This window comes from Chiloscyllium punctatum, chromosome 45 (genome assembly GCF_047496795.1).
Source record: "Chiloscyllium punctatum isolate Juve2018m chromosome 45, sChiPun1.3, whole genome shotgun sequence".
In the NCBI taxonomy this organism is placed as follows: Eukaryota; Metazoa; Chordata; class Chondrichthyes; order Orectolobiformes; family Hemiscylliidae; genus Chiloscyllium; species Chiloscyllium punctatum.
This window is the reverse complement of record NC_092783.1, coordinates 63,893,391-64,016,277: the sequence shown is the minus strand read 5'-3', so window position 1 is coordinate 64,016,277 and position 122,887 is coordinate 63,893,391. Positions and strand designations below refer to the sequence as shown.

The window sequence follows — 122,887 nt, the reverse complement described above, 5'->3', positions numbered from 1 at the left end:
TTGTACCACTTTTTAAGAAAGATGGGAGAGAGAAAGCAGGAAATTATAAACCAGTTAGTCTGATCTCAGTGGTGGGAAAGATGCTGGAGTCTATTATAAAGGATGAAATTACGACACATCTGGATTGTAGTAATAGGATAGGATATAAAAGGATTGGACACTCTGGAAGCAGGAAACATGTTTCAGCTGATGAGTGAGTGCCGAACCAGAGGACACAACTTAAAAATACGGGGTGGACCATTTAGGACAGAGATGAGGAGAAACTTCTTCACCCAAAGAGTGGTGGCTGTGTGGAATGCTCTGCCCCAGTGGGCAGTGGAGGCCCAGTCTCTGGATTCATTTCAGAAAGGGTTGGATAGAGCTCTCAAGGATATTGGAATCAAGGGTTATGGAGATAAGGCAGGAACAGGATACTGATTAAGGATGATCAGCCATGATCATATTGAATGGTGGTGCAGACTCGAAGGGCAGAATGGTCTACAACTGCACCTATTGTCTAGAGTATTATATACAATTATGGGTGCCATGTTATAGGGAGGACGTGAACCCATTGGAGAGAGACAGCAGAAGTGTCTTTCTCCAATGTTTCCCAGTGATGAGGTTATATTGAAAAAGTTGTGACTGTTCTCCTTGGAGAGAAGACGTTTGAGAGCAGATGTTTTAGAAGTTTTCAAAATCATAAGGGAGCTGGATGCAGAGGATAAGGAGAAACTACTCCCAATCATAAAAAGAAGAACGAGGGGGTGTAGATTTGAAAAAGAAACAAGGTCGTATGCAAACAATATTTTCACACAGGGAGTCATTGGGGTCTGGAATGCACTGCCTGGAAATTTGGTGGAGGCAGGTTCAACTCAGGCATTCATGAGGGCATTGGATAAAAACAACAGCCTGTGTTCTGGGGAAAAGGCAGGAGAATGGAATAAGTCAGCGTGCTGTTTGGACAGCCAGTGATGATATGACTGGCTGAATAGCCTCTTCCCTTCCTCCACAACAATTCAATAGTTTGGTGACTTTTAGCCAACACTTGATTTTCTTCGCTTTTGGATTCATGTCCTTTTCTAAGATACAACCAATGCAGCCACACCGCTGCTGGTCTGAGGGAGCGCTGCACTGTCTGAGGTTCTGTGTCTCAGAGAGATGTTAAACCGTCTCTGTTCACTCCTACTTTGGGAAGTCCTGACCTGGGACATCGATCAAAAGAGGACCAAAGCTGCTGTCCTGGTGATCATTTATCTTTGAGCCAGCAATATCCAAACAGCCTGACCTGGTCACACTACTCTGTGTGGGAGCTGCCTGTGTACAAATTGGCTGCTGCATTCCTAAAGAAATTTAACAACACTCCCGAAGTATTTCTTGAAATCGTTTCGGGCATCAGGAGCGAGGGAAAGCGGGGTTTCTAAGCAAAACCCTGTTTCCCTTCGAATATCAGGGCAGGGTTGGAACGAGGAACATCAGAGATGACACTGACAGAGACTGAGGGATTGAAAACTCATTCCATAGGTCTCTGGCTCTCAGCTCACCCACTCCGACACGTTTTACCTTTTCTCCCTAAATGATGCAATTGGAGAGAAATTGCAAGGGTTATTGTTGATTCATATCAAACCAGACAAATAATCCTGACTCTCCCTCTCTGCTTCCTTCCAGACCACTCTCAGGTTTTACAGAGACGCAGTGCGTCGCTTGCCAGAGTTATTTGTGTTTTTTCTCTCTCTCTGTCTCTCTCTGGGACTGAGTAAACTTTCAGTGAGTTGCAGATTTCTTTTCGAAACGTAGATCCTGTAGGAGGAAACTGAGAGATCCGAAAAGCGGGCGGTTTCCGCCTCTCACTGTAAGGCATAGAGAGAGAGAGAGAGAACGGGACAGAGAGACGGAATGTGAAAGGGGCCAGGGAGAGATTAACAACAGCCCGAGACAGTCCCGGAACACGCTCCAATCAACTGACAAGGAACTGACACCATCTCACTGGAAAACTAAACCTGCAGTAAGTCTGAAAACAAAAGTTAACAATTTTATTGTTAGGAAGAGGGAGAAGTATAAGCTTAAAGCTGTAAAAGTTTCTGAGGTACCTAGTTTTGGCTGAAGTCAGATCGATGAGATTTATAAAAGATTTTAAACTCAAACCGAAATGATTCATTCAGAGATAGAGAGAGAGAAAGTTTCAGGCGGACGAATGCAGCTTCCCAATAGTGCCAGAGCCTGGCTTTGCTGTCCAGTTTAGGCAAGTTGCTCATTACTGAGTGGCGCATTGTCCAGGAGGGCACATTTAAAGGGAGGTTTTAACGAGCGGGTTGTCCGTGTTCCGTTTGCAGTTGCAGTAGATGTCTCAATGTCTCAGGAGAATCACCGGTGCTGCAGTTCCAAAGAACAAGAGCCATCGCCCACTGCACAGGAGACGGGATCGTCCTGGGATAGAGGTAGGGGGAGGACCGAGCGGCCGCACAGCGTCGGTGAGAGACAGGAGTACAGGAGCTCAAAGAGAAATGAACCCATCATGTTAAAGACAGACATACAAGGTTAGAGAGAAACAGAAATATACGCAGAGTCAGAAACAAGAGATAAGGTTAGAGAGAGACAGACATATAGAGAAAGCGAATGAACATCTCAGACAATATGAGATGTAACATACACTGAGATACTAAAGAGACAGGACACGCAAGAACAGAGACTCAATGAGGAACACTGACGCAGACTTGTATAGTACAGGTATAAACAGCATAGAGACACTTAACTGAGAGACAGACCTATAGAACATAAATATTCACACAGACAGACAAATAAATCATGTTCAGTCACACATTAGACAAAAGACAAAGTCAAACCAATGGAATATTTCTTAAATGTTTTGGTTTTATTATAAAACCCACAGATTTGCTCAATTAAAACTTTTAGAGATAACGAAATGGACACCTCAATACACAGAAATGCACAAACTCTGAGCCAGAGCAGACTGGGATAGAACATGCACCATAAACATACGTATATTTGTAGAGAAACAGACACACACACAGGGCACACCCCAGTCTTACAACACACTCAGATACAAAGCGTTCATCTGACTGTATCTTTTTTGTATTTTTGAAGCTTCTGAAAGTTGTATGTTTGAAAGGATCTTATATTTTGAATGCAAAGTTGGATATTCTACCTGACAAGAGTGAGCATGGTTTTATTAGGCACGATGACCAACAGAGATTAGCCTTTTAGCTGTTCTCTGATGGGTCACACTCCTATTCTTGAGTCAGAAGGTTGAGTCAGACTCAATCTCCATTTCAAAGGCTTGAGTACATAATCCAGACCAGGGAGTTGTGCTGGGGTATGAGACAGGACAGCAAGGCTTTGTCTGTTCTGCAAAACATATCATGGCACTATTCTCTAAAAACCAGGGTTTGTTTTCTAGGTTGATGGCTGTCCAACTTCAGCAGACAAAGACAGAACTGGAGCCAAATCTCTTTGCACTCTAAAAGATTTAATTTTCAGATACAGATTACAGGCATGCATAAAGCCCAACAACCATAATTAATACTTACTACCTGAATACAGCTCGCAATGTACAAATAAAACTAACAAATATCAATCCCTCAACCAACATCAAAACAGATCATCTGGCCATCATCTCACTCCAGTATGTGGAACATTGTTGTGTGAAATTGATTCCTATAGTTCTTACAAACATTTGAAATATTGTTCTTGTTGCAATGTATTGATGGTAAAACAGTCTGTGATTGAAGTTGTGAAGGCAACAGTAAATATACAAGCCATTATTTATGGAATACCAACATGCTATTTGCCTTTCTCATTGCTCTTTATAACTGCATACCAACTTTCTGGACTTCTCAAACGAAGACAGCCAAATACACCCAAGTACAAATATTTTATGCTCTCTCATGATGTGACAGCATGGTGATAATGACACTGGCACAGAAATTCAGAGCCAGAGGCCAGTGCTAGAAGGACACGGGCTTGAAACCCACCAGGATAACGAAAGAAATTTGAATTCAATAAAAAATGACTGAAATAAAAACACAAGATAGTTGATTGTTGTAAAACTCAGTTTGGTTCCCACATGTCTTTTTCCAGGAAGGAAATCTCCTGTTCTTCCCTGGCCTGGCCTACATGTGACTCCAGCAGTATGGTTGACTCTTAATTGCCCTGCGGGCTATTAGGGATAGGTAATAATGCGGACCATCCAGTATGTCCATATTCCATGAATGAATAAACAAAACTAAAAAATATTATGATTTCCTACCAAATTGAATAATCTCACACTTCTAGATACAAATCAGAAATTTCTAATCAATTGTTCAACAATGACCTTTCATAAAATCATTGATCGCTCAGGTTTGTTTCAGTGTTTTGAATGCTCTGCAATAAAAATTCCGGCATTTCCCAACAACTTGCAAACAGCTGTCTCAAAGTTCTGTTTACTTTCTCTCTTTTGTTTCTTGAATAATAGTGATAGTTTTTCTATCTTCCAATCCGCTGGGACTATTCTACAATCTTTGGAATTTGGAAGATCACAACAATGCACCCACTGTCTCTGGTCCTCAGGATTTATCAACCTTTTCTTCCCAATAGTTTCACTGTACATTTTCGAAACTCATAATGAATTACTATTAAGTTTTTTCATTAGGTGCTTGATTCCCAATAGGCTGTTACTGTCTTCTACTTGTTGAGACAGAGACAAAGTATTTGATCTTATGACTCTATGTTTCCTTTTGCCCCATTAGGGCAGCAATATGGCTCAGTGGTTAGCACTGCTGCCTCACACCATTGGGGACCCAGGTTCTATTCCACCCATGGGTGACTATCTGTGTGGGTTTCCTCTGGGTTCTCCAGTTTCCTCCCACAGTCCAAAGATTTGTAGTTTGGTGGCCATGTTAAATTGCCTGTAATGTGCAGGCAAGGTGGGTTAGCCATGGGAAATACAGGATTGGGTGGGATGCTTTTCAGAGTGTCAGTGTAGACTTGATGGGCTGAATGGTCTGCTTCTGCACAATACAGATTCTGTTTCTGTCATAATTTCTCTTGTCAAAACCTTGAAGAGACTAACATTTTCAGTTGCTGTTCTCAACTTTTGTAATATCTCTACCGTCTTTCTTGCTCATGTATTTTCTCCCTTGTTAACTATTTGTTCAGCTTTTACTGGTTTCAAGATCTGTTGCAATCTTTGGGCTTTCTCGGTTCTTCACAATATTACTTGCCTTTTCTTTTAATCTGTTTTTCTTTAGTCAGCCATGGATTAGTTACTTTTCCCAGGGTGATCTTGTTTCACAGTAGAATATATTTTTGCTGATAATTCTTCACTATTTCTTTTAATGTTTTGTACTGCTTGTAGTCAGTATGGCTGTTCAACAATTTCCAAATCAACCTTGCCTACTGATATCAATTTAAGCTTATTTAAGTTAAAGATGCATTTTGCTGACTCAAGTGACTCTTAAACCTAATATGCAATCACATCTATTATGACTACTTACACTTGGGAGTATTTAGCTTGAGGTTATAAATTAACGTGATTGCATTACACAATACAAGGTTTAATATAACATCATCAATTGTTCAAAAATGGAAGATGCTGGAGAAACTCAGAAGGTCTGGTATCATTGATGGAGAGAGAAACAGAAATAACATTTTCAGTTCAATGATGTTAAAGTTTTTATTGACAAAAGGGGAGAAGGAGTGAGTGAAACAGATGGTGAGGCTGCTCAGGCCAAAACGGAGTGCTAATCATGATAAAGGAATGATTGAGATGTAAAATAGGTGTTAATGAGAGGCTTTCTATCTTTATTTCAGATCTCTGGCATCCACAGTACTTTATTTGATTCTTCACTGATTTGTTTCACAACACATAGCTTCAGGACATTCCACAAACATCTTTTCCAGATTATCTTTTCAATTTGACTTATTCAGACCATATGAAGATTAAAACTATTAAATTATATTTGTACGAATTCTTACATTTTGTCTGATAGTATAACTAAAGTTAGGCAGTATGCAGTATATTTTGCTGACATTTGTTAACTCTCCCCATATTGATTCTGTTTACTGGTATCTAAACCAAGATCTTTTCTCACTCCTATCCTGCAGTATCCATTATCATCAGGGCAATGACAACCTTTTCTCCATTTCATCTGTCTTTTTGAAATGTCTTTTTAAGCTCCCAACTTTAGTCGGGGAGAAAGTGAGGACTGCAGATGCTGGAGATCAGAGCTGAAAATGTGTTGCTGGAAAAGTGCAGCAGATCAGGCAGCATCCAAGGAACAGGAGAATGAACGTTTCAGGCATGATCCTGAAGAAGGGCTCATACCTGAAATGTCTATTCTCCTGCTCCTTGGATGCTGCCTGACCTGCTGCGCTTTTCCAGCAACACATTTTCAGCTCCCAACTTTAGTCACCTTGCAACCACATATGTGTGTTTATTTTATAATTCATTAATGGGCTGTGGATGTCAGAGAGCAGCTAAGAGTCATCCACATTGCTTTTGGGTCTGGAGTCACATGTAGGCCAGACCAGGTAGGGATGGCAGTTTCCTTCCCTGAAGGACATTAGTGAACAGCTACATTTTCCCTGACAATTGTTTCACTGTCATCATTAGACTCCCAAGTCCAGATTTTTATTGAGTTTAAATTCCACCATCTGACAGAGCAGAATTTGAACCAGTGTCCCCAGAGCATTTCCTGGGTATCTGGGTTTAATGGTTTGACAATAAACTGTACCACTAGGCCATTACCTTCCCAAAGTAATGTAAGTTCAACCTGTTTCTCTCATTTATTTTATTAGAGTGCTTTGTTAAACAAAGTGTCTGTGATTTGCTTTTTTTTGCTATTAATCCCTGCTTTGACCATTGTTGCTAGCGCACCATTACCATTAAACTCTGACATTTTGCATTGTCTTTACCTCAGGTGTTCCATCAGGTAAAATGAGATTCAGGTAGATTACTTTGAAGTAATTGGTGATATAACTCAGACATCAGTAAGAGAGAAGGCTCCGGTCTAGAATGAACATGTGAAGAGTAGACACTGCACTAGAGAGCTGTATTTTATAACTTACTATGTGCAAGTGTAACTAAGGAGTATCACAGAACATAACCAGTTGAAAAACGTTATTTGGAGATGAGGAACAAGCAGCATCAGGGATAGTGTATGTGCACAGATCCCCTAGTCCAGTATCTCAATGTGCAGGTGGCAGGTCTGGTTTAAAGCACAAGGTAATGTTGGCTATTGCCTTGCATTTTCTCTTCAGATTTCAAAATGTTCCTAATTCCCCACTGATCATTGAATCAGTCAGCACAGAAAGAGACTATTCAGCCCATCCTTCCTTTGTCAGTTCTTTGAAAGAGCTATGCAACTAGTCCCACTCGCCAGTTCTTATATTAAAACATCAGAGCTAGGAGCAGGAGGAGGCCATTCAGCCCCTCAAGCCTGCTCTGCCATTCAATACGATCATGGCTGGTCCTCTCCTGGCTACTACTACACATTCTTCCTCTGCTTTCCATTAACCTTTCACCCCATTACTAATTAAAAATCTGTTAGCTCCTCCTTAAATTTACTCAATTTCCCAGCATCCATTGCACTCTGGGAGAGTGGATTCCACAGATTCACAACCCTTTGAGAGAAGTAATTTCTCTTTATCTTTGTTTTAAATCTACTGCCGCTTACCCTAAAGCAATGATCTCTCTTTCTGGACTACTCCACAAGGAAAACATCCTCCCTACATTGACTTTCTAATCCCCCTTTAGAAACTTATAGACCTTAATTAGATCTCCACCCAAACTTCTAAACTCTAGAGAGTATTAGCCTAGACTGCTGAACCTCTCTTTATAAACTTCATCTCTGGAACCAAGCTCTGAACTGCCTCCAACCCAACTATACCCCTCCTCATGTAAGGTCTTTCCCCATTGCCCTGCACTTCCTATCATGTTTATCCAATTTATTTAATCTCTTTCAAAATGTATTAATGAATCTGCCTCTGATGCCCTTTCAGACATTGTGGACTAACAGCTCAGGGGCTCCCAGGAGCTGGTATACACCATCTATGACAGGAGCCCCAACCTGATTATGTAAACCTAAGATCCTGTACCTAGGTACCTTGTACCTGAGATGGTGTCATAAGTAGCAGCTTGTTAACTTTTCACTGTACTCATGTGAGTACATGTGACAATAAACCTAAAAAAACTTGACTGAACTTCCTCTTGAAGAGCATGAGCCCGTGGTCAAGGACAGCACTGTCTGAGAATGACACTGAGAAAGTTCTTTGTGATCACATCAAACAAATTTGCTGGTGTTCATGGAGTGCACAGTGAGGTTGCAGAGCAGTTTCTAGGATGGTGATCCAGAATTTCATTGGCATCCTCTCTGTCATGTAGAGTTTTGTGTCACTTGAATACACATATGAACAGCTTCTTCCCCATTGTTATCAGACTTTTGAACGTACCTCTTAAATGTTAATGTTGATCTCCTTTTCTGCACCTTATCTGTGACTGTAACACTGTATTCTGCACTCTGTTCTGCTCCCCGATGCACTGTGTATGGTACAATCTGCAAGTGGACCATGTAAAACAACACTTTTCACTGTATCTCGGTGCACGTAACAATAATAAATCAATCAAACAAACAAAATCAAACAATCCACCCCGGTATTCAGGCACGTTCATCACTCACAAACACACTCACATACTGACATAAACTAAACATACATACACTTCCATGCACACACACTCACACCTCTCACACTCCCAAAATCCTGGCATCTCACTATTTCAAGGCAGTCTCATTAGTGATAACAAGAAGCTTTCTGATCCTGAGCAGGAAATACATTTAAACTATCGCAGGACAACTAATGAAAATCTTTTGAAGTATAGTCACTATTGTCATATGGGAATTGGGGAAGGCAATCTGCACACAGCAAGATCCCGCAGACACCAGTGTGATCACAACCAGATGCAGTAATCGGTTTTCGTGATGTTGGACGAGGGATAAACCTTGATCCATGATACCAGGGGGATTTGTTCCTCCTCTTTATTAAATAATGTTGTGAGGCTTTTGCATAATGTGGGGTGGTGTCTTTAGTCTTAATATCACAAATAAAAGACCTCCTCTCCTCAGTACTGCACTGGTTTGTTAGCCAAGAGTTTACAGCCCAGTTTTCTGGAGTGAGATTGAACCCACCGCCTTTGTTCCTAGGGGAGAGAGGAGACTGACTGAGACAAGACTGACATCGGCCTTACCTAATTCAAGACTGATTGGTGCCTCCTAGTGACTGAGGCAGGGATGTGTGTGAGCCCCTGTGATAATCAAGGAACAGGAAGATTCCAGCATCTGCTCTGCTGTGCTCTGACTGAGCTGATTCAAGCTCAGCTGATGGTTCAGACAATAGTCAATAGAAGCAAAACAGTGCAGCTACTTTCAGTCTGAAAAGCAGAAAGTACTGGAGAAACTCAGTAGGTCTGGTCATGACTGGGGAGAGAGAAGAACAGAGTTAATGTTTTGAGTCTAATGTGACTGTACTTCAGAATGAAGTTCTGAGAAAAATCATTCAAGGTAGAGTCATATCAGACTCAAAATGTTCCCTCTGTTTCTCTCTCCACAGATACTGCCAGAGCTGCTGAGTTTCTCCAACATTTGCTGTGTTTGTTTCAGATGATAGAACTGGCTTTCACTTTCCTGGGAGGATCAGCTAGAGTCTCTGTTCCTGGTTCATATCCAGTGACACTTGGCAAAAGGTACAACCACCTGATGGAGACAGAATCTTGCTGTGATGCCTATCACAATTAAGTAGCCACAAGCTGGTCTCTGTGCAGGGAAGACACAGCTCTAGTGCAGCATCATGAATCAGTGAGTGGCTTTGAGATGAGGGCAGTGAGGTAAAGAAATAAATTCCTCTTGATGTTGTAGAATTGGATCCAGCAACTCTTATTCCAGCTTCTCTTTTGGCCTTTGTTGCTAAAATTAAGCCGTGTTCCTTAGAGGAATCAGGCAGAATGTTTCCAAACAGATCCAGCTCTCTGCTACCTCCAATGAGACGAACAGGGAAATCAAACAAATAAATATTTTGTTTCCCTAATTACTGGTAACATTCAAACAGTAATATGCTGTTGGTTGGTTCAAGATGTTTGACAGAGTTGGGGAACACAGTAATTCGGAGAGACTATCGTTGACACTTTTCCTGCCAACATCGAATTTGGCTCAAATGTTTCCTGTTTTGAAGCGATTGAGACTGGATTGCAAACAAACTTTTGTTTATTTTGTGTGAATTTTGTGTTCACCTCGATGAGAAGTGGGAGTGTGAAAATAGAAGGGTTGTTAATTTTAACATCAGCCTTGAATTAGCTACAACACAGGGTTACATCCACAGCAAATCTCCACTGTCCCCATGATGGATACAGCATGTGGTAGATATAGAGTAAAGCTCCCTCTACACTGTGCCCATCAAACACTCCCAGGACCAGGACAGCAAGGGGTTAGATACAGAGTAAAGCTCTCTCTACACTGTCCCCATCAAACACCCCCAGGACAGGACAACACGGGGTTAGATACAGAGTGCAGTTCCTTCTACACTCTCCCCATCAAACACTCCCAGGACAAGGACAGCATGGGGTTAGGTTCAGAGTAAAGCTTTTTCTGCACTCCTCATCAAACACTCCCAGGACAGAGACAGCATGGGGTTAGGTTCAGAGTAAAGCTCCCTCTACACTCTCCCCATCTAACACTCCCAGGACAGGGACAGCATGCGGTTAGGTACAGAGTAAAGCTTCCTCTACACTGTCCCCATCAAACACTCTCAGGACAGGAACAGGGACAGGACAGGGTTAGATACAGAGTAAAGCTCCCTCTACACTCTCCCCATCAAACACTCCCAGGACAGGGACAGCATGGGGTTAGATATGGAGTAAAATTTGATCTGCATAGTGCATGCAGGAATGCCTTTCTGATCTGGTCTGCTAATTCTGTAACCCAGCTTCACTAAAAACAAGCCTGTGGTGCTTCTGTGAAGGTATTCAATGAGGAAAGTTAGTGTGAGCTGGGTTACGCTCCTTTGGAGGATAGAGAGTAAAAGGTGTCCTCAGTGGGACATAGAAGGTTCCTGAGGGGCCCAAATTGGGTAGGTATTAGAAAGATGCTTCCCGTTTGTAGGTGAGTCTAGAACAAAAGGACGCCAATTTGAAAGTAAGGCATGAGAGTGGAATCAAGGCCACAGTCAATTCAGCCATGATTGGATTGATGGTGAGGCAGGCAGGAAGGACACCTGCTCCTGATTTGTATAGTGGCCCAGAGTGTCCAACCTTGGATCATCGGCAGCCAGATTGATCCCCAAAGAGTAGATCCCCATTGGTAGAGGGATTGAGTTCCGGAACCGCAATGTCATGCTGTAACGGTACAAAACGCTGGTGCGGCCACACTTGGAATATTGTGTACAGTTCTGGTCGCCCCATTACAGGAAGAATGTGGAAGCATTGGAAAAGGTGCAGAGGAGATTTACCAGGATGTTGTCTAGTCTGGAGGGAAGGTCTTATGAGGAAAGGCTGAGGGACTTGGGTCTATTCTCATTGGAGAGAAGAAGGCTAAGAGGGGATTTGATAGAGACATACAAGATGATCAGAGGATTAGACAGGGTAGACAGAGAAAGACTTTTGCCTAGGATGGTGACGTCAGCGTGTACGAGGGGGCATAACTACAAATTGAGGGGTGATAGATTTAAGACAGATGTCAGAGGCAAGTTCTTTACTCAGAGAGTGGTAAGGGCGTGGAATGCCCTACCTGCTAATGTGGTCAACTCAGCCACATTAGGGAGATTTAAACAATCCTTAGATAAGCACATGGATGATTTTGCGATAGTGTAGGGGGACGAGCTGAGAAAAGTCCACAGGTCGGCACAACATCGAGGTCCGAAGGACCTGTTCTGCGCTGTATTGTTCTATATTCTATGATATGCTACAGGACCCGCAGATATCCCAATGCAGTGACTCTGTGGAAATTGCCCAGGAAGTTCCATCTTCCAACTGGTATATTCCCTGCTCTCTGGGAGGTTCCTACAAAGTCTTAGACTCAGAGTTAGAGTTTGAGAGTTTGGATTTATGTGGAGAGTTACCCATAAAGTGTTAGCCCAGATTAAAACCATATCTGACTCCTGGATGATAATAAAAAATAACACTTTCTCAACACCGTAAACTCACCCTGACCCAATTTCACCGTTAGACTCTCCTCCCAAAGTCCCTTGACTCCTGAACCCTTCTAACCTGATCTCCTAATCCCATCTGACCCAACCATGGCACCAGTTACTCCCACCAACCTCCTCCCTGATTCAACACAGCCCCCTGCCCAGATCTGACCTCACCTCCTGGCAGCATCTAGCCTGGCCCATCCTCACCACCACACAACTCTCTGCCCTGGACCACTACCCCCTCCCAATCCTACCTCACACAACACCATGACCAGACTTTAGAAGGTGCTGTCTGAGGAGCATTGGTGAATTGCTGCAGTGCACCTCTTAAATAGTTCACACTGCTGCTACTGAGCGTCAGTGGGGAAGGGAGTGGATGTTTGTGAATGTGGTGCCAAACAAGTGGGGGCTGCTTTGTCCTGGATAGTGTCAAACCTCTTGCCATCCAGGGCAAGTGGGGAGTATTCCATCACCCTCCTGACCTGTGCCTTGTAGATAGTGGACAGGCTTTGGGAGTCAGGAGGGGAGTTCCCAGCCACCCACATAGAATTTAGTGATGCGATCCCACCAAGAGAGTGTAAGGAGTTCAAAATGGAACATTAAAAGGTAATAATCATTGGATTACAGTTTGAGCTAAAGCCAAACTGGACTAGGGACAAACAGATTTGGGATTTGAATGTGCAGATTAGGAGATCGTGTTTTTATTTCAGGGGCTGTGGTGCCAGTGCTGATCAAAAGCAAGCTCTTTCATTGGGATAGCTTCCATTTAATCCAGTCCAGGGCCAGTGAACTGGTAACTCAGACAGTGACTGGGGCTTTAAATAAGCACCGCAATGGGGTGGGGGGAGGGGTGTTGAGATAAGGATATACAGGGGAACCACGATTATTTGAACGTGATGGGCGGGCACTATTTCGTGCAGATAATCAATTATTCGGTTAATCGATTAAATGCCTTTCTGCTGGGGCTTGGAGTTTTTAACGTCTGCTCCCCGTTCAGGAGACTGCAGCAGCACACAGCGTGCGAGCTCCCCCCTATCTCCACCCCATCCAACACTGCTCCCCCCTCCACCCCGTGCGGACTCCCATCCACCCGCCCCCTCTCTGGAGCAGCTGGACACACACACACACCCTCCACACCCTCTGCCCTGATGCCCTGAACAGGACAATGTTGGAGAGATTACGTGGAGAAGGGGATGTAGAGGACACCCCTCTGTAGAACTCGAGGGAAAGTGTGGGGAGGGAGAGAGGGCAGGAGGTCAGTAATTTGGAGACAGTGTCTGTTTAATCACTGTAAATGAAAGACGCAATCACTGTTGGAAAAACGTCTTTGATGTAATGTTTCTATCGGGACCTCGAGATCTCCTTCGAGTAAACCGATTTCCGGATAATTGGTATTCAGATAATCGAGGTTCCTCTGTATTTATCATTCTGAAGAAAAGAGTCAACTTTGAGGAGCAGGGGTCAGTTCAGATAAAACGAAGCAACTTGATCCAGGAAGGGACAGAGAATGTAATAACAGAAATTGTGTGTTAACGAGAAGGTCCCGGAGAACTGAGCTGGTCCTTCCAACCAGCCCACCTCACAATTCACCCAAACCCTTGACAATCTGGAGGCAGTGGGTCCAAATGTATTCATCCCATCCTACTTCATTAGAGCAAACAGCTGGTTTAAAGGAACTCATGGCAATTTCCCACCTTAAGCTCCCTACATCCAGGGTGAAGGCATGGCCCTAACTCTTGGATCTGTGAATCTTGCTTGACCTGTCACCAGTCAAACTACCTTCAGCCAAGTTTACATCCCTTCATGGCTTAGATCCCTGTGTGTTTTCGGATTAGTGACTCCTCACACTTTCTCCTATTTGACAAGGCACAGTGTAAACCATAAAGTTGGTGATATTCCTTTGTCTCCCCATTAGGTCTTCCTGTTGTACACATTCCAGCCAATAACTGATCATTGTAGTCATCTACTCTGCAGCTTTCCCTTTCTCCCTCGCTCCTGACTGCATATCTTACAACGGCCAATGGAACTGATCACACTGCTCTGGCAAAATATTTCCCAGGACTTGAAACTTGCAAAGATAGGTCAATGGTCATAATTTCCTTTCTGTTCAGCTTTGTAAAATCCAACCTCTGTGTCACTTAACCAGAATTTCTCAATTAGTCTTGTTCACTTTCCTGCTATTGGGCCTTAGACTGTCCACAGAAGATTTTCAATTTTGAAAAAAAATTGCTTCATTTCTTCATAACCCAACAACAAGACTGACAATGGGTGAAAGCTGCAAGCAAAATCACTGAAATTAAAAAAAAAATGCACGTTACTCTTTTAGAAATTCAGATTGTAAAATTACCCATAATTATCCTTGATTCAGGCACAAAAAAAAAGGCACAGAGGGGCTGCTTGGAGACTACTCGGGAGAATGGTGCCGATAATCTCACCTTAATACAGCTGACGCTCCAATTACAGAGAAGGTTTGGAAAGAATCCACTTGAGCAAAAGGCATTTGTGTTTCAATTCTTTTCAGTGACTGGTTTTACAGAGTGAAAAGTGGATTTGGAACAAATGAGTTTTATAAAATTGAAATTGCTCTGGATTTAAGCTTCATTAAGGATAAAAGGTTGATTTTTTTTATAGAAAAGAAAAGGCACCATCACACGGTAGTGAACAATATAACAAAGACTGACTTAGTGCCTAATGTGCCTTATATATTAAAAATAGAAATCAATATCATGGAACAAGAAAAGGCTATTACCCCCAGTATTCCCAGTGCCTCCACAGAACCTCATGTACATCCTACACCGCCATGAATTTTACTAACCCCTTTAACCTTCTTCTATAACTCCAATACCCTCAATTCTATTACAGACTTTACCCACTTATTGACATGAGTTGATTTCCAGATCTACTCTGTCACAGATCTTAATGTTCAGTTAGAAAAGCAAGTCCAGAAATTGATTAACCCCTGAGATGGCTCCCAGGTATTTCCTGAAGCAGCTGCAAGGATTTCATTGGTTTAAACATACAGCCTACTCCATGTTACACTCCTTTCAAAGCCCCAAGAACTCTTCCCTTCTGTACATTACATTGCCTGTAAATAAATCAACCAGTCAAGTTAACTTGCACACTTTGGCCTATAACAGTGTGCTAATGCTGCCTGGTCATTGATGATGGAAGTCGAGAGTATGGTGCTGGAAAAGCACAGCAGGTCAGGCAGCATCCGAGGAGCAGGAGAATCGATGTTTTGAGCCGGAACCCTTCATCAGGAAGGATGGTAGCTGCACTACCTGAGTTTCAACAGTTTCATGTGATCTGTTGTCTCTCAACATTAGTCCACAAATGGTCCAGGATAGAAATCCAGGTTCACTTTTCCAAGAGACCTGATCCACTTCTTAACCAGCAAAATGCAAGAGAAAGACTCCTCAGAAAAATAGTGTAACCGTAACCGCGAGGAAGTATTTCTTTACAGAGTAATGGACAGCTGGAAAATTTTAGGCGAGAGTGAGGACTGCAGATGCTGGAGATCAGAGTCAAGATCAGAGTAGTGCTGCAAAAGCACAGCAGGTCAGGCAGCATCCGAGGAGCAGGAAAATCAATGTTTAGGGCAAAAGCCGTTCATCAGGAATGAGATGAAGGTCTTTTGTCCTAAACGTCAATGTTCCTGTTCCTTGGATGCTGCCTGACCTGCTGCGCTTTTCCAGCACCACTCTGATCTTGGCTGGAAAGTTTTGCCAAGGGTTTGAGACCAATTCAAAGATAAAGGACAGCTGGTGTCTGGGGCAGCCAGCACTCCTGTATTCAGGAAGGATTCAATCAAATGATCTAAAGGGTATCCTTTAGCTGCCTTGGTGTATCCAGTCTGGCTCTGTATATACAGTCTCTTCCGCCCATCTTTTCTGTGCTGGCTCTTTGCAAGAGCTAGTGAATTGGCCCTATTCCCTTATTCTTTGTTCATAACTTTTTTATGTTGAAAAATTCATCCAATTTTCAATTTTGAATTGGGCGGAAGGGTGGCTCAGTGATTAGCACTGCTGCCTCACAGCACTGGGGACCTGGGCTCAATTCTAGCCTCGGGTCTGTGTGGAGTTTGCACATTCTCCCTGTGTCTCCGTGGGTTTCCTCTGGGTGCTCTGATTTCCTCCCACAATCCAAAGATGTGCAGGTTAGGGTGGATTGGCCATTGGTAATGCAGGGTGACAGGAATGGGATGGGCCTGGATGGGACACTCTTCAGAGGGTCAGTGTGGACCCGACTAGCCAAATGGCCTGTTTCCACAGTGTAATTATTCAGGGAATCTGCGTCAATAGCCTTTTCAGGCACTGCATTCCTAATCCGAACAATGCATTGTGTGGAAACGAAGTCTCATCTTCCCGCTCTAGTTTATTTGCCAAACTCATTAAATCCTTTTTGATAACTGACCATGCTGTCAGTGGAATCACTTTATCCTTATTAACTCGACCAGAGGCCTTCATAGTTTTAACAATTGCATTAAATCTCCCCTTAGCCTTCTCTGTGCTAAGGAGAACAAACCTAGTTTCCCTACTCTCTAAATGTTTTCAAGAGTTGAACGTAGTCATTAAAATGAATTAAATGTTTATCATTTACGAAAATTAACATTACTGATGCTTTGATACTTAAAAACAAGTAGGTTTTTCTCTACCTTTTCTCTCTAGTTTCCAGGACAGTTTATTTGGGATAATCTTTGGGGTATAGCTTTGCCTCAAGCCTGGATTGATGGGTTAACTAGTCTAGTCCAACCCCCTGTCAGGAAAGAGAACCATTTCAAATGAGTTTGTGGCAGGTTCTAACTCTGTTCAAATCTAAAAAAAATCAATAATTAAGCAGGAATTGGTTTCATCTCAGCAGCACTCTTGCTTGAAGCAACAAGGTACGCAGTGAGTGTGGGTCAGGGAAGGGTCGGACAAGACAGAGGTTAGAAGCTGCAACTGGAGATGGATTGCTGACTGTTCTTACATTGACCTGACCTTACAGAGGTCACTGCTGGCTGAGGCAGTGGAAGTAGGAGAATATTCTAATTAGTGACACCACTGACTGCTCATCTGAATGAGCAGAAAAATATGTGAAATGTTATTCCAATTGCTAAACTAAAAGAAATAGAGGGAATGTTAGCTGGACGATCTTAGAAGCAGATGTTGCCTGATTGGAACATAGGATCAGGAGTAGGCCATTCAGCCAGTAGAGCCTGCCCCACCATTCAATACTGTCATGGCTGACCAAACCCTTCAAGGCCTTTAACCCGCCCAGCAGCGGCAGCAAGATCACGGCTCCTCCTGACGATTCGTACGAGACCCCAGACTGACCAAGTCCCCAGGCTGACCCGGGTTTCCTGACTGACCAAGACCCCAGGCTGACCGAGACCCCAGGCTGACCGTGTCCCCAGGCTGACCCGGGTTTTCTGACTGACCGAGACCCCAGGCTGACCGAGACCCCAGACTGACCAAGACCCCAGACTGACCGAGACCCCAGACTGACCAAGTCCCCAGACTGACCGAGACCCCAGGCTGACCGAGACCCCAGACTGACTGAGTCCCCAGACTGACCAAGTCCCCAGGCTGACCCGGGTTTCCTGACTGACCGAGACCCCAGGCTGACCGTGTCCCCAGGCTGAGCCGGGTTTCCTGACTGACTGAGACCCCAGACTGACCGAGACCCCAGACTGACCCGGGTTTCCTGACTGACTGAAACCCCAGGCTGACTGAGACCCCAGGCTGACCGTGTCCCCAGGCTGACCGAGACCCCAGGCTGACTGTGTCCCCAGGCTGACCGAGACCCCAGGCCATGGCTAGGTTCTAGGTGGCTGACCATTCCAAATGCCTTTATGGAGATAAAACTTCAGACTTTAGGATCTGGATGTTTTTCTTAACTTTTGGTTTTATCATATTTCTATTTTTTTTTAATTCTGTTTTTTAACCAAGATGGCACTGGAGAATGGTGACTTTGTACACTTTTCACTGTGCACATGTATTCTTATACTTGGGTACAAGTGACATTAAAATCTAATTCTACTTCTAATTCAGTGTACCATTGGTAATCAGAAATCAATCTCTACCTTAAACTCAAACACTGAGCTTCTATATTCCACTGGGATAGAGAATTCCAAAGGTTCAAAGCCTTCTAAGTAAAACAATTTCTCCTCATCCTAAACCCAAATGGGATGTACATTATGTTTAAATTGTGTTCCCTGGTTCTAGACTCCTGAACAGGAGAAACCCCTAACCCGTGTCTCTCCTGTCTGTCCCTTTGAGTAATTTATAAGTTTCAATGAGGTCACCCACCATTCTTCCTCCCATTCTTCAAAACTCCAGAGAAAACATGTTTGCTCAATCTCTCCTCATAGTTCAGTCCCACCATCCCAGCAAGTTTAGTGTATTTTTGTTGCACTCCCTCTATGACAATGATACCTTTGCTGAGATAAGGAGACTAAAACAACAGAGTACTCTTGGTGTGGTCAAACAAAGCTCCTACATATCTGAAGTGAGACATCACTGCTCCTGTACTCAGATCTTCATTCAATAAAGGCTAACATTCCATTATCCTTTCCAATAGCTTGCTGCATCTGTATGTTAGCCTCCAGTGATTTATCAACAAGGACACCCAAGTCACTTTGTATATCTACACTTTCCAATCTCCCACCATTTAAGAAACACTCTGCACATCAGTTTCCCCTCCCACAATGGGGAGACCTTCACATTTTTCCACATTATATTCTATCTGCCATGTTTGTGCCCATTCACTGAGCCTGTCCACATTCTGCTGAATCTGCGTTACATCTTCTATACATCACACTTTTATCCTACGCTGATGTAAGGTTAATGGGTCCGTAGTTCCCTGTTTTCTCTCTCACTCCCTTCTTAAATAATGGGTGACATTTTCTACTTTCCAATCATCAGGAATCATTCCAGAATCTATGGAATTTTAGAAGATTATCACCAATCCATCAGCTGTTTCTATCTGCATTCTTCAACATGTAGAACATGTGATGAAGAACATCAGATCCTGAGGATTTATCAGATTCCAGCTCCATTAGTTTCTCCAGTACAACCTTTTTACTAAGACCAATTTCCCTCAATTCTTCATTCTCCTCAGCTACTTAGATCTTTAGTTCTGGGAGATAGCTGGGGCCTTCCCTGATGCAAACAGACAAAATAATAATTTAGTTTCCCGGTATTTCTCTGTTTCCCATTGTAACTTGTCCCAACTCTACCTGTAATTGACCCAGATTTGTTTTAGAAACAGATCCTTTATATGCGCCTGCAGAAGCTTATAACATCCATTTTCATGTCTTTACTCAGTTAAATTTATATTCTATTCTCTCTTTCCAGTTTCTTGATCTTCCTTTGTTGCATTCTATAAACCCCCAATCCTCAGAATTACTGCTAGTTCTGGCAATACTACAGGCCTGTTCTTATCTTGTGCAAACCTGAACTTTCTTTCTTAGCCATGGATGACTGACTTTTTTTGGGGATTTTGCAACTTTTTCATTAGATTCCCTACAGTGTGGGAAGAAGCCATTTGGCCCAACCAGTCCCCACTGACCATCCAAAGAATAAGCCACCCAGACCCATTCCCCTCTGACTAACGTACCTAACACTATGGCCAATTCATCTGGCCTGTACATCTTTTGGACTGTGGAGGAAACCCACACAGACACAGGGAGAATGTGCAAACTCCACACAAACAGTGGCCAGGGGTGGGAATCAAACCCAGGTCCCTGGCGCTGTGAGGCAGCAGTGCTAACCACTGAGCCACCGTGCCAAACTTGTAGGAAAGTTTAGGTGTTGTAAGTTTTTCAAAGACTATCCATTGCCTGTGTATAGGTTGTTTAATGTATTTTCCCGATCTACATCAACCACTTTGTGCCTCACCCTTTCCTAATTACACTTATTCAAACTTAACACCTTGTTTCAGAACGAACTACGACATTTTCACACATAATGTAAAATGCTATCATATTGTGATCACTTACCCTTAAAGGTTCATTTACAACAACATTGTTAATTGGCCTTTTTTCATGACATAACATTGGATCTACAATAGTATCTCCTCTGACACACTGCTCTCGAAAACCATCGCGAACACATTCCACAAACACATCCTCCACAGCCTTATTGCTTATGCTGGTTTGCCCAGTCTAAATGCAGATTGAAGTCACCCATCGTTACTGCATTACCCATGCTACAAATATCTTTCCTGATTCATACCATGTCCCACACTCCCATTACTATTTGCTGGCCAATAAATAATTCCTACCAATCTCTGCTGTCCCTTGCTTAGTTCCATCCAAATCGAATCCACAATTGTTCTCCTGATCAGAGATTCTCCCTGACACATCCCTCATTATCAGTACAACTCCACCTCCTTTTCCTTCTTGTCTATTCTTCCTCAATATCAAATATCTTTGAATATTCAGTTCCCAGACTTGGTTACTGTCTTTGTGATGATAATTAAATCATATCCATGAATCTCTCTTTGTGCCTTTAGATTGCTCACCTTGTTGCATACATTCACACAGAATGCCCTTAACTTTGTTCTTCTGATATCATTCTGCTTTCAAGCCATTCTCAATATTCAGCTTTATTTCTCCTGTCTCTTGTCCTTAGCATCTTTTTTGATTTCCTATTTTAATAACTTTGTCTCCTTCCAGTTTGGTTTACCTCTGAGGTCCCCATCCCCAGACAAACTGGTTTCAATTCACCCCAACTCCCGGAGCCAGTGAAACTCTGTGCAAGGATACCAATCCCTTCCCTGTTAAGGGGGGAGGTGGTTAACCTGTCTGAATTCTACAGGTCCCACCATCCCCAACGCTGGTCCCAATTCCTCAGAAATGTGATGTTTACACCAGTTCTCCAGCCACATGCGCAACTGGTCAATCCTCCCATACTTACGCTCAATTACAACTGGTTCTGGGACTAATCCTGGAATTCCTGCTTGAGGTCCTGCTTTTTAATTTCCTTCCAAACTCCCTGAAATCTGCCTTCAGGACGTCATCCCTCTTCCTGGAACTATGTGGACCACAACCTCTGGCTGATTCCCCTCTCCCAGAAGGATGCCCGACAGCTGCTCCATTACATCTCAGCCCCAGGAAGGCAACATATCCTCTGGGAGTGATGTTACAGCAGACAGAATTACCTGTCTGACTTTCCTGATTGTTGGGTCATCTATAACTATAACTCTGACTTTTACATGCTCCTTTCTCCTCCCATGTACTGCCTGTTGTGCCATGGACTTAGCTCTGGTTGTTAAGTGAACCATCGTCCTCACAGTTTCCAAAATGGAATATTGACTAGCAAGCATGATGTGCTATCCCAACCCTAACCCTGCACTACCTGCCTGGTTTCTGTAACCCGTCTGGTAGCCAATCCAGTGCCTTTCTGCCGGTAGCTTCTCATCTGCAGTGTGACTATCCCACATTCCTCCTTATCCCCACGGTCCCAAAACCTGGAGCTCGAGCTTGTGCAGGTAGTGACCCTTTCTGAAGGTGAGTTTCTCTGGGACACATGTTATGTCCATCACTTCCACATACTGCAAAACGGATACTCTGCATCACCCTTATGGCCTTCCATCCTGTAACTCTGAAAATATTTGTTAACCTTCAAATAATGTAACGTGATATGCTGTAGGCAGGTTTATGGAGTTAGGCCACAGACCAGTCATGATCTCTTTGAATGGTGGAACAGGCTTGAGGGGCTGAATGGCCTACTCCTGTTCCTATAACTATGGACTTAACATGAAAACATAACAAGTTATTGCTCAAGAAAGTGAGACAAAATTTCTAGAGGTAAAATAAACATCTAACTTTCACTTTAAAGATTAGAAATACAAACTAAACCTACTCACCAATTATCTGCTTTCCCTTTACTTGATACATCAAGTTGCTATTGGCCTCAGCACAGAAAGGCCTCATGATTTGTGCATTATTTCCTCTCCAGCTGACCTCCCACTCTACAGACTTTATTTCTTGGAGTACACTATAATTAAAACACCTATTTCCCCACACTGCCCTGAATTCTACTTTGACCCAAATTCCCAGCTACCCACTCTGCCTCTGCCTCATTCTGAAGATGTCTCCTTCACTCTGAACTCTTTGGTTATTATAAATCACACACTGTTTTGATTTCCATTGGTTGATGTGATGATTGGAACAAGGTGGATCTCATTGACTACGAGATCTTTGACTGGGACTGTTAACCTGGGCCAGTCAGGGAGTCCAGGCTGACAAATATAAATGGGAGTGTCAGAATTTCCTCGTTTCAGGGACTGACTCCAAGCTGGCTGGTCACAGTCTGTGTACTGTGTCCAGTGTCCAGTGTCCAGTGTACTATGTACTGTGTACTGTGTACTGTGTACGATGTACTATGTACTGTGTACTGTGTACTATGTACTGTGTACTGTGCACTGTGTACTATGTACTGTGTGCTATGTACTGTGTACTGTGTATTGTGCACTATGTGCTGTGTACTGTTTACTGTGTACTGTGTACTTGCACTATGTACTGTGTACTGTGTACTATGTACTATACTGTGTACTGTGTACTATGCACTGTGTACTGTGTACTATGTACTGTGTACTGTGTATTGTGTAGTATGTACTGTCTACTGTGTACTGTGCAGTGTGTACTGTGTACTGTGTACTATGTACTGTGTGCTATGTACTGTGTGCTATGTACTGTGTGCTATGTACTGTGTACTGTGCAGTGTGTACTGTGTACTGTGTACTATGTACTGGATTAGTGGTGCTGGAAGAGCACAGCAGTTCAGGCAGCATCCAAGGAGCTGCTCCTTGGATGCTGCCTGAACTGCTGTGCTCTTCCAGCACCACTAATCCAGAACCTGGTTTCCAGCATCTGCAATCATTGTTTTTACCTGTGTGCTATGTACTGTGTACTGTGTACTATGTACTGTGTACAGACTACTGTGTACTATCTACTGTGTACTGCGTACTATGTGCTGTGTACTGTCTACTGTGTACTGTGTGCTATGTACTATGTACTGTGTACTATGTACATTGTGCTGTGTACTGTGCACTGTGCACTGTGTACTGTGTACTGTGTACTATGTACTGTGTACTGTGTGCTATGTACTGTGTACTATGTACTATCCTGTGTACTGTGTACTGTGTATTGTGTACTGTGTACTGTGTACTATGCACTGTGTACTGTGTACTGTGTACTGTGTACTGTGTACTGTGTGCTGTGTACTGTGTACTGTGTACTGTGTACTGTGTACTGTGCACTATGTACTATGTACTGTGTGCTATGTACTGTGTGCTATGTACTGTGTACTATATACTGTGTACTGTGTACTAAGTACTATACTGTGTACTCTGTACTATGTACTGTGTACTGTGTACTATGTACTATGTGCTGTGTACTATGTGCTGTGTACTATGTACTGTGTACTGTGTATTGTGTACTATGTACTGTGTGCTATGTACTGTGTGCTATGTACTGTGTGCTATGTACTGTGTACTATGCACTGTGTACTGTGTACTATTTGCTGTGTACTGTCTACTGTCTGCTGTGTACTGTGTGCTATGTACTATGTACTGTGTACTATGTACATTGTGCTGTGTACTGTGCACTGTGCACTGTGTACTGTGTACTATGTACTGTGTACTGTGTACTGTGTACTATGTACTGTGTACTGTGTACTGTGTACTGTGTACTGTGTGCTATGTACTGTGTACTATGTACTGTGTACTATGTACTGAGTACTGTGTACTATGTACTATGTACTGTGTGCTATGTATTGTGTACTATGTACTGTGTACTATGTACTGTGTACTGTGCACTGTGTACTATGCACTGTGTACTATGTACTGTGTACTGTGTATTGTGTACTATGTACTGTGTACTATGTGCTGTGTACTATGTACTGAGTACTGTGTACTGTGTACTATGTACTGTGTACTATTTACTGTGTATTGTGTACTGTGTACTGTGTACTGTGTACTATGTACTGTGTGCTGTGTGCTATGTACTATGTACTATGTACAGTGTACTGTGTACTGTTTACTGTGTAGTACGGACTATGTACTGTGTATTGTGTACTATATACAGTGTACTGTGTACTGTGTAGTATGTACTGTGTACTATATACAGTGTACTGTGCACTGTGTACTATGTACTGAGTACTATGTACTGAGTACTGTGTACTATGTACTGTGTACTGTTTACTGTGTATTGTGTACTATATACAGTGTACTGTGTACTATGTACTGTGTACTGTTTACTGTGTACTGTGTACTATGTACTGTGTACTGTGTACTATATACAGTGTACTATATACAGTGTACTGTGTACTGTGTACTGTGTACTATGCACTGTGTACTATGCACTGTGTACTATGCACTGTGTACTATGCACTGTGTACTATGCACTGTGTACTATGTACTGAGTACTATGTACTGAGTACTATTTACTGTGTACTGTGTGCTATGTATTGTGTACAGTGTACTCTGTACTGTTTACTATATACAGTGTACTGTGTACTATGTACTGTTTACTATGTATTATGTACTGTTTACTATGTATTATGTACTGTTTACTATATACTATATACTGTGTACTGTGTACTATGCCAGCATTTATTGCCCATCCCTAATTGCCCAGAGAACAGTTAAGAGTCAGCCACATTGCTGTAGGTCTGGAATCGCATGTAAGCCACACCTGGTACGGATGGCAAATTGAACCAGATGAAAATCAACAGTGGTTTTGTGGTCATTATAAATAGCTTGGCATTTCAGGCTTACATTAGACTCAAATTTTATAATCTGCTATGGTGGGACTTGAACCCATGTTCCCAGAACTTCTGCCTGAGGTTCTGGATTATTAGTCCAGTGACATTATCATTACACCATCACTTGAAGTCATGAGATGGGATTTTATGCATGTGTGGGACATCAACAGTTCCATGTTGCAAATGTAAACTCTTGGTCATGTAGTGCTCGAACCTCAATGAGGAACATACCTCAATGTTCTGACCTGGTCATTTGTTTGCACCAAAAAACACTTTGTTGCAAAGTGTTCTGGTGTAAGTTTTATATTTTTGTCTCTTGGAAAAAAAGCCAGAAAGATGACATGCTCTTTGTAGGAGTATAGGGTTGGGGAGACTAAGCCAGGATCACTTTGATTAATTTGATAACCTTCCTATAGATTGCAGGAGGTAGGTGAGGAGCAGCACAGTCTTTGAAGTTTTACTTCACTCATGTCCTTGAGGGGAGGAAATCTGCTGTCCTTACCCTGTCCAGCCTATATGTGACTCCAGACCCAAAGCAATGTGGTTGACTCTTAACTGTCCTCTGACATGGTATAGTAAGGCATTCAGTTCAAGGGCAGTTATGGGTAGGCAAGAAAAGGTGACCTTGGTTGCGATGTCCCTCAGACTGGAGATGGTTGAGTTAAGTCTTAAGATGGAGTTGTCACTCCATATACTGGACCAAAAGGGTTCTTCAGGAACAGTGAGAAATCCCAAGTTCACATCATGTGGTTTTCTCTTCGCTAACCAAAGTTTGTGAACTTGATATTTCTGTATCACATTTTCCCCAATTGTGTCCTATCCCTCACACTGCAAATGTGCAACTGTACAACCATCCCTTGAGTTCACTGAAGGAAGGCTGCAGGAACTGGGATTCATGAAGAATCCAGACAACACAATGTGGTTTTGAAGAGCATTGATTGTAGTATCAGTGCTATAGAGAGATAACAAAAGGAATTTGCGAGAGAGAGAGAGAGAGAGAGAGAGGGAGAAAGACATAGAGACAGGTTGCAGGTGAGAATGAGAATGTCTGCAGACTGGATGTTTCCGTAACACAGGAACACTAATCACCACAAGGAACAGTGGAATGGGACTCATAAATCAAGGGGGAAGGTGCCTCCGGTCACAAGACACCGACTGGATCTCTTAATTATAAAGAATTTCTCAGTGTTGAAACAGCCTGTTAAAATGTTCAGTTTTTATTAATTGCCTGCATCCATGCAGAACGTTGATCGGAGTTGGATGAATGACCGAGGTTTCAAAATCTAAGTTTGAGCATATTCATTTCTTAAAACTCACTTTTTGAAAGCAAAAAAAAGACTTAAAGACAGCATTTATTTCAAAACGAGATGTTAATCATTTGATTTATCTTTTTCAAACCCCAAGTCACAATAAGTATCAAAATAATGTGACACATAGGTGAACTATAATTAGTAAGTATTTCACACTGTAGAGGATGGAGAGCATTACTTAGCAAACTGGATTGGAATATGCATTGAGGTTCAGGGTCAGTACAAAATGGGGAGTAATGGGATGGGGGAGGTCACTGCTTGTTTCTTTTGGGATCTAACCTTGAATATACTGTCATCTAAAAATCCAGGATGTAAGTTTCAGGGTTGTGAGCTGTAAAGGGGGATGCATAAAGTCAAAAGAAGGGATGGAATAGTATGAGGAATTGACAGTGAGACCATTAAGTGTGTAATGAAGTCTGGGGCCACTTCTATTGCCCCCATGTTTTCCAAGGGGTTGCCATTGCTACTGTATCATGTGGAAGGGCAAGTAAACGAATCATCTTACCCTTTTCTGCCATACTCAGGGTGTTCAGAGTCCCTAATTACCACCCTCAGCAAGGCTCCTGGCAGATGGTAATTAATGGTTAATAAATCTTGATTGTGTAACTTGGGTTGTGTGAATGGTACCGAAAACAACAAATGCGGGTCAGGCGACATCCATGGAGAGAGAGCACGTTAACATTTCGAGGCTAGATGACTCTTCGGAGCTGAAGTGAAATGTGGATTGGGTGTCCCTTGTCCTCACTTTCTATCCCACCAGCCTCTGCATTCAAAGGATCAGTCTCCACCATTTCAGACAACTGCAGCAGCATACTACCACCAAACACATCTTCCCCTCACTCCCCCGTCTGCATTTTACAGGGATTGTTCCCTCCAGGATACCCTTGTCCATTCATCAACCACTAATACCAACCCCCCTTCCCAAACCGTCTTCCCATGTAACCGCAGAAGGTGCTCCCTGCTCACCTTCCACTTCCCCTCCTCCCTGCTCACCATCCAAGGGCCTAAACAGACTTTCCAGGTGAAGCAGCATTTCACCTGGACCTGATGAAGGAGCAGTGCTCTGAAAGCTAGAAATTCCAAATAAACCTGTTGGACTATAACCTGGTGTTGTGTGATTTTTAACTTTGGGGTAAAAACAATGACTGCAGATGCTGGAAACCAGATTCTGGATTAGTGGTGCTGGAAGAGCACAGCAGTTCAGGCAGCATCCAAGTAGCTTCGAAATCAACGTTTCGGGCAAAAGCCCTTCATCAGGAATAAAGGCAGTGAGCCTGATTTTTAACTTTGACCACTCCAGTCCAACACTGGTGCCTGTACCTCCTCCAATCTTATGTATTGTATTCACTGCACCCAATGCGGTCTACTCTACATTGGAGAAACCAAACACGGACTGAGTGACCCCTTTGTGGAACACCTCCGGTCTGTGCGCAAGCAGGAGCCTGATGTTCCCGTAGCCGGTCACTTCAACACAGCATCCTGCTCACATGTCTCCATGTCTGTCCTCAGCATGCTGCAGCGTTACAGTGATTCCCAGCACAAACTGGAGGAACAACACCTCATCTTCAGACTAGACACTTTACAGTCTTTTGGAGTTAATACAGGCAACCTTGATTATCCGAATTTCAGATTATCTAAACATGATCTCAAGGTCCTGATGCTTGGCTAAACTGTGTTATCCAAACCTTCAATTACCTGAATATTCGATAATCTGAACAAAATTCTCCCAGCCCATGTCGTTCAGATAATCAAGGGTGCCCTGTTCTTTCCAGTGTGGCAGTTAGATACACAACTGTTATGATCATTTAATCTAAACTATCAACATCCTTTCTCCCCAATCACTCCAACATCCCACCCCCTCACCCCAATTATTGCATGAGCACTGACCCCTCCACACTTTGCTTCAGCTCAGATGAAGAGACATTGAGACTCGGAACGTTAGCTTGCTCTCTCTCCATGGACACTGTCTGACCTGCTCTGATCTCCAGCATTTGTTGTTTTCAGTACAGATTCCAGCAGCTGCAGTAATTTGCTCCTACTGTGTGAATGGCATTGATTTCCTCTCACACTGAGTGTGATTACTGACAGTTACAATTGACTTGGTTTTGTTCCTCACCAAACAGCCAATCTTGCAGCAGTAATCCACAGGAGGAGGGTCTGGGGACAGGGATCCCCAATCCTGTCACAGCAGCTGCTGAAATTGGCAATCAGCAAATGGTAGAATTTTGCAGTCCAGAAGGAGGCCATTCGGCCCATCGTGTCTGTACCAGCTCTTGACACAGCTCCCCAGCTCATCCCACTCTCCAGCCCTATCTCCGTAACCCTCTAACTCCATCCTTTTCAAATTAACACCCAGCTCTCTTTTGAAACGTCTGATGGAATCTGCCTCCCCCACTCTCCCAGGCACCACACTCCAAATCCTAACAACTCTCTGAGCAAAGAAGTTTCTCCTCATTTCACTCCTCATTCTCAGTCAGTCTGGAATATGAAGCTAGTCTTCATGATGGTGTCCAAGAAACTATTACTGATTTGTCAGAAAAACCCATCTGCTTCACTGATATTCTTCAGGGAAGGAGACCTGTCTTCCTTACCTGGTCTAGTCTACACATGACTCCAGACTCAGCAATATAGGCGACTCCTAACTGTCTTCTGACATGGTGTAGGAAACCATTCAGTTCAAGGGCATTTAGGGGTTGGCAATTGGTACCCGTGTTTTGATGCCCTCATTCCAGGAAAGGGAATTCCTTGTGGAAGACTAACATTGAGTTTATAGCCCAGAAGCAAGCCATTCAGCCCAACTGGTTCATGCTGGTGTTAATGTTCTGATCAAATCTCCTTCCCATCCGACTTCATCCTCTTCCCATGAGCACATTTTTATTTCTTCAACCTTAGAGTTTTAGCCAATTTGTCTAAATACTTCAACGTTATTAAGACTGAACTGAGGAGGAATGTCTTCCCTCAGAAGTGGTGTATCTTTGATAATCTCTACCTCAAAGGACTGTAAAAGCTCTGTCATTGAGCAAATTCAAGATAGAAATTAATAGATTTCTGGAAACTAATGATATCAATAAACATGAGCAGAAATGTGTTGTTGCAACTGTACAAGGCATTAGTGAGACCACAACTGGAGTATTGTGTAAAGTTTTGGTTACCTTACCTGAGAACAGATGTAGTTGTAATGGAGGCTATTCAGGGGTGGTTCAATATATTAATTCCAGAGACGAGGGGTTTGTCTTATAAACAGAAATGGAGCAGTGGGAGGAGATCTAATTGAGGTCGTTAAGATGCTAAAGGGGATTGACAAAGTCAACGTAGGGAGGGTGTTTCTTCATGTGTGGCAATCTAGAACCAGAGATTATAGTTTCAGGATTGGTGTAGCAGAATTCAAAACAGACATGAGGAGAAATTACTCTATGGAATTCAGTCCCCTAGAATGGAGTGAATGCTCAGACATTGCATAAATTTAGGGAGGAGATAGATTATTAATTAGGAATGGGCTGAAGGGTTATGGAGAGTGGGCAGGAAAGTGGAGGCCAAGATGAGATCAGCCAGGAATGTATTGAATAGTGGTGCAGGCCTGAGGGGCTGAATGGCCTCCTCCTGCTCCTAGTTCTTATGTATGTGATTTTTCCAAAATCTTTCTGTCATTTATGCTTTTCTCTCAGCGTGTGCAGTGATGGCTGAGGGAGGAGGCTGAGACTGTACAGCAAAATGTAATCAGCAACATTTCTGATTGCTGCTTCTCAGATTCCCCCAACTCCTGCAAATATTCTTTACCTGGGTATTAGGTCATCAGGTACTAGTGAGAGATACTCTGGGACTTATGTATGGGCTGGCTATTTAACTGGAGTGAGCATTTCCCAGACTGATCCTATCTCAGCCAATAAGCACAGAGTCTTTAAGGGGCATCAGGATAATGGGAAAGTGTAGGACCTCTCAAAGATCCTGGTAGCTCAAGCGGACAGGGTCAATTGTAAGATTAGACGAACAGTCACAGTCATGGAAGCGAATTAGAATTAGAATTAGATTTTATTGTAGTATAGAAATACAGGAACACCGTGAATACTGTACAAAGTTACCATTCACAGGTGTCATCATGACTACAAAGCCATAACACAAAAACAAACAAAACAACAATCATTTTTTTAAAAACCACAGTAGTAATAGTGATGTCTGGGACATTGTCTGTGCAGTACGATTCCATGAGAATGACTATGTCAGGCTGTTGCATGATTCGCCTGTGAGACAGCTCTCCCAGTTTTGGCACTGGCCCCCAGATGTTGGTGAGGAGAACTTTGCAGGGTTTACAGGGCTGCTCCTGCCACTGACATTTCCAGTGCCTCAGCCGATGCCAAGTCATCTATCCAGTTCAGCTTCATGTTTTTGAGGTTTTTTCAATAGTTGAAACAACTGAGTGGTTTGCTTTGCCATTTCAGAGGGTAGATAAGAGCCAACCCCATTGCTATGGGTCTGGGGTCTCATGTTGATCAGGCCAAGTGAGGATGGCAGGTTCTTTGTGTAAATGACATTTGGGAGCCAGGTGAATGTTTAAATAGATTCAGTCAGCATTAGATTATGTTACACCAGAATTTACTGAATTCAAATTCATCCATCTGCTACATTAGGACTTGAACCCAGGCCCCAAGAATATTCCTTGGGTTTCTTGTTTAGTCGCTCAGGAACGATATTGCAATGCTTCCACCAATGGGAGTGTGAAGGGTATTTCTTCTGTATTTAACCCCGGGTTGTTCCCAGCTGGGGTATCCGAAATAGAATTATTCTTCAGCTTTGGAGTCAATTAAAAATCAAATTGTTCTGGGAAACTAGCGTTATTGACTTTTCTAAATCCAGTAAGTGCACACTGGAGAAGGAGGGCACAATCTTCAAAATTTGGAGAAGTCAGCAGAGCAGATGAAAATTCATTGATAGAAAATTGTCAAAGATTGCCCCAGAGAGAGATTGTGGTTGAGAGAGAGGATTGTGGACTGAAGAAGAGTGTGCAAACACACACTGTAACACATCCTACACATCTCTCCCTATTTCCTGTCTGGATGTGTGATTGCTCCAAGGGATTTAATGTTTTATCATTAATGTCTTTATATATTTCGGGATTTAATGTCATCATTTTAATTCAGTTAATTTAAGAGTATATTGATATGAATAACACCCTCTTTGTCTATATTGCTATATTGGATCCATATGGTTACTTTTTAAATGCCTCCTTCATAAATTTCCTTTCTTATGTTGGTGGGTTTTGGGGCCTGGCTCTTCAGGACATGCAGATTGTGAGAGTTACACACATCCAAACCCTCTCCCTACCGATAGCATAGATCCAACTCACTCATTCTCGAATCAAATCTGGCACTGCCCAGGAGCCCGGTCTGGGCCTCAGGGGCCTATTCTGGGTCTCAGGGGCCCAGTCTGAGTCTTAGGAACCTGGTCTGGATCTCAAGGGCCCGGTCTGGGTCTCAGGGGCCCGGTCTGGGGCTCAGGCACCTGGTCTGGGTCACAGCACACTGGTCTGGGTCTCATGGGCTTGGTTAGGGTCTTAGGACCCTAGTCTGGATCTCAGGGGCCTGGTCTGGGGCTCAGGAGCCTGGTCTGGGTCTCAGGGGCCTGATCTGGGTCACAGGGGTCTGGTCTGGGTCTGAGGGGCCCAGTCTGGGTCTCAGGGGCCCAGTCTGCGTCACAGCACCCTGGTCTTGGCCTCAGGACCCTGGTCTGGGTCTCAGGAGCCCGGTCTGGGGCTCAGAGGACCGGTCTGGGACTCAGGACCCTAGTCTGGGTCTCAGGACCCTGATCTGGGTCTCAGGGGCCCGGTTTTGGTCTCATGGGCCTGGTCTGGGTCACAGCAACTGGTCTGGGTCTCAGGACCCTAGTCTGGGTCTCAGGACCCTGGTCTGGGTCTCAGGGGCCTGGTCTGGGTCTCAGGGGCCTGGTCTGGGTCTCAGGGGCCCGGTCTGGGTCTGAGGGGCCTGGTCTGGGTCTCAGGGGCCTGGTCTGGGTCTCAGGGGCCCGATCAGGGTCTCAGGGGCCTGGGGTCTGGGTCTGAGGGGCCCGGTTTGGGTCTGAGGGGCCTGGTCTGGGTCACAGGGGCCCGGTCTGGCCACCAGCTGAAATGACAGAGTTGTGAGCTTTGAGATAGCAATGGTTGTTATGGTCATCTGACTGAGTTTGAACAGCTGTGTTCTCTCTCTGACAGGCCTTCAACTCTCTCAGTTCTCACTGAGGGGTCAACACAATTTTCAAATCCTAAATTAGAGTCAGAGTGGGAGTGAGTTTGGGAAGTAATATTCTCATCTCAGGGAGCAATCACCGAAATGCCTCCAGTGCAAGTTCCTTAAATATGGAGACATCACTCTCTATTCCAGATGTGGTTCTTCAGAACTAAAGAAGGGTCAACATTAACTGTCTCTCTTTTCATGGAAGTTGCCAGACCTGCTGAGTTTCTCCAGCAGTTTTGGAGTTTGTTCCTGCAAACCATTTGCTTTCTGAATCACTTGTTGGTTTCTTCATGCTAACATCCTGATTTCCCTATTTCAGTATACTCAAGTTCCTCTGAACACCAACCTTTACAAGTTAGACTTTCTTTAAAAAATAGTCTGTTTTCTATTCTTATGACAACAGTGAAAATCTCACCCTGCCCCACATGATCCTCCAGCTGATAGTTTGATGAAGCAAATGAAGTTGACAGTGGTACATGGGCGAACAATCATATTTTCTGTACCACAGGCAAGCCACACTGAATGGTACCCCCACTATTTACATACATAGAGTTTCAGCTGTCATTTCAGTCAGAGCCACTGTGTATCATCTGTTTAAAGCATATGTTTAAAGCATCTGTCTAGCATATGAGGAACGGCTGAGGATACTGGGATTGTATTCGTTGGAGTTTAGAAGATTAAGGGGAGATCTAATAGAGACGTACAAAATAATACATGGCTTTGAAAAGGTGGATGCTAGAAAATTGTTTCTGTTAGGCGAGGAGACTAGGACCCGTGGACACAGCCTTAGAATTAGAGGGGGTCATTTCAGAACGGAAATGCGGAGACATTTCTTCAGCCAAAGAGTGGTGGGCCTGTGGAATTCATTGCCATGGAGTGCAGTGGAAGCCGGGACGCTAAATGTCTTCAAGGCCGAGATTGATAGGTTCTTGTTGTCTAGAGGAATTAAGGGCTACGGGGAGAACGCTGGCAAGTGGAGCTGAAATGCGCATCAGCCATGATTGAATGGCGGAGTGGACTCGATGGGCCGAATGGCCTTACTTCCACTCCTATGTCTTATGGTCTTATGGTCTTAAAGCCAGGACTGTCCTGGTGGAAGAGAAGGAGAAACATTCTTTAGGTTTGAATAATTTAACAATTGCTTTTCCAGAAATCTCTGATTTCCACCTGCCAGAATGACTGACATCTTTTGAGGAGAGTGAATGAAGGAGCTGGAATACCCCAGAATCGCTGCTATGTTTAGGCGAGGCCAGATCCAGGTTCTAGAGCAGCAGCTCAGTCCAGGCAATGAAGCCAGAGTGTCTGAGGACTTGCCAATGAACAGTCAGTGGAGGCAGAGGGCCTGGACCCTTCTTCTTGGATTGAGACACAGTGTCAGTAAAGTCTTGGTTGTCTTTTTTGAGGAAGTCACCCCTTAGCTGAAGAAAGTAACAATGAGATAAAGCTGTCAACGTATTTCACTCAGTGCATCAATGACATACAATGACAGTAATTTTAATCACAGTTAGAGGAAGCATTTCCTCCCACTGATGAAGATCAGAGCTAATAAGTGAAGCAGAAAGCGAATGATATCCTGAAGTCTCAGCTCTTGCCAACTATACCTGGTAGAGAAGAATGGGATATTGGACAAATCCTGTGGGAGTGTTACAGACTACATTCCATCAACAGCCACAAATGGTAGATGCCCTAGTGAGGCCTCTTCTGGAGTACTGTGTCCAGTTGTGATCATCCTCTACTATAGGAAGGGTATTATTAAACTGGAGAGGATTCAGAAAAGATTTACTAGGATATTTCTGGGAATGGAGGTTTTGAGATATAAAAACAGACTGGAAAGCATAGGACTTTATTTACTTGAGTTGGAGATTAAGGGGTGACATTTATAGAGGTTTATGAAATCAGGAGGGGTATGGATAAGATGAATGACTGGGGTCTTATCCCTAGAGTGGGGGAGTGTAAAACTAGGGGGCATATTTTAAAGGAGGGGAAAAGGACATGTGGGACAACTTTTTTTACACAGAGAGTGGTTCAAGTATGGATTGAACTGCCAGAAAATGTGGTGTATGCAGGTACAGTTACAAAATTTAAAAAAAACCATTTGAGTAAGCACATGTATAGGAAAGGTTTAGAGAGACATGGGCCATGTTTAGTTTGGGAACATGGTCAGTGTAGACTGGTTGGACCAAAAGGTCTGTTTCCTTGCTGGATGACTCTATGACTGTGCCTGCAACATATGAAAAATCACATATTTTTGAGATAAAAAGGGACTTCCAGACCTACAGAATGAAATCTCAGGCCTTCAACACAGATTCCTAGACATTGAAACTTCAAGAAGGGAAATGATGCCCCATTGTTATTAACAGGAGCCAACTATCTGCACAGCATCTTCCCAACAGTGCCCAGGGAACATTAATATAAACATTGTGCATTGAGACAAAAACACCAAACCTCAGAAACAGCCAATCAAAAGATGGTTCGTCAATTACAAGTAGCCTGTGGGCTGGAAGGCAATGGCTTAGTGATATTATTACTCATCTCAGGGAGATAATGGACTTGAATGTGTAGCTGGGGAACTGGTGCAGGAAGCAAAGATTTAAATTGTTGGATCACTGGGGTATGTTTAGCGGTCAGGATAAATTATACAAGAGGGACGGGTTGCAAGTTTATAGATGGGGGACCAGCATTCTGGCAGGTAGGTTTGCCACTGCAACACAGCTGCGTTTAAACTAAATAGCGGGGGGGAGGGAACAAACTGGAAGTTTAAGAAGAAAGTTAAAGGGAAAGTTAGGACAAGAGAAATCAAGAAAGACAACGGAATCAATGGAGCAGAAAATTGAAAAAAGGATCACGTCATAAGATCAAGTGAACTAGGGATTGATAGGAAGGGTGAGGGGAGTAACAAATTAAAAATATTATATGTGAATGCACGAAGCATTAGAAATAAGATGGATGAGCTTGAGGCTCATTTGGAAATTGGCAGTTACGATGTTGTGGGGATAACTGAGATGTGGCTCCAAGTAGACAGGGCCAGGGAAATGAATATTCAAGGCTATACGTGCCATCGTAAGGACACAATGACTGCAGAGGGGGTGGGGTGGCCCTGTTGGTAAGGAATGATGTTCAGTCCCTTGCGCTGGGGGACCTAGAATCAGGAGGTGTAGAGTCAGTATGGATAGAGCTGAGAAATTCTAAGGGAAGAAAGACCCTAATGGGAGTTATCTGTAGGCCCCCAAACAGTAGTCTGGATGTAGTATGTAAATTGAATAAGGAGCTGAAATTGGCCTGTTGCAAAGATATTACTACAGTTGTTATGGGGGATTTCAACATGCAGGTAGAATCAGGATGGTACTGAACCCCAAGAAAGGGAGTTTGTAGAGTGCCTCCGAGATGGATTCTTAGAACAGCTTGAGCTGGAGCCTACCAGGGAGAAAGCAATCCTGGATCTGGTATTGTGCAACGAACCGGATTTGATCAGGGACCTCATAGTAAGGGAGCCATTAGGAGGTAGTGATCACAATACAATAAGCTTTAATCTGCAGTTTGAAAGGGAGAGGGTAGAATTGGAAGTGACAATATTTCAATTGAATAAAGGGCACTATGAAGTTATGAAGGAGGAGCTGGCCAAAGTTCAATGGTGCAATACCCTAGCAGGGATGGCAGTGGAACAACAGTGGCAGGTATTTCTGGGTATAATGCAGAAGATGTAGGATCAGTTCATTCCAAAAAGGAAGAAAGATCCTAAGGGGTGGCAGGGGTGGCTGTGGCTGACGAGGGAAGCTAAGGACCATATAAAGACAAAAGGGAAAAAGTATAACATAGCAAAGAGGAGTGGGAAATTGGAGGACTGGGAAGCTTTTAAAGAACAACAGAGGATAACTAAAAAGGAAATACTCAAAGAAAAAATAAGGTACGAAGGTAAACTGGCCAAAACTGTAAAGGAGGATAGTAAAGGCTTCTTTAGGTATGTGAAAAGAAAAAAAATGGTTAAGACTAAAATTGGGCCCTTGAAGACAGAAACGGGTGAATTTATTACGGGGAACAAAGAAATGGCAGAAGAGTTGAATTGGTACTTTAGATCTGTCTTCACTGGGGAAGACACAAGCAATCTCCCAGATGTAATAGTGGCTGAAGGACCTGAACTGAAGGGAATTTATATTCGGCAGGAAATGGTGTTGGAGAGACTGTTAGGTCTGAAGGCTGGTAAGTCCCCGGGACCTGATGGTCTGCATCCCAGGGTACTGAAGGAGGTGGCTCGAGAAATCATGGATGCATTGGTAATCATTTTCCAATGTTCTATAGTTTCAGGATCAGTTCCTGAGTATTGGAGGGTGGCTAATGTTGTACCACTTTTTAAGAAAGGAGGGAGAGAGAAAACAGAGAATTATAGACCAGTTAGTCTGACCTCAGTGGTGGGAAAGATGCTGGAGTCTATTATAAAGGCCGAAATTACGTCACATCTGGATAGCAGTAACAGGATAGGTCAGAGTCAGCATGGATTTATGAAGGGGAAGTCATGCTTGACTAATCTTCTGGAATTTTTTGAGGATGTAACTCTGAAGATGGACGAGGGAGATCCAGTGGATGTAGTGTACCTGGACTTTCAGAAAGCCTTTGATAAAGTCCCACATAGGAGGTTAGTGAGCAAAATTAGGGCACATGGTATTAGGGGCAAAATACTGACATGGATTGGAAATTGGTTGGCTGACAGGAAACAAAGAGTAGTGATAAACGGCTCCCTTTCGGAATGGCAGGCGGTGACCAGTGGTGTGCCGCAGGGATCAGTGCTGGGACCGCAGCTTTTTACAATGTACATTAATGATATAGATGAAGGTATTAAAAGTAATATTAGCAAGTTTGCTGATGACACAAAGCTGGGTGGCAGGGTGAAATGCGAGGAGGATGTTAGGAGAATACAGGGTGTCTTGGACAGGCTAGGTGAGTGGACGGATGCATGGCAGATGCAGTTTAATGTGGATAAATGTGCAGTTATCCACTTCGGTAGCAAGAACAGGAAGACAGATTACTACCTAAATGGAGTCAAGTTAGGTAAAGGGGAAGTACAATGAGGTCTGTGTGTTCTTGTATATCAGTCAGTGAAAGCAAGCATGCAGATACAGCAGGCAGTGAAGAAAGCTAATGGCATGCTGGCCTTCATAACAAGAGGAATTGAGTATAGAAGCAAAGAGGTCCTTCTGCAGCTGTACAGGGCCCTGGTGAGAGCGCACCTGGAATATTATGCACAGTTCTGGTCTCCAAATTTGAGGAAAGACATTCTTGCTATTGAGGGAGTGCAGCGTAGGTTCACGAGGTCAATTCCCGGAATGTCGGGACTATCTTACGCTGAAAGATTGGAGCGACTGGGCTTGTACACCCTTGAGTTTTGAAGACTGAGAGGGGATCTGATTGAAACATATAAGATTATTAAAGGATTGGACACTCTGGAGGCAGGAAGCATGTTTCCGCTGATGGGTGAGTCCCAAACCAGAGGACACAGTTTAAAATTAAGGGGTAGGCTACTTAGAACAGAGTTGAGGAAAAACTTCTTAACCCAGAGAGTGGTGGGTGTATGGAATGCTCTGCCCCAGAAGGCTGTGGAGGCCAAGTCTCTGGATACTTTCAAGAAAGAGCTGGATAGAGCTCTTAGGGATAGTGGGATCAAGGGTTATGGGGATAAGGCAGGACCTCAATACTGATTGAGGATGATTAGCCATGATCATATTGAATGGTGGTGCTGGTTCGAAGGGCAGAATGGCCTATTCCTGCACCTATTGACTATTGCCATCTATTAATCTAGAGACCCAGGCAACATTCAATTTAAAAAAACGAAAGTAAGAGTCTAATGATGACCACAAAACTATTGTCAATTGTTGTAAAAAACCCCATCTGGTTCACTAAGGCTCTTTAGGGAAGGAATACTTACCTGGTCTGGCCTACATGTGACTCCAGACCCACAACAACGTGTTTGACTCTTGAGTGCCCTCTTGGCAATTAGGTATGGGCAATAAATGCTGGCCTAGCCTCATCCCACAAATGAATAAAAAATCTTAAAACTCTAATTCCCTTATAAAAGTCACGAGACTCCTATAAGAGCATAGGATTGCTCTCTCATTAACGAGAGATAACTGGTGATGGTTTAACCTGAGGGTCACCATGTGTCAGGTCAGGGGAGGTGATGAGAACAAGATCGTTCATGGTCGCCTCAGTCTGTGTGGGAATTAAACCCATGTTGTTGGAATTAACCCAGTATTGCAAATCAGCCATCCAGCCAACTGAGCTAACTAACCACTGCCCTTTACACACTCACACATACAGAGAGACACAGACTGAGCTGGAGGGAAAAATGACATGGTGTTAGGGGTGGAGGGAAAACTGGGAAACCAGCTGTGTGGTTCCTGTTCACAGGGATTGCTAAGATGATTGTTATGATTCTTGAGCTGGTCAGATGCGGGCCTCCTTCTCTGAAGGATTCCATTGGTTTTCAAGAGGCACACAGGGGCTACCGCATTCACAAAAGGTCTTTGACTTATCTATTAAAAATCACAGCTTATAGCTGAAGGAAACAGAAACTATTTTTTTTGTCTTAACAACCCTGGCCAACATTTATTACCTGTCCCTAACTGCTCTGAGAAGGTGATGGTGAGGTGCCTTCTTAAACCACTGCAGTCCACCTGCCATAGGTTGACCCACAATGCCAATATCCTTTTTCTGCACATCTAATTACTGTTCAATTATATTCCTATTCTGTACTTCATCATATTTCCTTACTCCAGTGATTAACCCCTGCTTTTGTTGAAAGACTACCTGTTGCAGTTTTACTCACAAACTAGTTTTATCTCTGCACCATGTTGCAGATTTTCCTGTCCATGCATGTTTTTCCCTCCAGAGATTCACAAAATTCAAATGAGTGAACAGAGATCGTACCTGGCTCATCAGAGGAACTGCCTTTCCCAATCTGATCCTTTCTGATTTCCTCAAACAATTTGCAATTTAGTTTTATTTATATCCTTGTATTAATATAGGTCAGGTCAGGTTCTGGCTCTACTGCCTGTGTTGTGCTGTGTGATTCTCTGATTTATATGTTAATAACAAACAGCAGCTTGTGTACTGACACCTGGAGACTGGATTCAGACAGCTTCATGCTCAGACTCATGTTTGAGGTTAAATGACTCATTGCTCACACACAACCTCCCCATTTACATTGGTTTATTTATGTTTTGGTTACAATTCCACAAGTGTCAGCCTTCTGAGTGTTGGGACTAGAAAACAGATAAATATCAAGAATGTAAGCATGAATCTGTCTGTGTTGCCTCAGTCCACAGACACTTCCCACAGCAGCAGAGCGTAGGCTGCAGAGAGTGAAGATAAAACATACAGAAGCATGAAGAATTACAGAAAGCCTACAATACAGAAGCAGACCAATAGGCCCATTATGCTAATGTCTGTGTCTAGAATCCACCTGAACCTCCTTTCACCCGTCTCATTTATCCCACTAATCCCACCCTATCCCATGCATAGTTGTTCTCATCCTGCCCCCATGACCTTTCATGTCAGGTTTAATCCTAAATTTTCCTGTCAGTTCCAGGTTGTTTCCCTCCTTGCAATTTGAATCTTGATTCTTTTCTGGTACAGAACATTGGGTCTCCATCTTTTAACAGACTAACCATCCTTCCTTACTTTATGTTAGAACGTTTGTGGAGAAGCCTTGGTACTCTCTGGTGTTGAGACCATTAGCAGTTGGATTTCTGCTTGGATCGGGATAGGCTAAATTTTTGGTCCATTTCTTTGCCCATTGGAATTATCAGCCAAGGTGGATCTTGGCACAGAACATACCTGTCCACAGACTGATGGGTAGGGGCAGTCAAACCAACTGAAACATTGGCCGATAATTCCTGCAATAATTCAAGATGCAAGCAATGCCCTTTGTCCCTGGAGATTAATGTTTGGCAAAGACCATTTTGGGTGATTTGAGAGCTGTGCAGTCCATTCTATTTCCCAAACTATGAGCCGTCTCTGACTGTTTATTCCACACAAACCGAAGGCAGGGACATTTCTGAATGATTTGAGTCGCAGGTGTGTTTCTTTACAGTTCGCACCAAAGAGTTTTGTAGACCAAATAAACTATTTTTAGACTTTCTCTATTCTATTGAATGTTTTTGGCTCTTTTTGGAAGTTGCACAGTGTTGCAGTTTTCTCAGTCAGGGTGAGATGATTCCTGGTGTTAACATATGAACTGGTTTTACTGAGGTATTTGTATTGCTGCAGAAGTGGCAAGGCTTGGAAATAAACACGGGTTGGTTTGAGTTTCACTGAAACTTAAACTTCACACAGAGATTTGATATTAATATCACAAGGACAGAGAGCCTTTATTATGGATTGCGTTCCCCTCCCCTCCCCCGCCCCTCCCCCAACCCCCAACTCCCCTTGGCAGCCAAACTAGTCTTTAACTTGAACCATAACATCAAAAGGATTCATCCAACCGCAGACTATTTCCAATCATTTATCCTGTCTTACCTCACCCACAGACTGACTGATGGACTGTAATTAAACAAATGAACTTGTCATTTCTACAGTAGGAATGTCACAAAGTACATTACAATTGATAAAGTTAAAAATCACACAATGCCAGGTTATAGTCCAACAGGTTTATTTGGAAGCACTAGCTTTCGGAGCACTGCTCCTTCATCAGGTGGTTGTGGAAAATAACACAATACAGCACAGAATTTATAGCAAAAGATTACAGTGTTGTGCAACTGAAATAATATATTGAACTAACCTGGATATGTAAATCCCAGAACTTTTACATATTAATGAACCAAAACCAGCAACTCATTCTAAAAGATGAGAGACTTAACAACAATCTAGATTTGTTCAATATATCATTTCAGTTACATGTCACTGTAATCTTTTGCTATAAATTCTGTGTCTTATGATCTTATTCTCCACAACCACCTGATGAAGGAGCAGCGCTCCGAAAGTTAGTGCTTCCAAATAAACCTGTTGGACTATAACCTGGTGTTGTGTGATTTTTAACATTGTCCATCCCAGTCCAACACCAGCCCCTCCACATCCTGGTTACAATTGAGAAGCTGGTCAGTAAACACAGTCACCGTTGTAATGATGGAAATACAGCATATAATTTAGCTACAAACAGAAATGTGGTCCATAAGACCATAAGATATAGGAGTGGAAGTAAGGCCATTCGGCCCATCGAGTCCACTCCGCCATTCAATCATGGCTGATGGGCATTTCAACTCCACTTACCCATAGCCCTTAATTCCTTGTGACATCAAGAATTTATCAATCTCGGCCTTGAAGACATTTAACGTCCCAGCCTCACTGCACTCTGTGGCAATGAATTCCACAGGCCCACCACTCTCTGGCTGAAGAAATGTCTCCGCATTTCTGTTCTGAATTTACCCCCTCTAATTCTAAGGCCGTGTCCACGGGTCCTAGTCTCCTCGCCTAATGGAAACAATTTCCTAGCGTCCACCCTTTCCAAGCCATGTATTATCTTGTAAGTTTCTATTAGATCTCCCCTTAATCTTCTATACTCCAATGAATACAATCCCAGGATCCTCAGCCATTCCTCGTATGTCAGACCTACCACTCCAGGGATCACCCATGTGAATCTCCGCTGGACACGTTCCAGTGCCAGTATGTCCTTCCTGAGGTGTGGGGACCAAAACTGGACACAGTACTCCAAATGGGGCCTAACCAGAGCTTTATAAAGTCTCAGTAGCACAACGGTGCTTTTATATTCCAACCCTCTTGAGATAAATGACATCATTGCATTCGCTTTCTTAATCATGGACTCAACCATCATGTTTACCTTTCGAGAATCTTCGACTAGCACTCCCAGATCCCTTTGTACTTTGGCTTTGTGAATTTTCTCACCACTTAGAAAGTAGTCCATGCTTGTATTCTTTTTTCCAAAGTGCAAGACCTCACATTTGCTCACATTGAATTCCATCAGGCATTTCCTGGACCACTCTCCCAACCTGTCTAGATCCTTCTGCAGCCTCCCCACTTCCTCAGTACTACCTGCCTGTCCACCTAACTTCATATAATCGGCAAACTTCGCTAGAATGCCCCCAGTCACTTCATCCAGATCATTAATATATAATGCGAACAGCTGTGGCCCCAGCACCGAACCCTGCGGGACACCGCTCATCACCGGCTGCCATTCTGAAAAAGAACCTTTTATCCCAACTCTCTGCCTTCTGTTAGACAGCCAATCCTCAATCCACATCAGTCGCTCACCTCGAACACCATGGATCCTCACCTTGCTCAGCAGCCTCCCGTGTGGCACCTTATCAAAGGCCTTTTGGAAGTCTAGATAGACCACATCCACTTGGTTTCCCTGGTCTAACCTACTTATCACCTCTTCAAAGAATTCCAACAGGTTTGTCAGGCACACCCTCCCCTTACTAAATCCATGTTGACTTGTTCTAATCCGACCCTGCTCTTCCAAGAATTTAGAAACCTCATCCTTAATGATGGATTCTAGAATTTTACCAACAACTGAGGTTAGGCTAACTGGCCTATGATTTTCCATCTTTCGTCTTGATCCTTTCTTGAACAAGGGAGTTACAACAGCGATCTTCCAATCATCCGGGACTTTCCCTGACTCCAGTGACTTTTGAAAGATCTCAACCAATGCCTCTGCTATTTCCTCAGCCACCTCCCTCAGAACTCTAGGATGTAGCCCATTGGGGCCAGGAGATTTATCAATTTTAAGACCTTTAAGGTCACGATAAGATAGTGTGTTTTGAGTATGATTGATTGTGACAAAGGATTCATTCTTTGTTGCAGACGATGGGAATGAAGGAGCAAAAGATTATTTGTTGTCAAGAGAAGATACTGCAGCATTCCCACAACAGACATCTTCCCAAGAGGTTAGAGGTCACAGTTCAATGGGAGATGCTATAACAGGTGAGTTCAATTAGTTAGCAAAATGGGGAGTTCGCTGAAATTCAAAACATGCCATAATCCTCAAATCGCCGAGATGGAAAACAAAATTGTTGTTCCTGATTTTCAAAAGATTTCAGCTGGAGGTATTGAAATGGGGAGATGATGGTGCCATGGTAATGTCACTGCATCAGGAATAAAGAAGTTCAGAGTAAGGCTCTGGGACATGGATTGGAATCCTCCCATCACAGCTGGTGAAATCTAAACTCAAACAATCAATTGGCCTGCAGTTGAAAGCTAGTCTCAGTGAAGGTGACCATAGAGTGAACCTTGTGTTTTCTCAGTTGGGTGCAAGTTGAATTGAGTTTTCTGGAATGTATTTTGCTGTGAGACCTAGCCTCATATCTTATCAAACTCATCTCATTAACTATCACCTCGGCCCTAGGGTGCTCCTCTTGTCTGACCTCTTACCCATTCCACCATGTTCTATATGCAGAATAACTTGGCACTGCCAAACTGTCCTGCAATGGACCGACAGCCCTGTTGCTGGTGCCATGTTTAAAGGCCCATTGAGCACATGGAGAAGCCCTGTCAGTCTGGAGCTGCCCTCCACAGTTCCTGCAAACAGGGCAGAGGAGATAAATAGGCACCCCTCCATATGGACACAGACATAAAGGTCCTGGTGAAGGGGTGGAGTACAGTCCTGTTGTCCTTCTTCCCCCAGCATCTGTGGAGACCGAATCAGAGTTAATATTTCCAGTCCAGTGATTCTTCTTTAGATGCTGCCAGACCTGCGAGTTTCTCCAGCAGTTTCTGTTTTAGTTGCAGCCCTGTGGGAGCCTGGCATCTCTGACTGAGGGGGGCGATGTGCAGAAATGCAGGGATGGAGTGAGACTCAGAGAGAGTGAGCGCTCTGACAGGGAGTGACAATCCCACATGGAGATACAGCCTGGGCCAGTCCCTGGGCTGGGGGGATTTGGGGGCTTTGGGTATCCCTAAGCTCACAGTTTAGTTGCTGTAGCATTACAGTGAGAGTTACTGGGGCAGTCCAAGGGGCAGCATTGAAGGGCAGAGTGGCCTCTAAGTGGCCTCCAGAAATGTGACAGGAAGGTTGTTATGGGCTGGCACATGCCATAGAATCATAGAATCCTTACAGTGTGGAAGCAGGATGTTCGGCCCATCTAATCCACACCCTGAAGAGTATTCCACTCAGATCCAAACCTCCTACTATGTCCGAGTAACCCTGCATTTACAATGGGTAACCCACCGAGCCTGCACATCCCTGGACTTTGGGAGGAAACGGGGGACACTCAGGGTAAACCCATGCAGACACGGGAGAATGTGCAAACTCCACACAGACAGTCACTCAAGGGTGGAATCAAACCCAGATCCCTAGTGCTGTGAGGCAGCAGTGCTAACCACTGAGCCACCGTGCCACACATGTCGGACGCTAACATCATTGGATGTGGTGTATGTGTGACCAATGCCCTGAGATGTTGGTACCTAGTTTCCAACAGCGAGGGTCACCAGGTACCCAATTTGATTTCTACACCGAGAACTATCAATGTCAAGTTTGCTCAGCAAATTTGGTAATATGGGAAGCTGAATATTCAGAAGGTGAGTTGAGGTGTTAATAAAGCATATAACAAGTGCTAGTCCCCCTCAAACTGGCAACACGCCTCTGCTGAGGAAGATATTCACCTCACCACTTGTGAAAATCAGAAAGGATGCAGACAGCTGCTTCTGGAATTCTCAGGGGATTTTCCCACCACTGTCCATTCAAGCCCTCATACGATTCCATCCACAATGGACTATCACCGTTAGTTGCAGAAACCTAATCAGAGCAAGAACTCTTATCTGCCCTCCGAAATGGTCGAGCAAGCCATTCATTTCAATGGCAATTTGCTTGCCTTGCCAGTGGTGCCTGATTAAAACAAGATTTCATATACTCCCCCAATAGCCACCTGTCATGTAATTTTATGCTGTCCAATACTGAGGATGCTGTCTGCTGCTGAGATACAGTTCCATAAACTCTCTGGTACTTTCTCCAAGCAGCTTTCCCCCATCAGTGCCCTTTGACAAGATATTGATTATGGGCTGGGAATCAAAGTGAAATTGAATTATAAGATATTGGATCAGAAGTAGGCCATTCAGCCCATCAAGTCAATAAGATGCTGGATGATCTGAGCATCCCCTACTCCACTTTCCCACCTTTTCTCCATAACACTTGATTCCCTTCTGATTAAAAATCTGTCTATCTCAGCCTTAAATATACTGTACTTAACAACCTCAAGAGACTTCTGCAGAAGGATTCCACAGATTCACTGCCCTCTGAGAGAAGAAACTCCTCCTTATTTCTGTCTTAACTGAGCTAACTCCTCTTCAGCTGAGAGTTTTCCCTCTGGTCCTAGAGTCTTCCACAAAAAGAAGCAACCTTTCGGCATCTACCCTGGCAAGCCACCAAAGAATCTTAGATGTTTCAATAAAGTCACCTTGTCCAGTGAGTACTGGGTCAACCGCCTCAACCTCTCCTCATAAAACAATCCCTCCATGACTGGTTTCAGTCAGGTGAACCTGTTCTGGGCTGCCTCTAGTGCCAGTATATCTTCCCCTAGGTCAGTGGCCCAGATTGTTCACTGTATTCTTGCTGTGGTCAAACCAATGCTTTGACAAACCTCCCTGCTCGTTGCCTTTGAAGGAAAAGCCAGTATTTCATTTGCCATTCCTATTACCCTCTAAACTTGGGTACAAGCTTTTCGTGTCTCATCTTCAAAGACTCCTGAAATCCTTCTGTGCTGCAGTTTTCTGCAGTCTTTCCCCATTTAAATAATAATCAACTCTTCTATTCTTCCTTCTAAATTCCATAACCTCACATTTCTCTACATTACATTCCATTTGCCAAGTTTCTGCCCCTCACTGAACCCTGTCTGTATCCCTGTGTAGACTCTTTGTACCATCCTCACCCCTTGCCTTCCCATCTACTTTTGTATCATCCACAAATTGGCAACAGTACCTCACTCTTTGTAATCATCAATATATATTGTAAATAATTGCGGCCCCAGCACTGTATCCTGCTGAGGTTTGCTAGTTGCAGGTTGCAATTCTGAAAATGCCCCCTTTATCCCAACTCTCTGTCTTCAGTCAGTCAGTCAGTCCTGGTGATGCCTTGGCAGTGAAAGAATTTTCTGTGAGAAAGCTGGACAAAATAATTCAAAGCAGTTTAAAGAAGCTGTTTTACTCTAAAGTACTCTTTAGTATTTAGTATCTTTGACTGCCAACATATGGCTTCTATTGCTAAATGGCAATATCACAAGTTCCACAATGGTTTGCACTGAAAGCGACAGAAACAAACTGAATTTTCCTCAGTCCAAAAGCATCAACACCAGCAGGACAGATGGCCGTGTAGCTATCGGGAGTGTTGATGGTGATTTCAAAGTACAACCATCACATGAACAAAGAGGATCCTTGACCTAACTTAGAATTAAATCGCATTGTATTTTAAAGAGACACCAGAAGGGTTAATGATGGCAGGGAAAGCAGTGGGACCATGATGATGACAATGAAAGAAGTGCAGCAAGCATTCAAAACAGGAAAGGTTCTTGGACCCAATACATCTTCCAGTTTCATGGATCAGTTTACCCTATCCCTCCAGACTCCACCCCACAACTCCATCTTTTCCCCATATCCCTCAGATGCACCAACATATTTTTCTGTTATATATATCAACTTGACCAGCCTGGAGAAAGCACGAGAACGGACATTGACTCGGTGAATGACTGTGAATGACTTGGAGGGGAACCTGCAGGCAGTGGTGTTCCCATGTATCTGCTGCCCTTACCTTCAAGTTGGAAGTAGTTATGGGTTATGGAGGGTGCTATCTCAGGAATTTTGGTGAATTTCTACAGAGCAACTTGTAGATTGCATTAACTGCTGCTACTGAGCATCAGTGATGAAGAGAGTGGACGCTTGTGGATGTGGTGCCAATTCTATTAAAGATCAATGATATTGCTGTGAATCTGAAGTCAGATATAGGCCAGACCAGGTAAGAATGGCAGATTTCCTTCACTGAAGGTCATTAGTGAGCCAGATGCGTTTTTCCAACAATTGACAATAGTTTTATGGTCATCAGCAAATTCTTAATTCCAGGTATTTTTTAATGAATTCAAATACCATCACCTACCATTCAAACCTGGATCCCCAGAATATTAGCTGAGTTTCTGATTATTGGTCTGTCAATAATACCATTAGAGTATTAACTCCCCCAAAAAAGATGTAGGGAGATTTTCCTGGATGTAGTGAAGGAGGTTCCCTTCTTGATTATGAAATGACAAATCCAGCTACACGTTAAATACAAAGTTTCACATCTTCATGCGTAAGAGTTGTCAATTTTCAGATCAGTTTTCAGTCCAAAACAATGAGTCTGTTAAATATTTTACAGCTCACCTTCAGCCTCTCCTGAGCGTTTCCTTTTAATATGGCAGTGATTTGCTCTGGATATTATTTCCAGCAGAGAATCCCAGCAATCAATGAAGACCATACCTGTCTGAATCCCCAGTTGATCAGTCACCAGTCCAACCAGATACTGGGCAGAAACTCCAGGAGGAAATTAGGTTTCTGTGTCTGGGTTATACACTTGGGGAGAATGGTGGATAAGGCCACTTACAAAGGCCACAGTGTCCAGTTGAAACTTGGGTTGCTGACAACTTCAATTCAGTAGTGTTGGTTATGAAACAGTGGCACAGATGGTGATACATAGAAAATTGTTTATTGTTTAATCTGGGTCTCATTAACTTTGCTTTGAATTGCATTCATTCTATCATACCAATCTGTGCGAATACACCCTGTTCCCAAAATATGCTTCTTTTTAATGTAGCTGTATTTGGCAAGCAACCTGAATGAATTGCTTCACTATTATTACATTTCCCAGTTGGTGGTAAGTGGGAACTTGCCAGTCTAAAGGCACACAGTGTGCGTCATAGAGGCGATGTCACGGCATTAGCTGGAGGTAGACCGTGGGGTGCACTGCAATGAAATATGCCTTAAAAACAGATTTCATTTAAAGGGCAAAACTAACGTTACTGTCTCTGATTGGTCATCACCAATGAGGGACCATATATAAATGATTACTGGTGAGGTAAAATTGACATTGAACAAATGTAGGGATTGGTATTTGGAGTAGGTTATTGAAGTAATGAGCCCCAAATAACTGCTTGATCAACCAAAGGAATGGGATATATAAATAAATAACTCATGTTGTGGTCTAATAATGTCACATCTGATAGAAATCAGGATTTGGGATTTGTGTGGGTTCCAAGCTGAGAAAGTGCTCTCCCTGAAACATCATTGCCTTTTTATTTATTTTTATTTACCCAAAGCTGGGGTGTGGCTGGAACCACACTCAAAGGCAATGCAGAAGCTGGTGTTCAAATGCAGTGAAAAATAGGCTACACATTCTTCTGTAGATGATGCTGGGTTTTATTGATGACAATCCAAAAGCATTGGGGTCCAGCTTTCTCATGCCAGCAGGTTTTTTTTAAATTTCTAGATTTTATTAAACTGAATTCAAATTCTCACAATAGAATTAAAAATCACTTTCACTGGATAATTATTTTAGCCATCTGCATTACTGAACACTATCATATTTCTCTCTGTAACCTGTACTTGGAATAGTTGGGTGACGCAATTTTTTGCAATACTTTCACCTTCAGTCTGAATCCAACCCAGAGTGACAAATGAACTAACCAAAGCAGAAATTGCTGGAAAAGCTCAGCAGGTCTGGCAGCATCTGTGGAGAGAAATCAGAGTTTCGGGTCCAGTGAGCCTTCCTCAGAACACAGATATTGCCAGACCTGCTGAGCTTTTCCAGTAATATCTGCTTTTGTTTCTGATTTACAGCATCACCAGCTCTTTTGGTTTTATTGACAAGTGAAGAATCTCTTCTCTCAGCTTACTGTACAGGTCTCACATGGAAAACTATTATCAATTAACTGTATGAAAATAAGTGGTTGAGAAAAAAAAACACCAGAACTCAAGGTTGGTAGATGTAGTCCCTGAGATATTGAAGTAAGTCAGAGAAGTAGCAGTATATAGGAAGTGCTGGTAAAATATGTCAGTGGCCCTTAGGATTTAAAATTGTACGATTAACTATTACATTCCTGGTGTAATGCTTCCTGTCAGGCTGAAGTGAAGAGGTAGGTCAGTTAGTCTGACATCAGTTGTGGGCAAACACTCAGAGTAAATGAACAAGCACTTTGAATTTCCTGAGGCTTAATCGAAGATGGGCAGTGAGGAATTATTACAGGGTTGATGTATTTAATTAATGTAATCCTGTTTATGAAGTAATGACTGTGTGGAGAAAGGACAATCAAGTAAATGTGGATCTGCTGAAATGATTCAGTAGGATGTCACTGAGATTATGAAAAGTCATTCACACAAGCAATGTTTAAAGAAAAAGAACAGAATGTGTGGAATATTGGGTGACACAGTGGATCAAGAGTTGGGTTTAAATAGAACCACAGAGTGGCTAAAGCCCAGAAGGAATGTCCTAAACATGCATGCTGGCTCTCTGCAAGAGAAACTCAGCTAGTCTCAGTCTTGACCCCTTTCTTACAGTCTTGCTAGTCTTTTCCCTTCAAGCACTTAAAGGACGCTCACCTGAAGACTATAATAAAATCTATCTCCATCATCTTTTCAGATGATGTACTTTAGATTTTAGTCACTGTCTGTCTCAAATTGAGCGGAGTAGAACATTTTTTACTTTGTTTTGATTTAATTTATTATTTTCACACGTACCTAGGTAGAGTGAAAAGTTTTGTGTGCAGTACAAGCAGATTGTATAGGAGTTAATACGATGTTGCCTATTATTTTCAAGTTTAAATTGGCTTTGGGCAAGACTGGTTAAATATGTTGACGGCATCAAAATAGTGAATTTGGCAAAGATAGAAAATCACAAAAATGACAAAGATAGAGCGAGCAGAATGGGACAGGTCAATACCAGGGAAAATTGAAAGTAGCAAAGTGATGCCTCTGTGGTTGGAAAACAAAGAGGAAGGAATATGCATTCACATGAAAATGGGAATACTGAATCTGAAAGTTCAAATTCACCAAGTCCCTGAAAGTGCAAATTCAGGTAAATGTAGCCATTAAATGGACATTAGTTTTTTGGCTCCAATAACAAAGGTAATCAGAAAAAAAAACATGGTAAAATTATGCAAGGCACTGGCTCAGCAACAGATAGAGCAGTTTTTAGCACTCTGTTATATGGTAAAGGTAAAGTCAGAGACTAACAACAATCCCCCATTAGACAGAGAGAACCTTCGGCACTTTAGCCTGAGGAATCAGCATACCTCAGGAGAGGGGGGGGAAGAAGTTCAGAAGGACAGTCTGTCATGGTAGCCTCTGCCAGTGTGGGAATTGAACCCACTCTATTCATATTATTCTGCATTACAATCAGCTGTCCAGCCAACTGAGCTAACCAATCCCAGCCTGTTGAGGGTGGCTCAGTGGTTAGCACTGCTGCCACACAGCACCAGTCACCTGGGTTCAATTCCTGCTTTGGGTGACTGTCTGTGTGGAGTTTGCATCTTCTCCCACATTGGTGTGAGTTTCCTCCAGGTGCTGTGGTTTCCTCCCTCAATCACAAAGATGCGCAGGTCAGGTGAAGTGGCCTTGCTAAATTGCCAATAGTGTTAGATGCATTAGTCAGGGATAAATAAACGCTAGAGCAATGAGTCTGAATGGGTTACTCTTCGGAGGGTCGGTGTGGACTTGTTGTGTCGAAGGGCCTGTTTCCACACTGTAGGGAATCTGATCTAAAGCCATTGAGAGGAAATCGTGTAGACTGCAGTGCAATAGACAGAAACCTAGAGGTCATGGGGAAAGGCTTGAAAGACAGGCACAGTCTCTATTGGAACAGCGAATCAGATGAGACTTAATGGACTATTTCAGAATGATTAAATATTTGGATTAATAAGGAAAGATAGTTTTCTTCTTCTTGGGGCATCACCGATGAGAAGGTCCTCAATTTAAAGAGACCAAGTAGATAGATTCTGACAAATACGTTTTATGTGATACATTATTGAAGAATCGGAGCGGCAGTAGTAATCATTCTGTAGACACGGCAGCAGTAATCAATCTGTAGGAGTGGCAGTAGTCCATTCAGCCCCTTGACCCTATTTTGCCATTCTATATCATGACTGACCATCTAACTCAATGTCATAGTCCCATGTCATCCCCATATCCCATGATGTCATCAGTAACTAGAAAGCTATCAATCTCTGCCTTGAACCTTTTCCATGATTGAACTTCCACAGCCCTCTGGGTAGGGAATTCCAAAGATTCACCTTCCTCTGAGGGAAGAAATTCATCCTCATCTCACCCTAAATAGTTTCTCCTTTATTCTGAGACTGTCTCCCTTGGTTCTACATCCCACAACCAAGGATAAATATCTTTCCACTTCAACCCTATCTAGCCCGGGTGGTACGGTGGCACAGTGGTTAGCACTGCTGCCTCATAGCACCAGAGACCTGGGTTCAATTCCCGCCTCGGGCGACTGTGTGGAGTTTGCACATTCTCCCCGTGTGTGCGTGGGTTTCCTCCAGGTGCTCCGGTTTCCTCCCACAGTCCAAAAATGTGCAGATTAGGTGAATGGGCCATGCTAAATTGCCTGTAGTGTTAGGTGAAGGGATAAATGGAGGGGAATGGGTCTGAGTGGATTGCTCTTTGGAAGGTCAGTGTGGACTCAATCTTCTAAATGCCAGAGAATCTTTCATCATAGGATGAAAGGATAGATCAATAGTAACATCGTATTGTGCTGACACCTACCACTAGTTGTCTGGCTCATTGGTCCTGTATCTAAAGGATGCTAGAAGAAAGGGATTAGAACCGAGAGTGTGGTGCTGGAAAAGCACAGCTGATCAGGCAGCGTCCGATGAGCAGAGTCAACATTTTGAGCATAATCTGATGAAGAGCACATGCTCCAAACGTCGACTCTGATGTTGCCTGACCGGCTGTGCCTTTCCAACATCACACTCTTTGACTCTAATGGATACTGTAAAGTTTCAGCAGTGTGTCTTTATTGTACAGTATAGGAGTTGGAAAGTCATGTTGAGGTTGTACAGGACATGGGTGAGGCCTCTTCTGGAATACTGTGTCCTATTCTGGTCAGCCCAGTTATAGGAAGGATATTATTAAACTGGAGAGGGTTCAGAAGAGATTTATCAGGACGTTGCCAGGTATGGATGGTTTGAATTATAAAGAAAGGCTGGAAAGGCTGAGACTTTTTTCACTGGAGCGTAGAAGGATAAGAGGCAATTGATTGAAGTTTATTCAATAATGAGGGGTATAGATAGGGTTAATGGTAGTTTTCCCTAGGATGGGAGATTTCAAGACTGAGGCATATTTTTAAGGTGACAGGAGAAGGATTTTAAAAAAGACTTGACAGGCAAAGTTTTTACACAGATGGGTGGTTCATGTGTGGAATGAACTTCCTGAGGAAACGCTGGATGTGGGCACAATTACAACTATTAAAAGATGCTTAGATAAGTGCACCAATAGGAAAGGCTTGGAGGATATAGGCCAGGAACAGGCAAGTGGAGCTAGTTTAGTTTGGGATAATGTTCAGCGCGGACTGATTGGATCGAAGGGTCTATTTCCATGCTGTGTGACTCTGAGTCTGTCAGGATGTCATGACAAGACATGAATGAATTTAACAGAAAAAAAAATGATATCTAGTCACAGAATCCCTTGCACATATGTATAACTGATTGTCCACACTATAAAATGCAGAAGAGAACTTTATCCACTTGAACAAAGAGTCACATGTAACTGAATCCTTACACAGTGCTGGTCAATATAATTTTTCCTTTTCTGTCAAGGACACAGCCCTACTGGCAATCAGATGTTGAAAATCTGCTTTAAGCCACACAAAACTTTAGAGACATAATCAGCATATGCAAACATGCAAATTAGAAGGAGCAGTAGGTCATTCAGCCCCTCACGCCTGCTCCACTATTTAATGAGGTCATAGCTGATCTGATTGAGGCATTAACTCCTTTTACCTGCAAATACTTTAAAACCATCGAAATGCTTTTCCAATCTACCTTTCAACATTCCAGTCTAGGTGTCCCTGCTGGTTCACAACTCCTCTGCCCCGCTAAAATGCCCACCTCAGTAGTGGAGCAGCCAGAGGCCAGAGTGCTATGTGCAGGCTCAATATCCCACACTCTCATCCCTTACTGGCCGCTTTTGTTGGAGTGGGATTGTAGGTGAGAATCCTAGAATTGAAACCCAGCAACCAATGATAAAGCTCTCCACATCCATTCTGACTCAGACAAAGGCATCAAATTCCAGCCCAAATTGTCTTTCGCTTCACTGATTTCAATGATTGAAGCCACAGGAATATTGGTGCAAGATATGGAAGTATCTCAGTTCTGGATTTGGGCTGAGGACTTTCTGATGCAAAATAGAGGCTGCATTAGATTAGCCTGCACTATTTGTGTGTTACATCAAGCTGCCAGTCATCTCTTCAACCCATGGTGGACGTGACTGGGGAGTGTTTCATCACATTGCAAAAAGGTAACTTGTGCTCAGAGTGAGGACTTCAGCTGTGACAGTATGCTGCCATTCAACACACACACACACACACACACTTTCTCTCTCTCCCTCTCTCTCTCTCTGAATCCACAGTAAAATCAATGCAGCTCCTTCCAAAATAAATATAAAGTTGGTTCACAAAGACACTTTCCCTGGTGGGTTGGAATGTTACTCATTGTAAAGTGAAGGGAAATCTGGTTTGATGTGTAAACAATCAATTCTCTACAACGTAGGAGGACAGTGACAGTTCATCTCTTCCATGCTGAGTCATTGCCTCCATCTCTAGAAGGGAATGGAGGGAGAGGGTTAGGAAGGGAGAATCCAACCCTTTCTCCATTTCTTGGATACAGTATACAGCAAATACACATTAGCTCAGTGACACTTGGAGCAGTAACTTTAATTGAAGTTGCAACACAGAAACACCAAACTGTTTCACGTTTTGTGCTTTTTAAACAACAGAAAATTTCTCAGTTACAATATCTACATTCACTGCGACAGCCCCCTAAGGAATATGCTTAGACAAGTCTGGTTTTATGGAACATAATTGTCTTCAAACCTTTTCCTTTGGGGTTTGCTTGGAAGATTTTGCCACAGCAATTTTGGCAATTTTTTTAACTGCATATCAGAGTGAGGGGATCAGATAGCTCCTGTTAACAGTTTAAGTTGTGAAATGAAAATAAAGCGAGGCAATATGAACTAAATAGTGTGATTCTATGGGGGCAGGGATCGGTTGCAGGAACAGTGTTGTGTGCAAATCAAACCTGCAAAGGTAGTAATGAAAACATGAGGTTACTTTAAAAAGCTTACAAAAATTTGGGCTTCATAAGTAGAAGCAACAACTCTAAAGGGAAAAGAAATTTTACTAAATAATATTTAAACATTAACTGGTTACCTTTAACAGTAAAAACAAACACTGGTTTCATCAACAGCATTTCAATAGACAGCTCACTAGTACCTCTCAACAGCAATCAATGTTGGACCTTACCAGGAAAGCCACATTCTCAGAACATGTTAAAAAAAGGTTACATCTCAGTATATCTTTTTGTACAATTCTGACCAGCACATTTTTGGGGTGGATGTCAAAGTCTTGGAGAGAGAGCATAAGAGATTTATTAGATTGGTTCCAGAGATGAGAGAATTTGGTTACACAGAGACTGGTGAATTGGGATCATTCTCTAGAACACAGGGAAGGTTAGGAGGATATTTGATTGAGATATTTAGAATTATGAAGGGCTTTAATGAAAGTAAATAAGGAGTGACTGTTTCCACTGGCAGAAGCATTGGAAATTGAAGATTACAGATTTAAGATAATTGGCAAAAGACCCAAAGATTAAATAAGGGGAAGATTTTTTTTACAAACAGCAAGTTGTTATGATTGAGATTCTATTGCCTGAAACAGTGGAGAGGATCAAAAGTAGCTTTCAAAATGTAATCTAAGAAGTACCTGAAAAGCAAAACTTTCAGAGCATTGGGGAATAAGCAGGAGAGTGGATCCTAATTGGACAAGTCTTTAAAGAGCCAGAACCAGCACATGTAAAATGGGCTCAATGGCCTCTTTCAGAGCTGTATAATTCTATAATGCTGATCAGTGTCCAGTTTGGAATTGGGTTTTATGCTCTGTCTGAGATCAATTCGTAAGTTTCATTCGGAGTGGACCTGGACTATTGTTGCAATTGACTATAATATTCCTTTGAGGGGATAATGCAACCAAGGAAAGGCCCTTTGGTTGAGTTAGCTGAACATTCTCAAAACCCATGGAACTGAAATTACGCAGAGGGGTGTAGGAAATACCGAAAATTCATCCTGATCCATTTCCCTCTATCTAAATATATAGGAACCTTATTACCATTTGATTGATATATGTGGGATGTGCTGAAATGTTTGTATCCACATATGTCCATAATTAATAATTTGATGCAATTTGAGATGTTTTTGCACAAGGAATCTAAAAAATTACAAGTTATATTTTTTTCTTTTGCTCATCAAAAGAACAATAGGGCAAGTCAAAGAGATCCAGGTGTTTTGAATTAGCTTCTGGGAGCATTGTGAAAGTTAATTCTTGGACCCAATCCCCATAACTTCATCCGATCACATGATCACACAGTAGCTGTTCAATTGACTTATGTCACACATTAAACTCCAGAATCATTAAGATACCTGAAGACTGACCATTGATTCCATCCTGGAAGCATGATAATCTTGTTAAATGTTTAGACAGGTTAGTAGGCCTTAATTCAGGATTGGCTGTGATTATGGTAAAACAGGCCAACTATACGTCAACAGTTGGACCTCCTATCTGAACAATGTCACTTAGTAAAACAAACACTTCTTGCAGTAATTACTTAAGAAGATCCATGAGATGCAGTCCAACTCCCTCGTGAGGTCAGGAATCTGATACTCCTGGTTGGCTCAGTGAGTTGGACAGCTGGTTGGCAGTACAGATTGATACCAGCAGCAACAATCCGGTGCAATACTGAGAGGATGCTGCCCAATCAGAAATGCTGCCCAATGTGTCCATGGAGAGGAAGCATGTGGACTCTCCTGATTTTTTGCGACCGATGGGCACCACATGGATTGTAGAACATAGAACATAGAACAATACAGCGCAGAACAGGCCCTTCTGCCCTCGATGTTGCACTGACTTGTGAACTATTCTCAGCTTGTCCCTCTACACTATCCCAAAATCATCCATGTGCTTATCTAAGGATAGTTTAAATCTCCCTAATGTGGCTGAGTTGACTACATTAGCAGGTAGGGCATTCCACACCCTTACCACTCTCTGAATAAAGAATCTGCCTCTGACATCTGTCTTAAATCTATCACCCTACAATTTGTAGTAATAGAACATAGAACATAGAACATAGAACATAGAACATTACAGCGCAGTACAGGCCCTTCGGCCCTTGATGTTGCGCCGCCCTGTCATACTAATCTGAAGCCCATCCCACCTACACTATTCCATGTATGTCCATATGCCTGTCCAATGACGACTTAAATGCACTTAAACTTGGCGAATCTACTACAATGGTAGGCAATGCATTCCATATCCTTACAACTCTCTGAGTAAAGAAACTACCTCTGACATCTGTCTTATACCTATCTCCCCTCACTTTAAAGTTGTGTCCCCTCGTGTTTGCCGTCCCCATGCTTGGAAAAAGGCTCTCCCTGTCCACCCTATCTAACCCTCTGATTATCTTGTACGTCTCTATTAAGTCACCTCTTAACCTTCTTCTCTGTAGCGAGAACAGCCTCAAGGCCCTCAACCTTTCCTCGTAAGACATTCCTTCCATACCAGGCAACATCCTAGTAAATCTCCTCTGCACCCTTTCCAAAGTTTCCGCATCCTTCTTATAATGCGGTGACCAGAACTGTACACAATACTCCAAGTGTGGCCGTACCAGAATTTTGTACGGCTGCAGCATAAGCTCCTGGTATTGGAACTCAATCCCTCTGTTAATAAAAGCTAAAACACCGTATGCCTTCTTAACAACCCTGTCAACCTGGGTCTGGATCACTGCATCCACCTGGACACCCTGCGCTGGCCTATTACCTGCCCTCGAACTCTTCATTTCCAACTGCCGCCGGGACATTAACCGCCTCAACCTGTCGTCCCCCCTCCCCCACTCCAACCTCTCACCCTCACAACGTGCAGCCCTCCACTCCCTCTGCTCCAATCCCAACCTCACCATCAAGCCAGCGGATAAAGGGGGCGCAGTGGTAGTCTGGCGCACTGACCTCTACACCGCTGAAGCCAAACGCCAACTCGAGGACACCTCTTCCTACTGCCCCCTCGACCATGACCCAACCCCCTATCATCAAGCCATCACCTCCCAGACCATACAAAACCTCATCATCTCAGGAGATCTCCCACCCATAGCTCCCAACCTCATAGTCCGGGAACCCTGCACTGCCCAGTTCTACCTCCTTCCCAAGATCCACAAGCCTGACCACCCTGGCCGACCCATTGTCTCAGCATGCTCCTGCCCCACTGAACTCATCTCTACCTACCTCGACACTGTCCTATCCCTCCCAGTCCAGGAACTCCCCACATACATTCGAGACACCACCCACGCCCTCCACCTCCTCCAAGACTTCCATTTCCCCGGCCCCCAACGCCTCATCTTCACCATGGATATCCAATCCCTCTACACCTCCATCCGCCATGACCAGAGCCTCCAAGCCCTCCGTTTCTTCCTCTCCAGACGTCCCCAACAGTACCCTTCCACCGACACTCTCATTCGTTTGGCCGAACTGGTCCTCACCCCTAACAATTTCTCCTTTGAATCCTCCCACTTCCTCCAAACCAAAGGGGTAGCCATGGGCACATGTATGGGCCCCAGCTATGCCTGTCTCTTTGTTGGCTATGTAGAACAGTTGATCTTCTGTCATTACACCGGCACCACTCCCCACCTCTTCCTCCGCTACATTGATGACTGCATTGGTGCTCCCGCGAGGAGGTTGAGCAATTCATCAACTTCACCAACACATTCCACCCTGACCTTAAATTTACCTGGACCATCTCTGACACCTTCCTCCCCTTCCTGGACCTCTCCATCTCAATTAATGATGACCAACTTGACACTGACATTTTTTAAAAACCCACTGACTCCCACAGCTACCTGGATTACACCTCTTCTCACCCTACCTCTTGCAGAAATGCCATCCCGTATTCCCAATTCCTCCGCCTCCGCCAGATCTGCTCCCAGGAGGACCAGTTCCACCACAGAACACACCAGATGGCCTCCTTCTTTAGAGACCGCAATTTCCCTTCCCACGTGGTTAAAGATGCCCTCTAACACATCTCGTCCATATCCCACACCTCCGCCCTCAAACCCCACCCCTCCAACCACAACAAGGACAGAACGCCCCTGGTGCTCACCTTCCACCCTACCAACCTTCGCATAAACCAAATCATCCGCTGACATTTCCGCCACCTCCAAAAAGACCCTACCACCAGGGATATATTTCCCTCCCCACCCCTTTCCACCTTTCACAAAGACCGTTCCTCCGTGACTACCTGGTCAGGTCCACGCCCCCCTACAACCCACCCTCCCATTCTGGCTCTTTCCCCTGCCACCGCAGGAACTGTAAAACCTACGGCCACCCCTCCTCCCTCATCTCTATCCAAGGCCCTAAAGGAGCCTTCCACATCCATCAAAGTTTTACTTGCACATCCACTAATATCATTTATTGTATCCGTTGCTCCCGATGTGGTCTCCTCTACATTGGAGAGACTGGGCGCCTCCTAGCAGAGCGCTTTAGGGAACATCTCCGAGACACCCGCACCAATCAACCACACCGCCCCCTGGCCCAACATTTCAACTCCCCCTCCCAATCTGCCGAGGACATGGAGGTCCTGGGCCTCCTTCACCGCCGCTCTCTCACCACAAGACGCCTGGAGGAAGAACGCCTCATCTTCCGCCTTGGAACACTTCAACCCAGGGCATCAATGTGGGCTTCAATAGCTTCCTCAATTCCCCTTCCCCCACCTCACCCTAGTTCCAAACTTCCAGCTCAGCACTGAGCCCATGACTTGTCCGGACTTGACCTGCCTGCCTATCTCCTTTTCCACCTATCCACTCCATCCTCTCCTCCCTGACCTATCACCTTCATCCCCTCCCCCACTCACCCATTGTACTCTATGCTACTTTCTCCCCACCCCCACCCTCCTCTAGGTTATCTCTCCACGCTTCAGGCTCACTGCCTTTATTCCTGATGAAGGGCTATTGCCTGAAACATCGATTTCGCTGCTCGTTGGATGCTGCCTGAACTGCTGTGCTCTTCCAGCACCACTAATCCAGAACCTGGTTTCCAGCATCTGCAGTCATTGTTTTTACCTCTGTCAACCTGGGTAGCAACATTCAGGAATCTGTGTACATGGACACCGAGATCCCTCTGCTCATCCACACTCCCTAGAATCCTACCATTAGCCCAGTACTCTGCATTCCGATTACTCCGTCCAAAGTGTATCACCTCACACTTGTCCACATTAAATTCCATTTCCCACCTCTCAGCCCAGCTCTGCAGCTTATCTATGTCTTTCTGCAACCTACTACATCCTTCATCACTATCCACAACTCCACCTTCCTTAGTGTCATCTGCAAATTTACTAACCCACCCTTCTATACCCTCATCCAGGTCATTTATAAAAATGACGAACAGCAGTGGACCTAATACTGACCCTTGTGGAATGCCGCTAGTAACTGGACACCAAGATGAACATGTTCCATCAACCACAACCCTCTGTTTTCTTTCAGCAAGCCAATTAATGATCCAAACTGCTATGTCTCCCACAATCCCATTCCTCCGCATTTTGTATAATAGCCTAATTTGGGGAACCTTTTTGAACGCCTTGCTGAAATCCATATACACCACATCAACCAGTTTACTCTCATCTACCTGTTTGGTCATTTTGTCAAAAAACTCAATAAGATTCGTTAGGCATGACCTACCCTTCACAAAACTGTGCTGACTGTCCCTGATCAGATTATTCTTTTCTAGATGTATATAAATCCTATCTCTTAGAACCTTTTCCAACACTTTACCAACAACTGAAGTGAGACTCACTGGTCTGTAATTACCAGGGTTGTCTCTACTACCCTTTTTGAACAAGGGAAACACATTTGCTATCCTCCAGTCCTCAGGCACTATTCCTGTAGACAATGATGATTTGTAGATCAATGCCAAAGGCTCGGCAATCTCTTCCCTTGCTTCCCAGAGGATCTAAGGATAGATCCCATCTGGCCCAGGGGACTTGTCTATCATCACATTCTGTAATAATTCCAATACCTCTTCCTTTTGAACCTCAATCTTTTCTAGTCTAGATGAAAGTATCTCTGTATCTTCCTCACCAACATTGTCATTTTCTATGTTGAACACTGTTGAAAAATATTTATTTAGTGCTTCCCCTATCTCCTCTGCCTCCACACACAACTTCCCACTATTATCCTTGATTGGCCCTAATTTAACTCTCGTCATTCTTTTATTCCTGACATACCTACAGAAAGCCTTAGGGTTTACCCTGATCCTATCCACCAACAACTTCTCATGTCCCCTCCTGGCTCTTCTGAGCTCTCTTTTTAGGTCTTTCCTGACTTCCTTGTAACCCTCAAACGCCCTGAATTTTCACATTTTGTCCTCACATAAGCCTTCTTCTTCTTCTTGACCAGGGATTCCACTTCCTTAGTAAACCATGGCTCACGCGTTCTATACCTTCCTCCCTGCCTGACAGGTACATACTTATCTAGGACACACAGGAGCTTTTCCTTGAATAAGCTCCACATTTTTAATGTGCTCATCCCCTGCAGTTTCCTTCCCCATTCTACGCTTCCTAAATCTTTCCAAATTGCATCATAGTTTCCCTTCCCCCAACTGTAACACTTGCTCGGTGGAGTACACCTATCCCTTTCCATCACTAAAGTAAACCTGACAGAATTGTGATCGCTGTCTCCAAAGTGCTCACCTATTTCCACATCTAACACCTGGCCAGGCTCATTACCCAGTACTAAATCTAGAGTGGCTTCGCCCCTTGTAGGCCTGTCTACATACTGTGTCAGGAAGCTCTCCTGCACACACTGGACAAAAACTGACCCATCTATAGTACTCGTACTGTCGTGTTCCCAGTCAATATTTGAAGTCCCCCATGGCAACTACCCTGCCTCTCTCACTCCTATCGAGAATCATCTTTGCTATCCTTTCCTCTACATCTCTGGGACTATTCGGAGGCCTATAGAAAACTCCCAGCCTGGTGACTTCTCCTTTCCTGTTTCTAACCTCAGCCCAAACTACCTCAGTTAATGAGTCCCCAAACGTCCTTTCTACAACTGTAATATTGTCCCTGATCAACAATGCCACACCTCCCCCTCTTTTACCATCTTCTCTGTTCTTACCGAAACATCTGAATCCTAGAACCTGCAACAGTCATTCCTGTCCCTGCTCTATCCATGTCTCCGTAATGGCCACAACATCGAAGTCCCAACCCACGCTGCCAGTTCACCCACTTTATTTCGGATGCTCCTCGCGTTGAAGTACACACACTTCAAACCAGGTTCTCGTTTGTCAGTGTCAGATACTTGATTTGGGAACTCCCTACTCTCATCCTCTTCTGTACCTGTCCTACAATTTTGGTTCCCATTCCCCTGCTGTATTAGTTTAAATCCACCTAATAGCTTTTGCGAATTTCCCCCCCAGGATATTGGTACCCCTCTGGTTCAGATGAAGACCATCCTGCTTGTAGAGGTCCCACCTACCCCAGAAAGAGCTCCAATTATCCAAAAACTCGAAACCCTCCCTCCTGCACCATCCCTGTAGCCACGTGTTCAACTCCTTTCTCTCCCTATTCCTCACCTCACTAGCATGTGGCACGGGCAGCAAACCAGAGAAAACAACTCTGTTTGTCCTAGCTCTAAGCTTCCATTCTAGCTCCCTGAATTTCTGTCTCAGGTCCCCATCTCTCTTCCGACCTATGTAGTTATGCCCTCTCGTCAAGATGACATCATCATCATCCTAGGAAAAAGACTTTCACTGTCTACCCTATCTAATCCTCTAATCATCTTGTATGTCTCTATCAAATCCCCTCTTAGCCTTCTTCTTTCCAACGAGAACAGACCCAAGTCTCTCAGCCTTTCTTCATAAGACCTTCCCTCCAGACCAGGCAACATCCTGGTAAATCTCCTCTGCACATTTTCCAATGCTTCCACATCATTCCTGAAATCTGGGGAGCAGAACTGTACACAATATTCCAAGTGTGGTTGCACTAGCGTTTTGTATAGTTGCAGCATGATATTGTGGCTCCGGAACTCAATCCCTCTACGAATGAAACCTAACACACCGTATGCCTTCTTAACAACACTATCCACCTGGTGGCAACTTTCAGGGATCTATGTACATGGACGTCAAGATCCCTCTGCACATCCACACTACCAAGAATCTTTCCATTGACCTAGTACTCTGCCTTCCTGCTATTCTTCCCAAAGTGCATCACCTCACATTTAGCTGCATTGAACTCCATTTGCCACCTCTCAGCCCAATTCTGCAGTTTATCCAAGTCCCCCTGCAACCTGTAACATTCTTCCACACTGTCCACTACTCCACCGACTTTAGTGTCATCTGCAAAATTACTAATCCATCCACCTATGCCTGCGTCTAAGTCATTTATAAAAGTGACAAACAGCTGTGGTCTCAAAACAGATCCTTGTGGAACATCACTAGTAACCGGACTCCAGGCTGAATATTTTCCATCAACCACCACTCGCTGCCTTCTTTCAGAAAGCCAGTTTCTAAACCAAACTGCTAAATCACCCTCAATTCCATGCCTCTGCAGTTTCTCCAATCCTTCAGGCACTCTGTCTGCATTCCTGAAACATCGATTTTCTTGCTCCTCAGATGCTGCCTGACCTGCTGTGCTTTTCCAGCACCACTCTACTCCAGAATCTGGTTTCCAGCATCTGCAGTCATTGTTTTTACCTCGTTGATTTTAACCCTACTGCGAATCCTCTTTCAAGGATGCCTGCCTTGAAGAAGGTTTCCTCCTCTCTCTACAAGAATCTCAGGGAGTCCCTGGCTTCCCAGAGAATCCTCAGATAAATCCCATCCAGCCCAGGCGACTTGTCAACTTTCACTCCTAGAATTGATAACACCTGTTTGTAACTAACCTCGATCCTTTCTTGTCTAATATCTCGTACCTCATTCTTCTCCTCTACAATATCCTCCTTTCCCTCAGTGAAAACCAATGAGAAATGTTCATTTAGCACCTCTCCGATCTCCACAGGGTCCACACTCAACTTCCCACTTCTGTCTTTGACTGGCCTTATTCCTACACTAATCATCCTTTTATTCCTCACATACCTATAGAAAGCTTTAGGGTTCTTCTTTATTCCATTTGCTAAAGACTGCTCATGTCCTCTCTTTGCTCTTCTTAACTCTCTCTTTAAATCCTTCCGAGCTGATCTGTAACTCTCCATCGCCTCATCTGAACCATCTTGCCTCATCAACACATAAGCCTCCTTCTTCTTAACAAGGGATACAATTTCTGTAGTAAACCAAGGTTCCCTTACCTTATCACTTCCTCCCTGCCTGACAGGGACATACCGATCAAGGACACGCAATATCTGTTCCTTAAACCAGCTCCACATTCCCATTGTCTGCATCCCCTGTATTTTGCTACCCCATTCTATGCATCCTAATTCTTGCCTAATCGCATTATAATTGCCCTTGCCCCATTGTTAACTCTTGACCTGTGGCCTGTACCTATCCCTTTCCATCACTAAACTAAACGTAACTGAATTATGGTCACTCTCTCCAAAGTGCTCACCTACAACTAAATCAAGCACTTGACCTGGTTCATTACCAAGCACCAGATCCAGTGTGGCCTCCCCTCTTGTCGGCCCTTCGACAACCTGTGTCAGGAAACCCTCCTGTACACATTGGACAAAAACTGATCCATCCAACGTACTAGAGTTATAACATTTCCAGTCAATGTTGGGGAAGTTAAAGTCCCCCATGATGACCACCCTGTTCCTTTCACTCCTACCCAGAATAATTTTGCTAATCCTCTCTTCCACCTCCCAGGAACTCTGCAGAGGCCTATTAAAAAACTCTAAGCAGTGTGGCCTCTCCTCTCCTGTTTCTAACCTCAGTCCACACTACCTCAGTAGACGAGTCCTCATCAAAAGTTCTCTCAGCCACAGTCATACTATCCTTGACTAACAAGGCCACACCTCCCCCTCCTTTACTACCTTGCCTGCTTTTAATGAAAGATCTAAACCCTGGAACCTGCAACATCCATTCCTCACCCAGCTCTATCCATGTCTCCGAAATGGCCACAACATCGAAGTCCCAGGTACCTATCCATGCTGCAAGCTCACCGACCTTATTTTGGATACTTCTGGCGTTGCAGTAGACACAATTCAAGCCACTTCGCTGTCTGCCAGCACATTCCTGTGATCATGAAATCCTGTCCCTGTCCTCCCTATTCTCATCCTCCAGTGCACTGCAACTACACCTCTGGTTCCCATTCCCCTGCTGAGCTCGTTTAAAGCCATCCAAATAGCACCAGCAAATTTCCCACCCAGGATATTAGTACCCCTCTGGTTCAAGTGAAGACTGTCCTGTTTGTACAAGTCCCACCTTCCCCAGAATGAGCCCCAGTTATCCAAGAAACTGACACTGTCCCTCCTGCACCATCCTTGCAGCCACGTGTTCAGCTGATATCTCTCCCTATTCCTTGCCTCGCTATCACGTGGCACGGGTAACAAACCAGAGATAACAACTCTGCTTATTCTAACTCTCAGCTTCCACCCAAGCTCCCTGAAATCCTGCCTTACATCCCTATCCCTCTTTTTACCTATGTCGTTGGTACCTATATGGACAACAACTTGAGGTTGGTCAGCATCTACCTTCAGGACCCCAAAGATACGATCTGAGACATCACGGACCCTGGCACCTGGGAGGCAACACTGCGAGTCTCATTCGTTCCCAACAAACCTTCTATCTGAGCCTCTAACTATTGAGTCCCCAATGACTGACACTCTCCTCCTTTCCCTCCTTCCCTTCTGTGCAACATGGACAGGCTCTGTGCCAGAGACCTTGGCCCCACTGCAGACCCTGGTAAGTCATCCCCCTCAACAGTATCCAAAATGGTATACATGTTTTTCAGGGGAACGACCACAGGGGTTCTCTCCATTGACTGTTTTTCCCCCTTTCGAACAGTCACCCAGCTTTCTTCATGCCTAGGTGTAACTACTTCCCTGTTACTCCTATCTGTGACAGTCTCTGCCTCCCAAATGATCAGAAGTTCATCCAGCTCCCACTCCAGTTCCCTAACACGGTCTTGGAGGAGCGAGAGTTGGGCGCACTTCCTGCAGATGTACTTGGATGGGACACTAATGGCGTCCCTCACCTCAAACATCCTGCAGGAGGAACATTGCTCTCCCTGCACTGCCATCCCTGCTAGTCCCCTAGTCACAAAGTAAAAAAGAAGAGACGCTTACCTGATATGTCCTGGTCTTTAAAATTAGAGGAGGTGGTTGGGTGAGAGGCCCTACAAAGGCAGGGTCTCGGATTGAGAAGACACTGACTTATATAGCAGGATGGAAATAAAAATAAGAAGTCTCTCCTTTCCCAGAAACCTCTGCTCTCTGACTTCAAATTTAAAAGTACCAATCAGTGACTCCCCGCTCCCGGCAGGGCCCTGGTGCAAGCTCCCACCCTTCGAGTTGCTGCTGTCACTGGAAAACAGAAAATGAGGTGTAAGACTGCCATTGATAATGACAATTCCATTTAATTTTCCATTGGCCCTTTGATTACTTTTGTTATAGTACCTCACAAGCAGTGGCCGAGCCTGTTTATTTAAAAGAGTAGAAACTTGGCAGTGACTATAATTAGGTGATAAGAAGGACTGCATTGTTTTAATTCAGTGAAGGAGGTCTGAAAGTTAACTCAGGCTGATATCAAAATGTTCCTCAAGCAGCCAGCTTTGAGGGCCCTCAGTGAACCAAGTTCAGATCATTCCAATTCAATCCTCTATGGATATTAAAGTTCTCTTAAGTTGGACAATTTGGCAAAGTGTCACTCAAAAGCTGTGCTAGAGGCAGCAAATGGACTTCAGTAAGGGATTCGACAAGGTTCCCCATGGGAGACTGGTTAACAAGGTTAGATTTCATGGAATACAGAGAGAACTAGCCATTTGGATACAGAACTGACTCAAAGGTAGAAGACAGAGGGTGGTGGTGGAGGGTTGTTTTTCAGACTGGAGTGCCACAAGGATCGGTGCTGGGTCCACTACCTTTTGTCATTTATATAAATGATTTGGATGTGAGCTTAAGTGGTATAGTTAATAAGTTTGCAGACGATACCAAAATTGGAGGTGTAGTGGACAGCGAAGAAGGTGACCTCAGATTACAATGGGATCTTGATCAGATGGGCCAATGGGCTGAGAAGTGGCAGATGGAGTTTAATTCAGATAAATGTGAGGTGCTGCATTTTGGGAAAGCAAATCTTAGCAGGACTTATATACTTAATGGTAAGGTCTAGAGGAGTGTTGTTAAACAAAGAGACCTTGGAGTGCAGGTTCATAGCTCCTTGAAAGTGAAGTCGCAGGGAGATAGGATAGTGAAGAATGCATTTGGTATGCTTTCCTTTATTGGTCAGAGCATTGAGTACAGAAGTTGGGAGGTCATGTTGCGGTTGTACAAGACATTGGTTCGGCCACTGTTGGAATATTGCGTGCAATTCTGGTCTCCTTCCTATCGGAAAGATGTTGTGAAATTTGAAAGGGTTCAGAAAAGATTTACAAGGATGTTGCCCGGGTTGGAGGATTTGAGCTATAGGGAGAGGCTGAACAGGCTGGGGCTGTTTTCCCTGGAGTATTTGAGACTTAGGGGTGACCTTATAGAGGTTTATAAAATCATGAGGAGCATGGATAGGGTAAATAGACAAAGTCTCTTCCTTGGGGTGGGGGAGTCCAGAACTAGAGGGAATAGGTTTAGGGTGAAAGAGGAAAGATATAAAAGAGACCTAAGGGGCAACATTTTCACAGAGAGGGTGGTACGTGTATGGAATGAGCTACCAGAGGAAGTGGTGGAGGCTGGTACAATTGAAACATTTAAGAGGCATTTGGATGGGTATATGAATAGGAAGGGTTTGGAGGGATTTGGGCTGAGTGCTGGCAGGTTGGTTTTAAATTGAGTTGGGATATCTGGTCGTCATGGACGGGTTGGACAAAAGGGTCTGTTTCCGTGCTGTACGTCTCTAAGACTCTATGACCAGATAAACCATTTCTGATGCTGTTTCACTGGGGAGAGGGAATGTTAGTCAGTACACCAATGAGAATAGCATCCTGTTCTCTGAATAGTGATATGGGACCTTTCATCTCCATCTCAGGCAGATAAGGTACCAAGTTAGATTGTCATCCAGTGTCTGACCCCCTCTGATAATGCAGCCCCCTCCTTCTGAATCCCACTGGAGTTTCAGTCATGTGCTCAGGCAATGAATGAGGTTGTGATCTTCTGGCTGAGGCGATTCCTGTCAACTGTAAATAGGAATTCACATTTGGTTGACAGTTAGGAATCATCCATTTGAAAAATTAAGATCTAATCACATCCCAGTGGAAGGGTCAAGAGGATGGACTTAATTCTTCTATGATATGAGAAAGCAGGAGCAGGGCCTGAAGGAAGGGCTGAATGGGCTGAATGGCCTGCTCCTATTTTCTTTGTTTCTATGTAGTACAGGACTCGAGTATTGCTGAAAAGGAAACACACTTTGCTGAAGTGTTTCACCTTGCACTCGTCAGGACGACTCACAAGAATACCAATGTAAAGGGATCAAAGCACTGCTCAAAAGCTTGTGTTTTCAAATAAACCTTTTGGACTATATGTGATTTTTGACTTTGTCCAACACTGGCCCTTCCACATCGATGTAAAGGGGAGTATTTATGCTGTATGAGAAGAGCATGCTTATTGCTTGGTAAGTGGACTCTGATTGGTAGAGCCATTGTCATGGAAAATTCGCCGGCTGGATGATGAATGACAACTAACTGCCAAGCTTTGTCTATGTTTAAATCAACCAAGTGGACTCTGATTGGTTAAGCCTTTCCCTAAGGAATGATCTGAGAGAATGGCTGTCACTTATTTTGTTCAGTTGAAAAGGATGCAATGGGTGATGTGCTTGTGCTGTCAACAAAGAGCCGTGTACACTTCAGTCCCTTACTTGAGGGTCATTGTGGCAATTGAGGCAGTTCATAGAAGAATCCTGAGATTCTGTCTTCTGAACAGTGCTTGCCAGAGTTTAGGAGAATATGAGGAGATCTAAATGAGGTATAAATGACAGTAAAAGAGATTGGCAAAATCAGAATAGAAAGGGGGACGCAGATTCCATTGGATGTTTCAAAGAGAGCTGAGTATATATTTAAAAGTGAGGGAGTTAGAGGGCTACAGAGATACAGCTGGAGAGTGGGACTGGCTGGGTCGCTTTTTCAGGAGCTGGTACAGACACAATGGGTTGAATGGCCTCCCTCTACATCTGAAGTTCCAGGTTTCCCCTCTGAGGTAATCTAGAACGAGAGATCATTGTTTGGGGGGTGGCGGGAGTTGGGGGGGTTAAATCTGCTGCCCTAGTCCTAAAACTAAGTGAGGGAGGAATTACTTCTCTCAAAGGGCCATTCACAAAGTGGAATTCACTTCCCCAGAGTGCGGTGGATGCTGGGAATTTGAGCAAACTTAAGGAGGAGAGAGACCGATGTTTAATGAGTAATGGGTCAAATGGTTCTCGACGGTGAGCAGGAAAGTGAAGTTGAGGCTGAGATGAGATCAGCTATGATCAAATCAAATGGCAGGACAGGCTAAGGGGCTGAGTGGCCTCCTCCTGCTCCTAGTTATTATCTTTTAAAGAACAGGGACAATGTAGCATCCAGCACACACAAGTCTGCCTTCATAATCAAAGACTCCTCCCACAACAGTTATACTCTCTTCCACCCTCTTCAGACAAGCAGAGGATACAAAAAATTTAAAACACATGCCAACAGATTTAAAACAGCTTCTTCCCTGCTGTTTTCAGACTTATGAACAGACCTCTAATATATTAGAGTTAATCATTCTTTGCTCCCTCTCTGTAGCTGTAACACTGTATTCTGCATTCCATTCTATTACCCTGATGTACTTACATAAGGTGTGATTTGTCTGAATAGCAGGCAAAACAATACTTTTCACTGAATCTAGGTACATGTGACAATAATGAATCAAATCAAATCAAATAAAGCAAGCCTGACTACAATCTTAAATTGCTTGTCAGTGTCTCTTTATTTTTGGTTAATTCCACAAAGGAATGCCTTGGCCAATCTGAGTCAACCTGTCTGACTTAAATGTAGACAAATCTTGGCAGTTAACTGTCAGTCATCAACTAACGGGTGCATTCACCATGGCAGTGCCTTCACCAATCTATCTGCCAATACATTGATATGCAATATTTTAAAGATACTGTTCCCCTTTACAATGGAACTTTTACTTATTGTCCTAAAGTGTGCAAGCTTTGACAAAATCTATCTTTTGACAACAATATTTGAGTTCTCTAGCATTAGACAATGATAAACTCATCTTCATGACCTCCCAATCCAATTAGAAAGTGATCAGATCTTAATGATCTGATTGGGTGATTCCAGACTTTTATCCACCAATCTCCAGTATGTTTAGGACTGACATTGGGTGAAAACAGGGTCTGAAAGCGAATAAACTAAGCAGTTTAGATGTGAAACTGTAACTTACTGATCTCTTTCATATGCATTTCTGGTTTCTGTCCAGAATGCAGCAGAGTCTGATTTAAGTAAAGAGATTCTCTCGAGAGTGTGGACTTCTATTGGCAAAGATCAGTGAAGTGTGTTTGAGACATGCTACAGCCTGGAATGGGATTTACTTCCAATCCCTGTACGCATGGACTGAAAGGGCTGTGTTTGTGAAAGAACGAGGAATGTACTGTTGGTTTGATTTGTATTTCATTGCATGCGAATATAACAGCAAGAAATTGCCAGCACATTTCCACAGGCCGAAAATATCAAACGTGTTCTTTTAGCTTATTATAACCAGCAGTTTGAAGACAAACAACATTTTCCAGCAACGGGGAGATGATCCTTTGTGTAATAACAAATATTTTCCAGCAAACATTAGTTTCAGAAGTTTAAGAATTAAGAAAAGCTCTGCCAGTTCCTTTTAGTATATGAATACCCATTCCATGTATCTGATGGTCTCTTGGCTGCATTTGTATTGTCTACTTTAGCATTCTTCACTGGTAACACATTCAATATTCACTCTCTAATGTTCTTTGGGTGTAAGAATTCTCTTTTGCAACTTTTCTGATTTTATTTATATTTTTAAAAATCAACTCGTTAAGACATGTGATCAGAGGTTTTTGAGCCCAGGAGATTAAGACACTGTGTGTCTATGCCACAAAATCTTACTGGTGTCTTTTTGCTGTTTTGGATATTATTAGTCAATCTGTTCCGAGAAGTTATAGCACCCTTCTGGAGCAGGTGGTGCTTCAACCCATCCATCCTATCTCAGAGGTAGGGATATTACCACAGAGAGAAAATAGCTCCCAATTGCTCCGTTCTTAAATTCTAATAACTGCTTGCATTTGCATGGTACCATTAATGTTCCAAATTAAGGTGCATCATAGGGTTTTAATCAGACACAATTTGGCACAAATCCCAGGCTTAGGTGATTTGGTCATTGAGGTAGCTTTTAAGGAGGAGAGAGAGATGGAAAGAAATAGGAGGGAATTCAGAACTCAGGCCAACATACAGATGAGCAGCTGGAGTGGGCAATTCAGCCCTCTAGCCTGTCCCGTCATTCATTTACTAAGGTCAAAGCTGACCTGATTTTAACTGCATTCCCGCATTCCGACCTAGCCCTCATAACCTTTCACTCCTTTGCATAATAAGAATCTATCTCCGTCTGCCTTATAAATATTGAAGGACCATGTTTCACTTCGGTAAGAGTAATAAAAAGATGGATTACTGGGCTAATGGTAGACTACTTGGTAGTGTGGAAGAGCAGAGGGATCTTGGTGTCCATGTACACAGATCTCTGAAAGTTGCCACCCAGGTAAATAGTGCAGTGAAGAAGGCATATGGCGTACTGGCTTTTATTGGTAGAGGAATTGAGTTCCGGAGTCCTGAGGTCATGCTGCAGTTGTATAAGACTCTGGTGCGGCCGCATCTGGAATATTGTGTGCAGTTTTGGTCGCCATACTATAGGAAGGATGTGGAGGCACTGGAACGGGTGCAGAGGAAGTTTACCAGGATGTTGCCTGGTATGGTAGGAAAATCCTATGAGGAAAGGCTGAGGCACTTGGGGTTGGTTTCATTGGAGAAAAGAAGGTTTAGGGGTGATTTGATAGAGGTGTACAAGATGATTAGGGGGTTAGATAGGGTTGACAGTGAGAACCTTTTTCCACGTATGGAGTCAGCTATTACAAGGGGGCATAGCTTTAAATTAAGGGGGGGTAGATATAGGACTGATGTTAGGGGTAGGTTCTTCACTCAGCGAGTCGTAAGTTCATGGAATGCCCTGCCAGTAGCAGTAGTGGACTCTCCCTCTTTATGGGTATTTAAGCGGGCATTGGATAGGTATATGGAGGATAGTGGGTTAGTGTAGGTTAGGTGGGCTTTGATCGGCGCAACATCGAGGGCTGAAGGGCCTGTACTGCGCTGTATTCTTCTATGTTCTATGTTCTATGTTCTATGTTTCCACTATCTTTTCAGGAAGAGACCCTCCAAGAGGAACAAAAGTCACGATATCTCTGTGTTAAATAGGAAACCTTTGATTTTTAAAGAATAACCTCTCATTCTAGATTGTCTCATAAGAGGAAGCATTCTCTCCACATCTACCCAGTCAAGACTTCAGGATATTACATTTTTCTATCACGTCACCTCTTACTTTCCTAACCTCCAACAAGTCCAATCTCAGCCTGTTCTACCTTTCCTCATGTGCTGACTCTCCCATTCCAGGTATGAGTCTGCATATTCATCCTTTTTTCAATAAGGTGTGCACACCAATACTGTGCACAGTACTCCAGATACAGTCTCACCAGTGCCCTGTATAACTGGAGCATATATATTTATTTGCAATCAATTCCTCTTGCAATAAACAATCATAACCTGTTAGCTTTCCAGATTACTTCTTGTACCTGCATACTTGCGTTCTTAGATTCATGCATGAGGACACACAAATCAGAACTCTGTAATCTCTCACCATTTAGATAATATGCTTCTTTTTAATTGTTGTTGCCAAAATGGACAATTTCATGTTTCCTGACATTATACTGTATTGACAATTATTTGTTCACTTAACCTATTTATTTATTTTGTAGCCTTCTCATGTCCTCTTCACAACTTATTTTTCATTTAAATTGGTAACCATACCTTTGGTCCCTTCATCGAAGACATTTATATCAATTGTAAATAATTGAGATCCCAGCACTGATCCCTGTGGTGCACCACTCATGTCCTGCCAATCAGAAAAAGACCCATATATGTCTACTCTCTGCTTCCTTCCAGTCAGTTAATCTCCCATCCATTCCATTAGATTACACCATGATGTGGAGGAGCTAGTGTTAGAATGGGGTGGAGAAAGTTAAAATTCACACAACACCAGGTTATAGTCCAACAGGTTTATTTGGAAGCACTAGCTTGTGGAGCGCTGCTCCTTCATCAGGTGGTTGTGGAGTGTAAGATCGTAAGGCACAGAATTTATAGCAAAAGTTTACAGTGTGATGTAACTAAAGACCTGGATTATTTGTTCAGTCTCTCATCTTTTAGAATGAACATGTTGGTTTCAGTTCTTTCATTTGCAAATCCCAGAACATTCTTAAAGTTACATTCTCAAGTGCATTTTAGCAATATGTGCCATATCAGCCCAGATAATGCATTGAAGGTGAACAGTGCCCCGTGTGGGGCTGTCTGTGCCCCAATGTTCAGACTGATTCTATAAAAAAGGGATTTGCAGAATCTTACATGGATTCATGCAGCTGTTGAGCAAAATAAAATGTAATTCTGCAAATACAAATTCACCCCACAAACGTATGTGTGTATGTGCATGTGGGTGTATGTGTGGGGTGGGTGGATGCGGTATGAGTGTCTGTGAGAGGGTGTGTGTATGTGTCTGTGTATCTGTGTCTATGTGTGTGTAGTGCAATGGGGTCACCTGTAATGTGACATGAACCCAAGGTCCCGGTTGAGGCCCTCCCCATGAGTACCAAACTTGGCTCTCAACCTCTGCTCGGCCTCTCTGCATTGTTGCTTGTCTTGAAGTACGCCTGGAGGATGGTCACCCAAAGGTCCGAGGTCGAATGTCCCGGACCGCTGAAGCACTCTCCGACTGGGAGGGACCACTCCTGTCTGTTAATTGTTGTGCGGTGTCCATTCATCCATTGCCTCTGTTCGGTCTCGCCAATGTACCATGCCTGCAGCGTATGAGATAGACAGCATTGGTGAGTCACATGAGTACCTGCCAAGTACATGGTGGGAGGTGTCTCCCCGTGTAATGGTGGTATCCATGTCCACACTCTGACACATCTTGCAGCGTCTGCCGAGACAGAGTTGTATGGTATTGTCCAGAAAGCTGGGCAGTTTGCTGTGAACAATGATCTGTTTGAGGTTTGGTGGTTGTTTAAAGGCAAGCAGTGGAGGCATGGAGAAAGTCATGGCAAGATGCTCATGCACACAGACATAAGTTTGTGGGGTGAATTTGTACTTTTTATTTTGCTCAAAAACTGCATGAATCATGTAAGATTCTGTAAACCCCTTTTTTAGATTAGAATTAGTCTGAACATTGGGGCACAGACAGCCTCACACAGGGCACCTCACACCTTCAATGCATTATCTGGGTCAACATGGCACCTGTTGTTAAAGTTCACTTGAGAATGTAACTTTAATTTCTGGGGTTCACATATGAAAGAATTGAAACCAAAATGGTAATTCTAAAAGATGAAAGAGTTAACAAACAATCCGGGTCTTTTTCAACATATAATTTCAGTTACATCACACTATAAACTTTTGCTATAAATTCCGTGTCTTACAATCTTATACTTAACAACAACCTGATGAAGGAGCAGTGCTCTGAAAGCATCCAAATAAACCTGTTGGATTATAACCTGGTGTTGTGTGATTTTTTAACACCCTACACCATGTGTTTTCATTTACTGCAATAACATTTAGTGTGGCATCTTATCAAATGTCCTCTGGAAATGTAAGTACAGTTCCCCTTTATCCACAGCACGTTACTTCATCAAAGAACTCCAATAAATTGGTCAATCATGATTCCATTCTGCAAAACTATGTTGACTCTACCTGGTTACCTTGGGTTAATTCAAGTGCCCTGTCATAACATCTTTAATAATAACTTCTAACATTTTCCCAATGGTAGATGTTAAGCTAACTGACATGAAGTCTCTTGCTCTCTGTCTCCTTTACCTTTTGAACAAATGAATTATACTGGCTATTGTCTAATCTATTAGGATGATCAATAAACCAAAGGAATTTTGGAAAGTTGATAGTGTTATATCACCAATCTCATTATTCACTTCTTTTAAGACCCTAGAATGACATCCATCAGGATCTGGGTCTTTGTCAACCCACAGCTGAAACAACTTACTCAATGCCACTTCTCTGGTGATTGTAATTTTCCTGAGTTTCTCCCTTCCATTTTCTGCTACTTGCTACTTCTGAGATGTTAGATGTATCATGCACAGTTAATAAAGGCACAGTTGCTACTATAAGTGGAGAAATTTGAGGATGTGCCTGATACTCTGAATTGTGTAGGAATGCAGACCTTCCATGTAAGACAAAGGCAGTCACAGAGATAATGAGGCAGTAAATGGTCATAGAGTCACAGACCTGTATACAGCATGCGAATGGAGCCTTTGGTCAACTAGTCCATGCCGATCAGATGTCCTAAATGAATCTTAGTCCCATTTGCCAGCATTTGGCCCATATCCCTCTCAACCTTTCCTCTTCATATAACCATCCAGGTGCCTTTTAAATGTTGTAATTGTATCAGACTCCACCATTTCCTTTGGAATCTCATTCCATACACGCACCACCCTCTATGTGAAAAGGTTGCCCCTTGGGTCTCTTTCATATCCTTTCCCTCTCAGCCTAAACCTATGTCCTCTAGTTCTGGACTAGGGAAAATACCTTCTCTATTTATCCTATCCATGCCCCTCATGATTTTATAAACACCTGTAAGGTCACCCCTCAACCTCTGACACCCCAGTCTATTCAGTGTCTCCCTATAACTCAAACCCTTCAACCCTGCCAACATCATCCTAAATCTTTTCTGAACCCTTTCAAGTTTCACAACACCTTTCCAATAGCAGGGAGACCAGAATTGCACACAGTATTCTAAAAGTGGCCTAACCAATGTCCTGTACAGCTGTAACGTGACCTCCCAACTCCTCTACTCAATGCACTGACCAGTAAAGTCAAGCGTATCAAACACCTTCTTCACTATCCTATCTACGTGAGACTCCACTTTCAAGGAACCATGAACCTGCACTCTTGGGCCTTACTTTACCTCCTCTAGTAACAGGTAGGTTTCTTTACTATTTGCACAGCACAGTAATTCCAATTAATGCAGAATAAAAGCTAGTTTTTTGCTTGGACCTATTACTGAAACATTTCTCAGAGGAAGCAGACATAGCTGTCGAAGGGAAACTGTCTTCCTGAACTGTGTGAAAATACAAGGTTTAATGGTACACTGGCAGTGTGTCACACACGGCAGGTACATAGTGCCTGCCATTGAGGCATTGGGGACCACTGCAATCCCGTGCAGTGATCCTAAAATTTATTTCTATAACCTTTTAATCTGAGTTTACTTTGCCAAGTGTGTATTTAACTTTCAAAATGTTTTATGTGGGGGATTAAACTTTCCATTATTGAGGCACTTCAATCTTTAAAGCTGATTGTTAGTTAATTTTGGGCCGCTGGCCTGCGATTTGATATTTTGATGCATGTATTTTCTGATGAAAGTGCCTCATCAGCAAATTATGTTCAGAAAGTCAGCCCTTGCAGTCTGAAATTGCACTGTGTGTTATTAGTAGGCGACTGTTTAATTCTTTTGTGTGAAAGAACTTTATCACTGACAGGACTTGGAAGCTGTCCCAGCAGCTTTGTACAGCAGACTCCGTGATTACAAGTGAGCACGTTGAGTGTTTATGTTAATTACCAGAGTGTAACTTCTAGGTTAAGTGTCAATTTTGTTTCACAAAGCTCCTGTGCAGTACCTTCAGATATTTCACTATCTTACAGATGCTGCATAAATGCAATGTTGTTCCTGTGTTCCAGAGGGAGAGTGTACTTATTTTCAATGGAATAGTGAATCAGTCCTTTCATTTTTGGCACTGGTTATAATTGAACCAAACTGTTGGACCGTATTCGCAGTTTTGCTCAGATTAAAGAGATCGGAGCCAAGTTGAGAAAGTTGAGTTTGCAGTAACTGCAATCAAGACAATCTTTGTTCATTGTAGAGTGAAACATTGCATTTTGCGGAGTGGGGGAGTCTTACTACCATCGGCACAAATGAGTCATGTGTTCTTGCCATTTATGGGTTAGCCACAGTTCAATGCAAGAGACACGCATCTCTCTGAGTTAAGGTGTTGAGGACTCATGTCCCACTTCAAAAACTGGAGCACAGGCTGACTCTCAAATGCAGTTCAGAAGGAGCTGCAGTCAGAGGCACTGCCTTTCAGATAGAGTCATAGAGATGTACAGCACGGAAACAGACCCTTCGGTCCAACCTGTCCATGCCGACCAGTTATCCCAACCCAATCTAGTCCCACCTGCCAGCACCCGGCCCATATCCCTCCAAACCCTTCCTGTTCATATACCCATCCAAATGCTTCTTAAATGTTGCAATTGTACCAGCCTCCACCACATTCTCTGGCAGCTCATTCCATACATGTACCACCCTCTGCGTGAAAAAGTTGCCCCTTAGGTCTCTTTTATATCTTTCCCTTCTCACCCTAAACCAATGCCCTCTAGTTCTGGACTCCCCAACCCCAGGGAAAAGACTTTGTCTATTTATCCTATCCATGCCCCTCATAATTTTGTAAACTTCTATAAGGTCCCCCCCCTCAGCCTCCAATGCTCCAGGTAAAACAGCCCCAGCCTGTTCAGCCTCTCCCTATAGCTCAAATCCTCCAACCCTGGCAACATCCTTGTAAATCTTTTCTGAACCCTTTCAAGTTTCACAACATCTTTCCGATAGGAAGGAGACCAGAATTGCACGCAATATTCCAACAGTGGCCTAACCAATGTCCTGTACAGCTGCAACATGACCTCCCAACCTCTGTACTCAATACTCTGACCAATAAAAGAAAGCATACCAAACAGCTTCTTCACTATCCTATCTACCTGTGACTCTACTTTCAGGGAGCTATGAACCTGTAATCCAAGGTCTTTTTGCTCAGCAACAGTCCCTAGGACCTTACCATCAAGTGTATAAGTCCTGCTAAGATTTGCTTTCCCAAAATGCAGCACCTCACATTTATCTGAATTAAACTCCATCTGCCACTTCTCAGCCCATTGGCCCATCTGGTTAAGATCCTGTTGTAATCTGAGGTAACCTTCTTCACTGTCCACCACACCTCCAAATTTGGTGTCATCTGCAAATTTACTAACTGTGCCTCTTATGCTCGCATCTAAATCATTTCTATAAATGACAAAAAGTAGAGGGCCCAGCACCGATCCTTGTGGCACTCCACTGGTCACAGGCCTCCAGTCTGAAACACAACCCTCCACCACCACCCTCTGTCTTCTACCTTTGAGCCAGTATCCAAATGGCTAGTTCCCCCTGTATTCCATGAGATCCAGCCTTGCTAACCAGTCTCCCATGGGGAACCTTGTCGAACACCTTACTGAAGTCCATATAGATCATATCTACTCCTCTGCCCTCATCAATCCTCTTTGTTACTTCTTCAAAAAACTCAATCAAGTTAGTGAGACATGATTTCCCACGCACAAAGCCATGTTGACTATTCCTAATCAGTCCTTGCCTTTCCAAATACATGTGCATCCTGTCCCTCAGGATTCCCTCCAACAACTTGCCCACCACCAACATCAGGCTCACTGGTCTATAGTTCCCTGGTTTGTCCTTACCATCCACATTTGCCAACCTCCAGTCTTCCGGCACCTCACCTGTGGCTATCGATGATACAAATATCTCAGCAAGAGGCTCAGCAGTCACTTCTCTAGTTTCCCACAGAGTTCTAGGGTACACCTGATCAGGTCCTGGGGATTTATCCACCTTTATGTGTTTCAAGACATCCAGCACTTCCTCCTCTGTAATCTGGACATTAGAAGGTGTTACCGTCTAATTCCCTACATTGTATATCTTCCATATCCTTTTCCACAGTAAATACTGATGCAAAATACTTGTTTAATATCTCCCCCATTTTCTGCAGCTCCACACAGATCTTTGAGGGGCCCTATTCTCACCCAAGTTACCCTTTTGTCCTTAATATATTTGTAAAAACCCTTTGGATTCTCCTTAATTCTATTTGTCAAAGCTATCTCATGTCCCCTTTTTGCCCTCCTGATTTCCCTTTTAAGTATACTCCTACTGCCTTTATACTCTTCTAAGGATTCACTCAATCTATCCTGTCTATACCTTATATATGCTTCTTTCTTTTTCTTAACCAAACGCACAATTTCTTTATTCATCCAGTATTCCCCAAACCTACCAGCCTTTTCTTTCACCCTAACAGGAATATACTTTCTCTGGATGAAACATAAATTGAGGCACCGTCTGTCCTCTCGGTTCAATCACATTGCAGTGTGCAGGCAGATCAATATTTAACCTTCAATCAGCAACATTGAAACCAAACCATTGGGCATTTACTTTATTGCTGTTTCCAGGAGCTTGCAGTGTGTGATGTGGCTGCTATGTTCCCCCGCATTAAAACAGGGAGTACACTTTCACACTATTTCACTGTGTAAAGTACTATAGGATGCCCCAGGGTCATGAAAGGTGCTGTAGAAAGTCATGAAGTAGAGGTGCCAGTGTTGGACTGGGGTGTACAAAGGTTAAAAATCACACAACACCAGGTTATAGTCCAACAGGTTTAATTGAAAGCCCTAGCTTTTGGAGTGCTGCTCCTTTATCAGGTGGTTGTCCAGGGAAAAGATTTTGTCTATTTATCCTATCCATGTCCCTCATGATTTTATAAACCTCTATAAGGCCTCTGACGGTCCAGGGAAAATAGCCCCAACCTATTTAGTCTCTCCCTATAGCTGAAATCCTCCAACCCTGGCAATATCCTTGTAAATCTTTTCTGAACCCTTTCAAGTTTCACCACATCTTTCTGATAGGAAGGAGACCAGAATTGCACGCAATAAGGACAAGAGGAGGCTATTTGATTAATTGCGTCAGTGCTTGATCTTTGAGAGAGCTAACAAATTATTCTCATATCTGCTGCTCTTCCCACTTTCTTGCAACTTTCCTTTTCAAGCAATTATCAGATTTCTTTTCGAAAGCTCTTACTGAATCTCCCACCACTCTCTTTCAGGTACCACCGTTCAGATCACAACAACTCTCTATAAAAACTAAATATTACCTTCCTTGGCTCTTATTGGTTATTAATATTCTCAAATGGTCTTCAAATTCCCCCCATTCCTCTGACACGTGAGGCTGCCTTTCAGCAGAAGTAACTCTACAGATTCATAGCAGTGTCTCACTCAGTGCTTCTCGTCTGATTGTGCCCTCTCTTCGTTCTGAATTTAATAAAAGGTTTCACAGTATAGAGATAAATCTGTTACATTCATCTTTTTGTGCTTTAATAGCAAAAATCAATCTTCATTGTCATACATAAATTCTAATTATTTTGTTTCCGTTGGGCAGTCCCCTCCATCTCCACCTCTGTATCTTCTCTCTCTGTTGCTTCTAGATGTTTGGTTAATGTTTGATACATTGTGATGTTCTTGGAAATGAGTATCTTGCAGCACCAATCCTTTTCCTTGGTTGACTAGGGTGTGGAGAAGGAGACAGGAAAGGATGACTCACGGGATATAGCACGAATGAAGTCATCCACCTTTGCATCAATGGAGTCATTGTAGACTTAATTCATAAACCAATAGAACACCCAGATATTTTCTTTAGGAATAGACTCAGATAACATTGGCTCAAACATTTTTGACAATTTCAAAACATCTCTCGATACCACGCTTCTGAAAGAGAGATTTCTCAATCTGATTGATGTGAGTACAAGAGGTTAGCATGCATGACACTGCAATGAGTCACAGAAACAATTGCAACGATAACCTCAAACTCCTTGTTTTGGATCTTACCTCCTCAACACATGGGTTTCAAAACATTAACATTAATCAAGGTTCCTCAGTGCAGTGACGTGGTGAAGCAGTTTGAACATTTCTTCAATCTCTTATTTACAACAAGGTGATGTACACATTAAACTGTATTAGACAAGCAGGCAAAACCACCATGGATTTTCTGAAAATGTTGCTGTGCACAGTGAGCAGAAATCTCCTCGCTTTCAAGGGCAGAACTGCCGTTCAGCAACTTTCACTGAGTTTGTTTCTACAGGTTTGTGGAGTTTTGTGGTTTCACATCCTCAGTTATCTGGGACCAGCCAGTAACTCTTCACATAGTTCATCAATGTCTATCTTCAAGTTCATCCTTTATGCTTATCATTACTTTTTTCCAGTTAACTCTCTTGTTGTTGTCTTTAGACCTTTGTCTCTTTACCAGAGACTCATCAGGAGTTACAGAATCATTACAGCACAGAGCATGGCCATTCAGCCCATCAAGTCCATGCTGACCCTTTTCAGAGCATTCCCAATCCCTTTCAATATTTTTTGTTATTCTATGAATGTATTTCCCCCCATGAATGCAGCCAATCCCATTTTGAAAGTTTGTTTCATGACTTTTCTTCACGGTTCTGAAGAAGTGTCATATTGGGCTCAGAGCATTAACTCTGTTTCTCTCTCCGCAGATGTTGCCAGACCTGCTGCATTTCTCCAGGAATTTCTGTTTCTATTTGAGAGCTGTTCTTTTGCAAACTGATCATTTTCTGTGCTTCTCCTGCTCTGTCTCCCAATTTCCCTGGAACACATTTTAACAGCATTTCTTTGTCCTGTTAGCATTTGTTTTCTGTGATGAATTTTTGTTGTGATACTAAGAGACAGTGCGTGAGGGATTTGTAAATTGCTCCACAATTTCTGCTGTAAAATGAGAAGTATTGCAGCCAGTTTGAACGCAGTAAGCTCCCACAAAAAGCAGTGTGATAATGTCCCAGTGATCTAATTTTGTGCCATTGACTGAGGGATATATATTAGCCAGGGCACGGAGTTGGGGGGGATTCCCCCCCCCCACCCTTTTCCTTAAAGTGAAAGTGTCAACTGACTGAGATGGCAAATAGAGCCTCCATTTTCAATCAGAAATGAAAAATGGCGAAATTATTTTCCTATGAACAGCTATTAAAATCTTTTACCTTCTGGCATAATAGAGTAGAATCCTATAGTTCAGAAGGAGATCACTCAGCATTCCTAGCCTGCGCCAGCACATTTTTTTTCTCTGTTGAAAGTCCTTTAATCTGGAGTCACTCTGGTTATAGAACTTTATACAGTGTCAGTCATGAACTTAAAATTAGATTCACGAAATTTTTATTTGACTAGAGCAGGACCCAACGACGCAGTTACATTGTGTACCAAAAGCTGTTCAGAGAATAATCAAAACATGTGGCACAGAAGGGGTCTGCTTGTCCAATTTTGACTATGATTTGTGAAAGCAGCCTTGCTTTGCTGCAGATCCCCATTGTTTGTACCATGACCTTGAAAATTCCGTATCCTCAAATATCCTCATGGAACTGAAGCAAAGAATCTGTTTTGGAGATTTACAGGTCATGCCTTAGGTTGGTGTTGACCTGATTTCCAAATCATTTCTCAGATTTGTGACCCTAAACATAATTAGGAATTCTGCTGACTCACCCTTGTATTGCAAAACAGCAGAACAGTCTGTTTCAACAACTTTGTAAGCGGATTTCTGCATTCTGCCTTTTAAGCCTCAAATTATAATTTTGCACATGAGTGGATCAGTCCTGTGAGCAATCCTAGCAGTTCATATCAAACCCTTGCTCCAATCACTCTGTCTGCTCCTGACACCTAGACCACTCAGTGAACTGTAACTGGGCTCTGAACATAGATTTTTCCCTGCCAACTATATCAAAAGCAACATTATTAATTTATTTTACAGCACTAAACAATTTTAATTGAAAGCTCTCAAGGTAGCCTATTGATCTAATCCAGTCATCACATGAATCAAATATTTCTTCAAAATCCTAATTTAAAATTAACATCAACACAACTCTGTTTCTGGGTCAATCACTGTTGGGCTCTGGAAGTTACCAATTTCCTGCCAACAAGTTGAAAGATTTCAGCTCATTTAAGAATCTGCACAAAACCCATCTCTTTGGCCAACCATATGGTCACCATGTTGATCTCTTTATTCTGTGGCCTTGATACAGAATTCTCGGGTTCTCAGTTTATGTTAACAAACCTCCACGTGCAAGTGACCAGGTAAGAGTTCTTGTACATTGCTGTGCTGCTCTGCCAATACCCCCCATGCGCATGCTTCCACCTGGTTTACAGAATTATGAGGGGCATGGATAGGATAAATAGAAAAAGTCTTTTCCCTGGGGTCAGAGAGTCCAGAACTAGAGGGCACAGGTTTAGGGTGTGAGAGAAAAGCTATAAAGGGGACCTAAGGGGCAGCTTTTTCACACAGAGGGTGGTATGTGTATGGAATGAGCTGCCAGAGGAAGTGGTGGAGGCTAGTACAATTGCAACATTTAAGAGGCATTTGGATGGGTATATGAATAGGAAGGGTTTGGAGGGATATGGGCCGGGTGCTGGCAGGTGGGACTAGATTGGGTTGGGATATCTGGTCGGCAAAGGATCTGTTTCCGTGCTGTACATCTCTATGACTCTATGACACATTCTATCTTTTATCTCCTACATGGACTTGTGACACCTGCAGAACCTTCATGACCAAGAGCCCAGCCCTGCAGGACATCCCTTCCTCTGTTTTTCTCTCCACAGATGTTGCCAAATCTGCTGAGTTTATCCAGCATTTTCCATTTTGAGTTCAGGTTTTCCAGCATCTGCAGTATTTTGTTTCATGTCCACCCCTTGACTGATGACTGCTGACAATCAGGGCAGGCTGATGGGCTTTGTGACTGTACCTGAAAGGCAATGCAGGTCAGAAGAGCTGTGAGTCTTTCTGCTCTGGCTGAGGTGGGAAAGTGCAAAATAACAAGTTGGGAATGGTGTGAACATCCAGATAGATACAATGTGAGTGAGCTCTGAAGGGGCAAGTGATGAGCCCTGAGATGGTCCAGTGCATGAGCAGATGCCTGACTTTGGGCAAAATGCAGCTCTCTATTGAGATTCAGTCTTACCATTCATTGATTGGAAAATGAGTTTTCTTCGGCTGTCAATATTTAGAATTTCCTCATTACTGACCTCACCTTATTCTCCCAGCTCTCTCAGCAGTACCCACAAAATTCAGTGGCTAGGAAGATTCTGCCACAAATTCTGTTTCTCTCTGTCCACAGAAACTGCCAGACTTGCTGAGTATTTCCATCATTGTTTTTATTTCAGATTTCCAGAACCTAAAGCATTTTGCTTTTGAGTTGCATTTTCAAAATCTTCTTCCTGTCCATCATTTCTTTATCATTGCATCAGTTAGATAAATATTCATTATTCATTTCTATGTCGATAAAATCCTTGCTGTAAATTGCTGCCACAAAATCAGTTCAATTTACATTTTTAAACCTTAACTCTATTTTAGTGAAACAACTTTCCCTGTGACCAATCTAAACATTAGTGAGGCAGTCGGGGTTTTATGACAATTAATGATAATTTCATGATGACCATGACTGACAATAGTTAGATATTCCTGATTTAATTTATGCAGTTTAAATAAAATATTGCTCCTCTTCATCCTGTGATATAACTTCATAATTCTCTGTGTTCAGGTTTATCTATGACAGACCTACCCAGTCCAGTAAATTGCCAGTGTCTACCCAAAGTATTTTATTGACTATTTCATACTTTCTTATATATAAGTTTTGTGTCATCTGCAAATTTGAAAATTTTAAGCTGTATCTATCATTAACATGAATCAGAAACAGCAGTTGTCCTAGTCCTGATCTGAGAAACACTCCTAACTACTAAAGGTAAGGATAAAGTCGCCATAGTCTCAGAGAACATAGAACATAGAACATAGAACAATACAGCACAGAACAGGCCCTTCGGCCCACGATGTTGTGCCGAACTTCTAACCTAGATTAAGCACCCATCCATGTACCTATCCAAATGCCGCTTAAAGGTCGCCAATGATTCTGACTCTATCACTCCCACGGGCAGCGCATTCCATGCCCCCACCACTCTCTGGGTAAAGAACCCACCCCTGACATCTCCCCTATACCTTCCACCCTTCACCTTAAATTTATGTCCCCTTGTAACACTCTGTTGTACCCGGGGAAAAAGTTTCTGACTGTCTACTCTATCTATTCCTCTGATCATCTTACAAAACCTCTATCAAGTCACCCCTCATCCTTCGCCGTTCCAACGAGAAAAGGCCGAGAACTCTCAACCTATCCTCGTACGACCTATTCTCCATTCCAGGCAACATCCTGGTAAATCTTCTCTGCACCCTCTCCAAAGCTTCCACATCTTTCCTAAAGTGAGGCGACCAGAACTGCACACAGTACTCCAACTGTGGCCTAACCAAAGTCCTGTACAGCTGCAACATCACTTCACAACTCTTGAATTCAATCCCTCTGCTAATGAACGATAATACTCCATAGGCCTTCTTACAAACTCTATCCACCTGAGTGGCAACTTTCAAAGATCTATGTACATAGACCCCAAGAGCCCTCTGCTCTTCCACCTTCCTAAGAACCCTACCATTAACCCTGTATTCCGCATTCTTATTTGTTCTTCCAAAATGGACAACCTCACACTTGGCAGGGTTGAACTCCATCTGCCACTCCTCAGCCCAGCTCTGCATCATATCTAAGTCCCTTTGCAAACGACAAATGCCCTCCTCACTGTCCACAACTCCATCTATCTTCGTATCATCTGCAAATTTACTGACCCACCCTTTGACTCCCTCATCTAAGTCATTAATAAAAATTACAAACAGCAGAGGACCCAGAACTGATCCCTGCGGAACTCCACTTGTAACTGGGCTCCAGGCTGAATATTTACCATCTACCACCACTCTCTGACTTCGACTGGTTAGCCAGTTTTCTATCCAATTGGCCAAATTTCCCTCTATCCCATGCCTCCTGACTTTCCGCATAAGCCTACCACGGGGAACCTTATCAAATGCCTTACTAAAATCCATGTACACTACATCCACTGCTCTACCCTCATCCACATGCTTGGTCACCTCCTCGAAGAATTCAATAAGACTTGTAAGGCAAGACCTACCCTTCACAAATCCGTGCTGGAAACCAATAGGCTGCACTCTCAGTACAGAGAGATGATTGGTGGTGGGTCCCCATGCCTCAGGTGAGGCCAGAGGTTGAGCAGGAGAGTCCCTCATGCTAATCTCAGCTGGTGAAACTACCTTCCAATCAAAAAGACATTCAAACAACAATCCCTTGAGATGTTTCTATTTTATAGTCCGATTTTTCTTTACCTATGTCTCCATCATGAATCTCAGCACCTGACCTTCAGTTATTCAAACCAGCTGAATATGTGGGATTTTATAAACAGCCTGTTAGATCTCATTGCCCTTAGCTACCTCAGCAAAAAAAAATCTCAAGCACTTTATTCAAATATGATTTACCTGAACACGTTAGTGTTCTCCTTCATTGTTCCCTTCTTGTCCAAGTGGATGTTAATTTTTAGCCAGACTTTTATTTCTGAGATCCTCCCCATGATTGACATTAAGCAGAGTGAACTATAATGTCTGAGTTTATCATTTTGAGCAGGGTTGTAACTTTCTGTCTCCCACTGTTAACCCATCACTTTAAACAGGATTGGAAAATTGTGACCAGCATTTTCAACAATTTTACCCCTTACCACCCTCAGCAATCAGAGATGTTTCCTGTCTGTACCAGGCACCTTTTCCAGGATAAGTTCTGCCAGCCTTTCTAATGCCCACTCTTTATCCATTTTTATTTTATCCTGACAACCTCTTTACTTACCACAGATGTGTGGTACAGCACTGGGTCGTGGTAAATGCAAATGACAGGAGTTCATGTACTGCATGAGCCATCCATTCATCCTCCAATAGCGGGTCTACATTGTTCCCTAAGCAGTTTCCTCAACCCTCTCCAACCCCTTCTGCTGTGAATGAGGTTTGAATTATCTTAGTTCACAGATCCAAGTCAACTCCCTGCAATCAGATTAGGAAGTTCTCATCAGCATCGAACCTCTGCCACATCCACAGGAATCCCAGAATGAAAGCTTTGAGCAGTATTTTAGGTCAAAATGTTGTTTTATTCATGAAGGTAATTTTTCCCTCCTCAGGCCATTCCCTGTGGATTTTGGTCCAACACAAAACCCAGTCAAAGGCCCCAGAAAAACTTCAAACCTTTTTGACTATAAATGGGCTGCATGCTATCAACTGCAAAACCTGGAGTAACCATGGAAACAAGCCTTGGGAAATCATGGTAACAGAATCTAAATGAATAGCTAAAGCCCCATTAACAAGACCCTTTAAATAATCAATAACTTGAACAAACATTCTGATTTTTTTTCCCTGACTCTGTTTAATAGGTCAACAGACTTCCCATGGCATTGTTTATAATCATTCAGTCAGTAAAATCTTGCTCCTGGAACATTGTAACCTACTTACAAGATATTATTCTTCTGCTACTGTTAAGCTATGCCCACTGTAACCTCCCCTGATGAAGGTTTACAACATATTGATTCTCTCCAGCACCAATGCTCAGTAACAACAGCTATCTACAAAGATCCTCAGACAGCATCTTCCAAACCCATGGCCTGTTCAGAAGGACAAGGGCAGCAGATACATGGGAACACTACCACCTGCAATTTCCCCTCCAATCCACCCACCATCCTAACTTGGAAATATATCGCCATTCCTTTAGTGTCGCTGTGTCAAAATTCCGGAATACCTGACCGAACAACATTGTGGATCTACCCACGGCACATGGACTGCAGCTGTTCAAGGAGGCAGCTCACCCCCACCTTCTCAAAGGGGCAGCTAGAGACGGGCAGTCAATGCTGGTCCCACCCAGTGACACCCACATCTCATGAATGAATAAACAAAAACATTTCAGAACTTGGCTTCTAACCGAGAAGAAAAGGCAATTTTTGTTTTCCCTGCTGTAAAGATGACGTTTTTAAGGGTGAGGAATGTTTTTAAAGAAGTGGGGTAAAAAACAGGATTCCCAAGAAATCATGTCAATTAAGCTAAATGGCTGGACGTGGTGAGATATTTGTTAATGAACTTACTAAATTTGAGCTTTTATGACCCAAAGAGAGACTTGAAGTAAACTCTTTTCAGATATAAAGATTCATGACAGTCAATATGCTGTTTATCAGATGAAAAGTAGTTGCAGCTTTGATCTTTGTCTTCATGTTTACAAGTGTCAATGAGTTATACTATGTGTGTCTCAGGGAGAACCATTCACGGAGAGAATCACATCAATGAATGTGCATCAGTTCACTGAAAAGGCATTGATTGTGACCCTGTTAGTTGAGCAAGAAATTTTAAAAGCAAGGTAGAAATTATATTTCAATGGGGAGTTGTGTCTGCAAAGGATAGTGCTGGGAAAAAGAGTTTAAACATTTTTTTGCTGTTTAAACTTGTCTCGATATGCATATAGCTTTAGTTTTTTTTCTTATTCTTTTCTATAATAAACTTTGATACTTTTTTTGTTTAAAGTGCATTGACAGCCTTTTGTGGCTATATTCAGTGATGGGTTTCCAGAGTAACCAAACTGTGAAAATTAAACGTATGATATACCAAGCTAGATTTTTCATTCTGGAATATGGCTTGTCCAATATTAACATCGGCTAGGATTATAACATGATATACAAATCAGGATCAAGAATACACCATGCAGTCCCTCCAGCCTGCAACAGCTTATGACTTGATTATGGTTTCAGTTCTACTTTCCTGACTAATGCTGTTCATCTTAAAATACATGATTGACAAAAGAGTCATGATAAAATATTCGATAACTCAATCTCCACTAGTCTGTTTCAAAGAGAATTCCAAAAACTATAAATGATCTGAGAGAAGAAAATCATCCTTATCTCCATTTTCAAATCATAGAATCTCTACAATTTGGAAGCAGGCCATTCAGCCCAACAAGTCCACACTGACCTTCCAAAGAACATCCCACCCAGGCTCAGTCCCCTATCCCTGTAACCCTGCATTCCCCATGGCCAATCCACCCTAACCTGCACATCTTTGGACTGCGGGAGGAAACTGGAGCATCCGGAAGAAACCCACACAGACACGGGGAGAATGTGCAAACTCCACGCAGTCACCGAAAGCAGAAATCTAACCTGGGTCCTTGGTGCAGTGAGGCAGCAGTGCTAACCTCTGAGCCATTGTGCCACCTGTCATTTTTACTCAGGACCCCACAAGTTTAATTGTTGTTTAAAAAGAAGTAAAAACTAATTTAATTCTTTCTGTTTTATTCTGATTGAAGAGTAGAGTTCTATCATAGGGTTATATGAATGAGCCATTCTCGTTCCTTTTTCTATAGCCGGTAAATTTAGCTCCTGTGAGTATTTATCCAAATTCCCTTTGAAAGTTAGTGTTAAATCTGTTTCCACTGCCCTAATCAAGAAGTGGTATTTCAGGTCACACCAGATAAGATAGCATTCCCACCTTCTGCTCTCGTGCTTTTGCTAATTATCTGAAATCTGTGTTCGCTCCTTCACTTTTCTGCTGGAAGAAGAACAATCTCAGTCTCCCTGTGTTTATAGAATTCCCTCAACCCCAGTATTTTCCAGGAAATCTCCTTGGTAGAATCTCCAAGACCTTGACATCCTTCGTGAATGTGGCCCACAACTCCAGCTGAGGGCTGACTATTATTCCGTAAAGGTTTAGCAAAATCTCTATAAATTTCTACATCACGTGTTTCTTATTGAAACCGAAGATAGCAAAGGCTTTTTGAATTGACTCCTCAACTTGCTGTGCCTGCGCCTTCAAAGATTTGTGTGCGTTCACATTGGTTCTTTCTGTTTGTGCATCGACTTCAAAATATTTCGATGTTTCGTATTTATCAGATGACTGACCATATTTGAGGCATTACTTGTTTCATAAATTCTTGAGTTAATCAGGTGTGAGTGTGACACAAAATTTTCTATGATTGTGTTAATCTCGACTCTGTGTGATAAATACTACAACACACGTGATCTTTTTAAAAATCATGGACAACTTCATTAGGGAATTGAGTGGATGTTGTCTGAGTGAAAGGACTTGGGGGCAGCTCTAGAGGTAGTTCTGCGGAAATTTTGTGAATTGGACTCTCTGTGTAAATTCTCCCTCTTGCTTCTCGTGCTCTCATTTCCTTCAATGTTTTGGTTGGAGTTTACAGGAAATGATTTCTCTTCAGGGAGCTGGAAATGTGGAACCTGACTCTGAGCAGCAGTCACTGCTGCTATTGTTTTGAGGAAAGTGAGGATAAATATTGGGTTAGGATTGAGATCGAAGGGACAGCTCCTTGTGAGAAGAATGAAGGCGCAGTTCCTAAATACAACTGAACAACATCCATGACCTTGAGAATGTTAACTGAGTCAGAGTTTGAATGCTGGCTGTGTGAGTGTGGACAGTATTGCAGAGTTTTCCTTAGCTGTCATTAAGAGAAAGTCACTGAATATATTGCAGTAAATATTGTTTCAAAAATGAGGCAAGTTCAAGGTTTAGTCCTTGCGCTCAGTTGAATGAACCAATGTTAACAACATAGCTGTAACTCATGTGACTCAAATGGTCACTAGGGAGAGAGAGAGAGACAGAGAGACAGACAGAGAGAGAGACTTCACATCCTCGAACTTAAAGTGGAGGAAACCAACTCTAGAATTTAGTTACAAAAACAGTAAATGCTGGGAAAGCACAGCAGGTCTGGCAGCATCTGTGGAGAGAAATCAGAGTTAATGTTTCAGGTCGAGTGACCCCTTCCTCAGAACACAGATGCTGCCTGACCTGCTGAGCTTTTCCAGCAACTTCTGTTTTGTTTCTGATTTACAGCATCCGCAGTTGTTCAGTTTTTATCTAGAATTCAGTTTCCCACCCAATTCCCAGCTAAGATTGATACTAGCTGAGAAGGCATTTCTCTTTGTGTGTGATTTAAATTACTCATTGTGGTTTAGAGGAGCAAAATGTAAGACTGAAAGTTTCTCTTTATTAACACTTGATTCTTTCCTTGCTTTTAACATTCAAGATTTGAATGAGAGAGTTTGTATGACCAGAATTTAATATGCTGAAGTGTGCATGTGCGTGTATGTGTGTGCACGTGCAAGGGACATGGTGTTTGGACATGTCTGTCTGTGTGAGCTCTTTAAGATTTATTCTGAGTGCTATCAAGTTTTGATGTATGTTCTCAGCCTGGTGTATTGGCAACTCGGCCCCTTCAGAGGGTCATTAAGTGTCAACCATGTCAGTTTTTTTCTTCATTCTCAGGATTTGGGTATTGTTTGCTTTGGCAGAATTTATTGCCCATTCCTAATTGCCCAGAGGACAATTAAGAGTCAACCACATTGCTGTTGGTCTGGAACCACATGTAGGCCAGACTGGGTAAGGATGGCAGATCTCCTTCCATGTCCTTTAGATGGTAGTGAATCAGGTGATTTCTTGTATAAGAATCGTCATTAGACTGGCTTTTAATTTCAGATTATTATGAAATACCAACTTCACCGTGAGCAATGGTGAGATGTAGCCAGAGCATTATCCTAGGGTGTTCAATTACTAATCCATGACATTCTCCCTCTGCTCATACCTCCCGTCCTAACCAGACAGAATACAATCACGGGTGATCCAGTTGGGTTTTTATGCTGTTTATTCTCATGCCAATAACAAACAAATACACAGAGCACAGAAAGCAAACATTCAAAGAAAATCTACCTTATTCCCAAGATAGTGCTAAAAATATTATAAAATTCATTAAATCCACTGGAATTCTTGCCAATTCAAACATATAGGTAAATATTTTTGGCAGCTAGTGCATCCCTCTCATATATTTGACATTTTGAAGTTTAATATTTTTAAAATTACAGAAGTAAAGAAAGCCAATTATTTATTACCTTTTTTTGACCTCAATGTCCTTAAATATTCTTGAGGGAACTAAGTTAGCCATCTTACCGGGTCTGGCCTGCATGTGACTCCAGACACACAGCAATGAAGTTGACTCTTAGCCATCCTCTGAAATGGCTAAGCCAGTCCCTCAGTTTAAGGAGCAACTAGGGAAGAGTAATAAATGCTGTCCCAGCCAATGATGCTCACACCCATGACTGAATGGCAAAATGATTTTTCTAAGGGTGGGAACTATTGTTTTATAAGCAACTGCCAATCTATAGCAACCTCTGACAAAAGATCTGGCAAAAATTGAGTTCAGGCTTGGACTATTCCAGTCAGTGGATCTGGGAAATGGCCTTACAGCTTAGAAACTGTGTCAACTGAGCCACAGCGCCCAGGCTTCCCTGGGCAATGCCATGGGAGGCTCCCTATGTTATCCTCTAGCTCTCTCCCAGTGTACTTTAGGAGGAAAGGAATTTCAGGTTAGCACAGGCTGCTATTCTGTGTTCATCCTCTCAAAATAAACCAACTAGTCCTATCCTGTATCTCAGGCTTGTCCAAAGCAGGAGTGTACTGTGGTTGTTTATTTGATTAATGAATTAAAATTCCTGGAACCAAGCAATAGGTTCTTCATTTCTTGAGTTCAAGGTGATTACTTCACCATTTATTCTCAAGAGATACACTCCTTGATAATGTGCAACATAGTCAGTTTCAGTCCACACATGTAGAATGGGTTTGGACCAAGATCCTGCAGTGGAGATTGACTGTACAAAGTCTTGGCCTGACCTGAGCCTGTTTAGGAAACATCTCATTGCCATGGTCATAGCCTGCCATTCATCAGATGGAGTTTGTCACAAGGAACTTGTGGGAGGATTCCTGTGTTTCCCTGTTCCTTAACTTGAAGACTGTCTGTTGGATGATTCTGCTCAAGAAGGTTGGTGACCACGGGCACTGTGGTGCTAGGCAGGTTGGCTAGAAACTCATTCACGGTACTTGGGTCTCACTGTTGGGCCAGCATTTATTGCCGTTCCCTAGTTGCCCCTTGAGATGGTGGGAGTGAGCTGCCTTCTTGAACTGCTGCAGTCCATGTGCTGTAGGTAGATCCACAATGTCCCTTAGGGAGGGAATTCCAGGATTGTGACCCAGTGACACTGAAGGAAAGGCCGATATATTTCCAAGTCAAAACGGTGAGTGGCTTGAAGTGGAACTTGCAGGGGGTGGTGTTCCCATGTATTTGCTGCCTTTGTCCTTCTGCAGTTTGTGGTCATGAATAGGGAAGGTGGTGTTGAAGGAGCCTTGGTGAATTTCTGCAGTGCATCTTGTAAATGGTACACACCGCTGTGACAGAACATCAGTGGTCCTGTACTCGGCAGTACTACTCTCCCCCCAGTGTGAAGCAACAAACACACTCTTCCCCAGCCCTGTACTCCAGTTTTGTGTAACTGACCATCACAATGTGGGTGACAGCTGTGAGAATAGAATGGGAAATTTGTAATGATTGATTTTCCACTTCTGTTGGAGCCCAGAACATCAGTTTCTCCATTCAGAGTGTAAAGATTCCTTTGTGTCCCTTAACTAGTTTACGGTTTTGTCCTGAAAATTCTTCTCTGTAATAACACCCCTGACCACTCATAGGGCGAGCTTCAACTTTGAAAGCGAGCAAGAGAGAGAGAGAGAGAGAGTGAGGGCAGGATGTAGGCAAATGGAATAGAGGTAGGAAATAGCTGGTTGGATTTAAGAAATAAGAATTCAAACTTTGGAATAAAGTTTCAAATCCAGACTAAATTGGCAAGCTGTATTACATGTCAAAGTAATCCAAAGCAAATTGATTCAGACAGGATTCATCCACACAATATTTCTTAAATTAAAAAGTTAAAATTAAACTGCTCAAGTGATTTGAAGTGAAGTGAGATGATTGATTTCAGTTTCCCAAGGTCTTTATATTCTCTCCAATGCACCGGTTTTAATTAGCACGGGCAGATAATATGAGGTATTTGTATAAAATACAGGGCTATAATAATTCAATCAGGATTCAGGCTCCACGTGCTCAGAGCAGACGTGCAGCTTTTACTAATTGGATCCTCATCAGTCGGGGGGGACTGGCACATGCTGACCGGCTTCTGAGCGTCAGAAACTGTCTCAAGGAACTTGTGGGAGGATTCCTGTATTTTCCTAATCCTTGACTTGAAACAACATCATCCAGACTCTGCATCCACAATGCTATCTCACCACAGCTAATAATCCCAATGCAGTACTGAGGGAGTGCCATACTGTCTGAGGGACAGTGCTGAGGGAGTGCCATACTGTCTGAGGGACAGTACTGAGGGAGTGCCACACTGTCCAAAGGTCAATACTGAGGGAGTGCCACACTGTCCGAGGGTCAGTGCTGAGGGAGTGCCACACTGTCCGAGGGTCAGTGCTGAGGGAGTGCCGCACTGTCCGAGGGTCAGTGCTGAGGGAGTGCCGCACTGTCCGAGGGTCAGTGCTGAGGGAGTGCCGCACTATCAGAGGGTCAGTACTGAGGGGGTGCCACACAGTCCGAGGGTCAGTGATGAGGGGGTGCCACACTGTCCAAGGGCCAGTGCTGAGGGAGCAACACACTGTCAGAGGGTCAGTGCTGAGGGAGTGCCGCACTGTCAGAGGGTCAGTGCTGAGGGAGTGGCACACTGTCAGAGGGTCAAGTGCTGAGGGAGTGAAGCACCGTCAGAGGGTCAGTGCTGAGGGAGTGCCACACTGTCAGATGGTCAGTGGTGAGGGAGTGCTGCACTGTCAGAGGGTCAGTGGTGACGGAGTGCCACACTGTCAGAGAGTCTGTGCTGAGGGAGTGCCGTACGGTCAGAGGGTCTGTGCTGAGGGAGTGCCGTACTGTCAGACGGTCAGTGGTGAGGGAGTGCCGTACTGTCAGATGGTCAATGCTGAGGGAGTGCTGCACTGTCAGAGGGTCAGTGCTGAGGGAGTAGCACACTGTCAGAGGATCTGTACTGAGGGAGTGCCACACTGTCAGAGGGTCAGTGGTGAGGGAGTGCCACACTGTCAGAGGGTCACTACTGAGGGAGTGCTGCACTGTCAGAGGGTCAGTGCTGAGGGAGTGCCGCACTGTCAGAGGGTCAGTGCTGAGGGAGTGCTACACTGTCAGATGGTCAGTGCTGAGGGAGTGCCACACTGTCAGAGGGTCAGTGCTGAGGGTGTACCGCACTGTCAGAGGGTCAGTACTGAGGGAGTGGCACACTGTCGGAGGGTCAGTGCTGAGGGAGTGCTGCACTGTCAGATGGTCAGTGGTGAGGGAATGCCGCACTGTCAGAGAGTTTGTGCTGAGGGAGTGCCGTATGGTCAGAGGATCAGTGCTGAGGGAGTGTCACACTATCAGAGGGTCAGTGCTGAGGGAGTGCCGTACGGTCAGAGGGTCAGTGCTGAGGAAGTGCCGTACGGTCAGAGGGTCAGTGCTGAGGAAGTGCCATATGGCCAGAGGGTCAGTGGTGAGGGAGTACTACACTGTCAGAAGGTCAGTGCTGAGGGAGTGCCACACTGTCACAGAGTCCGTGCTGAAGGAGTGCCATATGGTCAGAGGGTCAGTGGTGATGGAGTGCAATATGGTCAGAGGGTCAGTGCTGAGGGAGTGCCGTAATGTCAGAGGGTCAGTGCTGAGGGAGTGCCGCACTGTCAGAGGGTCAGTGCTGAAGGAGTGATGCATTGTCAGAGGGTCAGTGCTAAGGGAGTGCCACACTGTCCAAGGGTCAGTGCTGAGGGAGTGCCGCACTGTCAGAGGGTCAGTGCTGAGGGAGTGCCACACTGTCGGAGGGTCAGTGCTGAGGGAGTGCCACAGTCGGATGGTCAGTGCTGAGGGAGTGCCGCACTGTCAGAGGGTCAGTGCTGAGGGAGTGCCGCACTGTCAGAGGGTCAGTATTGTGGGAGTGCCATTCTTTTAGAGGGTCTTCAGCCGGGTCCAATCTCTTTCCCATATTGTTGTCCTCACCCCTTCCCCTCCTGCCCAGAACAACAATGAGGTTTCTTTTGTCCTCACTTTCTACCCACTAGCCTCTGCTTTCAAATGATCATTCTCTGCCATTTCCACCATTTCCTGCAGGATGCCCCCATGATACCCACCTTCCCTTCCCCTCCACTGTCCGGATACTACAGAGACTGTTCTCTCCATGATCCCCTGATCTACTCCTCTATTGCTCCTTACACTTCCTCACGCTCCCATGGTACCTCCCCATGCAATCACAGAAGGTGGAACTCCTGGCCATTCCCTTCCTCCTTCCTCACTGCCCAAGGGCCCAACACACCTTCCAGGTGAAGCAGTGATTCATTTGTACTCCTTTCAGTCTGGTCGACTGCTCACAATGTGGTCTCCTTTACGTTGGTGAGAGCTAACACAGACTGGGTGACCACTTTACGGAACACCTTTGCTCTATCCATAGGGATGACCCCAATCTTCCAGATGCTCACCGTTTCAATAAACCACCTTGCTTCAATGTTAATCGTTCTCTCCAAGGCCCTGCTGCAGTGTTCCAGCCAAGTTCAGAATGAGCTGGAGGAATAACACCTCATTTTCCACTTTGGCACCTTACAACCTTCGGTCTCAGTATGGAGTTCTGCAACTTTAGAACATGAACTCTAAATTCTATTTTGTTTACAAGCCTTGCCCCTGCCCAACCCCAATATCTTGCTTATGTCGGTCTCTTGTTAGCAATGGCACCCTACTTTAAACCTTTCACATCTATCATTAACACCTATTTTGAATCTACATCACTCCTTAAACACCATTAGCATGACTTTTCTCTGGGCAACCTCACCATTTATTGCATCCACTTCTCCTCCAAGGCACACATACTCACACAGACACACACACAGACAGACATACACACACACACACACACACACACACAGACACACAGACAGACATACACACACAGACACACACACATACTCACACAGACACTCATACAGACACACACACACAGACACACACATACTCACACAGACACACACAAACACACACACACACACAAACACACACAGACATACACACAGACACACAAACACACACACATCAACAGTGTTAAAACCATCATTTTCCAGCACCCTTCAATTCCAAAGAAATAGCAAAGGATTTGAAAGATTTTGTCTGTATCTTTCCACAGATGCTGCAAGATCTTCTGAGGTTCTCCAGCACTTTCTATTTTAGTTATTGACAAAGCTTTCCTTTATTGTTTCTGTTTTAAGATCAACCCAAGGTTCCCCCTACAGCACGAAGCTTGGTGCCAGAGGATGCTGGACAGAGTCCTGTATTATCACAGAATGGGATCCCACAGGCAGTCCGCTTACACAGCACAGATACTGAAGCTGCAAACACAGCAGAAAGCTCAGTCACCCACACTCTGACTGGGCACAGAGCACGTTCTAGCCCTATGGAGCACTCCAACCCACTGAGCGGACACAGCCAACATGGCAAGCTGCAATCGTACCCCTCTATCAACAGCCACACCAGTAAGAGGAGTAAATCCAGTTCCAGGTCAACAGCATCTCAGATCCCGTCAGATGCAGAGGAAGGTGAGTCAAGCCTCACGGTGATAATCCTAATCTAACAACCGGTGTCAGTGACATTCATTGTGCAGCTTTCCATAAAGTGAATAAAGACCATCTGAACCACCCTGATCAGGTGAATGTTTAATTAATAGCCAATGGGAAAAGGCCAATGTTATATCCCATATCAACAGGTGATGATAAAAGGAATGGTTGGTCAGAAATGTTGGTCCCTGGAAACCATTAGGTCCTGTCGGGATAGTGTATCTGTCTGAATTTAAAGGGATAAAGGGCATGTCAAACTTGTTAACAAGATACCGAAAGCACGGAAAATGCTAGAACCTTTTATAAAGGATGCAACTACTGATTAGGCAAACTAAACATTGATTCATGAAGGGAATTTAAATTTGATAAACTTGATAGTGCTTTTTAAGGATATAACTTGCAGAGTCAATAAGGGGGAATCAGTGGATGTGGAATATTTAGATTTTCAGAAGACTTTTCATAAATTTCCGCACAACGTTAGTAAACAAAAAGGGAGTAAGCCAGCACAGGTTTGAGAATTAGTTAACAGGCAGAAAGCCGAGATAGGCCGAGATTGTCAGGCTGTGACCAGCAGGGAGCAGTACTGGGACATTATATCAGTGATATGGATGTGGGGATTTGGGTTCTTGTGGTTCAGTTCTTATGGTAATCTACCTACGTCTTGGTCAGACGCCCCATGTTCAAGTCCCAGCTGCTCCAGAGGTCGCTCGTAACACACTTGAACAGACTAATTCCAAACACTAGAATGTGGGGGAAAGGATTTGAGTGAGTATTTCTAAATTTGCAGATGATACAAAGCTGCTGGGAATGTGAGTTATAAGGAGGATGCAAAGAGGCTTCAAGGGGATTCAGACAGGCTGGGTGAGCAGGCAGGAGCACAGAAAATGGAATATAATGTCGACAAATGTGAGCTTCTCCAGTTTGGTCGGAGGACAAAATGGCCAAGTATTTCTTAAATGGCGAGAGATTGGAAAGTGTGATATCCAAAGGGACTTTGGTATTCTTGTTCATTAGTGACTGAAAGCTACGTACAGGTACAGCAAACAGGTCGGAAGACAAACAATGTGTTAGTTTTTGTCACAAGAGAATCAGAGTAGAGGGGCAGGGAAGTCTTGCTTCAGTTCTGTGGAACACTGGTGAGAGTACACCAGGAGTATCGTGTGCAGTTCTGGTCATACTTACTCCAGACGGACAGAAGTTCACCAGATTGATTCTTGGGATGGTGGGACTGTCCCATTGGGAGAGATTGAGGACACTGGGTCTCTAATGTTCAGAAGAATGAGAGACAATCTCACAAAATTGCAACTTATTACACAAAATGTTTAAGGGTTTACCAGGGTGGATATAGAAAACCTGTTTCCCCTGGCTGTAGGGTCTAGAACCGAGGGACAGAATCTCAGAATAAAAGGCCAGCCATTTCAGACTGAGATGAGGAAGAATTTCTTCACTCAAAATGGGGGGGGGAGATGCATTTTTGGAAATCTCTACCCCAGAGGATGGTGGATGCTCAGTCATTGAGTAAGTTCAAGACAGAAATAATTAGATTTTTAGATATAAATGAGACCCAGAAACATGATGATAGCAGAGGAATATGACCTTGAGGTAGATAATCAACCATGATCTAGAAATGTATGGCAGGTAAAGGGACTGAATGGCGTAGTCTTGCTCTTTTTGCAATTACCATGGTAGATCATGGACAACATTTAGTTGTCAAGCCATTCAAGTCAAGCAAGGAAGTGAAGCTGAAAATATTAAAATTAAATTGCTTTAGAGATCAATAGCTTCAAACTGCAATCACCTAAAAATCCCTTCTTCAAGTTGTTTATCAGAGAGTTCCTGGTGTCCCAGTAAAGATCAATGACACTCCGCGTGATCTGGGCTTGAGGCAGCTGAGAACAAACTGCTCCTGGGTGGATAATATTGGATGGGTCCTGCTGGCCCTAGCACCCCCTCATCCAGGTTCACAAAACAAGATGGCTATGGTTATACGATCAGCTGTGAATTTAAACTGGCCAACTCTGACCCAATTTTAGGAAACGTTCACCTCCCTAAACAGCGAGGATCATTGGAAAATGAAGCTTTGGAGCTCATCACAGTCTGAGTTGGATATAGAGCAGGCTGCCAGGGAGGGAGCAAACCCCATCCCAGATTTCTGCCCACTTTACTGATGTCATTAAGAGCTCACAGCCTGCTGCGAGCTTCTGTGTGAACTCAAAGGTAATGAATTAGCCAATGGTCCTGCTGATGATCACTGTTTATACTCCCTGGGTCAGAGAGAGCAACAGAGGGCAACTGAGTCAGGATTCCTGTTTCCTGAACTCGCCAGTCTGTGCTGTTAAATATTAGTTTAGGGTAGGATTGGGTTTAGCTCTGATTTTTTTTTGCAGCTAGTTGTATATTTGTTTGAAGTGTACTGGTCTCAATCTAATTGAAAAGCTGTAACATTCTTCCCCTCTGTTTCTGACTGTGTGCAGATTGCTGTGTACACTGCATCCTGGCCTGCCTATTCTGTCAGTTCCTCACACTGTGCAATCTTGTGTTAGACTGTGCGACTTGTGGAACATGTGCCTCGGATAGTTCCTGCTGTTTCTGCTGCGGTTCCGAGGAATGTGCCCCGTGTGACTTGCCATGTGACCTGGATTGTGGAATTGTTGATGCTTGCTGTGAATCAGCAGACTGCCTGGAGATCTGCATGGAATGTTGTGGCCTCTGCTTCTCCTCATAACTGTGAATCCTGGCAATCCCGGCTGGCTTCGATGGGAATATTGCTGGATTGTTGGTTCTGGTCAGTCTCGAAGACTCTCCAGATATTGGAGTGAATGTCCTCAAGACGAGCACCAGTGTGTGAGGATCCCAACTCTGGAAGGTGGTGTTGTCATGACTGGAAGACAAGACAGAGTCACAAACACATAATTGACATCACCATCTGTTTGTTTGTTCAGCTGCCATGTTGAAAACCATGATCTTCAGACACTTCAAACTCCAAAGATTCTTGTGGGTCAGTTTATTTTGTTCCCCCATCACCAGCTTAAAGCATCCTCTCATGGTGTCCCATGTTGAAACTCCACTTCAGTCCTTGATCCCAGTCCTCTATCCAACAGGAAATGGAGCATAACGGGAAGGTGGAGAGTGAGTCAGAGGGGACGCTCTGGGGAAGGTGGAGAGTGAGTCAGGGGAGGACGCTCTGGGGAAGGTGGAGAGTGAGTCAGGGGAGGACGCTCTGGGGAAGGTGGGAGTGGGTCGGGGGGGAGGCTCTGGGGAAGGTGGGGAGTGAGTCGGGGGGAGGCTCCAGGGAAGGTGGGAGTGGGTCAGGGGGAGGCTCTGGGGAAGCTGGGGAGTGGGTCGGGGGAGGCTCTGGGGAAGATGGGGAGTAGGTCAGGGGGAGGCTCTGGGGAAGATGGGGAGTGGGTCAGGTGGAGGCTCTGGGGAAGATGGGGAGTGGGTCGGAGGTGGCTCTGGGGAAGATGGGGAGTAGGTCAGGGGGAGGCTCCGGGGAAGGTGGGAGTGGGTCAGGGGGAGGCTCTGGGGAAGATGGGGAGTGGGTCAGGGGGAGGCTCTGGGGAAGATGGGGAGTGGGTCAGGGGCCATGCTGAGGAAGGTGGGGGTGAGGATGGGGGTGGAGACTCTGGGGAAGGTAGAGAGTGGGTTGGGGGAGACTCTGGGGAAGGTGGAAGTGGGTCAGGGTAGATGCTGGAGAAGATGTGAATGAGGATGGGAGGAGATGCTGGTGAAGGTGAGGAGTGGTTAGAGGGGGGTGGTATTCTGGGTTGGCAGTGAGTGGTGCAGGACTAACTGTATCTTGTTGCTACATAGTTGAGCCCTCACTCATAATTCCAGCTGTTGACTTTCAGAGTGTCAGTGGCAAAATCTTGACAGCCATTAAGGCAGCTTCCCAATTTCCTTTGGCAATGCTAATACAACAGATCCAGGACTTCAGCCACAATGAGCCCACCTATCCACAGTTTGCAGCTTGAATCCTGGAAATCTCTTTCTAACAGTGCTGTGGGTGTCCCTACACCACCTACCCTGCAGCAGTTCAAGAAAGCAGCTCAATACCACCTTGTTAAGGATCATTAAGAACGGACAATTAATGCTGACCCGACTGAAAACATCCACATCTTGTGAAAGAGTATCTAAACAGAATGGGAATCTCATTTAATGACCAGAAACAATGTACCCCTTCTTGGAATACATTAAGATATTTTTAAGAGATATGAATTTGTCTTTATTGTCCTTATTAGATTCAAAAGGATCCATTTTTGGGTGCAACACCTGTCCCTCAAGATTACCTGAATAATCTGTTACCCAAAATCGATTCAGAGCTCATCTCAGATATTTGGAGCACCCCATAAAACGGATATTAGTGATTTTACGTATGCTCAGGAGGGGTCGAGGTCTTGCTTTGTTTAACTTTGAGATAAGGCCTCACCAACGTGGACATTAGTAAAAAGTCAATTGAAATATGGATCTGGGAAACAGGAATGCATGCTACCCTCTTAGTCCCCTTCCCGAGCTCCATGCGCCACACTTGGGGCAATAAGGTATCTGTTGTGTGGAAAGGGGATTGGATTAAAACCTAGCCTTACATGTGATCTTTCCTCAACTTGTTTTAGCTCATTTCCTGATGCCTTCCAATTGCTTGTTCAAGAGTCTATCCTTCAAGAATGAGGTTAGACAATGAGTTTTGCAAGTAATTTTGCCACAGTCAGGTCTAACACCTCTCTTCACTATCCCTGCCCATAACCTTACCCAGCCCTTCAATCCTCCAGCCACCCACCTCCTGAATATGTTGGCAGCAGAGCTTTGCTCGAAATCATCAATGACAGTGTCAGTGCTTCTTGTTCCTCAGGCTGACCAGGGACAAAGTGACTAATCACATTGGAGATTAACCAACACACCAAACTGGGCACCTTTCCAATTTTCAAAGTCTGTGATGATATTTTATCTTTTACCACATCAGGTTGTCTGTTTTTGATGACAGGTATGACATATATGGCTCTAATTGTCCAGTGATATTTTCACTTGGGCACCATACGTTTACAAAAAATCTTAATGTGCAATGTACAAGCAAATGATTAAACAACAGTACAATAAGACTAAATCACATTGCAGTCTGATATTAGATCAATTTAAGGTACTTAGCAAAAGAATCAAAGGGGACATCGGAAGAATGTCTTTTTTTAAGATCTGTCTGTCTGAAAGGGCAGTGGAAGCAGTTTTAACAATGACTTCCAAAAGGGAATTGGTTGAATACCTAGAGAAGGATATTTTACTGGGAATGGGGTAAGAGGCCGCTGAATTGAATGGTTCTTTGAGAGAGCTAGCACAAATATGATGACCAAATAGACTCGTCTATGAATCTACCATGTGTTTGTCGATGACTGGAATCTCTTATCTCAACCTGCTTCATAAGAGCAACCAAAGGCACAGTTGAGAGATTACAATGCTTGTCTGTCTGAAATTATGACTGAAATATCCCTCTCTGCTGAATGACTCACTTGTGATCAGGGCTGTAGCAGGATGTTTGCAGCTTTAATATTTGAAGATTCTGATTAAAGGTGAAGACTCCTTTTACATTCCTCACATTCCTTATTTAATGCACTGTGTAATAAATCCAGGCTGTTTGGGAATTTTCTCATCTCACTCTGACAAGCCTCCTGTTCACATTCTTACATTAAAATCTAAGGTTAACAGCACAGGCTCCATCCCTAAATCTTTCATCCTGAGCAACTGGGATGATGAAAAACCTGACCTCCTTCAGTTTTCCTCGACAAAATCTTGAAATCCATATTTTCTATCATCCAACCGATAATTTTCATCCACAATTTTTGATTTCAACATTATTAAAAAGTTACATTCCTATAGCAACTCCTGTTAGCCGAGAATGTCGAAAAGTGCTTTACAATTAATGAAGTGCTTCAGAAGTGTCACTCGTGAAACATAATGGCCAATCAACATTAAGCATGATGTCACAACCCAGCTCATCTGTCCATTTATGGTAGTGTTGTTTAAGGGATAACTATAGAACAGAACATCAGAGGGAACGCACCTTACCCTCTTCAAAAACTTGTCTTTAGATCTCGTCTATGTATCTGAGAGGGTAGACCAGACCGCGGTTTAATACCTCATCCAAAGGATTGACCTTCCGACTGCCTCTCATTCTCCCCTCCTCCATCCACACTACAAGAGGTGGAGCTGGTACCAGCCGTTCTGCCCATGGCTTCTCATCCTGATGCTACCTTCAGGCTTCTATATTTCTCCTACATCCCTCTTTTAAGTCAAACCTTTGCTATCTTCATAAAATTTCCTTCTGGACCTGCTGTGAGACGGTAGTGCTAACCACTGAGCCACCTTGCTGCCCCTAACTTTGGAGTTAAAGCTTCAAGCTGATCCTGGTGATGTCAGTAAGACTATTTGAAGAGAAATGAACTCTCCTTGTGCCCCGGACAATAACCTTTCCTCATATATCTCCAGAAGATAGATGACGAATCCTCTTTAAAGGGTCACTTCAAGGAGGACAGCTTTCACCAGCTCAGCTTCGATGTCCGTACTGAGATATTTCAAACAATGGAGATTTGAGTGTGTCAGAGAAACTATACCCTATGGAAGGAAATCTGGAACTATCATAGAATAGAATCCCTACAGAGTAGAAGCAGGCTGTTCAGCCCATTGAGTCCACATCGACCCTCAGAAGAGCATTTCAACCAGACCTGCCTCTTCCCTGTAACCCTGTATTTACAATGACTAAACAAGCTAGCCTGCACATTCTTCAACACTATGGGACAATTTCCCATGGCCAATCCACCTAACATGCACATCTTTGAACTGTGAGAGGAAACCGGAGCACCTGGAGGAAACCCACGCAGACATGAGGAGAACGTGCGGACCCCACATAACCAGTTGCCCGAGGCTAGGCTTGAACCTGGGTCCCTGGCACTGTGGGGCAGCCGTGCTAACCACTGAGTCACCGGGCCACCCCTAACTTTGGAGTTAAAACTTCAAGCTGATCCAGGTGATGTCAAGAAGCATGTTTTCACAAATGCTCTCCTGAAAAGATTGCCAAGAGATAGTCCAAACCTACAAGGCAGATGGACAGAATGTCATTGGCCGAGAGTTATGAGGGATCAGGTGGGTGAGTGGGATTGGAGCATTGACCAGCCGTGATCTGATTGACTATCTGAAGGCACACTCAGTTCCCCTAAAGCAATTCCAGAAACATGCCTTGATCCCCGTTCAGCTGCTGAACCTGGCTTTGTGTCCGATTGTTCATATATACTGTCTGTTTCAGGTCAGATAAAGACCACAAGCAGTAGGGAAGGGTGATATCCACTCGGGTTAGAGGATTTAAATGAAACAATGATCAAAATGTAGTCATAGAATCATGGAGATGTACCACACTGAAAGAGACCATTTGGTCCAACTCGTCCATGCTGACCAGATCCTAACCTAACCTAGTTCCATTTGCCAGCACTTGGCACATTTCCCTCTAAACCCTTCCCATTCATATACCCATCCAGACACCTTTTAAATGCTGTAATTGTACCAGCCTCCACTACTTCCTCAGGCAGCTTGCTCCATACACACACCACCCTCTGTGTGAAAAGGTTGCCCCTTAGGTCCCTTTTAAAATTTTCCCCTCTCACCCTAAACCTGTGTCCTCTAGTTCTGGACTTACCCACCCCAGGAAAAAGACCTTGACTATTTCACCCTATCCATGGCCCTCATGAGTTTATGAACCTCTATAAGGTCACCTCTCAGCCTCTGATGTTCCAAGGAAAATATTCCCAAATAATTCAGCCTCTCCCTATCACTCAAACCCACCAATCTTGGCAACATCCTTGTAAATTTTTTTCAGAGTTCTTTCAAGTAGCAGGGAGACCAGAATTAGTCGATGCGCTTGTAGCCATGTGCAGGAACAGAATCTCATTCACTCTTTGCTTCTCTGTAACAAATTATCAGCTAACTCTGAGACAGTGAAATGCTAAAGTTAGTAACACTATTGACATCATGAAATTCCTGATATAGTGAAAAATGTAATATCGTACCATCTTAGAGATAATGATCAATGGAGGTAAAACACTCTGCATGCTAGTGATTTTACTTGATGTGTAAAGATGCACTGATCTGCTCGTTATAAACAGGGAAAATGTTTACACAGCACTACAGGACTTGAGTGTGATCTCTCGCAGCAAATTCACATCCCTCTCCCCCCCCTCACCCCCCCCCCATTGTGTTTTTATATAAATATGTAAACATCCTGATCTACAAACTGATAATTTATTGCTAGCATGAAATATTGCTAGCATCAAATTGAATGAGTGCTTGTATTTCTATCTAGTAATGTAACCCATTATATTAGTATTTTGGGGCAGTATTGTATTGAGGTATTGAAGTTTTGTTGGGGATGTACAGTGGGGAGTGTGGAACTGATGAAGTTACTCCCCAGTTTCTCACTCCAGGTTCAATGGTGTCAAGAGGTGATTCAGTATAAAGGCTCAGTACTTCCTCTGCTCCACCCACTGAGGCCTGAAGCACTCTCTTTCAATATTCCCTTTCTCTGCCTCTATCTCTCTCTCTGCTCTTTTAAGTCAAAATACACAAAACCAGGTAATAGTCCAACAGGTTTACTTGACATCACAAACTTTCAGAGCCTGTTGGACTATAACCTGATGTCATGTGACTTCTGACCTTGTCCACCCCAGTCCAACACTGACACCTTCACATCATCTCCTGTTTTAAAAAGCTCTTTAAAAATTACCTATTTAACCAAGATTTTGATCATCTGTCCCAATATCTTGGAGCAGTGTCAATTTTTTTCTGATGACTTATCATTAATTTGGTGAAATCAGCAAGGAGGTGCTGGGCTTCCTGGAGTCAATGAATTTGATTGCTTCCAATCCAAGCCGATTTCCACCTATCCACTCCTTCTCCTCCTGTCTTTCCACTAGGATCTGGTGCTGCAGAGTAACTGGTCCCTGTTATCTCAGTAGTCTGGCCAGTTTCCTGTTGTGAGCTAAAGTTCTGGTTCTTAACTGTTACTTTAGTAAAGTTTTTTCAGCATGGGAATAGGCCACTCAGCCCATAGGCCATTGATATTTACCCTCCACAAGAGCAGAATCCAAATCCCTCACACCCTTTGTCCCTGTGCCTTCTTTCTATCATCAGTGTAACCTCAGTTTACATGTTTACATGCTCCCTGCTTTGATCATCAATAACATAAATACATCTCCAGTGCCTCAATCTTTGACATCAAAGTTTTGGGGCTGCAGACATGGAATTATGGATAGAGCCAGTCTTGTCTTTACCTGATATTTATGTATTAATGAGTACAGTGTGGGTTATTCAATAACAATTTCTGAAGACTGATTTCTCCTGCCCAAGTGCCTTACCAAAATGTCAGCTGAAATGAGCCAGTTCAGCACAAGTCATTGAATTTCATGCCAGGTTTGGTGAACCATTCTGTAGGTCAGGACTGGAGCAGCTATATTCAGAGTCTCTCTGGAGAAAGTTACTCTCTAATCATGTTTGTTCAGCAGAGAGGTTATTACTAAATGAGTTGGGTGAAGGTTATTATCCATTCCTCTTGGGTCTCAATCTGTCCTGAACCAAGCACCAAGATACAATTCAGAGGCTGTACATTGTTCTAAAGGAGTCAGAAGAAGGAAATTAAGGAAGGTCTTTCCATCCAAGGTGGCTCCTCTTGCAGATGCCCAGAAAGTCATTACTAGCCTCGTGCTCACCATAATGGGCAGAAGAGCTGATGCCAAAAAGACTGCAGTCAAATGTACAAAGAATCATCTTCACCCAGACTTATCCCGGGATTTGTGGAAGATTGTAAATGACAATCATAGTATTTTTAAAACATAATGAATGCAGATGAGATGTTAATTTATTTATTGCTGTTACCAAAATCAGACAAGTCCCATATTATGTGAAAAGTCCTCTTGTATTAACTTTGCCCCCTGATGTGATTTAAATGAGGGACTTATTATGTTGATATTTTCTTGTGTTTTATCTATTTTGGATCTGTAATCGGTTTTATTGTACAATTGATAGTTTACAGCTCTCTCCTGTTGATAATATTTGGTAAAACTTTCCTTGACTTGCCTATCTTCACACAGTTTCATCCTGGAATTTAAACCATTTCAAAGATCATGGGAAAGATGTAATGTAGTTTAATGAAAATGTTCATGTACACTTCCAAGCACATTAAGTTGTACTAAAGCTTTTAGAATTAACTTTTTAATTTGAGTTTTTGTTTATCGCCATGTTCCTGTGAGAATTTGTACAATCTGAGTTTCAATCCTATCAAAGCAAAAGGGAAAAAGTGAGGGGTCCAAGTGCATAATTAGAGACCTCCCTAATGTTCACTCCATCTATTGCCCCCTCAATGAGTTTCAGTTTTGTTAGCCCCCTTGAGTGACCACACAATGGGGAAGGTAGTGGTGCAGTGACAATGCTGCTGAACCAGCACTCCAAACGCCCAGGTCAGTGTTCCGGCCACATGAGTTCAAATCCTACGACAGCAGATGGTGCAATTTGAATTCAATAGTTTAATGGTGACCATTTCTACAAAGAACTGCAGATGGTGAAAATCTAGGATAGAAATTGGTGGAGATGCTCAGTAGGTATCTATGGAAAGAAAACAGAGTCAATGCTAAGCCAAAATGTTAACTTAGCTTTTGCCTCCATGGATGCTGCTAGACTTGCTGAGTTTCTCCTGCAATTTCTGTCTTTGTTTCAGGTGACTGTTTAACTGCTGTAGATTGCCATAAAGCCAAGATGCCAGTGTTGGATTGGGGTGGACAAAGTCAAAAATCACACAACACCTGTTGGACTATAACCCGGTGTTGTGTGATTTTTGAGATTGTCATAAAAACCCATCTGGTTCACTAATGCCTTAAGGGAAGAATGCCTAACTGTTCTCGCCTTCTCTGGCCTACATGTGACTCCTCTGGGCAATCACTAATGAGCAATACATGTTGGCCAGCTAATGACATCCACATCACCATAATGAACGCAAGGCTGGTTTTTGGGATAGTTCAGACAAAATAAATGATGTGAAATGGTTTTTATTTGATGCTCTGCCACGGCTGGATCTTTCTGAAAACAAAATGGGCCCCTTAAAAGATATGTTGCCCAGGTAATCAGTCAGATGTCTCCTTTGGAGCTCCATAGCCACATATATGTACAGTCGGTTCTGCTACTATGCATGTTTCTTCAACGTGGATTGTTATTGGCATGATAAAAGAACTTAGACCATTATTTGTAGAATGTAAACTTTCCTTACCTGTTTTGGCTATAACGCGATTCTGGGCCCGTTAGTTTAAATGGTGCGGCAATTGCGTGATTTTATTATAACGTGAGATCACACGAGAACAGAACCATCACGTTATCTCAGAATCAACTGTGTCTGAAAAGATCAAAGAGAAAAATAATTGTTTTCTCAGTGCTTCACATAGAGAATAAGTAAAGATAATACAGGCAGCACAGTTGCTCAATGGTTAGCAATGCTACCTCTCAGCGCCAGAGATTTGGGTTCGATTCCACCCTCAAGCGACTGTGTGGAATTTGCACATTCTTCCCATGTCTGCATGGGGATCCCCCCCACAGTCCAAACGTGCAGGTTAGATGGATTAGCTGTGGGAAATGCAGGGTTACAGGGATAGGGTGTGGGGGTGGGTCTTGGTGGGATGCTGTTCGGAGGGGTCAGTGTGGACTTGATTGGCCAAATGGCCTGCTTCAACACTGTCGGGATTCTATCATTTACAGAGCACCTTCCACATCCTCCGAATGTTGGAATGCATCTTATAGTCAAATGCGATACTCTTGAAGTGTAGTCAATCTTGCCATATGGGAATCACAGTAGCCAGTTTATGTACAGTACGGTCCCACAGATAGCAATATATCCACGTTATGTGTATCAATGTGTATCGATGACATTAAACAAGTACACTAGAGAGAGCTCTCCTGCCCCTCCTCATAGTGAAATGGAATCCTTGGCCCTGTACTCAAGGTGATAAACAAGACCTGGATTTGTGTTTCATAGAGACAATCCTTTGGCAATGCTGTAATCTCTATCTGAATTGTTGTGCTCTTATCTCTGGAGGAGAACTTGAACCTAGAATCTTGTGACTTAGAAGCCAACGTTCAGCTGCACCTTCGGCGGTTCCACAAGTTTTAACGACTCTATTTTCACAGCCGTTCTCTTTGAATTGGCTAAAGTGGTGACTCCCACTGACCAGTGGTGATCTCACAGGCAAGTCTGTGCCTATCCTCAGCTGAACTCCATGCTTCCCAGCACAGGGTGTGTGCAGAAGCGAGATTTCTGGCAAACTACCTCTAGCTAGAACTGAGGCACAGTCATATGGTTTGTTAGGTCATGTAAGGAGATTGATAAAGGTGACTCAGTGCTGATTTAAAAATCATAATTACAATTTTCCATAACTGTTCAATTTTGAATAGATGTATCTTTTGTATATTACACACAAGTGCTTATGTCCAACACTTTATATCTCCCATACTCCTCTCTCCAGAGTTTCACAGAAGTCAGACTTTTACAGAAAAAACCCTGCTATAAATAAAATTTGTCATCTTTCTGTTATTAGTTTCTCAAGGGAGGAGTTGCTGAAACAGTGAGCCTGGTATGTCCTACTGAATGACTCACAACACAACCATCTGGCCGACATCAGTGTAATAGCTAAAACGGCAACTTCCAAGCAGAGTAAAATGTTTACCTGAGTAACAATAGTCAAAAAATGCTAAAACCATAGAATCCCTACAGTATGGAAGCAGGCCATTGGCCCATCAAGTCCACACTGACCCTCTGAACAGCATCTCACCCAGACCCACGCTTCTACTCTATCCCCATAACCCTGTATTTCCCATGGCTAACTCACCTGACCTGTACATCTTTGGACTGTGGGAGGAAACCGGAGCACCAAGAGGAAGCCCACGCAGACACAGGGAGAACGTGCAAACTCCAAACAGACAGTCGCCTGAGGCTGGAATGGAACCCGGGTCCCTGGCACTGTCAGGTAGTAGTGCTAACCAATGAGCCATTGTGCTGTCTCAAAAGGTCAAGATAATGTGGTGTTGTTTAGATGATCAGGACCTAGCTAATTGTAAAAATTGGATCAGAGATTCCATGGTGCAGGGATTTCAGACGATATTTTTACTTCAGGTCTGAAGTAAATCTTCTGATGAAGATTATCTCGACTCGAAACATTGGCTTGTTTTCTATCCATGGATGCTGCCTGACCCACTATGGTCGACAGCATTTTTTATTTTCAGTTCACATTTTTATAAAGGTGGACATTAGCTGAATTAGTGACAGACTTGAATCCAAATATGAAGCCTCCATTTCCAACAGAAGCTGGTTTCATCAAGTCAGAGGGTTCAGGTGTGGTTGCCGAGGGATATAACTCAAACCCAACAGGGCTTTGTAGTTTCAGTGCTGACATCAACTGGACCCCATTTTTATTGGAGCAGACACCTTTTCCCACAGTGGGTGACATCGCGATTGTTCAGAGTGAATATGACTGTCTCTAAAAGGTGGATAGGTTGTGTGGAGCTGACAAGCAATCAAACAATTTCAATCCACTGCTCTTTAAATTCTTTCACAAAGCAGTCTGCCATGGTCTTTGCAATTTGTATTACTTTTTCTTTGACAAAAGTCGAAAGGACTATTTGGATGCTATGACCTCAGCTTGGCTGCTTCCACTGTTAGCAAAGTGGGTGTGGTAGACAGGAGTCTATAAGTTTGATTGATCCAATTGGTTACAAAGGTAATATCCGTCTTTAATTTGGGATATTGAATACAAATATTAATTGTTTTTAATAAGGGATTAAGTATTTGAGATGTAAACGTATCATGCATGATTTTATTAATGAGACGTAATTAAATATCATTATATCTGTACTGGATAATTAGAATCTTGTTTCACTTTATCTTAGCATGGCTACAGGAGTCTGTCTATAGGCGTTTTTGGATGAGTTGGTATAGATGATGTCAGGGCAGAGTGTTGGGGCCATAGGCAGGTATGTGTTGGCACTGTGTTGGATTGAGCATTAAGAAGTGATGGGAGGTTGGTCGAGGGGGCACAGGTTGTCTTGGAGGTGATCAGAGAATTGGTTTTGGAGGGGGACATAATGACGAGGGATGGGGAATTGTAGTGTAAAGGACTGTGAGGGTTAGAAGGCCTTACTGTCTTTCAATTGTAACTGGGATGAAGTCTTGGAATGGGACAGCCACTATAGCTGAACCTGCTGTTTCTGGGGACTGTAGACTGAGGGCAGAGTAAAACTCCAGCAAGTTAGACCAGTTCCTCCAAGAGTCAGGAAATTTCCAAACTCTGCACCTCATGCAGAAGTGGAAATTCCAGCCAGGAGGTTGGAGAGGAGTCCTAGGACTGAAATTTTTTGGTCTGAGATTATTTGGGACTCCAAAGTCAATTCTCCTCCCATTTTTCCAAATCAAGAACTTCTACCATGAAACTAACTAGACAGGTGTCAATGTTACCATCAAATAAAGAAGGGGGTAGGTTCACTCAGTTGGCTGGACGGCTGGCACGTGGCTCAGCATAACGTCAATATCCTGAGGTTCAATCCATTCTGGTTGAGTTGAACTTGACGCCTGCCTCTTGGTCTGTTCTGTAACAAGATCATGGTTTGACAACCCTTGAAACGTTAAGTGTGCTACCTCGTGAAGAGAAGGGGAAATTCTTTCATGAAAACATGATCATTAAAACTACAACACAACTGCTACCAGTTTAGGATGGAGGCCAGAAAACTTCACATCAGAGACCAGCTTTCTAGGTAGGAGAGCTAGCTATGCCTGGCTAGGCAGCCACCTGAATGTAGCCCACCTCCAGAGAAAGGGGAGACTGTATCTCCAGAAGCTGGTGAGGTGTGTGAGCTGGAGGAGACAATGGAGTGAGACTTTGGAGGCTAATTGAGCCTCTTCTATATTTCCAACATTCCTCAGGCTGAGAGAGGAATCCAGTTCTTATTTGAAGGGTGGAGTTTACTGTTTCTCTTTCATTAAGAATTCAAGTCCAATTGCAATTTAGTTTCTGAACTCAAATTTGATATACCAGACGCTCACAGTACAGCACTTCTTTCAATTTGAAAAGAGAATTAAGGATGCATTAACTGGATCACATTGCAATTATTTTTTATTTTGTTTTGGTGTTTTCATAAGATTGCATCTTGTTCATGAAAACAGATCAGAGTCTGCAGAGTTCAGCATTTTTAAAAAATAAAGTTAAAAATCACACAATACTAGGTTATAGTCCAACAAGTTTATTTGGAAGCACTAGCTTTCGGAGTGCCACTCCTTCATCAGGTGATTGTGGAGCATAAGATTGTAAGACACAGAATTTATAGCAAAAGTTTACATTATGATGTAACTGAAATTATATATTGAAAAAGACCCAGATTGTTTGTTAAGTCTCTCATCTTTTAGAATGACCGTGTTCGTTTCAGTTCTTTTATATGTAAATCACAATTTTTTAAAAAAAGAGTTACATTCTCAAGTGAACTTTAACAATTGGTGTCATGTCAGCCCAGATAAGGTGTTGAAGGTGTTAGCTCCCTGTGAGGCTGTCTGTGCCACAATGGTCAAACTGATTCTAATCTAAAAAACTGATTTACAGAATCTTACATGGATTTATGCAGTGTTTGAGTAAAATAAAATGTAATTCTGCAAGTTTAAAAAACAAAGTGATATTAAACTCTGTGTAAAGCTGCCAGAATTTGCAGTAACTCATTTTCAGATCTAATCTGAACCAGGCATCTTTGCAAATTGAGCCAAGTCATGTGGGGCACATATTGTCACACAGAGTGCCTCACTGTACCCAAATGCCCGCAATGTTCTCGAAACCACAATCAGGCCAGCAGACAGACTCCATCAGGATTACATTTGTGATTCAGGATATCCTCATCACTTCCACAAATTGAAAAATATTATTCAATAAATAAAGTGGAAGGCCAAAGATTTAATTAAATTTAGACTCTAACACGAAGCCGTAATGTTGATCTTGAGTTTTGTGAATCTTTTTGTTGTGAGGTCAGCAAGGAACAGAAAGAAATGAAAATACAAAGAACTACTATGTTTTCCTTTCCACACAATCCGATAGTTATTATTAAAGCATTCACATGCTTGATATATAAACAAGACACCAATAGTTTTCTCACACAATCACTATTTGGGGCATCCAGAGTGCTTTTCAATCAATGGATAATTTCTGAGCTGTAGTTATTAAAGCAAATGCTGACACTTATTTCTATGAAGATCAGCTTTGGTTAGATTCATTGCCACCAACGTTCTTCTGAGACTGCTCTGTGGGGCTTCCTTGTATTAGGTAGCAAAGGATTACTCACTAAGTCTTCAGTAGAAGACTCATATACTTGAGTTACAAAAAATAGTTTATTACATAATAGTACCTTAACTTAGCTTATGACTGGTTAACTTCATAAATACTAGGTGAGAGACAGGATTGCCTCCTCAGTGGTAGTAACTAGGCCTATGCTACTTGCTGTAGACTGTAGAATTGATGAACAACTTCCAATTTCTCCCATAAACTGTCATTTATATCTCAGTGGACAAAGATATTCCGAAGCTTTCAAATTAACCATTTCAGGCCAGCAAACTTTTATAGCACCTCTCCCTCTCCCCAAACCTTTCTTTCCTTATATAGTCCATTCCTGCTTCAGTACCACCTGATGAAGGAGCAGTTCTCCGAAAGTTAGTGTGCTTCCAATTAAACCTGTTGGATTATAACCTGGTGTTGTGTTATTTTTTTACTTTGCTTCTGTAAGGCTATCAAGTTTACCACTCTCCCTTCTTTCCCCTCAAGCCTCTAACTTCACAAATGTAATTGATCTAGTTAATAATTCTTCCAACTGCCTCTTTGACTCGGAGGATTGGTGTCGTGCTGGTTTGAGGATTGTTGATTTGAATTTAGACCCTGAATTAGAATGATTGATTGTTCCCATGATGTTCTCATTAGTTTTCCCACCGCAATAGGACTGGGCCAAGGTTGCACAGTGATACACAGTTTCTGTAAATTCTCCATGCAGTTGATGAGGTATGAATGTTTGTGATCCATCAATTGTTGTATCCAATCAATTTGGATCTTTTATCAAAACTTATTGCCAGAGGACCCAACTTGGCAACTCCTCAGTGTGGTGACATTTATTGTAGTTAGTAGATTGCTCTGTCAATAATGCTGTTCTTTACAGAAAGTATTCTTATTGTCTGTGGGACTCATCTGTAGATAAGGAGCTGTGTTTTTAGCTTTCCCCCCATGAATAATTCAGATGGTGTGGTGTGGAATGGAGTGGAATGGCCTGATCATTCAGCAAAGCTGAGTGTGTTCTTTTTCAAGAGGGATTTAACAGATTGGAGCCTTCAGACAGTTGCTGCACTTGGCTGGGATATTGCGGCAAGCTGGTTACATGTTGGAATCAGGAGATCACTGCAATCTGCTCATTAATAAGCTGTGGTGTGTTTTCAAGCACGGTCAAATCGGGGATGCCGTCAGTAGCAAATAATTCATGTAGGACCCTGCACAACTGCACCAGCAGCGGTGATGGTACAGAATGTCTGTACCTCAATTCAGTGTGACATATAACCAGCAGCAATGAGACTAGAGCGTTCATGAACATAAACAGGTCAGTTCCCATGTAGGGAGCTCATCAGAATGAATGGCTCTCTGCTTTTCAATCTGTGTATAATGGATGGTTCACTGTCAGCTGGTTTTGAGATCACTGTCCACCATGTAGAAGCCCAAACTCTGTCTCTGTGTCTGATATAATACCTAAATGTTCCTGATGGCACTTATCAAACACCTCAGCTCTTAGTAAATGCCTAGTGAGTCACTGAATCCAAGAGTTATCTCTAATGGTGAAATATTATTGATATTCAAAGCAGGTCTTCATAGTCCAGCCATTGTGGGGTTTTCTCTGGCCATCATTTGACACAATATCAATGGATGTTGATGTACTTTGAATAATTTGGTTAAGTCTACTTTATGTTACTGGACACTGGCTCTACTGTGGATTTGTGTTTACAAATTATATTCACAACAAAGTCTCAACAGACATTGTAATTCTGTCCACAGTCACTCTGAAGACAGCATCCTCTTATGCTTGAAGCTTCTCTTATACGTGTTTGGTTTGTATCTCACAGGCAAACCTCATAAAGGCAAAGATGAAATCTCCATGTCCATGGAGGCATCTGCCAACTCTTTCTCATCCAAGAAAGAGACCAGTAGTTTATGGTCAGCCTCTTATTATGAGCAGGTGTTTTTTGGAAACCCATGCAGTCAATTGGAACTTTTTCAAAATATATCATTTTTAACATGTAACTATTGCTAGTTAATTAGTTATTTAGTTTGAAATGAAAAGGAGCCAATTCTATGACTTTCTTGAGTGACAAAGAGCAAAATTTTATGAACTGAAAAATACGTGGAATACGACAACAAAGATACACATGAAGCAAATCTTTGAGCTGACAAAGAAGATGGGAGAAACAAGGGGTATCTAGTTCAGACCAGCAAGGAAAAGGCAAGTTGCAGTTTACAGATTTTTTAAAAAATCTTTACGTTACAAGAGTGAGACCTGAGACCTAAATGCTTCAGCTGGGCCTCTGCTTAGAACATAGAACATAGAACATAGAACAATACAGCACAGAACAGGCCCTTCGGCCCACGATGTTGTGCCGAACTTCTATCCTAGATTAAGCACCCATCCATGTACCTATCCAAATGCCGCTTAAAGGTCGCCAATGAATCTGACTCTACCACTCCCACGGGCAGCGCATTCCATGCCCCCACCACTCTCTGGGTGAAGAACCCACCCCTGACATCTCCCCTATACCTTCCACCCTTCACCTTAAATTTATGTCCCCTTGTAACACTCTGTTGTACCCGGGGAAAAAGTTTCTGACTGTCTACTCTATCTATTCCTCTGATCATCTTATAAACCTCTATCAAGTCACCCCTCATCCTTCGCCGTTCCAATGAGAAAAGGCCGAGAACTCTCAACCTATCCTCGTACGACCTACTCTCCATTCCAGGCAACATCCTGGTAAATCTTCTCTGCACCCTCTCCAAAGCTTCCACATCTTTCCTAAAGTGAGGCGACCAGAACTGCACACAGTACTCCAAATGTGGCCTAACCAAAGTCCTGTACAGCTGCAACATCACCTCACGACTCTTGAATTCAATCCCTCTGCTAATGAACGATAATACTCCATAGGCCTTCTTACAAACTCTATCCACCTGAGTGGCAACCTTCAAAGATCTATGTACATAGACCCCAAGATCCCTCTGTTCCTCCACCTGACCAAGAACCCTACCATTAACCCTGTATTCCGCATTCTTATTTGTTCTTCCAAAATGGACAACTTCACACTTGGCAGGGTTGAACTCCATCTGCCACTCCTCAGCCCAGCTCTGCATCATATCTAAGTCCCTCTGCAGCCGACAACAGCCCTCCTCACTGTCCACAACTCCACCTATCTTTGTATCATCTGCAAATTTACTGACCCACCCTTCGACTCCCTCATCTAAGTCATTAATAACTTCCTCAGTAGTGGTGAAGCTTACAGACTCCCTGATAAAGGGTCACATTAACTCTGCTTTCTCTGCACAGATACTGCCAGGCCTCCTGAGGTTCTCCAGTAATTTGTGTTTCCATATCAGATACCCTTTATTTCTTGTCACTGGCGATTTTTCCACATCATTTGTATCTTTTACTGGCACAGGTTTGCTAAGATTGAGAGAGAGAGAGGAACTTTTTGCATCTTTGCTGCATTCAATCCATATTGTTTTCTCTCTTCCTTGCTGCTCAAACTATAGCTCATTTGCATATTTCAAATCTAGTTTCATTTCCTTTTCCAAACTGAACACTCCACAGGTAAACTCCCATTTCCAAAATGCGAAGTTATTATTTACGTGTGAGGAAAATAAGAAATGCAAATATCTTGACACCTCACTGAGTTCAGTGCCTTTTAACAAATTCTGATGCAGCAGGTTTTATTTTTCCATAGGAATTGCCTCAGCTTGTCAGATGGTCACAGCAGCTAGTCTATGTCAACAGTATTCTTTTTTTTAAAACCATATTTAATCCACGGAAGTTTCAGATATTGAAACCTGTAGGTGTTTGCATATTGTGTACATCCTGAGGCACATATTCCAGTCATCTCAATATGTATTAATATGTTTCCATATCACCCCATCTAACTCTTGCAATACCTTGGCTGTGGGTATACTGACAGTGCTGTAGTGGACATGGAAATTGAATGACTTCTGAGGTAATGGCAGTCCCAAACTGCAGTCTGTTTAAACAATATCTCCCATAATAAATATGATGAGCATTCTCAATTGCTCATCCAATGCTGAACTGCCAGCACCCACTGTTGGCATCAAGTTTGGTAGAAATTCTACTTTCAGACAATTTGGATAGACTCTTGTCGACAACAGGCATAAGATAGATTTCCCTAGCGACTGCCTTGTGTGACGTTAACACATTCCAAATGGACCCATTAGATTTGGGATAGTAACCATCCTTGAGCACCACTCGGTTTGCTTTCTATCTTGTGAAATGACATACTTTAATTATTTTGGAACCTGATTCATTACAGTGTAAGAAGTTTGCCTGGATGTGTGGAAAGATAAGGCTTGGTGTCTTCTCTTTGTGTGGTGCTGTATTCTGCAGAGTTTCCCCAACCTTGTGAACAAGTCAGGCTTTCCTTCTCAAGATTGCTTTTCTCTCTCTATTATTTAACTGCTGTTCTGGGAAAGTAGTTGAGAAGAAAACATTCTTTCTTGTTCAGATGTGAAGTCTTCTTTGTGATCAAGTGAATATTTAATCATGAATGGATGATCTTTAAGTCTGAAAGAATCTTTGAATATTCCTTGATATTCAACTTTTGTTTGGTCCCCCACCTTTGTAACATCAGATCAGCAGATTTTGTAGAATTATGTTTCCAAAGGAGATATCAAATAATACCTCTGCTCCTGAGGCGGATGTCTGTTATCATATGAGCTCAGAAGCTTCTGTAGAAAAGTCATTGAACTCAAAATGTTAACTCTGTTTCTCTCTCCATAAATGCTGCCAGACCTGCTGAGTTTCTCCAGCAATCTCTGTTTTTGTTTCTTGTGTTAGAGCTTGATGTTGATATTAATTGTGCGTTATTATTTAATCCACATCTCGGGTAGTGACTTCTAGCTTCCAAAGGTTTGCATTGATTTCTGATGTGATTGAGGAGAAAGTGAGGACTGCAGATGCTGGGGATCAGAGCTTAAAAATGTGTTGCTGGAAAAGCGCAGCAGGTCAGGCAGCATCCAAGGAGCAGGAGAATCGACGTTTCGGGCATAAACCCTTCTTCAGTTTCTGATGTGATTGTTTGGAATGTTTAATTTTGTAAAGATGTGGGGGTGCTGATGTTGGACTGGGTGGACAAAGTCAGAAGTCATGCGACGCCAGTGATTTCAAATCACAAGTGATTTCAAGTAAACCTGTTGGACCATAACCCGATGTCATGTGACATCTGACTTAAATTTTTAAGGTTGATAGGTTCTGACGGTCTTCTGGAGGAAATTTGCCATTCCGTTCCTCAGATTTTTCTGTGCTGCTTCCAAATTCCAGCTTCTAATAAAATCTGGATAGCCTTTCCAGTATGAGATCTTTGTTCAATTATTAAAAAATCTAAAATATCAACAATAATTCTGTCTCTAAGTAGGACTGAAATGATGCTCCATATTCACAAGATTCAACAATGTGTCGAGATTATTGATGAAGTTGTCAATTGTTATCCTGGGAACTATATTATTTTATGGATCTTATTCTTGCTATGATACAATTGATTCTTAAAGCAAATAGTTGTTAAGTGCTTTTTTAAGACATCATCAAATGTATCACTATCTTCTTTAACATATTATTAGTTAATTACATGGTCTGTCAATGGTCCGGCAGATTAAATCAGTGTTAACGTTTTTGGCTTGTATTTGGTGTGTAGACCAGAATCAGTTCTATATCTCATTAATTGTTTCTTCTGTGGAGCCCAATTCAGCTCTGTATGAAGTATCTGTAACGCTGAATCTGTCTGCAGGTGTAATTATTTTCTCCATTTCTTTGTCAAAATTGAATTGCTCATTTGAAGTGTGTTTAAATTCTGCTGTATATTCAGCTTTTCATCTTTATGTTTGAATTGTGTTTTCAATTCATTTCCTATAAAACTTAACGAAGAATTTCCAGCTTTAAGAGTTATTTTGAAATTATAATTCAATTTTAATTGCGAGTAAAGATACAATCTTCAAATAAAACTGGAAATTGTGATTGGTTGTCATATCTATTCTTAAGTTTCTTTCTTCAACTCTTTTAAAAACAACTTTGTTTTCTTAAATTACAAAAACATTTTAATCTGTGCATTGTAGAGATATTTCTACAATAAAGTTTTAAACTCCTGTTGAAGCATTGTAACTCTTAAATCCTTTCATAAATAAATCTTTATTTTGCCAATATAACCATTTAAGATGACAATTAAGCGCTAATTTGTCACTCTCCATCAGCCATGATCGAATGGCAGAGCAGATTCAATGGGCTGAATGGCCTAATTCTCATCCTATATCTAATGGCCTTCCGCTTGGTGAGTTTCATAACCTTATTGGCAAGATGGAGAATTTGAGATATTGCTTTTTCTTCCCCAGCTCGTCACCCCTTCCTTAACTGTCAAGAGTTAACAAATTTCACGTTTTTACATTTTTAAATAATTTTGGTTGCACAACAAAAATAGTTTCCACTTGAAGTTTTTCTTTGTAAAATAAAGTTTTTTGCATTTGAATTTCCTGCTCTAATCTGATTCACTACAATAGCTGGTTTAAAGAATTTCTTAATGAATAACCTGTTTTAGAATAGTATTTCTGCAGTTTAAAATGGCAATGTTAACAATTAAAAAGATGCTCATTAATAAAAGTAATCATTCATGTCTTCTTTTAACTTCCCAACCCAAGGTTCTGCCATAAGGGGACACATTTGCTTCTGAAATCTCTCCCAGATTCCATTTGGGATTTTCTCCTTGTGGCTTCACAATAAGACTTTCTGGCCCTCACAAGTTTTTGAATTTTTTTTCTCCTGCTCTGGCTGATTTAGGAACACAGGAACAGGAATAGGCCATTCGGCCCCTTGAACATGTTCCACTGTTCAATGAAATCGTGGTTGATCGGTGACCTAAATCCGCAGAGCTGCCTTCGGCCCGTATTCCTTGCTTATACCTTTGCTGAACAAAAATTTATCTATCTCAGATTCAAAATCAACAACGGATCCAGAAACCACTGTCATTTGTGGAAGACAGTCCCGAGCCTCTGAATAAATTCTGACTGCAGCCAAAGTTTCTGCAGCTGAGCTGCTGACCACTAGTCTGACCCTTCAGCTGCTGAACTCTGGAAATGAAACTCTCGTTTTTAGTCAGTTTGTTTTTTCACCCCTTCTCTACTCAGATGGCTATGGAGTCTCTCCAATACTGGGGTTTCCTTGGGTAGCAGCAGGTCACCATTAGACGCTACATTGGATGGAATGTCCACAATTGACATCTCATTCAGGCAGGAACTTCTCTGAGTGCCGCCATGGACCCCTCTCCTAAAACAAAAACAGAAGTTGCTGGAGAAACTCAGCAGGTATGGTAGCACATGTTAATGATGACTTCATCAATCTTTCTTCTAATACCAGTCTGCAGAGGCTACCACTATTAAATGGCATGGGAATAGCCACAAATGGATCTTCAACAGAAGAGGTACATGCTTAGAGTCAGAAAGATGTTCAGCACCTAAAAAGACACTTGGTCCAACTTGTCCATGCCGACCAGATATCCTAAATTAATAGAGTCCCATTTGCCAGCACTTGGCCCATTTCCCTCTAAACCCTTCTGATTCATATACCATCCAGATGCCTTTTAAATATTGTAATTGTACCAGCCTCCACCGCTTCCTCATTCCATACTTGCACCGTCCTTGAATAATTTCTGAATTATTTCAAGTTTCATAACATCCTTCCTCAAGGAGAGAGACTAGAATTGCACATAATATTCAAAATGTGGCCTAACCAATGTCCTGTACAGCTGCAACATGACCTCCCAACTCCTGTACTCAATGCTCTGACCAATAAAGAAAATTATACTAAATGCCTTTTATAATATCCTGTCTACCTGTGACTCTACTTTCAAGGAACCATGAACCTGCACTCCAAGGTCTGTTTGTACAGTAACACATGCCAAGACCTTACCATTAGGTGTGCAAGTCCTACCCTGATTTGCCTTTCCAAAATGCAACACGCCACATTTATCTAAACTAAATTCCATCTGCCACTCCTTGGCCCATCTGATCAAGTTCCCGTTGTAGGCTGAGGTATCCTTCTTCACTGTCCACTACACCTTCAATTTTGGTGTCATACAGTCATAGAGTAATAGAGATGTACAGCACATTGCCTGTAGTGTATTACCTTTCTTGAAAAGAGGAACAACATTCGCCTCCTTCCAATCCTCTGGTACAACTCCTGTGGAGAGTGAGGAAGCAAAGATCTTCGCCAGCGGTTTAGCAACCTCCTTTCTTGCTTCCCAGAGTAGCCTTGGATAAATCTGGTCTGGCTCTGGGGACTTATCAACCTTAATGTTTGCCAAAGGGTAATAGGGAAATCCCTGGCAATTACAGACCAGTCAGTCTTACATCTGTGGTCAGCAAGGTTTTGGAAAGAATTCTGAGGGATAGGATTTATGACTGATTGGAAAAGTATAGCATGATTAAAGGCAGTCAGCATGGCTTTGTGAGGGGTAGGTCATGCCTAACTAATCTTATTGAGCTCTTCGAGGAGGTGACAAGACAGGTCGATGAAGGTCAAGCAGTAAATGTGGTGTATCTGGACTTCATCAAAGCATTTGATAAGGTTCCCCACGGTAGGTTCAGGAGGTATGGGATACAGGGAGATTTGACTATTTGGATTCAAAATTGGCTGGCTGACAGAAGGCAGAGAGTGGTTGTAGATGGAAAGTATTCTGCCTGGAGGTCAGTGGTGAGTGGGGTCCCGCAGGGCTCTGTTCTTGGGCCTCTGCTCTTTGTAGTTTTTTAAAATGACTTGGATGAGGAGGTTGAGGGGTGGGTTAGTAAATTTGCAGATGACACAAAGGTTGGAGGTGCCGTTGACAGTATCGAGGGCTATTGCAGGCTGCAGCGTGACATAGACAGGATGCAGAGCTGGGCTGGGAAATGACAGATGGAGTTCAACCTGGATAAATGCGAAGTGATGCATTTTGGAAGGTCGAACTTGAATGCTGAATATAGGATTAAATATAGGATTCTTGGCAGTGTGGAGGAACAGAGGGATCTTGGTGTTCAAGTACATTGATCCCTCAAAGTTGCCACCCAAGTGGATAGGGTTGTTAAGAAAGCATATGGTGTTTTGGCTTTCATTAACAGGGGGATCGAGTTTAAGAGCCGTGAGGTTTTGCTGTAGCTCTACAAGTCCCTGGTGAGACCACGCTTGGAATATTGTGTCCAGTTCTGGTCGCCCTATTATAGGAAAGATACAGA

General features: G+C 43.1%; 1 protein-coding gene across 4 annotated transcripts; it reads left to right on the top strand.

Annotated features, from left to right (window-relative positions):
• The first annotated feature begins 1,374 nt into the window (after positions 1-1,374).
• Positions 1,375-100,522, top strand: mdfi (MyoD family inhibitor). 4 transcript variants are annotated; one of them, XM_072563943.1, is made up of 5 exons: positions 1,375-1,981; positions 2,310-2,513; positions 43,249-43,368; positions 96,954-97,280; positions 99,773-100,522. In XM_072563943.1, exons 2-5 carry the CDS (start codon positions 2,327-2,329, stop codon positions 100,021-100,023), a joined length of 885 nt encoding a protein of 294 aa, XP_072420044.1. In that variant the 5' UTR covers positions 1,375-1,981; positions 2,310-2,326; the 3' UTR covers positions 100,024-100,522. The 4 variants fall into 4 exon arrangements, with proteins under 4 accessions (XP_072420044.1, XP_072420045.1, XP_072420047.1 ...); XM_072563944.1 differs by having other exon boundaries at positions 1,377-1,981; positions 2,310-2,447; XM_072563945.1 differs by having other exon boundaries at positions 1,381-1,981; positions 2,310-2,414.
• Positions 100,523-122,887: the final 22,365 nt, after the last annotated feature.

Excerpts from the sequence above, each read along its gene's own strand:
- mdfi (XM_072563943.1), top strand. The coding sequence starts at position 2,327 with ATGTCTCAGGAGAATCACCGGTGCTGCAGTTCCAAAGAACAAGAGCCA. Across the intron at positions 2,514-43,248 it reads GTTAAAGACAGACATACAAG|ACGATGGGAATGAAGGAGCA; the intron begins GTTAGAGAGAAA and ends TCTTTGTTGCAG. Across the intron at positions 43,369-96,953 it reads AATGGGAGATGCTATAACAG|ATCAACCCAAGGTTCCCCCT; the intron begins GTGAGTTCAATT and ends TTCTGTTTTAAG.